At 44.3% G+C, this 144,179-nt stretch overlaps 2 protein-coding genes across 3 annotated transcripts; one reads left to right on the top strand and one right to left on the bottom strand.

Annotated features, from left to right (window-relative positions):
• Positions 1-30,960: 30,960 nt before the first annotated feature.
• On the bottom strand, positions 30,961-130,833 carry LOC147891732 (ARM repeat superfamily protein). Of its 2 annotated transcripts, XM_087388699.1 has the most exons (18): positions 130,815-130,833; positions 130,543-130,703; positions 112,892-113,010; positions 108,373-108,418; positions 108,137-108,209; positions 107,961-108,018; positions 107,741-107,836; positions 107,250-107,367; positions 106,269-106,535; positions 106,022-106,123; positions 70,819-71,431; positions 69,365-69,999; positions 68,678-68,871; positions 68,136-68,367; positions 63,744-63,863; positions 45,207-45,992; positions 41,444-44,839; positions 30,961-31,288 (listed from the first exon to the last, which is right to left on the bottom strand). In XM_087388699.1, the coding sequence occupies exons 2-17, from the start codon at positions 130,639-130,641 to the stop codon at positions 41,690-41,692; spliced, it is 6,708 nt and encodes a 2,235-aa protein (XP_087244825.1). In that variant the 5' UTR covers positions 130,642-130,703; positions 130,815-130,833; the 3' UTR covers positions 30,961-31,288; positions 41,444-41,689. The 2 variants fall into 2 exon arrangements, with proteins under 2 accessions (XP_087244825.1, XP_087244826.1); XM_087388700.1 differs by lacking the exons at positions 130,543-130,703; positions 130,815-130,833 and adding an exon at positions 114,396-114,495.
• Positions 73,449-87,335, top strand: LOC147891733 (uncharacterized). Its single transcript, XM_087387949.1, has 3 exons — positions 73,449-73,807; positions 82,826-82,835; positions 86,991-87,335. The coding sequence occupies exons 1-3, from the start codon at positions 73,449-73,451 to the stop codon at positions 87,333-87,335; spliced, it is 714 nt and encodes a 237-aa protein (XP_087244075.1).
• Positions 130,834-144,179: the final 13,346 nt, after the last annotated feature.

The following is a 144,179-nucleotide window of genomic DNA, read 5'->3' as shown; positions in this document are numbered from 1 at the left end:
GAGGCAATGGAGGCATGAACGCGGCAATAGAGTGTCGATCACTCATAGGTGTGGCCCTGTGATGTCTTCTGGTTATAACTTTGCGCCTAACAAGGGCTATAGTAACCCCTTGACTCTAAACAAGGAGGGGATATCCCCAAGTGTAATATGCATGTAAACCTCTGTCTGAGCTGTCGAGTCATTGGCTATGGGTCACGATCATGTTGAGGTCTCATCCCATGGGGGTCAATGTGATCCATGTGATTTGGCAGGAAGAACTCCATGATGGAACTCTGAGAGGTATCTGCTAAGGAAGAAGTCTACTCCTATCTTTGTGATCGAAGTAGCCTCATGAATGAAAGCTGCCAAGCATCTCTAGTCTAGATAGGAGAGGAACTAGGACAAAACCCTAGTTTGTCCACCCCCTCCCTGCCCATATTCTACCTGAAACTCTCTCGTAAAGTGCCATAATAGCCCAAATTAAATCCAAGTCATAACCCAAATCCTATAGGTGCCGAATGATGCGGGCTCTCAACAGAACCATGTCAAATGATTTACAAAAATCCACAAAGCAACAATAAACCCTCTACTTTTGTGCCCTCACCTCCTCGATGATACATCCGAGGATACATCTGAGCATGAGAATGTGATCCATGGTCTCGCGATCACACTAGAACCCTGCCTATCCTGCTGCTCTAAGTCCTCGACACTCCGCAAATTGGCTGAGCTCAAGCACTAATGCATAAATCTTGGACATGACATGTCCAATCATAATGGTCCTGTAATTCTTCGGGCTCATGGGATCCCTTGACTTCTAGATGGGTGAAATAGTGTTAATGGCCTAGGTGCATGGAAACCCCAAACAAACAACTTCATTGAAAAGCTTTGTTAAGATTGGAGCTAGGAGGTTAATCCCATATGCAATGACTTCAGTGCATAGTCACTCATGATCCTTCAATTGGCCATCATGAAGTTTCATTACAAAATCCTTCACTCCCCCCTTAGTGAAGAGGGTACATGAAGTGGGGCATGGCAAATGTGAGAGGTGAGGGGCTGGCTGATTTGGGATGTCATATAGTGTGCGTGCGTAACTATACTAGACCTGAGTGTCAATGAGTGGTGAGGGGGACCGTCCCTCAAGAAATCTCCACCAAAAGTCCTTAGAGTTGTTACTAAACAAAATGTTTAGGAGTTCCTCCTCATTTTGATGAACACAATCTAGTTTCTTTCTACGTACCAGTTTCGAGGTTACTCATGTAGCATCTTTGGTTCACTTAAAACACTGTTTTTGGTTTCAAATCTGAGCTGATGGCATAAAGCCTTACACTCATCATCATACCAACTATGACAAGGTACGGTCCCAGGTGGTGGTGGGTGGGTGGAGTGAGTAGTGAGAGGGAAAGCATGGAGGGCAGCTAGCTTCATGGAGAGAGAGAGAGAGAGAGAGAGAGAGATTTTAGATAGATAGCCAACTATTGATAGACTGAGAGAGAGAGAGAGAGAGAGAGAGAGAGAGAGAGAGAGAGAGAGAGAGAGAGAAAGAAAGATAGGTTCCTTGAATAGAGGTTGAGTGTCACGGTGGAGGTTGTCCCTCTCTCTATGCGCAACTTGAATTACAGTGTCCCTAACCAAACTTTGTGTTTCTATTGGCCAAGACTAGCCACACTAATGGCAAAGGTAGAGAGAGTGAAGGAGTCGATGGAGGCACTAAAGAACAATGGATAACAATTGATGGTGGAGTCGACCCTGTCAAAAAGCGATGGATGTAGAGAGTGCTCAGTGAAGTCGATGGAGGAGAACCTGGAGCTGTCAAGTCGATGGAAGAGCAAAATCGATGGAGCAATGATGGAGGAGTAGCATATGGCAATGGACGAATAGAGGAGGTGCATGCAACAGATGGCAATGGAGATGGAGACCTTGGCATTGATGAGCAGCAACAATGGATGGTGACCCCTATCCCACTGACAAATCATTGCAACGATGGAGATCGTGGCAACAATGGAGACCTTGGCAACAATGAGCAGAGGCGGTTAAAGACCTTGGCAGCATCGACAACCAAAGCAAAGGTGATGGGGAGTAGAGAAGAGGTGATAAAAGACCTGGGGTAGAGATGACGAGCAGAGAAGAGGCAACAGAAGGTCACATGCGATCGTGAAGACCTAAGCCAGAGCGTTGGTGGTGTGGTGGCGACCGTGAAGAGAGGTAAGTTGCTTATTTTTATTTAAACCTTCTCAATCATTAATATGTTAGTAATACATTAGTAATCATTAGTATTAGGTTAGTAATACATTAGTTTAATATTAATACATTAGGCTAGCATTAGGTTAGTATTAATATATATATTAGTATTAATAAATTAGGTTAGTATTATATTTACATTTAGGCTTCTACCAATGTGTGTGTATGTGTGCACGTGCATGCGTGCGTGTATGTATGTATGTATGTATTCTCCTAGTGTACTCTTTTTTAAATGATATCTCAATATAAATATAAATAAATCAAATCTGGTAAAATATATAATCATATTTTACAAATTATAGATATACATATATAGATAAATATGTATATAAATATGTTTTATAAAATTATATATATATATATATATATATATATATATATATGTATGTATGTATGTATGTATGTATGTATGTATGTATGTATGTATGTATGTATCTAATTACTATGTCTATCTCAATATAAATAAAAATAAATCAGACTTTATAGAATATATAAATAAGTTTTTAAAATTATGTATTTATTTATTTATTATGTATATTTGGTATAAGGAATAGCGTAATGCTGGATGCACAAATGACATGCATGGAAACAAAGGCACTATCAGAAAAGGATGGGATCGCGTGGAGATGGCAAGAGATATTTTACATGACTTTGTGAATAACAATGTTGAAAGGATGCCCTATAAAGCTCAAAAGACAATGGATGGCAAGAGAGAAACACAACTCATCATTTCAAATATGTACAAACAAGTGGACATAATGCATGAGATCAATATGACCATGAAAACTACTGGATGTGCATACTTTCCGAGCAAAAACCTACGAGCAAAAAAGTCCGAGCGATAATTTTTAACACCAACCATGCTTGTATATTTCTCAAAGGAATATACAATTCTTTCTTAATTTCTCATTTATGGAACCATATACTTACTTATTTTTCATTATAACCCTCATTTTAGAGAACATCATCTATATATGAACAAATAGTGAACACTTTAGAAACTCCTATAAATACCTCCCTACCATACTCTCTTTTGAGGATTATGGTAATTAAATCAATTTAAAAGAGTTTCCCTAATCTTTAGCAATCCCATATTTGAAGCTTTCATATAACAATGTATACCATATTCCTTGGATGAGTAGGAAAAAGATATTGGAAACCTCATACGTCAGGCCATTATAATCGATCATAAATTAATCTCTAATACATTATCAAATATGGGAAGTCAAGGAATGAATTTTCAAAATATTCCCGATTCTCCAAACCTAAGTGCTTTTAAGAAAATGTGATCTCTATTAAACTCCTTCCTACCATAATATGAATTAGGGAGAAGTTGTAACTCTCATATACATCTTGAAATTTTTACTTTTTATGTTTTATAACTATCAAAAGTATAATTTTAAGCCTACCATTGCATAGATCATGAAATTTTGAACATTTTTTCTTTTTATAGATCCTCAATCTGAGATAAGGAGCAAAAGTTATGACCCCTTCTGCGTAGGCTCTCCAAGGGTATTCGGCCGACGGAATAGGGTTGGGGGGCAAGTCTTCAAACCATATTCCTCAAGAAAAGTACACTTAAAGGGTCTATTAAAAAAGTATTATATTATTTTCTTAGGTCATCTCGAGGAACTATAAAGAGGATACTTGCTCAAAATTTCATGATCCAACCAATGGTGAAAGGAAAAGAAAGGATTTTTGAAAGTGATAAAATAAGTCACCACTTGGACATTATATATGTATATTGTATAAAGGTATATTTATATCTATATCTATTTATTCGTATTTCATATTTACTTACATATTCCTTAAAATAATTTGGATTTTTTTGCTTCCCAAAAATGACTTGAGCCTATATATTTTGACCCCTCCTACCTTTTGTCCGCTCGTCACTTGGGGGTTTTTTCTCGGAAAATGGAAACCCCCAAAACTCTAGGGTGCAAGGAGAATCCAAAATCAACCTTCATATGAATTCGGAACACAAACTTCAAGCATGTCTCAGTTCTCAAACTCGCACATTCTTGAAGTGTAGCCTTTGTAGTGCAATCAAGTCGAAATTGGTTGCAACAACAACTAAGATATCAACAGATCGTGAAAAGTTATTTGAAGAGAGGAGGGCATGTATGAAACAATAAATGAGTTGTCGGCATGTATATTATTCTTGGTGTTATAAATCAAAGAAGGACCCTTGGCAAGTCTTATGCATCATTCATGATAAGATGGATCACTAGAAGATAGCCATACTGAGGCTCAAAGTGAGAGCAAAACATATCAATGAGTCATATCAATTGCCAATATCCTCGAATGCTAACACATGGACATGGACAACAAGCATACATACATTTTTTGCTTGGTCTTTGGCCCGCAGGCCCAAACTTTACCATGGGATCATTAGCACTATGTCTTTGAAACTTGAAAAGAGAAGATAAGCATGAGTATGGTGATCATGTACATAGTGCTTTAAATACTTCATGCCAACTCCTCAATTGTGTACCCTATAGAATAGCCATAGATATTCATCTATCAATGGATGAAAAGTATGCTCCAACAAATGCTTGCAAGTACATATGACACGTCCACTTGAGCTTTCAAAAATCTTCCATCTTGTTACAATTAGACAATTGTGGATCAGAGAACAAAAATACATATGTTTTTGCATACCCCAAGCATCAACCTTGGGTTACTACCTTAAGAAAATTTCTTTATTTCTTAAAAAGAAGCCACTTGATAAACAATCAGGCTAGGTAGTGGACACGAATGTGTAGAGCTTGCAATTTTAATCATTTCACCTTTTTTCAAAAGCGCAAACTGAGCTATCCCATAAAAGTTTATAGCTCGGGAAGAGTTTAGGGTTTAACCCTAAACCTAAACCCATTTCCTATAAAAACCCACTCCACCCCCTCATTCTTCATCTTTCACATCTTACCTCCATCCTCTTCCCCATTCCAAGCCCTACGCAAGACACTCCTCCCTCTCCATCGACCACCACCCTACTCCCATCCTCACATGGTAAGTTACTTCGAGCCCATCTCGTAGCGATAACCTAGCCATCCACCCACTGTCCATTGGTCCTCAACAATCCCATTATATCAAGAAAGACTTGGAGAGCGTTCAGGTGACCACCTCTTCCTCCCTTTGGATTTCCATCAAAGTTTTCCGTCCGTCAAGTTTTCTTTCTTTCTTTTTTCTTCTCCCCCTCCTCCATCTCCACCACCTCTTTCTTCCCTCCCCCCTCCCCCCCCTCCATCTCCACCCCCCCTTCCACCACCACCACCCCCCCCTCCACCACCACCACCACCACCACCCCCTCCCCCTTCCCCCCCCCTCCATCTCCACCACCTCCCCCTCCACCACCTCTTTCTTCCCTCCCCCAACCCCCTCCATCTCCACCACCCTTTTCCCCCCTCCCTCCCTCCCTCCCTCCATCTCCACCACCCTTAACCCCTTCCACCACCACCACCCCCTCTCTCCCTCCATCTCCACCACCCTTTCCCCCTTCCACCACCACCACCCCTCCAATTTCCACCACCTCTTTCTTCCCTCCCCCCACCCCCCTCCATCTCCATCTCCACCACCCCCTCCCCCCTCCCCTCCATCTCCACCACCCCCTTCCACCACCACCAACCCCTCCTTCACCACCACCCCCTTTCTTCACCATCCCCTCCACCCCCCTCCATCTCCCACCCCTTCCCCCCCACCCCCCCCTCTCCTTCCACCATCACCTTCTCTCTCTCTCTCTCTCTCTCTCTCTCTCTCTCTCTCTCTCTCTCTCTCTCTCTCTCTTTCTCTCTTTCCCTCCCCCTCTCTCTCTCTTTCCCTCCCCCTCTCTCTTTCTTTATCTCTTTCTCTCCCTCTCTTTCTCTTTCCCTCCCCCTCTCTTTTTCTTTCTCTCTCTTTCCCTCCCCAGCCCCCCCCCCCTCTCTCTCTCTCTCTCTCTCTCTCTCTCTTTCCCTCCCCCTCCCTCTCTTTCTTTATCTCTCTCTTTCCCTCCCCACTCTCTTTCTTTCTCTCTTTCTCTCCCTCTCTCTCTCTTTCCCTCCCCCTCTCTCTTTCTTTCTCTCTCTCTTTCCCTTCCCCTCTCTCTTCTCTCTCTCTCTCTCTCTCTCTCTCTCCCCCCTAGCTCTTCTCTCTCTCTCTCTCTCTCTCTCTCTCTCTCTCTCTCTCTCTCTCTACTCTCCCCCTCCCCTCTGCCCCCCGCCCATTCTACCCCCCTTCCCCCCTCTCTGCTCTCCCCCTACCCTTCGTCGCCCGCCCTCACCCCATGTTGCCCATCCTGCCCTCGCCCTCGCTAGTGCCACCCATGCCGCTCGTGCTGCCCTGCCCACGCTGCCTGCCTGCCCTGCCTGCCTGCCCCCCATGCCACCCCACCTCGCCCCGCCCACGCCGTCCCACCCCACCCCACCCGTCCGTGCCCCACCCGCGCCCTCAACCTCCCTACACCCTCCCCTCCCCTCCCTTGCACACCCCCCCTGCCACCGCAAACACCCCCTCCCCCCTCCCCTCTCCCCCCCACCCCCCTCCCCCCATGCCCTCCCCTTCCCCCCACCTCGCCTCACCGCCCCTCCACCCTCCCCTCCCCTCCACCTCGCCTCACCGCCCCCTCCCCCTCCCCTCTGCTCGAAAAAACCCCCCTGTCGTTGCCTCACAAAACCTTCTCTCCCCTGCAGCCGCCGCCACAAAAAACCCCCTCCCTCCCCCCACAAACAGTCCACACTATTTATAAATTATTTAAAAAAAAACCTAACCTAAAATTAACCATAGATTAACTCAACCTAGGTTAGTTTAACCTAGGTTAGGTTAGTTCAAGAAAGTTAGCCCGTGTTTCAGATGGATGTAAAATCCGCCTTTCTGAATGGAGATCTCAAGGAGGAGGTATACGTGGAACAACCACCAGGTCTTGTGATCCACAGTTCAGAAGGTAAAGTCTGTAAACTGAAGAAGGCACTTTATGGGCTGAAACAGGCCCCACGAGCATGGTACCAGCGGATTGATGCCTACTTTCTGCAAAACGGGTTCAGGAGGAGCCCATCTGATGCAAATTTGTATATCTATAGAGAAGGAGGCAGGTGTATGATCGTGGTCCTTTCTGTGGATGACCTTGTCATAATAGGGAACCACGGAGAGAAGATCTCACAAATAAAGCAGTTGCTAGGAAGAGAGTTTGAAATGATAGACCTCGAACTGATGCATTTCTATTCGGGGATTGAAGTTTGGCGAGAGCCAAAACAGATCTTCATCTCACAGCTGAAGTAGCTGAAGTATGCTGGAGAGATACTGAAGGCATTTGGCATGGCTGAGTGCAAGACAGTTGGCACCCCTATGGAGGTTGACGTGAAGCTCTCAAATGAGGATTCATCACCACTGGTGGATGAAGTGAAGTATAGAAGGCTTGTGGGTAGTTTGATTTACTTTTGCAACATGCGGCCGGACATCAACTTTGCGACTGGTGTACCTTGCAGGTTTTCCAATAAGCCTCGAGAGAACCATTGGAGGGCAGGGATGCAGGTGCTGGAAGAGACTTACTAGAGAGGCATCTTCATCGACTTGGCATTGGGCCAAAAAAGTAAGTTCACTTGCGGGTGGACATTGGGGGGGTGTTAGATATCAATGCTCCAGTCTCGTGTAACTATGCAAGAACCAGCTAACTCTACTTGTAAGCCCTACATATGAGGAGAAGGCATTTGAGTAGCTCGATTATTCGGTAGGTCCTTATTTGGACACCAGATGGGGGCCATGTGTGGCCTGATGGCTGGACAACTTCAGATAGAGTTGGCACACTGCCGACTAGGCTACATGCAAGTGTGGGAAGGCATCCCATGACTGATCGCACTTAGGGTAGATAGAGCATTTTTCAAGGTAGCCCACTCTCGGGTTGCGGGGCTCGTTTGGAGCCCCAAATGATCCTGGATGGCCCCCAAATGGCAACTGTAGGTCAGTTGCTCTATTCTGCACCACGGTTCTATTGTGTGGTCGGTGGCCTATTTCGGCCGACCTCCAGTCGGCCATTTTGGGCAGATTGGGTCGGTCACCCAATTGGGTCTAACCGACTACGACTGGTGGCTATATAAGAGCAAGCCTTGAAGCTCATCATCATCACTGGCTATAGCAACCTTGATTCCTTAGCATCCAGCCTCCGTCCTCTACTGTTTCTAGCATGCCATCGAAGCTTCTCACACAAGAGCGCACGGCTGGGAGGCAGCGCCATCTATTGTATCAGTTTTATAGTAATCAAATTTTTGATTCTCCATACTATCTTCTTTTCTCTCTTGCATACGAGATCCTGTTATCTGTTGAGCACAGACGTTGTATTCTTTTCTTACAGTTGATAGGTGGGTTCAAGTTGCTCCTCACTCTGCCAAGTCCTTCAATTGTGGGAGCGCAGCTTCATTCATCCTTCATATGGGAACTCTGTTTGCCTACTTTGTCGATCAATCTAGGATCTTTCCCTTGGAAGAAATTCAATCCTTGAAACATAAGTTTGGGGGTCAACAATGTCATGCTATTGACTCAATCATATAAACTACCTTTTAATACCTCTTCACATGGTCCATGATGATCTACATAACTTTGTTTGGATCTATCTCAGTTATGGTTCTACCAAAATATGTACTATGTAAGCCCATAAATTTTTTCATTTATTGAATCAATGGATTTATGGTTTCTGCCAAAATATTTGCGATAAAATCCCTATATTTTTTTTTCATTTTTGGAATTAATGAATTTATGAAAGGCTTCTCATGTTACAGTCATCATATTCAATAATGGATACCCTTTTGGTTCAATGTTTGCTTGGGTGTAGCCAATCATAAAACTATTTTTGGGGCCATCTTGGGGCCGCTCGATGCAATGCGCTCCTAGGTGAATATTTCAATTTTGTGTGGACCTGCGCAATCATCGAAAATTTTTTTGATGTCATGGTGGCACACTGGTGTAATAATGAGACACAGTCTATTTATTTTGAACACTACATAGCTAGACACACGACATCTCTGGACTACTTCGCGCAGTGCAATCTCTCTGGCCTGAGCCGCATGACCACTTATCATCGTGCAGCATTTTGCCATAGCTTTGCCACCTGTCACTGGGCATTGCACCCATGCAGATCATTAAAATTGAAGGTTGGCTTGGAGAGACCACCATGCTGGTTCTTGGCATAATAATGAGATGCAATCTATCATTTTGAACACCACTGCAGCATAGTCTGTGTCCTGACCACCTATCATCGTGCAACCTTTTGCGCATCTTTGCCCATGCAAATCATAGGTTGGCTTGGAGAGACCAGTGCACTAGTTTTTGGCATAATAATGAGATGCAATCTATCATTTTGAGCATCGCGCGCACTCTCTGGCTTGATGACTTGTCATCGCCCAAAATTCAAGGTTGTCTTAGAGAGGCACCGCATTGGTTCTTGGAGTTATAGCTTTGTTACCTATTTTTACATATTACAGAAGGAGGTCTATGATGACCAACGTGTTGGCAAATAGAAGGAGATCTATGACAGCCACCGCGCTAGTTCTAGGAGTTATATATTTGTGTACCAAAGAAAATGTCTTCCATTGTGCAACCAAGAAAAATGCAATTGACGATATGGCCCTTGAGGGGTCCCCTTTAGGGGCAAGGGCAATATCGACATGCCATTTCTGTCCAGTGGCATCCTAGATATCGTATAATGCATGTCGATATGGCCCTTGCCCCTAGAGGGGACCCCTCAAGGGCCATATCATCAATTGCATTTTTTGAAAGTTTAATTGTACTTTTCTAGATGTATCTCCATGCAACCACAACGGTGGGTCGTTGGAGTTATTTTAGCACTATTGTGGTCATAAACCAAGGAAATTGTAGTCATGCTTTGTTGGTATTTTAGTCCTTGTTGCAGTAAATATAAATGAGGACAAAAAATTTATCGAGTGAAAATTGATCAAAAGAGATTACAATGTACATCTACATCCAATAACAGGTTATATAAAAATTAAAAACTTACATTGAGAAAAATTGAATAGAGGATCTTACATTCATAAAAACTCGGCAATTGCTGAGAGCCTTAAAGGCCAAAAGATTATAGCTAGTGACCATAACCATTCAAATATAAAAGTTAACAATAGTGCATACTGAGAGCCTCAAATTGAACAAAAAGAGATTACATAACTCAACAATTTCTGAGAGCCTTAGAGACCAAAACATTACATCCAGTGAACTAAAAGACTATTGAGAGCCTTAGAGGCCAAAAGATTACATCTAACCATTGCTGAGAGCCTCGTCTGAGCAAGAGGGAATTTGTACAACTCAGTATTTTTGCCAATGTAGCTTGTTGCATTAAAAATTTTTAGGGAGCCAAAGGAGGATATGATGGAGAGGCTGAAAACCATGCACATTGCCACAACTCAGATTATGGCCTACCCAACAAGTCAAGAGTACTCTACTCTAAAAAATATTGAGGCCTTCATCGACATCTAGGGGGAACGCATACAACACAACCATAAAGAGGCCCTCAATGAGCATGTCATCTAAGGTGGTGACATGCAAATGTGGGGGGAACGAAGGGTCTCCACGAGTGCCAGCATTTCTAGTCCAGGTGAGTGCAACACAATCACCTTATATGAGAAGGCAGATAACATTGGGATCATAGAGCATCGAGGGGGGTGGTAGTACGCATGGTGAAGATGAGTGGGTGAGTAGCAGATGAGTGATGAGAGTTGGAGGAGGAAGCATGGAGAAACGTAGAGCAGGTTCGAAAAAGCGCTGGAGGAGGGGTGTGGAGCAAAGTAGCAGAGCAGGGGCATATGAGAGCAACATAGTAAAATGCCAAATGCCACGAATCTTATATATTATAAAGTTCGAGCCACGATGGTGGCTGGAGCCCAGGGTGTGGGGTTAAAGGTCACTGTGCCTTAACCCCAGTTATGTACAATACTCAAACACATATATAAATGAATGAAAAAGAAGATTAGGGTGGTTCTGCACCCACCAAACTTGTGTGGCTCTTCGTCTCTCTCTCCTTCTTCCGTTCTTGCTTCCATTGAGAGCACTCTCAACTGGTATCAAAGCCCGAGTGATCTAGCTGAGAGTGCGTGAATGCTTGAAGCTCAACAGCTCTGTGGGAGGAAGGAGAAGCTCTGTGGGAAGCTTTGTGGGCGACTTTACTTGCATCCGAGTATGCAGAGACCTTGGAGAAACCTTTGGAAAAGTCACTTTGGCTTTGCGAAGTGGTTTTGAGAGCCTGTTAAGAGCTTTCAAAGAAAAAGTCGTTTTTTTAAAAAGCTTTTCCCTGTTCTGTTCGATGACAGAGACTCCATATTGACTTGTAGAGGCAACTATTGCTTGCTTTTGGTGTCCACATTACTTCAGGAGCTTGGAAACACCTTCATTCCTGAATCTGGGATCATTTCATTGGATTTCTGAGTCACTGTGTCAATTCCTGCGTTTTTTGCCCGGGTGTTGAAACTCAAGTTTGGAGCAACCATTTGCAGATCTATCAGTTCCAGTGGACTCAAGAGGTCCTAAAACTTCTATGTTGCTCATCATTCGCACTCCGGTGGAGTTTACAAACAGCTCTGTTTCCAAAAACGTTTTTCAGTCCGTGTGTTGGACCCAGTGATTGAGACCACGGTTTCTAAAACCGTCTGTCCCATTGCGTTCCGGACACCCAAAAACCCCTACCTATCAGTTCTTGCACAATTCGGTGGAGTATTTTCAGAGTTATAGATCTCTGTGTATTCGATTTCATCTCTCTGTTATGCATTTTTCATTCTAAGGTTTTGAAACCTTAGATTTATGCCACATGGCAGTGGATAAGTATTGACTCCCATTTCTCACTCATCGGTTGGGATTTTAGAGTTCTGGCAGAAGAGAGATATTTGCAGATTTTCTTGCTGAGTCCAATTATGCGATGGCGCCCATGTTTTGAGGCATCTCAGGTTCTATTTTCAGTAGCGCTCATTACCGCGGGACTATGATTTCTTGAGCATACCTTTTGCAGATCACTCTGGTTGTAGTTTGAGCAGTGTGCGCTCATTCGTGGTGTGCATTTGGTTGTAGTGGATGATTTATAGGCCGTTTGGATGCATTGCGGTCCTTATTGGATGCGCTGATAGGCTCAAATTGCCTTGTGGGATGCTATTTTTTATGGATGCTTTGCACATGGATGCTATTTTATGCTGAGGGACAGCTTTAACACATTGTTGGTGATGCACTGATAGTGCTATGCTCTCTTCGATGAGATATAATTGATGCATATGCCAGTGGACGGTGTTTATGCTTGAGTCATTTGGCACTTATTGGCATTTTCTTTTGGGCCAGATTTGCTCATATGGATGCATAGTATATGCACATGAGTCAAATGCATCTTTTGATGCTTTGAGCTTTGAGTTTTGGTGATATTTCACTGTATTGTGGCATACACATTTGGGTGCACCTGGTATTTGGTGTGATTCTCTCTTGCAGGGACTAGCATTTGGGATTTTGCTTTATTTGCATCATGGCATCCTCTTCCATGTCTGAAAAGGAGTTTTTCAACATTAAAAAGTTTGATGGGACAAACTTTTCTTTGTGGAAAGAACAAATAAGGGATGTGCTTATTCAAAAGAAGCAGATTAAACCCTTGGCAGGGATTGAAGCTAAGCCTGCAAATATGTCGGAGGATGATTGGAATGAGTTGGATGCATTGGCAAAGTCTACTATTAGACTTCATCTTGCAGAGTCAGTTTATTTCACAGTAGTAAATGAGCAGACTACGGAAGATTTGTGGAAGAAACTATGTGCCACTTATGAAAAGGAAACTGCCTCTAATAAAGTTTACCTCATGAAGAGGTTGTTTGAGCTGCAAATGAAGGAAGGGGTCTCCATTGCTTCTCACTTGAATGAATTCAATATTATTTTCAGCCAGCTTCAGGCTCAGAAAATGAATTTTGATGCGAAGACTAAGGCAATATTTCTCTTATGTTCATTGCCATCCTCATGGGATACCTTCCGTACAGCTGTCAGTAACTCTGCACCTAGTGGAGTACTGAAATTTGATGATGTTGTGGGTAGCTTGTTGGCTGAGGAGATTAGACGGACGTCTATGGATGGCAACAAGCAGGATGCAGCCTTAAATGTGCAAAGGGGCAGATCACAGTTCAGGGGGAAGTCCCAAGAAAGAGGGAAGTCTCGTAGCAAATCCAAGGCACGGAACATTGAGTGTTACCATTGTGGCAAGAAGGGCCATCTGAAAAAGGATTGCTACAAGCTAAAAAGAGAGCAAAAGGATAAGAAAAAGAATGCAAATTGGGGTGCAAATCAAAAGGAAGAGAGTCCAAGGGAGGACAAAGGAAAAGTAAAGATCGAGGAGATCAATGCAGTCACACATGATAGTGACAATGACGTTCTCTTCATGTCTAGTTTATCTACAGAGTTGCTTACCACTTCAGATGATGAATATTCCCAGGATTGGATTTTGGATTCTGGTGCTTCATTCCATGTTACTCCCCATAGGGAATGGTTCTCCACTTATGATAGTGGAAAGACAGGTTGTGTGCATCTTGGAAATGACTATGCATGTGACATAGTGGGAGCAGGTGACATAAAGTTTTCTTTTGCAAATGGGTCTTCATTTGTTTTGAAACATGTGAGACATGTGCCTAAGCTGACCAAGAGCCTTATTTCAGTGGGTCAGCTAGATGATGCTGGTTTTCACACCACTTTTGGCTTTCAGAGTTGGAAAATTCAAAAGGGCTCTATGCTTTTGGCTAGGGGTGCCAAGTGTGGGACTTTGTATCCCTTACATGTATCAGGGGTATTTGATCATGTTGTTGCAATAACCGAGTAGCCAAGCACTTCTTTGTGGCATTGTAGGTTGGGGCACATGAGCCAGAATGGAATGAAACTCTTATGCCGTTTGGGTTATGTACCGCATTTGAGTTTCTCTGATTTTGAATTTTATGAGCATTGTCTCTATGGGAAGCAGACTAAATCAGCCCATAAAAGAAGGGAAAAGAAAGAGTTTGAAATGCTTGATTTGGTGCATTCAGATGTATGTGGTCCCATGCCTACACGGTCATTAGGCGGGGCTGAATACTATGTGACATTCATTGATGATGCAACTAGGAAAGTGTGGGCTTATGCTATAGCTCGGAAGAGTGATGTGTTCCAGGTATTTCAGAAATGGCTGGCCTTGGTTGAGAATTAGTCAGGTAGAACGCTTAAATGCCTACGGACTGACAATGGTGGAGAGTATCTCTCTCATGACTTTCAGCATTTCTGTGATACACGTGGGATTAAGAGGGAGCTCACATCCCCTCGTACTCCAGAGCAAAATCCAATTGCAGAAAAGATGAACCGTACCATTCAAGAAAGGTTGCAATGCATGCTTTCCAATGCAAGTCTTTCTGGTGGTTTTTGGGCTGAGGCAATGAAGACTGCAGTGCATGTGATCAATAGATCACCTAGTAAGAGTTTGGATGGTGGTATTCCTGAAGAGGCATGGAGTGGCAAGAAGCCCTCTTACTCTCATTTGCGTATATTTGGGTGTGAGGCCTATGCACTTGTGCCAAAAGAGCTTCGAAAGAAGCTAGATCCTAAGTCTAGGAAATGCATCTTTCTAGGTTATGGTGAAAGTGGAGAGATGGGCTATCGTCTCTGGGATCCAGAAGCAAAGAAGATCATATGCAGCCATGATGTGGTCTTCAATGAGAAGAAGATGCATAAGGCACCCATGAGGGATGTGGAAATGAGGAGAATCACTTTCCAGGATGTGAATCCACCTACCTATGTTGATAGACAGCAAGCTATCCATGCACCAAATGTGCAAGAAATGGTACCACCAAGTACTCCCACAGGTATGCAATCAAGGGTAGATGATGGATCATCTATTGGTGGAAATGATGTGCCAAATGTGGCTGATATGCAAGTGGGCCAGCAAGCTGAAATGCCCTTGAGAAGATCATCTAGAGTGTCTAGACTGCCTGATAGGTTTGTTCCAGGAGTAGACTATGTGATGCTTACTGATTGCGGGGAGCCTTCTTGCTACAAAGAGGCTATGATGCATGAGGATCAATGCAAGTGGGAGTATGCTATGCAATCAGAGATGAGTTCACTTATGAAGAATAAGACTTGGGACTTGGTTTCTTTGCCACATGGAAAGAAAGCATTGCCATGTAAATGGGTCTACAAAATGAAGGTCACAGGTGATGATGTGCCTAGGTACAAGGCCCATTTGGTTGCTAAAGGGTTCAAGCAAGAGAAGGGTGTGGACTTTGATGAGATATTCTCTCCGGTTGTGAAGATGACCACACTTAGATGCATGCTTGGACTAGTGGCAATAGAGGATATGGAGCTTATGCAAATGGATGTCAAGACAGCTTTCTTGCATGGGGATTTGCATGAGGAAATCTACATGGTGCAGCCGGAAGGCTTTGAAGAAAAGGGCAAAGAGCATTTAGTTTGCAAGCTGAAGAAGAGTCTCTATGGTCTTAAGCAAGCGCCTAGAGAATGGTATCAAAAGTTTGATGCTTTCATTCGGTCCCAGGGTTTTAGAAGGAGTGAAATTGATCACTGCCTCTACACTAAAAGGGCTAAGGATAATAGCCTGATAATCTTGGCACTATATGTGGATGATATGCTATTGGCTAGCAAGAATACTTATGAGCTAGATGCATTAAAGGCCAAGTTGCATGAGGCCTTTGATATGAAGGATTTGGGATTTGCAGGTCATATTCTTGGTATGCGCATCACGCGTGATCGGAGTAGGAAACTCCTTTGGCTTTCACAAAAAGAGTATGTTACAAAAGTATTGCAACGTTTCAATATGGAGGGGGGGAAGGCAGTGAGTACTCCATTGCCTCCATATGTGAAACTGAGTCATACAGATAGTCCCAAATCAGATGAGGAGAGGGCCATGATGGCCAAGGTTCCTTATGCATCAGCAGTTGGGAGTCTTATGTATGCTATGATAGCTACTAGACCAGACATTGCATTTGCAGTGGGAGTTGTTAGCCGGTATATGGCTAATCCAGAAAAGAGGCATTGGGAGGCAGTTAAGTGCATCATGAGGTACATGAAGGGTACCAAGGAGATGTGCATCTGCTTTGGTAAAGGAGACATGCGTGTACTTGGGTACATAGATTCAAACTATGCAGGGCATGTGGATAGTAGGAGATCCACTTTTGGTTATGTGTTCACCTTTGTAGGTGGTGCAGTGTCGTGGATGTCTCGTGCACAAAAGTGCGTTGCTTTGTCTACCACAGAGGCTGAGTATGTTGAAGCCACAGAGGGTTGCAAGGAGGCTATATGGCTTGATCGGCTAGTGGGAGATTTGGGGATTCATACAGGTGTACCGACATTGCATAGTGATTCCATGAGTGCTATTCAGCTAGCACGGAATCTGGTCTTTCATGCAAAGACCAAACACATTGAGGTCAGGTACCATTTCATCAGGGAGGTACTTGAGGACAAGCGCATAGAGCTTGTGAAGGTTCATACAAATGATAACCCTGCAGATATGCTGATGAAGAGTCTACCTAGTCAGCGGTTTGAGTATTGTCATGTATTGATGGGCATTGGATAGTATGCTCACTAGTTGTTCTCCCTTAAAGGTCACTGTGCCTTAACCCTAGTTATGTACAATACTCAAACACATATATAAATGAATGAAAAAGAAGATTAGGGTGGTTCTGCACCCACCAAACTTGTGTGGCTCTCTGTCTCTCTCTCCTTCTTCTGTTCTTGCTTCCGTTGAGAGCACTCTCACAGGGTTCCATCCAAATTAATTGTAGGCCACCATGGTGGAATCTTAGGTGCCACCCCAGATGGGCTAGTAATCATGAGGCAGATGCCATGTGGTGGGTGAGTAGGCCACTCCAGTGGCTGGTAATTAACAGCTAGCCTGGTGGAATCTTAGCCACGATAGACATGGCTGATGAGAGCCACCACCATTGGGCAGTAATTCCCACAAAGGTAAATCATGAAGCTCTAATCACTCATTACCATGCACTCTAGTTCTCTATTGAGCATGCGATCTTGGTGATTGGTAATTTTTACTGCACTCGTAGTGATCATGTATGTTTAAGCCAAGGATGTTTTTATCGAAGCTATGCTTATATATTAATATCAAATCTTGGCGAAAGTTTTCAAGATCATTTTTTTAGTTTCACAATATCAGTAGGATGTAGTACTTTTTTATATATATTCTTTGGAATTTTGAAGGGAAAAATGTAAATCACGGTGGGTCTTAGCCACCACCACAGACATGGTTGAGAATCTTAAATGCCACCACCTTTAATCACTCATTACCATGCAAGTTAGTACTACTACCTTGAATTAATCAAAATTTGGGCCAACCACCATGGTGGCTCTCACCTTGATAGTGTAGTCAGGCTACAAACTTAAGCCTTTGCTATTCCATTCCCTTAATCATTTCGTCTTCTATCCCTCTCGACGATTTCGTTCTCCCTTGCAATCAAACTACAAACTCAAGCCTCCACTATTCCATTTCTTTCACTGTTTCATCTTCTATCCCTCTTGATCATTTCTTTCTCCCTTGCAATCGGACTACAAACTCCAGTCTCCACTATTCCATTTCCTTCACTATTTCATCTTCTATCCCTCTCGACCATTTATATCTCCCTTGCACTCTTCCTACAACTTCTATCCCCTCTCGTAATGGACCCTGCATAGTCCACGAGCTCCTCACACAATCTTTCCTCCCCCTCTACAGCATAGTGTGAGAGCCTCTCCTCCCCTGATCTTGAAATCATGACATATGGGAGCTCCTCTCTCGCTATTCAAAAGCCCAATTTGGATGCTCTAAAAAACTTCATCAGGTTGGTACAGGAAGTGAACGTGATTTGAAAATGCTCTAGGAATTTCTGGAGGCAATTTGCAAGCACACTTTTTCGAGAAGCAGTGGAAGAGACATGATTTTCTAGATGTATACCCCAATGCTCAGATTAGTAAAGATGGTGGAGTCAAGCTTTATAGCTTGCTCACAGACCTCCAAGATGTGTTGAAGAAGACCATTTGCTTCTTTTCTAATACGAGAGGAACCATGAAGTTCTTGCAGGTTCAAGCAATAGTAGAGTAACTGAAAGGACGTGATGTATCTTTCTCAAGTGCGATCTCCAAGAGTGTGTTAACCAACCTGAAGAATTGCATGGATGGAAAATCCCAATTGTCCAATGCACCTGATGGCATCTACCATCAAAGGGATTTTTGAGCAATACGATAAGCAAATGTCTCACAAGGTGAATTTTCTACAAGAGAAAGCCACCAATGTAGGAAAGGTAGCGCAACTTGAGAAAATTGTCAGGGAAGGTGCAGAAGCCAAGGTAGAGGAGGCAAAAGCGAGGGCCTTACAAGCACAAGAGCAAGCTAAGGCCACTATAAAAATGGTCGACATGGAAAGGCATAGAGGAGAAGAAGCAGAGAAGTGCATGAATGAGCTCCAAGATAGGCTCAAAGAAGTGAGAAGTGACAGGGACATCACAGACAAGGAGCTAGCAAAGATGTGAAAGGATCTCGAAAATGAGAGAGCAAAAAAGGAGTGTCTTTACAAATGGCTCTACAACATGCACAATGCATTGAACATTGAAAAAGACTAGATGATGGAGGAGCTAAAACGGGAGAATGTAGAAACTAGAAAGGTGATGTAGGAACTGCGAGAGAGTTCAAGGCTAGGAAGAATGGGGCAGAGAGCAGCCGGGGTAGAGAAGAAAATGAGGTAGCTCTCCAGGCCAGGAAGATGCAGAGAGGAGCCACAGTGGAGCAATTTGCAGACAACAGCCACCACAGTGAGGGTTGTTTTTTCGAAACATTGTTGGAAGTCCAAAGAGTAAGCTACAAGACCTTGCAACAAGATTACGATAGGACTATGCACGAGTTTGCCATGGCTATAATAGTTATGAAAAGTAGTCCATCGTCCTGGGAGATTTCCAAACTAGAGTGGAAGTCTTGGAAATGGCCCATGTTGATGTTTTTGAGCAATTTATGCAGCTTCAATAGATGCTAAGGGATTTAGACAAAGCTATTGCACAAAGTGAGCAAAGAAAGGAGGAGATGAAGGAGAACATCCATAACCTTAGGATGAGGGAGGAAGAAATCAATAAGTAAATTTATCATGTATAGAGCAAGATTGTGGTATTGACGGCCGCAAAAGTTAAATTGGATGCCTGTCTTGCTATGCATCAGGGTCCGAAATGCATGGTCTGCCATACCCCCCTTATAGACGACTACATGATTCGATGGCCTACGTGCTACCACCCCATCCATGCACATTTTTTATTTTGGGGTGTTTGTGCATACAAAATCATATGTAGAGAATGCCATTTGCCATCATCCAGGTCATGGATAGATCAAATGTGTCTACTTGCTATATAGCTATCTATGATGAGAAAGTAGATGTTGTAGCTCAATTTACTATTTGGGAAAAAGATGCAAAAGACAAGGAGCTCAAATTGAAGAAGGCCAAGATCAAACTTGATTGCGAGGAAAAGGAGCCTAAAGGGAGGAAGTAGCCCCCATTAGAAAAGGAGCAAGAAGGGTCGAGCCTGCAACCAGGAAGCTCAAATCAAGGAAAGAGGAAGCGGCATGAAGGGAGGGGCCGCTCCCTAAAGGAAGGAACTAGCCCATTCTAGAAAGGAGCAAGGAGGGCCGACGAGCCTGAAATCAGGGAGCTCAACAAGGTGACCTGATCAAAGCAATGTGGAACCAACCCCCTAAAGGAAAGGAGTCCTTGAGATGTAATCTAAAGGAAAGGAGTCTTTGAGATGAAATCTATGTAATCTGTGTGTAATCTATTGAATGTTAATCTCCTCCAGAGTTTACTCTGGCAATGTTTTCTCAGCTATGTGACTAGATAGTGTCCTTTGACATGCCAAGGACCATAATGTGAGACGAAAGCTTTCTATTTGATAGCTTATGTGACAAACAATTTTGATTAGATCACTAATGTGAGATTGAAAGATTTCGATTAGATCACTAATGTGAGACTAAAATATTTCGATTAGTCAACTAATGTGAGACAAAAGATTTCGATTAGTCAACTAATGTGAGATGAAAGATTTCGATTAGACAACTAATGTGAGACGAAAGATTTTGATTAGACAATTAACATGAGATTGAAGAATGAGAAGGTCAGGCTTAATGAACTCTCTTCCTATTTAAGTGCAGTGCAGACACAACTAAGAGTCCATTATGAAATCTAGCCCCAAAACTCTGTACACCGATCCACCTACTGCGAATCTATGGCATACCCAAAAGACTTTGGAATGCCTTTGTTCTATTAGAAAACGATGTTGGATGACCTCCTCGTGGAAACAGACCCAGATAAGGAGGAAAATAGCTACAAGGAGGACATGCTTTAGTGGTGGGTGTATTACTTGGAGTCGGCACAGACGATGAATATTAATTTTCCTAGCTATTATTTTTCCTACTCCTTTATTTAAGGTACTTGTCAAGCTCATGATGTAGGTTTCTTTTGGTAGGACATGATGGAGGCATGAAGATGTATAGAATGCAAAGACTAGGATGAAGAGGACCCCCAGTGAAAGGAGGAGTTACTATGTCATATTTTGAAAAAGTAAAAATATTGCAGACATTTCTTAAACTTGTGGACTTTCTCATGGTGCTTGTAATACCTGATTTTGTGTCAACCTGCTTCCATATTAGTACTTAAATGTTTTAAGTAGCTCGGTGGTTGAAATCTGATGGTTAACTATAACTAGTCTAAAGGGGACTATTTTAGTATAGCACAGTGCAACAAATTTTAGGATAGCATGGCAGTATTATAGGGATAGCACAGTAGTAGTGTAGGATAAGTGATTGCCAATGCAGTGGTTGGTTGCACCTAGATATTAATCGCCACCAACGTGGTGATTTGCTTCTATTATTACAAGATGAATGGATTTGTAGATGAGTGGATTCGTTATGGAAAACCAACGCGGTGATTGTTGGGATATACTACAAACAAGCATGGGATGAAATCTGATGGTTAATGATAAATAGTCTAAAGGGGATTGTTTTAGTATAGCACTATGCAACAAATTTTAGGATAGCATGGCAGTAGTGTAGGGATAGCATGGTAGTAGTGCAAGATAAGTGATCACTAGCATGGTGGTTGGTTGCACTAGGATATTAAGAGCATGGTGGTTGGTTGCACTAGGATATTAACAGCCACCAACATGATGGTTTGCTTCTATTATTACAAGATGGATGGATTTGTGGGTGTGTGGATTGCGATTGCTCTCAACGAAAGCAAGAACAGAAGAACAGAAGAAGGAGAGAGACAAACAGAGAGCCACACTAGTTTTGATGGGTGCAAAACACCCTAATCTTCTTCTTCATTCATTTATATATGTGTTTGAGTATTGTACATAACCCGGGTAAAGGCACAATGACCTTTAACCCCCACAACCTCCCACTTAAAGGACAATGTGCCTTTAAGAGAGAACAACCAATGAGCATACTATCCTATGCCCATCAATACACAACAATACTCAAACTACTGACTAGGTAGACTCTTCGTCAACATATCTGTAGAGTTATCATCTATATGAACCTTGACAAGCTCTATGCGCTTGTCCTCAAATACCTCCCTGATGAAATGGTACCTGACCTCAATGTGTTTGGTCTTTGCATGAAAGATCGAATTTCGTGCTAGCTGAATAGCACTCATGGAATCACTATGCAATGTCGGTACAGCTATATGAATCCCCAAATCTCCCACTAGCTGATCAAGCCATATAGCCTCCTTGCAACCCTCTATGGCTACAACATACTCAGCCTTTGTGGTAGACAAAGCAACACACTTCTGTGTGCAAGACATCCATGACACTGCACCACCTGCAAAGGTGAACACATAACCAGAAGTGGATCTCCTACTGTCCACATGCCTGCATAGTCTGAATCTGTGTACCCAAGTACATGCATGTCTCCTCTACCAAAGCAGATGCACATCTCCTTGGTACCCTTCATGTACCTCATGATGCACTTAACTGCCTCACCTCTTTCTTGGATTAGCCATATACTGGCTAACAACTCCCACTGCAAATGCAATGTCTGGTCTAGTAACTATCATAGCATACATAAGGCTCCCAACCGCTGATGCATAAGGAATCTTGGCCATCATGGTCCTCTCCTCATCTAATTCGGGACTATCTGTATGACTCAGTCTCACATATGGAGGCAATGGAGTACTCATTGCCTTCCCCCCCTCCATATTGAAATGCTGCAATACTTTTGTAACATACTCCTTCTATGAAAGCCAAAGGAGTTTCCTATGCCGATCACGCATGATGTGCATACCAAGAATATGACCTGCAAGTCCCAAATCCTTCATATCAAAGGCCTCATGCAACTTGGACTTTAATGCATCTAGCTCATAAGTATTTTTGCTAGCCAATAGCATATCATCCACATATAGTGCCAAGAGTATCAGGCTATTATCCTTAGCCCTTTTAGTGTAGAGGCAGTGATCAATTTTACTCCTTGTAAAACCCTGGGACCGAATGAAAGCATCAAACTTCTGATACCATTCTCTAGGTGCTTACTTAAGACCATAGAGACTCTTCTTCAGCTTGCAAACTAAATGCTCTTTGCCCTTTTCTTCAAAGCCTTCCAGCCACACCATGTAAATTTCCTCATGCAGATCCTCATGCAAGAAAGCTATCTTGACATCCATTTGCATAAGCTCCATATCCTCTGCTGCTACTAGTCCAAGCATGCATCTAAGTGTGGTCATCTTCACAACTGGAGAGAATATCTCATCAAAGTCCACACCCTTCTCTTGCTTGAACCCTTTAGCGACCAAACGGGCCTTGTACCTAGGCACATCATTATCATTCACCATCTGTTCTTTGATCATACACTTGAATCCTGCTTTGTTTATACTCATTGCATCATCATGGGAGATCAACCCCATCCACCCACGCTCCAAGAGCAATTAGATGCACTCTAGGCACAATAAGTACACGATGTGAGCATAGGGGAAAATTGAAAAAGGAAAATCAAGAGTAAGAAGAGGAACATGCATTCATCCAGTGGTCAATCATGACTTTGACTCCAATGATGATCGCACTATAAAAATAGTAAAAGCGACCATTAAAGCATAAAGTTCAAAGAAAGGAAATAAAATAACACACTCCAAAAATTTGATGGAAAGAAAGATGCGCGCACTGTTTGGTCACTTAGCCAATTATTGTTTAGGGGAAAAAATATTTGAAAAAGACAAAATTAAATGTGCCGCTAATCATTAAGTTTAGAGTGATGCACTTTGGTGGAATGTCATTAAGCATAGTAGAAGATGACCATACATCTGGAAGTCTTTTCATAGGCTTATCAAGAAAGATTTCCTTCCCGCACATTTCAAGGCAAAAGCTAGGCAACAGTGGGACATTTTGGACAATTCGACAAAGAAATGAGCTCTACATACACTTATAGTTTTTAGCAAACTTTGCTTTAGCTACAATCCTTAGAAAAAGTGAGTGAGCGAGATCAATGAAGAAAATTTGTGGCAGGTTTTAAATCCAAATTAAGAGATGAGATCAATATGTTCCATCCCCGTTCACTAAATTCTACCATTTCATTTGCCATGAATTGGAAGAGGAATATTGGGATGCCAAAAGAAGGGAAAATTTTGGATCAACCTGTACCCTTCCATAAAAAGAAGAAGTTTGATAAAAAGCCCCTTTCTTCAAATCTATGGCAAAAACTTCAAGAAGAAAGAAATATGATGTTACTAGTGGAATAACGTCGGACATATAGCAACTCAATGTCTGAAAGAAAAAAGAGTCCAAGGGCAAAAGTACATATGATTAAGGATGACACAACCAAGGAAGAGGGTGACATGACACCAAGACACTCCAAAGGTAAAGTTAATTGTCATGCTCTTTTGACTATGAAAGGTTTCATTAATGGTAAAGAAGTTGTTATTCTACATGACGATGGTAGTACACATGACTTCATCTTGGAAAGAGCTTTGTCAAAGCTAAACCTAGAGCCATCCCCATCTCACTATAAAGTTAAAGCTCCATTCACCAAGACAAAGTATAATTGCACTAAAGAAGTCAAGGATATAGAGATTTTAATTAAACCCTACAAAGATAGGCAAGACTTCCTAGTAGCAGCCCTACACGGAGTTGATATCATCTCAGGAATTCCCTAGAGACATCAATCCTAAGATAGACTACGATTCACATCAGATGTGGATTGACAAGGACAAACAAGAAATCTGCCTAAAAAGTTTTATGAAAACTGAAATCATTCCTTTGCTAAATTGCACACACAAGCCAAGAGAGCAATTAGGAAACACGAGAAAACATATTTGATTTTGGTAAATACGATGACGGCTACCCTGCCAAATACTAATCCTACACACCAAAAGTTTCTCTCTTAGTTTTTTTATTCTTTCTTAGAGGATTTGCCACCCAAATTACCATGTTCTGGACCTCAAGACCATAGGATAGAAATCCTACCACATAATACTTCGCGTTGCAAAGCTCCTTATAGAGTTAATCAAATAGAAAAAAAGGAAATCCAAAGGCAAGTGGAGGAATTAATATAGAGAGGATTAATAAGACCCAATAGTTCTCCTTATGGAACACTTGTCTTGTTGTTCAAAAAAGAAAAATGGAACCTATCAAATTTGCATCGACTACCGTGCACTAAACAAAATCACGTTGAAAAACAAATATTCAATCTCTAGGATTGATGATCTTTTAGACAAATTGAAAGGGGACAAGGTCTTTAGTAAGATCAATCTTAAATCCAATTATAATCAAGCTCTGTAGTAGAGGAGGACTACCTTTCTAATACAAACAGGGCATTGTGAATTCCTAGTTATGTCTTTTGGGCTAACTAATGCTCCAGCTACTTTCAATAGAATGATGAATTGGATTTTTCTTAAACACTAAGATTGTGTAATGGTATTTTTTAATGATATTTTTGGTGTTTAGTAAAGACATTGAGGAACGTAAGGAACATCTGGAGTTAGTATTTTCACTCTTGAATGAAAACCGGTTGTATATAAATCTTGAAAAGAGTAGTTTCTTTCAAGACCAGATAGAGTATTTGGGTCACATAGTATCAATCAATGGGATTCGAGTAGACCCAAAGAAGATCGAATGTATAGTCACATGGCCAACCTTGAGATATATTCTTGTGATTATGTAGCTTCTATAGGAACTTTGTCAAAATTTTCACATTCATTGCACATCCATTGACAAAAATTCATAGAAAAGCTAAGCATTTCCTTTGGACTGAACATCAAGAAAAATATTTTGCATCTTGGAAAGATGCTCTCATAAAAGCTCATGTGTTTCAACTACTAGATTTCTCTAGACCATTCTTTGTAATTGTGATAGATGGTAGTGCATATAGAATTGGAGCCTTCCTTATGCAAGATGGACATCCTGAGCCAAATATTAAAACCAGTGGAATGTAATTATAGTACATATGACAAAGAATTAACAGTTGTTGTGAATGCATTAAGGATGTGGAAACATTATTTCATGGGAACTAAATTTCTCATCAAAACGGATCAACAAAGTATCAAGCACTTGTTGACCCAGCCACTACTGTCCGATAGGCACATTAAATGGGCATCATTTATACAAAGTTTTCATCCCATGATTTAATATCAATCTAGCAAAGGGAATGTAGTTGCTGATGCTCTCAGAAGGAAGCCAAGTATTAATCACATTACAGCTATAGAAATTCAGCCTTTCAAAGATATGAAGTATATAAGACTTTTATGGGGATCCAAACTTTTCATATATATGGAACAAGTTAGAAAATAATAATTGGAATGCAGTGCCAAAATATTCTTGCAATAATGGATACCCCTTTTATCAAAAGAGATTATGCATCACTCGGCCCTTTAGACAAATTGTAATGGAAGAAATGCACCAATCACCATATATAGGACATAGGGGAGCGACTACCACTTTACAAGTGATAGCAAGAGATTTTCATTGGCCTACTATAAGAAAAGATGTGGCAAAGTTTGTTGGCGAATGCATCACTTGTTAGAAGATCAAGAGTTATAAAGGAAAGACTATTGGATTGCTAATACCTTTGCCTATTCCTACACAATCCTGGGAATAAATATCCATGGACTTCATAACAGGTTTTCCTACTACAACAAATAAAAATGATATGATATGGACTATAGTGTACTACTTTAGTAAGCAAGCCTATTTTATCCCGTGCAAGAAGACTTTAACTGCCCAGCAAGCTGCACATTTATTTATCAAGCATGTCTTTGTTCATCATGGCTTGCCAAAAATCATAGTGTCTGATTCAAAATTTTGTAGTAATTTCTAGACTTCATTATTTCATAATCTAGGCACTAAGCCAGATTTCTCCTCAACTTTTCATCCAGAATTCAATGGACAAACTGAAGTCACAAACAATACTATTCTAGATATGTTAAAAGGTGGAAAGTCAACCAAAGACTTGGGACAAGTATATTCATCTCTTACAGTTTGCCTACAATAATACACCTCATTCAGCAACAGAAAGAGCACCCTTTGAGATAATCTATGGAAAAAATCTACCTATACCTATCACTAGCTTGACCCATAGAGTTGAAGCAACTGATGCATTTCCTCATACTTGACAAAATATTATCAAAGAGGTCGTTAGATGGCGAATTTCAAGAAACATTAAAGAAGCCATTTCTATTGCTCAAGAGAAGTACACTAGACAAGCTAATAGAAAAGGAAACGTATGATTTTCAAAGAAGGCGATTATGTTCTTTTGCAAATTGAGAAAATAAGATTAAAGAGTGTTGAGAAATGGCTTGTCAAGGATTGGAATTAATTCGAGGGTACCGATGAGTGTCGCACAGTGCATTGCATGTGGCCATGGGCCAATTTTTTATTTGATTGATATTGTAAATCTTGAGCAATATATGCGATAGAAGGCATAAAACATTCTTGAATAAAGTAACTCCAAAGTTGCTTTGAAGAAAGAATGGGACGTGATCCATTTTTGATAAAGTGAGCCCAAAGAGGCTTTGCAAAAGTAATCCCTTATTTTTGGAAAAGGACGGATATTTTGGCTCCTTGAACTTCAATGAAATATTACTCTAGATGACAAAGCATGAGCCACTCATCTGGGGGGGGAGATTGTGCCCAATTGGTTGTCGCATCCACTAGGATCCCCTGCTGCGTCCGGTGCACTCCTATGAAATACTTTTCCATAGTCACACTTGACTAACATAAAATAATATCCACAGCAAGAAATATATGAAATACAATTTTCGTAACATCCCTCTTGCTTAGATTGCAACTAATCTTAGTTGCATGTTTGATTATAGGAATGGATGAGGTCTGGAAAAGCTTGAAAGAACCGCTCAGGCATCCATTGAGCATTATCTCTAAGATGGTTTTTTAATTTGAGCGAATATTTGACATGAACATTTTCTTTCTGGTTTGTGATTTGTTGATGATACAACAATGCATTTTGGTTAAGTATTTTCTCTTCATCAACAATCAATGGAGCCTCTTCATAAATAGGATATGTAGGCAGAGGTTCTTTGAATAGCTTCAATAGGCTAATGTGAGGCATTATGGATTTTCACTAGTTCCATCACCTATACTCAATCTACCAATTACATTAGTTGTTAACAGTCAGTTGAATGAATCATCGAATCAATCAATCCCAATGTAATTGCGCTCTAAGTACAATAATCAAACATAATACCGATAACACTAGCAAAATTAGTATTTACAAGAAATCACCCACAATAATGGCCATCTAGCATGGCAAATTACATGCTAGCTAGCCATTCCCAACTGAACCACATGAAGCATCCACTAGGACCCTTGCCGCGTCCGGTGCGCTCCTATGGAATACTTTGCTATACTCACACTTGACTAAACTAAAATAATATCCACATCAAGAAATATCTGAAAAACAATTTCCGTAACAAGTTTGAAGATCCACCTATCCCCAATCGGACTTGCTTGATAGAGATCTTTGTAGAAAATGACATGAAGGCCACCAAACGCTTTTGTGTGGATGTGTTTGTTTGAGCAAAGATGTGTATTGATCAAGTTTAACATGCTTTGTCTGATAAGTGATGCCTCATCGAAAACAACTACTTTAGTTTTTATATTGTGCACTGAGGTTGTCAAGTTTCTCTCCTCGCTAGATTTGTTGATGTGTGTCTAATTAGTGGGATGCGTAGTGTCTAATTAGTAGGAGGTGTAGTATTTGTTTCCCCGCCTATGTTGAATGCAACTTTGCCCATGTAAGCCAATAGAGTTGTTGGTAGGTTAGCGTTGTTGTCCACCATCTGCACTTAATGCCTTATTAGACCTTGCATTATAATTCATACGAAATGTTGACTGTCTCATGGCAAAGTCAAGAGTCATTTTTTAATTTGTTTAGTATTTCAGCCTTCCACATCCTCTTTTTACTATTTTATCATCAACGAGTTTCATCATTATCTTTTAAAGTTTATTTATTAGTACAAGAGAGAGATGTATTTCATTTATTGTTGAAGGCGAGTAACTACATAGTATTGAGTTTCGCAAAAAAATGTGTTTCAGCCTCTAGAAATATCTAGAAGCGTTTTTGGACGAAACCTTTCCTGAAACTCCAACAAGGCACCTCTACACAAAATGGCAGAATCCTACATAATTGTTTTTTTTCTTTTAGAAAACCCCTTGGAAAAGGAGTGCCGAAGTGGTCGATCTAACATCCTAACCCTTGATAAATGATAGCCTAAAATGAGTGACCGTCCTCTAAACTTGGTGGCCAAAAGTAGCCATACCTCCTAAAATGCTTATTTTGATATATGTAACTTCACTAAACAAGGTGAATGATAATAAATTGTTCATAAGGCCTGCCCAAAATCTAAAATACCAAAAAAGAAGAAGAATTGGATTTGTAGCGCATAAAAGAGGATGGAGAGATTATGAATTGAAAGCGAGCAAGAGCGCGGGAGAGAAAGAAAGAAAGAAAGTCTATTAACGTCCACTAGAGACCACAAGGTCTATGGGACAGCAAGAAACCCTCCAGTACATCTGCTTTAGGGAGGGCACATGGCAGCTCCCAAGGAGTGCAAAAAGCAACCCACATTATTTTAGAGTACCTACATAATAGTTTGAAAGAGTAAACAGCAATACATCAGTTTAAGTCTGAGAGTCTTTTGATTTTGATTTAAACTTTCTGATTAGGATTACGCCTTCACAGTAAACTGCTCCTTTTCCATCCTTTCTGGCAACCTTGACTTCAGCTAATTCAATTGCCTATTATTGAGTTGAGCCTGTGTAACTCCTCTGCTATCCATACTTTGGTACCCTTCAGCTTGTAAGATTGTCGAAGAAGCTTGATCCGCATATCTTTTGACTTCAGCGTAAGGATTGCATGACCTTCATAGTGCATAATAGAAGTTGGCCTGGAGTCGTCATCATCCTGCTCATCATCATCCACCCATTCAATGTTGGGCAAGCTTGCTTTGATCTTTGTCAATATTTCACTATATGTGTCCTCTTTGTACCAATCTTCTAGAAGTCCCCCTATTCTAATCTTCAACGCATTATCACTTCTAGCGTCGTGTTCTTTGATCTCTGCTTGAATATCAAACTTACTTGCTTTGGTGTACACTTCCACAATCACTTCCTTCTTAGAAGTTTATACTTTAATGTGAATAAGATCTTTGACTGTAGAGACTAGCTGCAGGGTAGGGGGGGAATCCTTACAAGATTTTACAACCTCATGAATTACTGCCTGCTTACCAGGCCCTTCTAGAATGTTAAGCCGAGCCTTAATTCTGCCAGTTCCAATCGTAGCTCTCACTGACTGCTACTGCAGATAAAAAATCTGATCCTGTTGCCCAAGGATGGGTCATTTTGAGGCTCCTTGGTGGTAATTTCGTGCATAAGGAGAGGGTGTCATGGCTGCAATTGTGGAGTACCGAGTCCTGATGGAGATTGAAGGAGTTGAGGGGGACTTGGAGGAGAGGGTAGGCCAGTCCATAATTGTCTGTCTGTTGAACACCCTAGCTGAACCTTACCCCCGAGTTGGGTTAGGGATTTAGCCCAACTCGAGGTCAGGGTTAATGTGTTTGCAGTTGACGGGCTGCTAATGGGTGACGAGGCTGTACGAACAGAGTACGGACGGAGGGATATGGACGGGGCTGTACGAATGGGAGAGGTACGGACGAGAGAGAGAGAGAGAAAGAGAGAGAGAGAGAGAGAGAGAGAGAGAGAGAGAGAGAGAGAGAGAGAGAGAGACTGAGCGGGGGCTGAGGCGGAGAGGCTGAGCGAGGGCTGAGGCGGAGAGGCTGAGCGGAGGTGCTAGCGGAGGGGCTAGCGGGAGAGGAGGGAGAGAGAGAGAGAGAGAGTGGCTAAAAATATGAAGGATTTGTAGACAAGAAAATATCAAGTATGATTTTCTGAAAATCAAAAATGGCAATTTTCACTTCTTGGGAATCGCCTTCACTTAGACCTACCTCACAGCAGGCCAAAAACATGATATATATCTAAATCATGTCTTGCATTTGATTTGATATGCTACTTGACCTGTTTTGCATTTGTCAATCAAAAGATATAGGTTGTCAAAGTTTTCTGTTTTTGGTGATTTACATAGAATTTTCTTTTAAAAAATGAATGCCATGGTTACCCAGATTTTCATCCCACGCCCAAATGAGCACCATAGGAGTCTCAATCACCAGTGTTATGTTAAACAAGTTCCTAACATAACACTGGACTCCTCATGTATAAAATATAAGTCAAGACCTCAAAAAGAGAAATGTACATGTGTGCCTTGTAGTCGCAAAACCATCTCACACGTTGTATATATTCACAGCTGTACTATACAAATGAGCTCTCTTTCCCAAAGTTGATGTTACATCCACACTTTTAAACTACACTCGCGAGATTACAAAGGATAGGCATTCTTGATACATAAAAAATCCTGCCTCTAGGCTCGCTACTCTTTGTGCAACATTGTACAGAATTTCTGCTCGCCTTTCACAATGGGAAACAAATGTGGATTCTTGTATACTTCACAAGGGAGGGTTTATATCATTTTCAGCATGGTGGCAAGCCGAACCAAAACTACACTCATATGGCGATGCCCTTTGAATTAATGTCTGCAAAACAGAGACATGATTAGAAGCTTTCTACATGATCTAGCTTCATAACCTTGAAAGGACTTGGTAGAAAAGCTACATATTCTCTTTTCATTTTATAGCTTCTTGAATAGAAACACTACTTTTCTTTCCAGTTTATAACTTTAAATATTCAAGTACAATACCATGCACAGCAGCACAGCTCATCAATCCTCGCCCCCCCCCCCCCCCCCCCCTCCCCCTTTCTCTTTCAAGCCTGCACACGTCGTCCTTTAAAAAACATCATTCTAACAAGCGAAAAACTCCATCCCCAGCACATAGGACTCCAATAGTAAGCCCTAAGCAGACACAAAACCGAACAGAAAGGCTGAGTAGGCCCTTTACTAATTGCATATGCAAACAATGCCTGAGGTGAAACATAATCTACAGAGAAACAGAAGGTTCACGTTTCCTTTAAATAATAAGAAACAAAGCTAGCTCAGTCCTCCATTTTACTCAGCAATCACAACCATGACCTAGACCACGCAAAGCTAGCTAGCCATCTACAAAACATTACAACATAAGCCTTGATATGGTACTTACAATACAAATGACTTGGGGCATATAGCACATCTATCCACCTGCCATGGATGATGGCCATACAATCATGCTCGCTTGCCCATGCCTGTGAGATACTGCTGAGCAAAGCCAACTGCAAAAACCAAGTATCATCATCAAAGATAGATCCCAAGTCCATGCCTCACCGAACCCCTCCTCTTTCTCATAGACTGTTACTTTGTGGAATGGCAAGTAAGCTCCCTTCTCACTCCATGTTGTCCAGTCTTTAAAACACTATAGATCCTGCTTTGTCAGATGTCATAGGCCCATCATTCCCTGAAGGATCTCCTTTCAGGATTCCTGTAGGCTGTGCTGTCTCTGTATGGGCCATTCAAACTCCCGACTGCCCACACAGGCACGGCTCCCAGGCTTTGAGTGTCCATTAATCCATCCATCAAGACTCCTGTAGGCTACGAGTCCATGCATTATTTCAGTCTACCTGCATCTGAAAATTTTGCTGGTTTTTGGCTCGCTCCCAGGCTCTCTTAGTGTAAGGCTTCACCTTCTATCTTCTAGTGGTCCTCATACCCACTAGTAAACTCTTATTTCAGATTCAGCTTGGCTCTATAAAATGTGTTGAGTCTAGGTGTAGTAAAAAGGAGAGGTTTTATACGAATTGCCATATATCCATCCTTTGTTGGGAATAGATCTAGCAATCAGCTGTTTGGAATAGCTTCAGCAATCACCACGGACACTGGTCAGCTAGGCTGAGCAGGCAACAAGGTTATGCATATATTTTTATGCTCTTTATCCGCAACCCTTATGCTGAAAGTTTGACTTTAGTTTTTGCAATGCAATTACGTCACAAATAGTGATTTGAGTCCTATCAACTTCAGTAAAAAGAGAGGAGCAGCACATTGCCCCAAAAGCAGGATGTTAATAGCCTGTTTCCATAAGGCTAAAGGTTAAGTCCATTTCAATTTCAACAACGCTTGTATTATGGGGGGCAAAGAAGGAGAATCTAAAGAGGTCTACAAAATGTTACAGATAAAACGTGCAATCTCAGGCATGGTTTGCTTGCCCTTATTCTAAAGGGCTGACCTGACAACCCATGCAATATGGCCAATCTGCTTGGGTCTGGTCCATGTTATGAACACCATGCATAATACATAGATAAACTGAGCCTTACCAATCTGCTGAAAGTTTGTGAGTCGGCTTGAGCCCTGTTTAGAACTACTGTGCATTATGCATCTCAATAAGATGAGGTTGATCAAGCATAGGTGAAAAAGGCCGGCATGCATACCTATGCCACTAGCAGGTGCTCCTTGTTACAATCGATGACATCCACAGATATTGTAGTATTCCGAGTTGGGAATTGATGGTGCTGCAAAATGGTGGTGAATTTAATTAGTATTGCCATGGCTATGTGATGAATTGTAATTGTTGACATTATGATTATCAGTATGGCCTTATGTTGACACTTAGATCTCGATTCGGGGTTTTTGGTGGAGCCTTCAGATCTTAATGGGACCGAGTGGTACGGATGGGACCAACAAACAATGTATTTTGACCCATATTTATTAATAAGCATATAGACTCACATGTCTAGGTCCTAGGGGGTGTGGGAAAGAGAAAAGGGTGCATTAGGATGCATGAAATGATAGGTCCAAGAGTCTAAGGCTCAGAGTAGGTTCAAATGGGAAGACGGTCCTAGAGTGATCCCAAGAGGCATTAATGAAGGGGTAACCCTCTTCACGTGTCAATATGCAATTCTCTTCCACATTCCATTCATGCGTAACTTCTTTCCCACCTTGCATCTAGGTCGAATAGAAACAAATTCTTTCTCGGGGCGCTCTTCCCCATTAAATGGCCAATGTTGTGTCAATTTCTGTGTCATTGCACACATGAGCATAAGTCAGTTCATAATAGTTGTCAGCGATGGAGGATGATTTGAGTGCTGTACGTCGTGATGATTCTCAGGCTGCAGAATTATCGGCTGCTGCAGACAAATTGCAAGCGTCGTACGTCCTGACGATTCGCAAGGGCGCAATGTCAGGAAATCCCAAGGAAGCGATATCTCGTCTCTGTTTTTTTGGCCTTCATGCAGCACTCGTCTGGCAATAATTGTAGTTCTTAAGGAAGGGTCACTTCTCTTTCTGTTCCTCTACTTCTAGATTTCCAGCTGGCTAAGGGAAAACCCTTAACCTCCCACCCATCCCTTGTGTATAGACTAAAGGCTGCCCTTCAATTTCTCACAAACAATTCTCCGTTACACCGTTAAAAGCACCACTAGGCAGCCACCAGATAACAGAACAAAAAAAGAATCCCATTCGGGCAGCAGAGATGAAGAATTGGGGAAGATGTGCTTTATGTAATGACATCAAACCAAGGAATGGGGAAGTAGAAGATTGCAATGGGAGGGCTGTTTCAAATCAGCCACACTTTCGTCATGAAGGATAAGAATGTGGGCTACCGCAACAATTTTGGGACTGCTGCAACATCCTTTACACCTGCATGCAAAGGGGAGTACCTCAACCTGAAAATTTTTGCTGTCTAATTCAAGGAACCCCCTTGCTGAATTTTCCACAAATATTTACAACTACATTCGAGGGAAGGGAAAGATAGGAATAATAATGAAGGTCAACCTTTCAAGTTGAGGGAATTCCATGGTGGAGAGGAAGCTTTTGCAAACCAGACAGATGAAGGAACCATGTTCCAATTCTTTGCTCATCCACCAGATTATAGTGGACCTCCCTTACCTCTTCAGCCACCACCTAGAGTCCCATCTCCGAGGGTGATCAGTTTGAGAGGCTAGCGGGTCATTTGAATTCTCTTATTGAACAATCTATCAAGAAAAATATGTCCACCAAACGCCAACTATTTGTGGACCCTTCATATGAGGACACACCAATCTCTAAAAAGCCTAAGCTTGGTTGAGCCAAAAAAGAGAAGTTGAATTTCCCAAAAACAATGGATCAAGAGATCCAGATAAAATTATGAATTGGGTTTGAGCTGCATTTTTCTCTAATATCTAAAACCGACCAAGAGAAGCAAGGCAAGATTAAATCTAGACAAAGATGCTTTATTGTGGTGGTCAGTTTTTCTAACCCAAGAGCAACCCATCAAGGAGTGGAAGCGCTTGAGTTACTCAATCGACCTTTTTGCTTTTGAGCTATAAGAGAATCTCATCTTTGGATGGGAAAGATTGAGGCAATATGAGAAAGAGAGTATGACCGAGTTCATAGCTTGCTTGAAAACTTTAATTGGACTTTAGGGAGAAGAGTGAGGAAGAAAAACTTATTAAAAAAGTTTATGACAGGTCTTAAGCCAAGCATCCGTTATAAGTTGGAATCGTTTACGCCAACTAAACTGAGTGAGGCTATCGAGTTCACTGATATTGTTGATGAAGCCTCTACATCCAAAACCCCTTCCAAGTCTTTCCACAAGGAAAGCAATTCAGAAAACAATTTAAGTCATTATGTAGATCTAAAGGATGGAAAGCAAAACATGCCTTTCTTCCAGCATCTAATGACCGTTTTGCAGATAGTTTTAATTTCATCATGTCTACTAGCCGACTGGAGGATCATATATTTAGATGAATCCAAGAACATGCCCAAACTCATCCTCTAAAAACACAACGCCTATGCAGTTTCAATCTCATGATAGTCACTCATAAGGTTGAAAACCATAAACTCCATCACGCATAGCAGGGACTAGCTACTATGGCATGCCATTGATGTCGTCAGTGCCCAACAGTGGGTGTGGACCATAGTATAATCATATGCTCTTATCCACACACCCACATATACTTGAGCATCCATTTATACAAAGTTCTTTGTACTGAGTTTATGTCGGCACTCCGGAGGTGAAGGGCAGACTCAGCCATGACAAAGGCTAGCACTGAAGGAGAAGGCTAATAAAAAAGTAGTCTACATTCTATTCATTCAAGCTATAACTACTTGTGAAGACCATACAATTTCATTTCAGTCTCTCCCAAGCGAGCATCCAAGCAAAAAATGCTTAGGCCATCTAGCTGATAGGGCAATGCACCATTAAGATAGAAAGAATTTATCGCAATATCAGCTGCCTGCAACCGGAGGATCATTCTGTTGAACCCGAACCAGAATCTAAACCCCTATGTAGAGCTCCTTACCAAATGAATGATATAGAATTGAAGGAAGTGGAGCATTAGAATGCTGAACTATTGGAAAATGAATTGATTCGGCCCAATAGTTCTTCATTTGGTGCACCTATCCTAGTAGTTCAAAAGAAAGATGACTCTTTCATTGAGTTGAGACCTTTTCTAGGCATGACACATATGTAGCTACTAGTGTTGGAATATGGAAGGTCACCTCCCCACCTGTAAGCCCCCATATGAGGAGAGCATTGGGGGGGTGAACCTAGGGTTTGAGGGAATGCCACATGGGCAGCATCCTGGCTGCCATGTGGGCACCATTCAGACAACAAGGGAAAGAATTGAGGGGCTGCCACATGGACAGCAAGCAGGCTGTCATGTGGGCAGCATGCAAGAGGGGTACCTAGTACCTTGGCGGACTGCAACAAGATCGTCATCAAGGGTAGGGCTGGCAGGAGCAGACATTACTGATATGTACAAAGCTGATGGAGAAGATCCAGATGGACATGGCCAGGCAGACGGCGGGAGGAGCAGAGGTTGGAGGTGCCAGCAAAGGGGCAGATATTGGGCCTGCCTTGGACCCCGATTGGGGAGCACAAGATAGGAGCAAGGGGTGCTGGCCCCTTGCCAGGGCTGGTTGGGCTGAGCCTAACCAAGTCCATTGGGCCAGCCAACCAAGTCGGCCAGCAGCCAGCAGTAAAGTCGGCCCCTAGGGTCGGCCACTATACCCTAGTGGGTCGGTCCATTTCAGGGCCCCTTGGGCCTATAAAAAAGGAGGCATTTGGCATCATCTGGAGCAGCCCTCAGACAGCAGACAGGAGCAGCAAGAAGGGAAGCCTTGGGCCTATACACAAGAGGTGAAGATGACCCTGAAGGAGCTGCAGACTGAGCTTGAGTGGCAGCCCATCCAGGCTGAGGTTCCGGACAGCAAGGTGGAGAGATCCTGTGGACGGAGAGTCAACATGCGCTCAGTGGAGCACGCAGGCTCAGAGATCTAGAGGTGCCATGCATATAGTAGGAGAACCTTGTATCTTGTCCAGTTTGTGAACAAACGGGAATATAAAGTGTTGCTTCTATATTTGCCTCTGAGCACAATCTATTTGCTAGTCTGCACACACATGTATGGTTGTGAAGTACACACACTTGATGAAGCTTGATTCCATAGTGAAACACTTCCACGTGTAATTTATGGGCTATCTATCAGTCTTCCGCTGCAGGATACCCTCTGGTGGGATTTCAACTTTCGAACATATAGAAGGTTTATTTAAAATTTGCCCAAATTGCTTCTCCTCTGGCTACCCTTTCTAATAAGAAATATATTTATTCCTGGGATGCAATACATCAGCTAGCTTCGAAAACATAAAGGAAGCACTAAACTCTGCTCCAATCGTAGTTCTTCTTGATCTAGGTAAAAGCTTTTTTGTAGTCTACACCCAATGTGAGTAGTGAGTCTGTTGGAGCGGTTTTCAAGCGAGAGGGATCATCCTCTAGCCTTTGAAAGGCCATAAGCTTCAAGGTGCTTAACTGAAGTACAACACCTATGAAAAGAAGTTATCGGTTGTTGTGCATGCACTCAAGCTTTGGAATCACTAATCATCGAAGATGAAGGACTTGAGGATATTCATTGAATGATGGGTACATATTGTTAGGAAAATATATGTGTTACCTAAATCCTACCAAGAACTTACTATAAGTGACTTAATTCTAGTTTCCATGTAGGCCATTGAGGTATTAGAGGAACCATAGACAAAGTGGACAGTATTTCCAATGGCCTCGCAAGAGAAAAGATATTACTACCTTTGTTCAGCAAATTACAATGCACAATATGTCAAAAGATAAAAAGTGATTTAGGTAAGATACTAGGATTACTTAAACCTTTTCCTATTTCATCTAAAAGAAATTTTATTAAAGTCTTCGCAAGATCAATGGGTCTATGAGACTGTGAAAAACCTCGTACAAATAAAATGTGGGGTAGAGCTACTAAATGAGCATCCACGCCAATGTAGAATGCAAAATGCAAAAATGCAAAATGATAGTACTAAGTACAACATAGTCATGCTAGTGGTCGACTACAAATCAACATCATCATCATCATCATCGCCATCAGGAAATCGGGGTGAATGAGGCAGCAATGGAGGCATGAAATCGGCAATAGAGTGAATGGTGTGGCTCTGTAACGTCTCCTAGTCATAGCTCTACGGGCCAACAGTAACCCCTGTCGGTCGGGCTCCAACTCTGAACAAAGAGGGGATGTCTCCAAGTGTGATCTGTGGGTCAACCCTCTGTTTGAGCTGTCGGGTCACTGGCTCTGGATCACGATCATGTCAAAGCCTCGTCTCGCGGTTGTCCATGTGATATGGCAGAAAGAACTCTGTGATAGAGCTCTGAGAAGGATCTGCTAAGGAATAAGTTTCCTCTTGTCTTCGTGATCAAAGTATCCTCTCGCGGTGTTTGACTTTCGCATGGATGAAGCCCGCCAAACATCTCTGGTCTGGGTAGGAGAGGAACCGCCGGGACAAAACCCCAAAACTATCTCTGAAGAGGCAGTAGAAACGCCCTCGGATCTCATAGTAAACAGGGCACCTGAAGATCAAGTGCTCCTCCGTCTCAACCTCCTGCATGTCACATAATGTGCATATGCGCCTCTCCCTGGGTATGCCCTCTGCTCTGCCGCTCTCAATACGAAGTCTATGTGAAGAGAGCCGAAACCGCCCAATAGAGATCCTCAATGAGTGGTGGGTTGATGAAACCCTCCTCTGTGATGCGCCAACAGTGATCTCTGTAGAAGCTGAACTTCACTGGGAGCTCGCTTGGTCCCAACCAGGTCCGGAATGTATGTAGATGCGAGAGATCCTCACGGATTACCTAGTTGACCTCGTGTAACAAGAGGAGAGAAAACGGAGCATCCATACTGTACTGGAAGGGAGGGAGTCTATCCATGTGGAGCCCTAGTCGCTCAAACCATCTCTCAGTGCGTGCATACCAACATCTCTGGTCCCCCCTGCTGAAAGTCCCATAGAGGAAGACAAAGCTAGCCAAGGGAGTCTGCTGCACCCAGAAGTGTAATCCCCGTACTCCCTCAGAGGTTTTGTAACAAGGTTCCGAATGAGTGGAGGCTATGATCGAGAATCTTCATTCTGGTAGACCAATTAAGTAAGCAAGCCCAATTTATTTCTGGTAGAAAGGATATTGCAACCCCTCAAACTGCTAGCCTCTTCATTCAAGACATCTTTTGACTTCATGGTTTACCTAGAACCATTACCTTCGATAATGATAATGACTCAAAAGTTTGTAAGCCATTTTGGACCACTTTGTCCCAAAACCTTGGAGCTAAGTTACGATTTTTCAATTCTTATGCAGTCTAGTGATGGGGGGGCAGCACACTCGGCACTGCAACCATTCTGGTCAACATTTAGCATGATATAATCTACACCCTGCGAGCCATCTAGGAGCAAGGTATGGAGGGGTCTAGGAAGAAAACCGAAAGGCGGGAGTATTTTTGCAAGGAGTGGCCTGCAGGCCCCTTTCACACTCACAGATCGACGAATCCACTGGTTGTACGTCCCCCCATCCTGGCTGTCGGCACTCATGTCTAGGATACCCTCAGCAGTGAGCTGGGAGCCTTAGAAGCAGGCCGCATATCAGCCAGCTGTCAATTTCTGATTGGTCAAGTGTCTTATGAATTGTTTTTTTAGGAGGGAAAGGGGTGGCTTTTGGGAGGGGGGGAAGATTTTGCTAGGAACGACCTTTCAGAAAGAGATTGTTAAAGAGAAACCAAATGTCACAGCCTTCAAGAGTGATAAGTGGGAAAAAATCTTGCTAGTCAATAAAACTTGTAAAAAGTTTCACCAACATTTACACATTTTACTTAGAAATTCAAAAGAAAAGATATAAAATCCCACATGAGCAATCATTAACGTTCCATGACATTACAAAAGAAAGATGCATCCTAGGAGAGGAAAAAATCAATATTGTAGATACTGACCAACAGATCCCTTTCTTACTTTTAATGATATATTTATTTCTTTGGATATTGTTGCCTTCCAACATGACAAGAGGCTCTTGGAATCCTAAATCTTTCTAGTTGAGCAAAGTTGAAGATCTTTAGCATTGGCTTTTACTAGAGAACAATTCACTAAATAAGAAAGACCAAATTTAATGTAGGCTCCCTTGGAAACTGAGTTGATGGATTGCAGTATTTAAATGCATTTCCTAGGGAAGACCCCTCAAAAATCCCAAACTATTTTTTACTACAACAATTCAAAGTTGTATGTCCTCATGTTTTCCTATATCTCAGCCTGATTACAGAGGTCCACACACTTCAATGTTTGGTGAGGATTTGGTCATAATTTTAAGTAGCCTAAAATCTGCTAACCCAAGGTGGCCTCCTCCAATGGTGCCAAAGTTCGCACCGTGGTTGCAATGGAGAAGGAGGTCTTCTTCCTCTCCCGGTAAATCTTTCCAAAGGTTTCCATACGTTATCTTTAATGTCAGGAAAACCATGGCTGAAGACTTTTTGGGGGCAGAGTGTTCGGCATTAATACCCCTTTGCACTCAAGGGAGGGAGCAGATTTTTCCTAAAATAAATCAGACCCAATCACTCAACGAAATAAAATTGATGGGGGCAACTAACAAGGTTAATCAGACACACAAAAGTTAATCAAGGCCTGAAGTGGTCCTCATAGGCAAATCATGTTTATCCAGGAGAGACAAACAAAACGAGCATCTCAATAACAGGAAAGCAGTATGCAGTTAATCTATTATGAGACCTCGATCTTCATATGCACACTCTGCTTATATACTTTCCAGCTAGTCATATTATTTTGGAATCAGCATTTGCCAGCTGGCAGGCGAGCTATATGTCTAGCTAAATCAACTCAAGCAATGGTAAGAAGTGGTTTCAGACATGACTTGTTGGCTTACACCAAAGTTGCCAGGGAACAAGATAATCAAGAGACAGCATCCTTGAAACATTCCCTAGATGTTCCCTGTCCGTCTTGTATGTTTTGCATTCCCTAGCACTGCCTAAGCTTCCCTTGAACAGAAGATGTTCCTATCCTCCAAGCTAAGGGAACAACTTTCCCTCGCAGCTATGGACTACACAACATACCGAAACTCTACTAGAAATCCTAGTGACTCTTCCTACAGTCTAGAAGAAAGTAACTTCTAGAGTATCCTAATGTAGCAAGAGGAGGGGAGCAAGAAAATAAGCACATCTTATAAAGCTGATTGGAAGAGCATCATCAACTATTTGCTACTGCACAGCCCTGCATTCACTAAAAGTGATTAATTGAAGTTGGTGGTAAACGCCTTTAAAAAAACTCCCATTAATCTGTAGCTTGCAATGCAAACAATCATAGCTCCACACTCCATGGCTTGAAGAACAAGCAATGATTGAATAAAGTAGCACTCCAAGTTTGAATAGCAACAAGCCAAAACCACAATGGCATGCAAACTGTGTAATTTCAGGAACCTTATTTAGTGTGAGGCTCAGTCTTAATTACCTGTATGCATGGGGGATTATGCATAGTCAATCAAATGCTACAGCCAGCTGCAAAAGCTACCAGGTACACCATAGAATAGAACCTTGGGCAAGATGATAAGTCTCACAAACTTTAACTGTCATAATTCCATTTGTGTGTACTCCTTGTAAATACAGATCTGACACACTTTTAACTGTCATAATTCCATTTGTGTGTACTCCATGTAAATACAGAACTTGCAGAATGCTGTTGATTTCATCCCTGTAACTACCGAGCTTGAGGGACACTGTTGCCATTCGCATTTGCATCGATGCTGCTATTAGTTACAAAGGGCACAAGCCTTTTGTAGTCCTTCTTTTTCCCTAGTCCATAAGTTTCCAAGACCCTTCCCAGAGCCAATTTTGTGTTTTGAAGAGCAGTCTCCCTAGAAGGCAATGTATCAATACTGCCTGGATTGATTACAACACCTTGGATGGGGATTGCACCACCTGAACCTGCTGAATACTGCAGAGGACCACTTCGAGCCTTGAAGGAACTTTGTGAAACCAGCACAGCTGTTGGCTTCTCGGATCGATCCTCATCCATACGCCTGGCAGGTACTGAAGCCATCGCACCAGTAAAATCTTGGGTGCCTACAGCCACAGCATTATCAACCTGGAAGTTGGAGATAGTGCTACAACTCTGCAGAAGAGCTTCCAGAACTTTTAATGCTTCACGACAAAGACTGCTTTCTACAAGTTGTGAAACAACTGCATAGACCTGAGGGCTTTGTGCAGGATCCATGGGGGTGTACTGAAGAAGGGCCTTCAGCAATAATAAGATCACACGTTGATATTCAACAGGTCCCTTCTCAAGGAGACGAAGTAGATGACCAAAAGCCAGAGCTGAGTGATGAGGGAGCCACTCTGCACATAATAGAGGAGCCACTTTATCAAGGAATCCATCAATACTTGTGGCTTGAACATCAGAGTACAAACGGAATACTGAAGCCAGATCATCTAAACCCTTTGCTTCACACCACTGGCATATGTTGCCTGCCACAGAACAAGCTTTCTGATACTGCTGCTGAAGAGGAGACTCAAAAGCCAACACAGAGGAGTTTTGCTCCTTCTGCAACTGTATGCAAAGCCATGGCAGCATACCAATAATGTGCATCAGCAGCCGAGTCTCAGAATTCCCAAAGATACAGTCACAAGAATCCAAAGTAATGCGAGAAAGAACCTCTATAGCTGATGCATGGCTAACGGTTGACATAAGTCCCTTCAGAACAAGTGGCTGCACTCCCTCAAACATTGGGGCTTTCTCTCTGTCTGTACTACTTTCATCTTCCTTCCTGCCTATATCAAATCCCCTAGAATCAAGCCGGCCTAAATTCCTTTCCTGCTGATTACTTTCATATTCATCCTTTGGCATATTTGACAACAAAACATTCTCTGCTGTGCGGTCACGAAATGACAGACGATCAATTACTCGAGCAAAAAGCTCCAGGACTTGGGTATAAACATGAACAAAATCAGTATGCAGCATTGCCACACAACCCCAGAATAATTGAGGATAAAGAATCACTTTCTCCGGTTCCATGATCTCCACTATGACCTGCAAAGACAACAAAATTTCCATGATAAAGCCAAGCACAGGCGCTGAAGGATTACTTAGGCAACGATGCAAGCACCGGAGTAGAGATACACATGTGTCACTGGTAACGCTGGGACGCAGGGCCCTAAAAATTTGATGTGATCTACATGCCAGATGACGAGAAGTGCATTCCATGGCCCACTTAAGAGCTTCCTCACCCCACCTCTCTCGAAGGTCTCCCTGAAAGAAAATGGCATCAACAACACTCTGAACAAGAGCAGAAAGCAAGGCTGCACTTGGAAGATCAACACGTGTCAAAGTCATGTCCTCATGCTCCCACATTATACTGCCCTTCCGTGACTGTACATATTTCATTAAGCTCTCAACCTGCTGCTTATATTCACCATCACCATATTCTCCAACACTATAAGATTCTAAAGGTCTTCCAGCAAGTGAGTAGAGCAGATTCACAAGAAGCTGCTGGCAGTGCTCAAGTACTATATCCTCTGAGCTGTCCATTGAAACAAAAGTTACATGAAAAAGCAAAGGAAGATAACCACGAAAGTCCTCATCGTTTTCATAGGCTATCTCTGCAAGAAGAATCAATGCAATATCTGCCTCAGAAAGCCAGTGGTGATGACCCTGCAATGCTGATTGCCGCTCTCCTGTCCCAGCAGGTGTGCTAGATCGGATTTCCTCAGTGGAGTTGAGTGTCTCAAAGAAGTAATCACCACTGTCTCTTGACAAATGCCGGCTTTTAAGGCTTCCTGTAGAACTTCGTACTCCCATCAGAGGGCCTGATACACTCAATGGTCCTGATCCAGTAAATAATTGTCCTGATCTTCCAGTATGCATTTCTACCATGGTATTTAAAGGACCTGACATACTCCCTCCTGTTGCAGTCCGCCAGCTTAAGTTGCCACTTGTATTTCGTAACTGACCTTCCAAAGAGCTCCTCACAAGCAAAGGGGACATAGGTGGAGGAGGGTCCAAGAGCTGGACCTGCAGTGGCCCCTGCGAGAACTCAAGGACAGGATTTAAGCTATCAACCTCAAAAGCAGTGTCCATTGCTTGTTTAACTTGTTCTGGTTGGTCATCAATCATACGCTGTGCTAGCTCACAAACTAAATGATCAATCGTCCGTTGGGGAGAGACTCTTGCTAGGTAGAGACTGATTCTCTTAGCTACAGAGAAGTATGTAGCAAAAGCACCACTTATTTCCCCTGAAGCATTTGAATCACAATCTTCTATACCCTTTGTAATCAAGAAGTCTAATACAGGACCGACATTTTTCACCTTCTTTGCAACTGTACTCCATAGCTGTTCAATTTCGTCAGGGAATTGATCACCATGATGCGAAGTTACATAATACATGCTTTTTAAGAGCCGTTCACACCAGCCAGAGTGCTTAAGGTCCCAAAGCTGGAGATTCTCTATCCAGGGGGCCATGCAAGTAAGCACTTGATGCTGTGCAATGATATCAACAGCATCTAATTGCCTTTGCATGATCTCCTCACAGAGATACTCACTAAGCTCTGGATGCTCTTTGGCAAGCTTGGCAGACAGCTGATACTGAAATTGCTGATAGGAATCTGGCAGACTTCCCACTACAGCTGCACGATATCTGCCAGCACCCTCTCCTTCCTCTGCCCATTCACGTACAGATAAAGTCTCCAGCATTTGCAAAGCATCATCCCTGATTTGTCTGGCTGGATCAACAACTTTGTAGAGGATAAGACTCAACAGCCTTTGTATTTCACACTTCGGTATTTCCTGCCGCATATAGACCTCTGCTAGCACACTGAAGTACCCATCAGCAATGGATGCATCTGAATCATAGCACTGCAACGTAAGCATAAAAAATAAGTCCGAAAATTTCAACACTACTGGCACCATGTATATGTGGACAATGACAACACAAATTCAAGTACAGGATGAAAAAGAAGAGAAAGACGTATGATTTCTAGCTCTGAACTTACGACAACATGCATAAATGTTTTGCACCATCTCCTTTGGAAAAAAATTTGTTTTGCACCATCTTCTCGTGAAATTTTAACAGTGCTCTTTAAGGAGAGCACGTGCCGAATCACAACAGGCATTTAAAATCCAGGGTACTGGAGGGCACTTCAAAAAACCAGAACTTGAAAGAGAAATCTCCACACATTCACAGGCCATTTTAAACAGTTTTGGATGAAGAATTACTGATTACCTGATCTATGCAGGCAGGAAAAAGGTCAAGATTGCTCTGCAAAAGATTCATAAGAGCAGTTTTGGCCAATTGAATCCTGAATTGACTTCCCCTCTGCCTCTCCCTGCCTCCAGCATTACGGAAGACTTCCAAAACTCCTGGCATACTAAATTTAGAATGTGAAGGTGTACGTGGATCTGCAGGAGAAAATCCAATGGGCATCCTTGGAACGGGATCTGAAAAGAGACCATTAATCCATGGAATAATATTTCCGCTCCTTTTTCTCGCGCTCTCATCAAAACAGGGTCCATACAGTAAAGCAGCCATTGCATTCATTGCCATCCACTGAATAGCTTCTACTTGCTCATTTATCTCTTTCTCCAGATTTATCTTCTCCATTGAGTCCTTAGTACGCACATTTTGTGCTGACTTGTATCGTTCGACTTCTCGGCGATAATCATTCACAGAATCTTGACCCCAGGTATTTACTGAATCATCACACCAAGAAGACAGAAGATCAAACAGCCTTTTTCTTGTCCGTAAATCAAGCCTGTCTGAGTTTGCCTTGACCAACTCAGGAGATAATGCCCTTAATACCGATGCGAGCGAATGTCGTAGGGGTTGCAAGTCCTGGAAGTACTCTTGAGGAGTTGAAGATATGTGCTTTACGCTGTCCTCAATAAACTTGGCAAAATGGATCCGCAACACAGGCTTTCTAGCAAGCATTCCTGGCCAAATATTATCAGCAACCAAGCGATATACATGGGCAACATGCACTCGAATATCATCACGCCGCAGTTTCTGGCTCTGTAAGACAGAATAAAGAAGACAAGGTCTGCCTTTGTTGACAAGACACAACTGTTTCAATCTAAAAAGAGTGAACGTTATATAAAAGACTTTTTGCAGGCCTAACCAAATAGACCTTTCATAGAAATTCTTGTATAACTACCCGGACGTTTCCATAGAAAAAAGGGCAGAGCAGAGATCCTGAGCGCATCTTACATCAGAGTGAGTTGGTCTGCCTCCACAGAGGGAGACAAGAAGGCCTCGTTGTCATCATTTTTCAAAATCTAGCTATGCTTGCTATTTTCTGATTAGGTAAAGGAGAGGCTGGCCAAAACCACATAAAGGCAGAGAAAGACAGAAAGACAGGTTAATTAACATCTGCGGGAGGCAAAAACTTGAGTTACATATGAAAAACACGCTTGGAAGGGGGACTAGAGGAGTCTAGTACACCGCTAAAATCACAATTAACTGAAACCAAACCTAGAAATACAAATACTCACTAAGAGTGTATAGAGTTCTGTCATGTATCGATAATCCATGAGTACTGAGCTCCTTGTGGGTCCATCTGGAGTCCTGTGGGAGTCCTGGTGTCTATAGAAATGTCCAAGGTCTCACTCCTTGCTCTGCTCTATGGGACACACCCATGGGCATCGCAAGATAGTCTGACATTGTGACGAGGTAACAAAGGTGCCTTGAATGGGGCAACCTCCAATCAATATAAGCTCCTCTCCTATGAAGACTCTAAGAACTTCTGCTAAGAGAGACCATGTTCAGCTTCAGGCCTCATGAGTCTAGATCATAGTTTGGGGACCTCACATACAGAAAGGATAACACACCATCAGTCCAGGCAATTAATGATTTGACTCGTATTCAGAAACCCCTGATCAAACAAACAGTGGTAATAGCCTCACTCTTCAATCTCCGTCTCATGCAGCATGTCGCAAGGAGTGCAGAGCCTCAGGTCTTTGTGGTGTCGTATGGCAGCAATCTCATACCCTGCTTCGAAATAAAATCTATGAGATGAAGTTTGGAGTTGTACCCATACTATGTGTCCGAGGTGGATCTATAGGTATCCCAGTGCCTGAATGAGCTCATCCTCACTCAAATGGAGGAAATGCCCTCCATAAAAGCCCATTTTTGGTGGCATGTGGTTGTGGTGAGGATAGCCACATCTATTGAATCTATACCAAAACAGAAATAGATATACATTTTTTAAAGAGTTCTAGAAAGAAAAATATGGTCTATGGGACCAATACAAAGATACGCGATTTGCAACAAATTGCATGTAAATGCTCCCATTTACACGTTAGGTGATTGTACACGTGTAGCATTGCCTTCAAATCAACCACATGGTGAATTTATTTTCATGAAGATATATGATGTGTGCACATACAATGTGATATCCTAAGAAGTGGCTCAATCTTCTACAGTTCTTATAAACTAAATATGGTTTTGCAAAATTGCTTTCAAATCAACCACATAGTAAATTTGATGCCCCTCAAGACGACACAAGCTATTGAGAAAGGATGCGGGCACACACCAAAGGATAGACCATACAATGATCCAATCATCTTACGGACCCAATCACTAAGATTTGGATGTCTATCTGTACAGGTGGTTGGCTTTCCTCTTAATTGGTGCTCGCAATAATACCAATATTTTGTCTCGCTCCAATGCCTCCCACCAATGATACAATCCAACAACAAAGCATATTCAAGACCTACAACGTCCATTCTTTCTTATTGAAGATGTAACAACAATTCTATGCCGCATTTCAGAGAAACACTCCAATATCTACAACCTGCAACGTTCAAAACTTAGCTTTAGTAAGTTTTCTGGAATTTAGAGTCTGGAGTCAACCCATGCGCAAGATGAAGTACCCTTCCAAGTTTCATTTTCCAACTGTACCATAGTTCCGCAACACTGCATTAATGTCTATTGTTATTCGTCCAGGAAAATGTAGAATTAGTGTGGTAGTCTTTACTTATTGCGTCAACCATAACTGTGGAAGCCGATGGCTTGGTTATGGAATGGCAAGAAACCAAAGGGCTCAACAATGCTTGCATGAGTGGGATTAAAGGGCTAGGTTCTAGGGGAATTCCAAGGCCTAGGCATTAATAAAAGGGTGCAAATGGAAGGCTCGTTAGAGGGCCCTAATTGGAGGGTTCATTTAAGGACACATGGCACCATAAGGAGAATGCAAAATGGTATGCAAAGAGAACCCATGGCTGGGTGGTACCTGAGAGGAGAGCCTTCATATGAAAACAGATGATACCACGGTGGTATCAGAGCCTAATCACAATTGATTGGTCGTTTACACGTGTATTAAGGAACGTTGGTGGGATTATGAACCTCTTTGGTTCGATTGCACATGCGGGAGATGCAATTAGAAGGTAACTAATAGATTCTACGAATAGTTCTCACTTTCGGAAATCGTATGCTGTTCATGAAGGTATTTGGTTCTATTCTTTACAAATCAATCAAATGTTCTTTGGAAGCAAAGGTGCCCTCCGTGTCTTGGTTTACATTGTTGGATGCGAGTTGCGGAAAAATATGACTCATAGTAGGTAGAGAAGTGAAAATCATTGTTATTCAACGTATCAAAACTGCACTTGAGGGTCCTATTTTTAAAATATTATTTGGGATATACAAGGCTAGAAATAAAGGTAAGCTTGTCGCCCTATTACAAATGATCACGGTTTGCCCACCTAGATCAACTACATATTTCAACGTTGGGTACAGGAAATCTTGTAGAGCAAGACAATAGAAGGAACAAGAAAACATCCGTCTATTCATGAATCCAATGGAAACATTCAGCTGTCAACCACTGATGCGACTTGCAAAATACTACAAAGAAGAAGCCATGACATACAAAGTTGAGACTTTGTGATACACAAAAAAAGCCACGCATAGCAAACTCGTAATTTTCCCTTTTCCAAAGAAAAGTTCCATGAAAGAGTTAGGAAAATAATCCCATATCTCAAAAAGTCAGATTGAGGATCTCACTTCCGAAATCAGGATCAAAAGCATTAACCTCCGAAAAGCAAGATTGAGACCTAAGCGCAAGTAATGAATCAAAGGAAAGAGTGACTCCACTTCAAATTCCAATAGCTCGAACAAATAATAGGGAAGTAGACACTGCATTGTCCATTCTAAATATAGCTTTTAATTTTATTGTTTTTAATTTAAAAAAATCATCCCGTGATGAGTCCATGGCGACAAAGTTCAAATTTTAAAAGTGAGAAAAGAGCAAGGAAAGGAAAAGCAATTGTCGGGAAGATACACACAAGGAACCTATACCAAGGCAATTATATGGAATTCTTATTTTGAATTCACAAACCTAGAAAACTAAAGCAGTTAGCGTTTATTAATAATTCAGTAAAAACTCTAACTGAAACAATATCCAAGTTATCAGATTCTCATCTTTAACTCCTATTGAAATATCGTCAAGTTCTCAACTTCGAATTGAACCATCTACTTCTCAACTTGGAGAAACCTCAAATATCTTCAAAGACCTAAAGCCACCAATTTATAATGGGAAACGTAGATGCCATAAATAAATTCTTACAAAAATGGCAAGAATTTTACAGACTAAGGAATACACCTCTTGAAAGTCAAATTGTAGAAGCCAATCTTTCTCTGGGCGATATAGCATATAAATGGTAGATGAGCCTTAGAGAGACTAATAAGATCTAGTCTTAGTTTATCCCAAAGCATTAGTCTAAGTTTGAACAAGCATTCATAAAAGAGCTCTTACCTTTAATTTTGAAAAAAGAGAATTATGAAAAGCTAAGCAAGAAAATATATGCTTTAACTATCTAGGCAAAGATCTTTCTCCTTGCAATTGTAAATCCCCACCTCAACAAAAAAAGTACATGCAGTGTAGGTATTACCACTTCACGATATTGAGAAGTACACAGAAGTAGAGGTTTATCATAAGGATAACACCCATATGTATTTCTTATCATTGGCAATGTAGCAGACACTTTTGCTCCTCATGATGTAATGAGGATATATAGAAAGATCACGAGGCCAAAAGTAACAATAATGGTCAATAATTATGCCACCCATTATTTCTTAAACTACTCAGTAGTTAAGAAATTAACGTTGTTTGAGAGTCCAAGTGCCCACATATATGTAGTCTCTGTTACAAAGGGTAGTGATAAGAAAGCTTGACATACCATAATACATGGTACAAAGGTGGACTTTCGAGGCTATAAGGATGCTTTGGATTTTAAATTATGCATCTCGACATTACAGAAACTATTTTAGGTCGAGAATGGCTTTATAGGCTTTGGCATAGCTTGTATCGGAGTTATTTAAATAATCCCATTACATATTTAAAAAACATGGTAGAGTCTTCCAAATTCAGGAGGAACATTATGTGCCTGATTCTCCACTTATTTGTTTGATGCGATTGGAGCAACTTCTACACTAAAAGAATGCGAGGTATATATTTGTGATTTTATTTTCCGTGATAACTTTATTTCTTATCTACTTGAAAAAAGTAAACTTTTACTTGATGCTATTGAAAAACGTAAAGCTTCTTCCAATGATTTAATGGTTGTATTGAAATATATTTTTCCATCTGACTTGCTTGATGGTTTACCCTCTGAGAGAGAAGTAAATTATAAAATAGATATATTTCTTGGATCTAGCCCTATTTGTAAACCCTCTTATAGACGAAGACAGCCAACTGAATAACTTAGTAAATGTCCCTCCTCCTCGCTCTCCAGCTTCCTCGACCTTCTCCTTCAGACGTTAATCCAAAGAAAGGCCTGCCAAGCTGCTCCTGCTCGCTCATGCTGCCAATCCCCATCGCCATCGCCTAGCCTTCACGTTGCCTTTGCAATCGCCATCGCCTCCCTTCCCCCTGCTCGTCACCTCCATCTCACCATCACCATAGCCCTCCTTCTCTTCCGCTTTCCCCCACCTGTGGGCTCTTCTCCACATCTGCTCCTCTCCGCACGTCCCTCCCACTCAGGCATTCCCCCCGATCAGCCCAATGCCCTCCTTGCCTTGGCACGCTACACCAGTCAGCCTGCATTGGGGCCCTGTGGTGGCTACACAGACCAAGCCGCTCAGCCCGTGTACCCTTGGAGCCCAAAGCAGCCCGTGGGATATTTGCTAGCCAACCAACACTAGGACGAGGCGAGAAGGAGCTATCGTTGCTTCGCCCTGGACTTCCCCTGCCGAGTGAGCTCTGGTGTGTTTTGGGCTAGGGAACTACCTTGCAATTCCAAATTCCTACTTCATGCCTCTCGAGCTGACAATACTAGTTCTGCAGCCCTGCACTCCCCCCTTCTAGGGCATGGAGTTTGCCTCCACATGAGAGGAGAAGTGGAGCCAGAGATGTTCGATGATATGATTGAGAAGCAATTGTCTCGCATGATGGACGAGTGGATGGGGCCGTATGGGCTGAACCTGTGGTACACGCATGGCTCGTCAACCTTCTTCCAGCTGAGATTCACCCCAAAGAGACCGGGCTCGGGTTTAGCATTAAGTGTGATCCGGTTGCCACTTGATGTGAGGATTCACCCGCTCACACAGCAGTACTGGACACTACAGCAATGTACAGAGGCATTTGGGGCTGACTTTTCTTTCATGATGCAATGGGCGAGGAAGGTGGGAGTCGAGAGCCGGTGGCTACTCTAGTCAGAAGACACACAGACACGGATTACTCTCCCTCCAAGCCCCCATCAAAATCGCAGAGGTCTCCTTTTCTAGAATAAACTCCGCCTCATGAGTTGGACGGTGGTGAGCACGGACTTCACGATCGTGCTCGTAGTCGGCCTCAATACTTGATTCTTCGACAAGCGCTGCAAAGAGCCGTGGTAGGTAGGTCACTTGACCTCCTCTTGATCCAGGAGCATATATTCACTGCGGCTAATATCGGTCGCAGCCATCACCTCCTTCCAGGTAAGGGGCCAGATATTTGGTCCCCAGCAGTTGGCTGTATCTAAGCCTCGCAGACAATGGCCTCGGAGGTTTTTGACCAGGGCAAGCTTATAGCAGGCAAGGCAATATGAATGGGGCTCCGTGCAAGTGGCCTCGGGATAGGGGTCTTGAACGTATATGCACCAGCCTGCAGACAACACCGGCCGCCCTTCTTGAGACATATGGCAAAGTGCCTTCTTGATGTGGATTCATGGATTGTTAGAGTCGACTTCAACCATCTAGAGTTCGAGGAGGATAAGCAGGGGGAGGCTTCGTTTGCAAAGATGCCGTAAAGCAGAGCACTTGGGAGAGTTTGGTTTTGCGATCAGCGGCAACAAGGATCCCTGGAGAAGTGTAGAGTTTACTAGGATTCCTGTCACCAAGCTATAATACTCCAACGTCAAAGTTCTAGTTGCCATTTATTGATCACAATTAATGAGTTCTTCATTTATTTAATTATGTTCAAAGAGCTATATTTATTTGGTCAAAGTATTAACTTCGATCATACTTAACTTGGGTTAAGTAAGCCTAACCCTAGTTTGGCTTCTGCCAAGATGGTTAACCACGGTTACCAAGCGCTATGGAACTCTATGCGCAACCAAAAGGTGTCCATGTGACCAAGGACTACTAAGACCCTAGAGCTTTGCCCTTTGTGGCATATAACCAGATTTTAGCTAGTTGAATTGAGAATTGGCATGTTGCCAAATGAATGAGCCTTGAGCTCTTTGTAAATTCATTCACGTTTTGATTTTTGTAAGAAGAGCTCTACGCTGAACTCTCTTTGTACTCAGATTTTCTTAAATGAATAAAGACCCGTTACATTACACGGCGCAGCGGAACAGAAACTGAACAAAGAATAGAGAGTACAGAGCAAACTGGAGACGAACAAAATTTTCCTTCAATACTGATGTAGTGTAGATGATGGCTCCGTCCACCCATGCGCTCCTACAGTGGAGCTTAGATGGTGATCTAGACAGATACTAGGTGAAGAGCTACTAACTGGAAGATCTGATCTGATACAATGGACTGGGGAGGTCGCCTCTTTATAGCTATGAGAGCGGCAGTCGGATCAACGTAGTCGGTGGAGCCGACCAGTCAACCTAGTCGATGGAACCGACCAGTCGTCCATGGAATATTCAAGGAATATTCCCTATATCGTCGCCTCGGGGGCGAGAAAACCCCAGCGAGAGCAAGGGGCTCCCACACAATCACCTTTCTACCCCGACTGTTATCCTGGGCCCTTGAGTGTTTGCACACCCACAGAGAGAGAGAGAGAGAATGAGAGAGAGTGTTTGCAGAAATTGAGGTTTGGGCAGCGTTTACTTCTATGATGACGACGATCCAGGTACAGGAGCATGAAAGCTGTTAGCTAACGATGTACTCTGGCGCTCTATGCTCCTCCAGCCAGGGAGATGCATTGAAAATTTTGAAAGTGATCGGTGGATTCCCGAATTGAATCGTTGGGAGAGCATAGTCGTGGCAAAGGAAATGCGCAATGAGCAATAATTAATTCTTGCATTAATTACTGCACGCGGAAATTAATCGCATGCACAACGCGCATAATCAGAGAAATTAATTGCAGGGGGATGTTCTCCTTGTGCCACGCTTGATACCGGTTTCAATGAAGAGAGAGAGCGCTATAGTTTCTTATTGACTTCAGTCAAAGATACTTAATCTTGGTATACTTAACCACGATTAGGAAGACATCGCGTATAACAAGAAGATTAACTGCGGTTAACCAAAGAACTTTTGACTACGATAAGAAAGAGTTGACTTCGGTCAACAAGACTTGGCTTTGGCCAAAGTAGGTTGACTCCGGTCAACCTAGAACTATTACCGACTCCGGTCGGAGAGTTTTGGCATTAATTAAGGTGCATTGACCCTTGGTCAAAGTCCTTAATTACTGCTAGAAGGGTTGGCTTTGATCAACCGCAGAGTTAGTTATTTTATGTGCACGTGTTTGCTTGGTGAGGACGCCCATGTTAAGCAACCAGCAATCCCCAATTTCTGGGGCAAACATATAGAGAAATGGCCGACCAAAATCAGGCCAATCAGCTGGTCTGGCCGACCAGAACTGGCCGACCAGCTGGCAGGCCCACCGACCAGCTGGCCAACCAGCGAGGTCAAGCCTATAAAGGCACTAGCCCCTACACTCTCATTGACAGGACAGGACCTGCAGCTGCTCCTCACCTCCTCCCTCCTTTGCTGCAGCCCCTCCTACTCCAGATCTACCTCTCCTCTTCAGATCTGCTCCTCTGCTTCAGCTCTGTCCCTTCTACTCTTCTGCTCCAGATCTGCCCCTTCTGCTCCAGTTCTGCTTTCTGCCATCTTCTCCTACCTCTGGACAGGACCTGCAGCTGCTCCTCACCTCCTCCATCCTTTGCTGCAGCTCCTCCTACTCCAGATTTGTCCCTTCTGCTCCAGATCTGCCCCTTCTGCCCCAGATCTCCTCCTTTTCTTCATCATGTTGCTATTCCAGAGAGCCTGAAGGTTCCTTCCTCAGAGCATGCTGGTTTTCAGCCATTTCCTAGGGCAGCTCCAGCCCTTCATCATCTTCATCATCATCAAGCTACACGGAGGACTGCGTTTCGCTCCCTCTGCTGCTATCTTTTCTACTGTTTCTCTACATAGAATCATCTTTCTGATTCACCTCAGCCACAGTCCTTGAGACACAACGGCTTGAGGTTCTTGTATATTCAGTTTTTCATATTACCGACAGGCACTATGTTTTCTGAGTTCCGTTCTTCAATTGTGTCTGAGTATTGTCTATTTTTAATCGCTCCACTACAAACCCTATCGTTTCTCTATAGCCCACAGTGACTAGGCTTAGTCCACAGGTTATTATTTGCATGCAAAGCGCTAACGATTAATGAGTGCCATGGTGATGCGCATTTAATTAATGTTGCAAGTTCTAAGATGGGTTGATTTCCCAAGCGCTATGGAGCCCAGTGGGCAGCCAGGAGGTGTCCATGTGACCGAGGGCTACAAAGACCCTAGAGTTTTGCCCTTTGTGGCATGTACCTAGATTTTAGTTAGTTGATTTGACAAGTGGCATGTTGCCAAAGAATGAGCCTGAGAGCTCCTTTGTGTTTGACCAATAAAACATAACTTTTTTAACATAATTAAGTAAATGAGAGACTCTTTGATTATGATTAAATAAATGGTCAATTGAAACTTTGACTTTGGAGCATTTACAACTTGATGACATTCCCTCGGCTTCTATTTAGTTGACCTCATCTGAAAAGCTTCCTTGTCAATATCCAAAAGCTATGGATGATCAGACAACATGTCTTCATCCATCCACTTGGCATCCAATGCCGAATAGTTTTTGAATTTTACAAGGTACCTGTAAAATTCCTTGCCCTGGGGACCTTTGCGTACAGTATGATACACAATTTGTTCTGGCTAAAGGACCTCTTCCAGCTCGTCTACTTCTAGTGGATCCTCTATTACTGGCTCTGTAGACTCCGGTCTCTAATATTTCTTCAGAAGGCCCACATGAAAGGCATTGCGAATCCTCCAATGCTCTGGCAATGCCAATCTGTATGCATCCTCATTAATCTCATATGTAACCCTAAAAGGACCATAGTATCTGTTGCATACACTTTTTCCTTGCCCTTAAGCTTGCAGAGCCTAGCTTTCTTGAACTTTAAAAGGACCCAACCCCTCGCTTGAGATCTAACTCTCTTGTGCTTATTTGCAGCCTTCTTATGTTTTTCTTGAGACCTTTCTATTGCTGTCCCAACTTGGCTGAAAGCTGTCTAGAGGTCTCTAACAAACTAATCAACTGCAAATATTTCATCTTTGGTCTTGGGGATAGGTGGCAGAATCACCTTCCCATAGATGACCTCAAAAGGGGCTTTCCCTGTGGAGCTGCGAACTGTATTATTATATGCAAACTCCACCAATGGTAGGTACATTTCCCAGTCTAAACTTTGGTCAGCCACGTAGCATTTCAATAAATCCAAGACTATAGAATTTGCTAATTCGCTTTGACTATCTGTCTAGGGATGAAAGAAGAAGAAAATTTCAGATTCGTCCCCATATTATTAGGGCTCTCCAAAATAGACTAGTCATTCTAGGATCTTGGTCACTGACAATGGACTTAGGTATACCATGGTGCTTAGAGATATGTGCCATGAAAAGGTTAGCCATATGATTTGACTTAATAGTTTTGCACACCGGAATAAAATGAGCTTGCTTGCAATGATAGTCCAAATCCCATCATTCCCTAACTTGCTTGCTGAATCTATCAATGATAGTCCAAATCCCATCATTCCCTAACTTTGATCTTGGCAAATCAAAAATGAAGTCCATTGCAATACTTTTCCATGGTGCCTCGGGCACGGGAAGATGCATAAGTAGGCTAGGTGCCTTCCGTCTGTCATATTTGACCTTCTGACAGGTGAGGCATTCTGTTACAAACTGATGTATATCTTTTCGCATCGCTAGCCAGTAGAAATACCTCTCTAATACTTGAGTTGTAGCTGTAATTCCTCTATGCCCAGCATATGGAGGTGCATGGCATTCCTCCACTATGTTTTGCCTCCTCTCTCGAGTGATGCATAGGTAGTCATCTTTCATAAGATACCCATCTTTCAAGGAATAGTGACTGGTGGACTACCCCTCTTGCACTTGCTACAAAATCTCACCAAAATCTGCATCACTAGCATATTGCTCTCTCATGTCTTCCAAATCCCTATGATAACCAATAGTTACATTGTTCACCTCGGGTCTTCGAGACAAAGTAGCTGCCACTCTGTTCTGAGCTCCCCGAGTATGGACAATCTGAAAATCTTACATTGACAGCATGTTTGCCCATTTCATGTGCTTCTCAAAGAGCTTAGTCTGAGTCAAGAAATATCTCAGACTTTGGTGATTAGTCTTTACTGTAAAGTCTGCACCCAAAAGATAATGCTTCCATATATGAAGGGCATGGATCACAGCCAACAACTCTTTCTTTTATAAAACCCATATACGTTGAAACTGCAAACTTTATTGCTTTTCCAACTGAAACATTAGATACAATTGGATAGTCTCCCCTCTATTCTTAGCAACCACACGCTGCATTTTACCCCTATGTACAAACTCAAGCACTCTTTCAGGAAGGGTTAGCTTCACTGCCTTGCGGTGGAACCAAGGCATTCCCAAAACAACATCATGATGTTTAAGTGGGGAGATGAAGAAATCGTCCTAATCAACATAGTTCCATACATGAAGATGGAGCTTCCCTATCAAGGGAGTAACTGGCACATAGTCCTCACAAAACATCTTGTCAGCATCCAGGGCCCTGCCCAACTCCTCCGTCTTTATCCCCAGCCTCAGGGCTAAATCTTCTGAGATGAAGTTATCAGTAGCCCCCAGATAAAACACTATGAGCGCATGCTGGTCTCTTATGTTGCCCGAACAAAGCAGCAACTCTCTTTTCTCTGGATTTGTCACTCGGCCTAAAATGTCCCGAATTCCTCCTACCATTGGTTTTTGCTGTTATGGTGGCTTTTTGTGCTTCTTAGAACCCGAAGGTTGCTCGGGGCACTGGGCAGCCACATGCCCTTCCTTTCCACACTTGAAGCATTTCCCCTCCTTGCGAAAAATGGCTATATGCTGAGGAGAAAACTAAGGTTTACCTTTGAAAGCTTTTGATACTTGGTTTCCCCTCAAATTCTGAGCTGAAATTCCCTCTTTTGAGCCTTGGGAAACTCCTTTTTCTCAGACTGAGGTGTGGCTGGCTTTTTCTTATCTACTGTCCCGGCAAAAGAGAAGGCACTGTGGTGGGATCTTCATGTACATTAAGCTTGCCACAATGGCTGCATGCATGATGTCTTGTATGCCCTTATGTTGCTGGGTATTAACCACAGCCTGTATCTTTGGAGTGAGACCAAACCTGTACTTTCGTGCCTAGGTCTTCTTTGAGACCTTCTTGAAGTAAGTAATCTACAAATATGCATCCCAAAATTTCTGATTATAGGCCTCTACTGTATCTCCTGCATCCATATACAAACTGTCCCCGGCAATAAGGACATGGTCTCTGAACTGCTTGGGCATAAACTGTTCGTAGAAGGCTTTCTTGAAGCCCTTCCACTTCTTTGGAGCAGCAGCAGCTGCAGTCCGTGCGCTCCACCATGCACTAGCTGTAACTGTCAGGTGCAGACTAACCATTTGCAGCTTGGAGGACTCAGAAAATTTCTCCGTGCCAAAAGCTGCATCAAACTGCCTAATGAACTGTATGGCTTTTTCTGTTTGGCCATATTGGCCATTAAATGTAGCAAATCTAACAGAGTTCCCACCTTCTTTCAACTTCTTAGTCTTTGCTTTCTTGGAAGACTTCTTCTTCTTCTTATGCTTATGCCTCCATGACCAAGAAGAAGAAGACGATGATGAGGATGAGAGGTAGAGCTAGAAGAAGAAGTAGGAGAACTTGAAGAGCTATGATCATGTCTGGCCTTCTTCTTCTTCCCGGGATGAGAACTCCCTTCTTGACTACCTCTTTTTCTCTTCTCGCTGTCCTCATAGCGAGGTTTCTTGCTCTTCCTGGAAACATCTTCTACAGCATGAGGATTTAAGAGCCTGCGAAACAATGGATCCCTTCAGTCTTTGACTGCACACTCTGCTCTTGAATGACCTCGTCATTCCTGGCAGTCTCCTCATGGGAAAGCATGGCATATGTTGTGAAGCTGTACTCTGTCAACTTTCCCTGAGGTTTGCAAACTCTTACACATAGTATGTGCAATCTATGCACTCAGCTTGCCTTATCAAAATGAAAAATACCTCAACAAGAGGTGTAATGCATTCACAAACTTAGCCCAGACTCGTGCCAAAAGCTGCCTGTCAAAGTCAAAGCGTAACCTCAAAACTGTGTGCCTCTTCTCTGGTTACTACAAATGACATTAAAAAAATTGCATCTGACCCCTTTTTCTCTGCTCAAAAGCATGCATATTTCTTTATCAAATTTCTGATTTTCTCTGCTATCTGTTGTTTTCTGATAGGTCAAAAGTTGCCTTCGAAAGGTGAAACTTTTTTTTTTAATAAAAGTAACTGGCTAGGTAACTGAACCAAACTGGGGTCTGGTTAATTGACCAGCCTCATCTAGTTAACTAAACCGTCTGGTTAGGCTATCCCAACGAAACATCTAACCAGGGTCAACTGACCAAGGTTAACTAGACCAGGGCTGACTAGTGCCACGTCACCTCCACGTGTCTGCCATGTGTCACCTACATATGCTGCCACATCAGCATCTAGTTAGCTACAGACTGCCACGTTAGCTTGTGACCTGCACTGCCATGTCAGCACTAAATGCATGGACTGCCACGTCAGCACTGCCAGGTGCGCCACGTGGACTTGCAGATTGCCACGTCACTTAGGTGCCACGTGTAAACGCCACTCACCCTAAAGTCAAGAACTTTGACGACAGGAGAAACCCTCCAGGATCTTCACGACGTCGTGCGTCGTCACGGATTCCGTCAGCATCTCGGACTGTCGACAGAAATTAGCTCGGTCTACGCCTGCAAACCCACTTCCTTCACAACGCCTAGCTTCGCAAAAATGAACGACACCACGCAAGATTTCGTGAAGGGTTGTCACGTCGCGTTGTCCTGTAAATCTTCTAAGTTTTGTCAGTCGTCACTGGGTAGCACTAGCCACACGCGATCACACTAGACCTGCGCTATATTCTGATGCAAATTTAGGCATAAAGACTTGCTCGCCATAGATTTACGCCTCAAGATCTTTCAACTAGTGTTCGTCGTGGAACTCCTTGACGGCGTACTAGGCGTAGCGACAACTACCGCACCTTCGACACCCTCAGCTTCTACTGGCAATAGCCTCATTGTCCGCACGGTGGCCAACAAGGCAGGATTGCATATTTGCACAAAGTACTTCCTGCCCTGACAACCCTGCCTTAGCTCTAATACCAATGAAATATAAAATCCATCACTCCACAAAAACCTTCAGCTTTTATTCTTTTCAAGCTCTCTCCCTCTACCTCTCTCTACAAGACACTAGGGCCCAAGGAGAACACGTAGGGCCGGACCCCCCCGAAGGCTTTATCCATTCTGTCAAATCAGCGTGCGAGCCAACTTACAAAATCCATACGTGAATCATTTCACAAAGGAGCTCTCATGCTCATTCTTTGGCAACATGCCACTTGTCAAATCAACTAACTAACATTTAGTTACATGCCACAAAGGGCAAACTCTAGGATCTTCGTAGCCCTCGGTCACATGAACACCACCTGGCTGCCCAATGGACTCCATAACGCTTGAGCTATCAACCCCTCTTAGAACTTCAACCATTAATTAAATGCACATCCCCATGGCACCCATTAATCGTTCGCGCTTTGCATGCAAATAATAACCTATGGACTAATCCTAGTCACTGTGGGCGTCCCCACCAAGCAAACATGTGCACATAAAATAACTAACTCTGCGGTTGACCGAAGCCAATCCTTCTAGCCGTAATTAAGGACTTTGACCAAGGGTCAAGGCGACTTAATTAATGCCTGAACTCTCCGACCGGAGTCTGTAATAATTCTAGGTTGACCGGAGTCAACTTGCTTTGGCCGAAGTCAAGTCTTGTTAACCGAAGTCAACTCTTTTTGACCGTAGTCAAAAGTTCTTTGGTTAACCGTAGTTAACCCTCTTGGCATACACTAAGCCTTCCTAACTGTGGTTAAGTATACTTAACCAAGGTTAAGTATCTTTGACTGTAGTCAATACTTTGACCAATAAAAGATAACTTTTTGAACATCAAATAAAAGAGAGACTCTTTAATTATGATCAAATAAATGGTCAATTGAAACTCTGACTTTGGAGTATTTACAACCTTGGTGATAGATAATTCTATTTTTGCCAAAGAATCCACATGTGAATTCTTTGCAAAATAGTTGGGACATGTCGTATCCCAAGAACGGATTCATATGGATCCTAAAAGGATAAGGGCCATATTAGAATGGCCACGTCCCACAAACGTAAGAAAGTTACAACTAGAGTCTCACATCGAGTTGAGGCATCAAAAAGACCATAGGCATAATCCTCCCGTGTCTGCACGTTAAGATGGTAATTAATGAATTCCTAGTCAAAAAACGGTGTCAAATTTGAGCCGAGTTATTTATGTACACTAGAGGGAGCATTTCATAACTTTATACTGCCAGGAACTATTTCTTGTTCTTCGCGATCGTCTTCTTGTATACTGCCATGATATTCAAAAAGAACTTTCAATGTTATTTCTAGACATGTGTAGGGAAGCTCGTAGATTTCTTGCACACATCCTCATACCAACCATTCATAGAATGTACCCATCTGGGATGTGACTCGAGTGGTGCTCCATCACATGCTCAATCATAAATGTCCTACAGATTGATGGCTCCCATGCCCCCAAGGCCAATTTTGGCAGTCTGTCATTTGCCCTTTTGTAGATCTTATGGAGAGAGATTGTGAGGTTGTGCATTCCCACAACCTCAAATGGCAACATGCCTTTTTCCATTACAGAGATCTAGAATGGCATGGTGAAGGCTCCCCGAAATTTAAAGAATTTTTCTCAAGCTCATTTAACATATCAAATGACAAGCTATAACCTCCAGTCCGTAAAGCATATGTGGTACAAATAAGGCTTTAAATAAGGGGTTTTAGTTTCCAACTCCCCATGTTGGGCCGACTGCATTTATTTTTGAAAAGCACAGTAGTGCTTTTAGGCTACTGTCCTTCATGCACTACAGTTCCCCCATCTCTTGTTGGAAGGAACACCTACCCTTGGATACTTAGTTTTCCACTGTTCTATTTGACCTCCATTATAAAATACAACTAGGTGTTCCATAGACTTTGTTGTCCCCACATTTATTGTTCCCTACATTGGCAACGAAGCCAATTGTCTGGGAAATTTTTTTGCAAAGAATGAGAATTTGCCACACCTCCATAGTGTGTAACATAAAGACCATGCATCTACATACGACAAAAGATTCCTTGAATTTAATATTGCATTTCATAAACTATGGCTATTCTGTTCTAAACTAGGTGGATACTCCTACATTACCACATCCACTAGGACTTAAGTCATATGAATAACCACCAAAAATAGTCCCCTCTCCCAAAAGTGTCCATAGATACCTCTTCATTGAGAGCCCTTAATTGAAATTTTTTGAAATTTGTGGAGAGATGGGCGTTTTTTGGGCATTATGGAAGAGGGGACTAAAGAGAATGCACAATGTTTTGTCCTTCCAGGCCTAGGACTCCATATGGAGAGATTGCCACCATTTAAGTATAGACTGGAGATCCCATTCATATGGCTCATCTATCATGAGGTGAAACAAGTCATCAAAGAGGATCTTCGACAGCTCCACGCATAAAGGACCTCAATAGCATCCCATGAGCTTTCGATAAAACTCAACTACTACAGAGATCATTGCATCTAGATCTCTGAGAAGGGTTTCGATCTGCCCGTAGATCCATCTGTCACGTGCCCTAAGAATCTTGATTAGGCAAGTTTCGAGTGTTCTCTTCTCTTTGATTCTTTGGTCTGTCCAGCCAGTACAACTTGCAGCCCATGTTAGGGCCTTAATCTATCAAATGCGGATTGGGCTAGGGTGGAGAGGCTCCAAGTTCTATTACTAGCATGGATAATCAGATTTGGTGAAGTTCGGGGTCATCCCACTCCAGCTTGACACAACATTCCAAGTGATTGCATACTTTCATTGAGTTAGGGATTTCGGTTCCAAGACCTTAGGCCGACACAGGTTACCATGGCTGGCCATGTCCGCATCCATGACATTAGTAGCCGAGGGTGATCAGAGGTGTTAGTATGCCCCTACATGCAGATCGTTCACAAATCTTGGACTACACATGAACAGACTGCCTCCTTTTCAGTATAAGCCTCAAGGCCCCCTCTATTCTGCTCACTTATCACGAGGCTAACCAGGTCATTCAGGAGGATCTCGTACAACTACACACATACAGGACCTGGTTGGCACCTAGCAAGATTCTAAGAAGCTCAACTTCTACAGGGACCACTGTATATTGATAACAAAGGAGGGCTTCATTACCCGCTGGGCTACACATGGGTCCACCTCCCCCACTCCTTGAGGATCTCGATCAACTAGTTTCGTGTTTCCTCTCACCAATTACGCATTGAGACCGGACGGGCTGAGGGATACTTAGGAAGGGCTGGATAAGCACTCTATGCGAACTACAGAAGGTTTGAGTTAGAGGAGTATTTTGCTTTCAGATGTCCTGTGTACTATGAGATTCGAGGCAGCTACCATTGTCTTTCAAAGATGGATTCGGATCCCTCTCCAGCCTTTTGGATCACATTCAGTTCATTGTATCTCATTGTTTCAGTCTCATAGACCCTTGACTTTTGTAAACCTTGCTTCTTTCTGTCGTTCTTTCTTTCTCACTGCTATGAGACAGGACAAGGCTCAAACAGATGGCATCCCATGTAAGGGACAGATCTACACCTTATGTGACATGCCTGACATTGAGTCAGGAGCACTTTGCTTTGGTAGAACATCTCTAGTCAAAAATCTTTGTTGCATAGAGTAAGACCGTCCTAGCATAGAACCCCATAAATCCACCATTCCAAGTAACAATTATAGATCGTTGAGAGACATCTGTTGTCAGCTATCATTGGGAAGTGCTTAGGCTTATTCAACTGAACTGAATGCACAGTTTATTGAGTCATGTGAGCACCTCAGTATCAGAATGCACGAATTGAAAAGACTATACATCCTGGTGATAAAATACCATTAAAACAGTCCACAAGATATGACAAGAAAGAGAAATTAACACAGTTCACCAAGAAACAGACCCCCATCCCTAAGAAAGGAAAAAGAAAAGCACTGCGAACCTTCCATTTTGGCCTGTTTTCGACTTCTGATGTGACATCCTCAAGGAATGTAAGCAATGCACTTAGCATCACTTCAAAAAGATCCACATGCACATGCCCAAGAGCCAAAGTTGCTGCATACTGCAGTATGCACAAGACGATCCAGAATGTAAGAAATCCAATGCAAACAAAAATGGAGGAAAGACATAAAATGTTAAGCAATTATTATAACGAGTACCTTCTTAAAATGCCAATAGAGGCACATCTTTGTGCTGCCAAATATCCAATCACAACCCATGCAGACTTCTCCTTCACAATAACTGACCTCACAGATGCGATAGATTCGTTCACTTTGAACATTCTAACAGTAACATCATTTGCATGATCAAAACTCCGTTGACCACTACTTTCAAACTTGCAAGCTCCTATTTTGCTTTTATGTTCATATTCTCTTGAATATGTAATCATTTTACCATGTACAAGTGAGCATAATAACATATGCATGTGTATTGATCTTCGAACATGGTTGTAGTTGAGTGCACACACAAACACAAATGCATGTATGCATGTGCACATATGCAAGTATGTGATATAGAGAGAGATCCACTTCGTGTCTCTCTTCCTTCAAATAAGTGAGAACGTATTACATCTCAGCATAGGGATAAGCAAGCCTCAAACCGTCAGAATATACAGCATAAAATCAAAGGGATCAGCAAGCCTCAAACCGTCAGAACATGCAGCAGAATAGATGCGAAGAGAGAGCACATATACGCAGGAAATGCAAGAGAAGAAGATGCTGGAACTCTGCCCAATCAAATGATGTATACAACAGTGGGGAATAGCCCCTATTTAAAGGCTGTGGGAGGAGCCTCTGGTCGGCTTGATCGGACAAGCTGACTAGCCCAATCTGGTTGGCTAGCCCGACCACCAGTTGGCTGGATGACCAAGCTTGTCAGCTGGTCAGTTGGCTGACATGCCTGACTTGCCTGACTGGCCCCAGCCGGTCCTCTAAGTAGCTGGTCACATCCAGCCCTTAGCCATACATCCAGATTATATCCAGGCCCCACATCCAGCTCGTATGCCCTGGCAAAGCCCCCCAACTACTAGCAGAAAATCAGGGAGAGAGAAGAGAAAACAACTACGATCCTCGGGTAGGCACACCCACAATAACAGTCCTCGCTCCCTAAGGTACAGACAGGAGATGAACAGATTTCTAACACCCCCTCCCAGGTCACGGATGTGGAATCAATCCTACTAAGCTGGAGTGTCGACAAAGTATCTGCCGTGGAAGAGTCTTAATCAAGAGGTCCACCGCATTGTCCTCTGTCGAACAGAAAGCTAGCAAGATGTCACCATCCAAAATCTTCTCTCAAACAAAGCGATACTGCATCTCTATATCCTTGGTCCGTGTATGGAAGACTGCATCATGAGCAATAGCTATAGAGCTCTGGTCTTTGCACTGCATGACTGTGGGAGCCCTCTGCTGAAACCCAATCTCACCAAGTAACCTCCTCGGCCACACCACCTCACACACAGCACCACGAGTGGCCATTCAGCCTTAGTAGAAGACAAGGCCACAATTGGCTGCTTCTTGCTGTTCCAAGAAATAGCTCCTGAGCCAAGGGTAAACCCTGAAGTAGATCTTCTTGTGTCTAAATCTCCTCCCCAATCAGCATCACTCCAGAGTCCAACCTCGGAGCTTGACTCTATCCTTCAATCCCCCTCTAGTGTCATAACAGAGTCCCAAATCCTTCATACCCTGTAGATACTTAGAGATCTGCAATCCTGCATCCCTATGAGCCTTTAAAGGTGTCTACATGAATGAGCTAAACTACCCCACTGGCAAACTCAAGTCCAATCTGGTGGTTCAGCAAAACCAGATCCATGAACCAACAATCACTCTGCCAAGCCAAGGTGGATCTCTATTCTAGTTCAGCCCGTACCAATATCCCCTTCCTGAAATTGTACTTGCTCTATGGGCTCTAATTCATTATATGTTCACCTAGTTCACAAGCTAACAGCACCCGAGAGGTGATTTAGGGTGAGATCTACCCAATGCTCAAAAAATTGACAAATAGTGCCACGGAAGCTCAGCCTGCTACTTGTCCAAGGCATCTATCTAGGAATTGTGATCTTGTCCTAGAAACCTCCTAATTGCTTTTCTTCCAAGCGTCTCACCAGTTGGTAATCTTTCCTATTGATTTCCCCATTCATCATTGGATCTTGCAAAGTTTTGTGGTTATGGGTTATAGAATTAGACCTGCACGCATATAGAATAGCCTCACTTTTAATTTATTAAGATTAACCTTGTCGTATTTTGTGTCTTACAAGTTTCTGGCGCATACCAAGGTGATTGGCTGTCACCACTACTTAGCAAGCGAACAGAACAGTCTGGTTTTGCCCCAAGAACTTATGGAAGTTGAGGATTTGACCTATGTTCCACATGAACCTGATATAGTTATCAACTTCAAGAAAAGGAAACTTATGAATAAGTTAAGAAGGACTCAATGTGGGAGTCAACTGCTAGTTTGCAAAAGAACTTTCCCTATATATATATATATATATATATATATTCTCGTATGCTCAGATTAGTGGGCTTAATTCAGTAGGTTAGGGGGCACCAGGCTTAAGGGAAGTAGGCTAACGTGGGGTAGAGGACTTGAACACTAGCAAAGGGCCGATTGGCTATATTTAGCTGGGATGCTTTCCATAAAGCGGGATGCTCTGGTCTGGATCTTGAGCCTAGACTCTTCGCCTTCTACATGGCAGATCACGAGATGATGTCCTGATGGTTCCTTGGGAATGGGTTCTGGTGGCAGATCTATGGAGCATAGGCTTGTGGGAATCTCATCTCTAGCCCACGTGGCTAGGAGATGAGTCACCTTCTGTTTTTCTTGTGTTTTGCTAGTTGTGTTTGGACTAGGTTTAGGGTTAGATCTTAGTACTCAGCCACATGCTACCAAGATGGCTGTCTACCGAGAGGATTTTCTCCATATTGAGGATGGTTTCATTCCGTCATCAGGCACTTGCAGATTCACATGTCAGGTGTAATATGGATAGCCATGGGTCAACTTCGGGCATCATCTCACAGGTTCCACATCGAGACTGGATGAGAGGTTGAGGTTACCTGACACTACCGCGAGTTGCGACTATGTACCCTATGTGACTAGCAAGAGGTGGAGACAAGGGAGCATATGCTTATGAAATGTCCTCAATACTATGAGATCCATGAGAGATATCATTGCTCCTATGCAAATGGGTTCCAAGATATGCGGAGCGTCATTGACTATGCAAACCAGAGATGTCCCACTCTCCTTGTGCTGGAGGTCACACGATTCAGACACACTTATACACATGGTCAGGCTCATAAGCAGCAAGAGATCACTGACATCTTCACAAAAGATGACCACACTCACTGGCAACCATTGAGCACAGGACCCTAAGGCTGCTCCCTAGGCACGTCGAACATGCATGAGGATAGCCACCATGGGCAATAGACACCCCATTCAAGGCACCCATGGCAGCATCACAAAGACAAGCCACCTCACGAAGACCATATTTCAGGCCCACAGAGCAGGCGAGAAGACAGCAGATACAGATCTCAGACATGCTTCAGAGGCATTGGTACTCAAGTTGGATCCCCACCACGCTCACTCATAGCTTTAGACCCTCATGGGAAGTCCAATACAATGTATTTCTACACCAGGCACGTCGAACATGCATGAGGATAGCCACCATGGGCAGTAGATGCCCCATTCAAGGAACCCATGGCAGCATCACAAACCTACCTTAGAAAATATAAATATTTCTATCAGTTCCAAAGTCATCCTCTAAAAACAAATCAAACTATGCCTTTTTCACCTCGGTCCCGCATAAAGAGACCTCAGAAGATTAAAAGCCATAAGCTACTAGCTCATATGATATCACCAGTGCCCAACAATGTCATCAGTGCGATATGGTGGGTGTAGACCATTGCATAAACAGATGCTCGAAATATTTACATGCAAACATTACAGTAGTGTCAGTTTCCCATCCTACATGAACACTATGTTCATGTGCAGCAAACTTGTCCTCATCAAGTACCAGGTTTTTACTTGGCCGTACATTATGATAATTCAATAGAAAAAACTGAGGGTCTATAAATGGGGGGTAATATTTCAAACCAAGATATGATGAAGCACATCTCTGTGAATAAATAATGCACCTTAATTTGTTCACATATCATTCACATCTTAAATCATTATTATGTTGATGATGGGCCTAGTTCTTCCCATTTGTAACATATCAAACCTTCTCAAGGATATAGGCATTGCTCATCTCAAGATAGAATGAAATCTACTTCTCCAAAGTTGTTCCTATGTCTATAAACTAGCAAATAGCAAGGAGTGATCAGGCAAACACAAAAATACTTACAACTTGTCCTTCAGAGCTTGATCTTAATAAAGGGAAAATCATGTTAAAGGTGTCTTTGGCGTCTTTGGCAGCTTGTGTTCCTCCATCCTCGCCTTCCTCAGGTGGGCATGAGCATGCAAACATGGAATACATGTGCCATTGTTCCAGTTTGCTTTCAAATTCCTGAGTTTGAGAACCTTTTCCTCCAAGGTCTAAAGGTGTCATGTTTGCAAGCCGTTGCACAACCTCCAGCCTGCCCTTTTCAAAAGAATAGGTTACTAAGAAAACAAATAAAAAAGTGTGATTGTCTACAACAACCTGGAAGCTAATACTCTGAATTGACTACCTTCGCCAGATGATACAATATCAAGATTCACCTTAAATTTTCCTGTAACTTTTCTGAAAATATTATCATGCCACAGATTACAGGCTGTCACGATTCTGGTGGCTAAGTCAAACACCACCACAGCATGATGACACACGCTAAAGAGTAAAGCACTTAACATCAGCCTTCCTGTGCAATCGTATAGTACTCCTTACAGTTCAAATAATTTTTATTTTACCTTGCAGAATTGACTGCATTTGGGCACAGAACAGCGGCATGCTTTACAAGTTCACTTAAACAGCGTGCCCATCTGCTCTTATCATGGCTTTCCAAAATACATTGCAGGGTGACGTCTCCCGGGAGTATATCCCACTCTCTTCTAAGATCAAACCACCGTCCAGGATCCCAATAGCATCTCTGCACTATGTCCTCCTGGAAAATAGGATGACGAAAACATGGTGAGCATGGAAGGAAAAAGATATTGCAAAGACTGGCATGTAAGATATTTGGAGCGTAATTTCAGTTTGTGTTCGCTGATGCATTAGCTTTTTTCCCTTGAAGCTTTTAAGATGCCCCTATGGCTAGTAATTTTTCACGGAGGTGCATGAATATCACATACATGGTACACTCCTCAATGAAAACCTTGAAGATATGTAGTGAAATGAATTTTTTCTTAGACCACTCTGAAGCCATAAGCACTTGTGCATAGCCCACCAAGAAACTGTGTTGCTCAGATAAAAGCCAAAAAACTTTGTGACAAATAAGTGTGTCAACCTTTAGATTTTCCTAAAGAGACACAAAGAGGCAAAGAACTCCTTCCATAAATTCATATGTGAAAATCACTCTCATTTTGCTTTCACTGTTCATATGCAACAAACGCTTTAATCTAACCGGAAGAAAGGGAAAATCAGAAAGTACTACTTACACCAACTTCTTCAAAAACATCTATCACAAAAGTTGTCTGCACTTCCTCCAAATCATATTTCCGCCCCTGATCCTTAGTGTACCTCCGTATATCATTTTGCAAGGCGCGAACACAACGTAGAAGCTCAAGAGCAGTATGTCGAGTTTGGACATCCACTGAGCAAAGAAAAATAAGCCCAATTGCATCCATCCCATGAGATGAGAATTTATTGGCATCCCCATTTGCCCGAAAAGGTGAGGAGCGATAACCAAGCTCTCCGCTTCCTTTCGTGCGCTTCATATTTCTAGTTTCCATACAGAGACTTTCTTCTGCCAAGCAAGCACGCCAAGCTTGTAATAGCTGAACCAAGCGGCCAAGGGAAGTGTGAATCAAAAGTGGATATTCATCAGGCAGCTGTAGAATAAAGTTTGCCATTCCCTTCATAACTGCAGGACGACTGTAAGGGAGGTCCCTGACAGTCCTAAAAAGCACCTGTACTGCTTCCTCACGAACGCCAGGTTCAATGCTAATTCCATAAGCAGGAAGTATTTCCATCATTTTATCATTACGCCATATCTCTGGAATAAGGTTCGGAACACATTTCAAAGCCCATCGGAAAACCATCCACCCTTGGGGTTTCTCTTTTGTCATTGATTCTACCATCAAACCAAGGCATGGAATCAGTAAAGCAAGAGGAAAAGCTTGAATGATAATCATCCACATACATGCATATGCAGATATGCACATATGAAAGCCCTACTTCATAAGCATCATGATGAGCAATACGCATAAAAATTCGCCAAAATTAAGTCAAGCAGAACATCAGCAAAGGCTTCATCAGTAAAACAACCAGGGAAACATACGTAGTAATGGGTCAAAATCATTGCACTTGTACATGCACATATGCAGGCAAGTCAAACTGAAAACATTAATAAGTTTTGCACAATCAAGCACTACGTAGATCAGCTCTCAAAAGCAACTGACACTATCCTGATTCTGTGAAAACCAAAGCCTTGCATCGCCAACCAGTCAAACAAATTTAAGCCCTGAACTTTCCTTCCAATGTACCTGTCTGATCTTTCTGTCTCTCGTATTAGCAAGGAAGATATGCAGAATCTTAAATCTTGAACCTGGAATACTAAAACATCATGTACTGTGTCATAACATTAAAGAGATATCTTAGATGCGTTGGCTTGCAGAGTATTGTCTTCATAGAATTCATGTCAACCATTGAATGCATGTAGCCATAATTTTATTGGCACAAAGCAGTAATACATGAACAAGAGGAAACATACAATGCTCACTCAATAAACAAATCATCAGTACAAAGGCCATGAAACACAACCTTAGGATAAGCTAAAACTTGACTGTAACAGCTCTTCCTTCCCCCCAAGAGCAAACAAAGTTGTCAAGGCCCTTTACAAAATATGTTTTTTTATCATGACATGTATAAAAGATCCACATCAAAAACATACCCAAAGTGGACTTTGGAGAGGTGAGACGGGCAGCTCCATATGTGCTATGGCATGCTCTTATGATCTGATCGAGAGCAGCTCGAACTTTTGGTATATATTGACTGATGTCGTGGGAACCATCTGAAAATCCTGAACCAGAACCTTGTGCCGTGAAAGGATGGCGAGGCGAAGCAGAAACCGCGGACCCTGAAGAGGACCATGGAGATAATGGTGAACCCCTGAGTGAAGAAGTGGCAGAAAAGTGGACATCTTCTGATCTGAAGGTGTCCAAACCAGTGCGATGATGTGAGGGTGAAGAAACCACTGCAAGTAAAGCCCTGAGTCCAATTACTTTGGCCTCACTAGGGTTGTCATTTCGTAGCAGTTCTAATATCATATGATTCATAGCAAAGTCAAGATTGCTCTCAGCTATTGTCAAGCAAAATTCAACAACTTTGTCAGGTTGCACATCTTGAGTCAAGGATCCTTTCTTTAACAATGCCAACAGCTGAGAAGTCACACTATGGAGGTAGTCCCAAACACGGTTTTTCGGTTGACTTTCTGCATATACATTCACATAAAATCGCACCACTCGATGTAAACAGTCAAGAGCCATCGACCTTAGGCTTTTCTCCTGTCCAAACATAACCACTTTCATGCAATTAGTCTCCAAAGCTAAAATAAATCAATGAAAGATCTGTGTGTGTGTGTGTGCGCGCGCGCACGCGCCAATATTCAAAAATGCAGGTCAACATAGCAAAAACGAAAGTAATGGTGATCGGGTCTTGAAATAAACAGATAAATTTCACATTCGAAGGGGAGACTTTGGAAGTAGTTGCTTCATACAAATATCTAAGGCTGGATTTTATAGATAATTACAAGTGCAATGCATGTGTGAAACGTAGGATTCTGGGAGGTTTAAAAGCATTGTACATCTTCCAAAATAAATGCGGAAAGGCACATTTGTGGAATTGGGAGATGAGGAATTTTTTATACACCATGCTTGTGCAAACAGTGGTTCTCTATGGATGTCCAGCTTGGGCGCCCGCCTATTGTGCAATGTACCAAGTTGATATTAATGGACTTCAATTTGTTGCTTTAACAGTGAACTGTGAGAGCAGCAAACAAGTTACAACAATCAACTTTGAAGTTTGAATTCTCATGGCTCCTCCACGCCCTGATGCCCAATCCCCTTGGTGGAAGGAAGTGGACTTTCTAAATCCCGAGGAGTTGCTTGCAGGAGGTTCACAAAAATGGACATGCCGCTATTGTGGCCAGCCAAAGACTGGCAGTTTAGTGGAGTGAAAGCTCACTTGTTAGGAGAGCAGAACAAAGGCATTAGCATATGTCCTTCAGTGCCAGAAAATGTTCTTTCACGCTTAAAAGCATTGGCAAATGCATCTAAGCATGGTGCTCGAGCTTTTATGCCTGTTGGAAGTGCAGTGTCTACAAGTATCAACAATGCCTTCCATTTCAGTTGCCACTTCCAGTCTTGGGAAGGGCAAGAAACAAGCTTCCTTCGCTGCCACTTGGCACCCTGGGAGGAAGGCAGAGGTAGATGATGCAGTGGGGCGTTTTTTTTATAGTGGTGACATTGCCTTGAATCAAGCCCGCAATCCTTATTTTGTGGATATGGTGAGGGCTATTGCAGCTTTTGGTCCCTCTTACACACCGCCATCTTATGAAGCCTTGAGAACCAAGATTTTAGAAGGAGAGAAGCACAACATAGAGCAGGCTTTGAAGCTTGTTAAAGAGGAATGGAAGACATTTGGTGCTACCTTGATGGGTGATGGATGGAGTGATACATGTAGTCGATCTATTCAGGGCATAGTTGCATATTGCAGGGGTAAGTCATGCTTCTTGAAGTCCATTGATAACTCAGAGGGCAGAAAGACAGCAGAGAGGTTGGCTGATTTGTGGAGTGAATCTATTAATGAGGTGGGGGCTGATTATGTCATTCAATTCATAGCAGATGGGGAGAATTCCAACAAGGCAGCAGGTCGCATTTTGGAGGCACGTTATCCTAAGCTCACTTTTAGTGCTTGCATGGCACATTGCTTGAATAACTTGCTGAAGGACATAGGGAAGCTTGCTTGGGTTCATCCAATAATTGATGTTGCAAAGGATATTATTGGTTTTATCACACCACACCACCACATTCTTGCAGTGTATCGTAAGCTTGACTCCAAAGACCTCTTGAAGTATTCAGAGACACGTTTTGCATACAACTTCATCATGTTGGAGCGTCTTCTAGAGGTAAAAAATGCTCTAAGACAGCTTGTTGTGTGTAATGAATGGGAGGCGTGGATATTATTGGTTTTATCACACGACACCACTACATTCTTGCAGTGTATCGTAAGCTTGCGTCCAAAGACCTCTTGAAGTATTCAGAGACACATTTTGCATACAACTTCATCATGTTGGAGCGTCTTCTAGAGGTAAAAAATGCTCTAAGGCAGCTTGTTGTGTGTAATGAATGGGAGGCATGGAAGGAATCAAAGAGTGCAAATGCCTTGGAATGCAAGTCTTTATGCTTATCTGATGCCTATTGGGAGGATGTCAATCATATGGTGAAAATAGTGAAGCCCATCATCCTTTTGATGAGGCTTATGGATAGTGATGAGCCATGCATTGGCAAAATTTATAAAAGGATGGACAAAATGATTGAAAATGTGAAGGAGGTGGTGACTAATCCTGATAGGAAGCAAGAATTAGTAGACTTGGCAATGGAGCGGTGGAACTCCTATCATTCACCCTTGCATGCTGCAGCTTATGTCTTGAATCCAGAATTTCAAGGTAACAAGCAAGAGTCGGATAAGGAGGTGATGCGAGGATGGGAGAAGATACTGAAGCAAATGGTACCAGATGCACAAGAACGAAGGCAAGTAAAGGATGAGTTGGCTTTTTATAGGAAGAAATATGGAATGTGTGGCTCTAAGGATGCACAAAGGGACAGGTATATTGTGGGATCTGCTCTATGGTGGGAGGATTATGGGGTTGATACACCTTTGTTGTGAAGGAAAGGGAGTGAGTGAGAGCAAGAGAGATTGAGAGAGCAGGAAGCTTGGAAGCTGAAGACGTAGTTGCAATAGAATAGAGCAAGAGAGTACAACTCAAAAGTGAGAAAGATAAGGTTTTGTCCTAGTGACAAAACCTTAGTAATCATTAACCATAGTTAGTGAACTAACTGCGGTTAGGGGGAAAAACCTCTTAAAGAGGGAAAAGTGCCCCTAACTAGCTTATTATATTACATTGGTCACTGCTGAATTATATCTATAATTCTAACACCCCCCTGCAGTGCCAATGTCATGTACAAGGCTGATCAACCACCAAACGGATGTAAGTTCAGGGCACTGCGAAATGCCTCAAACTTCTCACGTGGTAGCGCTTTGGTGAAAATATCTGCAACGTTGTCATGTGTGGACACAAAGATCATACTGATCTCTCCTGCATGCAACTTCTCTCTGACGTAGTGATAGTGAACCTCAATGTGCTTCGTGCGAGCATGAAACACTGGATTCTTTGCCACTGCAATGGCACTCTGACTATCAGTGAGAATTGGAGAAGGACCCTCCAAAGACAGATGAAGATCAGCAAATAAATGTCTCAGCCAGACACATTCAACTGTTGCTGTGAAAGCTGCCCTGTACTCAGCTTCACATGATGAGGTAGCCACTGTAGATTGTTTCTTGCTCAGCCATGAAATGCAAGATTTACCCAAAAAGAAACAATTGCCACTAGTGGACTGCCTAGTGTCATAATCACCAGCCCAATCTGAATCACTGTAGGCATGCATCTGCAAGTCACCCCCCCTGGGAAATAGTAAGCCAAAAGACTCGGTGCCCTGCAAATAACGGAAGATGCGCTTAACTGCCTGCCAATGCATAGTTTTGGGGCTGTGCATGTACCTGCTCACCTGAGATACTGCAAACTGAATGTCAGGTCTAGTGTTGCAGAGATATATGAGGCATCCAACAGCTTGACTGTAAAGTGTGGCATCAACTGATTCTCCTGCATCATGCATTGTGAGTTTCAGCCCCGACTCCATAGGAGTGGCTATGGGCTTACACTCTTGCATGTTAAATCTGTCCAAGAGTTTCTGAACATACTTGGACTGAGACATAACAGTGCCACGTCTCTCATGAGAGAACTGGATCCCCAAATAAAAGTGAAGCAGCCCCAGATCTGACATGTCAAAGTTGGTCTGCAAATCAGCTTTGAAATCTGCAATTTTTTCTTCATTGGACCCTGTGAGCAGTAAGTCATCGACATAAAGAAGGATGACTAAGATTTCCCCCCCATCCATCTTGATGTAGAGGGTGCTCTCAGTAGGACTATTGTGCAGCCCCTTGCTGGTCAAAAAGGCATGTATCTTAGCATACCATGCACGAGGGGCCTGTTTCAGCCCATATAAAGCTTTATTGAGCTTGCATACTTGAAGTGCATTTGCTGTAATTTCAAAGCCCGGAGGTGGTTTGACATACACCTCTTCCAGCAAGTCCCCATTTAAGAAGGCTGTTTTTATGTCCAACTGATGAACATTCCACTCAAAATGTGCAGCCATTGCAATAACTGATCGGATGGTGGTCATCCGGGATGTAGGAGCAAATGTCTCCTCATAATCTATGCCCTTTTTCTGAGCATAGCCCTTAGCAACCAGCCTGGCCTTATATCTGTCAATGGAGCCCTCTGGCTTCCGTTTGACTTTAAATACCCATCGTGTGCCAATAGCATGTTTACCCTGCATGTTTACCCTGTGGCAAGTCCACAACATCCCAAGTCTGATTTTTTGCAATGGACTGCAACTCATCGTGCATGGCATTCATCCAATGCACATTACCTTTTGCCTCTTCAAATGTGGCAGGCTCCTCCTCATCAAGGAGAGTACCTGCATATGCTGATTCAACTGAATTAGCACCTTCCATGTGCCTTGCTGCACTGCGAGTCCTGCCAGGTAACGGAGCATCAAGTTTACTCTCCCTGAGAGTCTGTAACAGCCAGTTTGGGACTGTTTTTGCTGCATGTATGTCTGCAATTTCTTGCTGCACCACTTGTTCCACTGCCTGTGGAGGAGGCAAGACATCCTATGGCGGAACTGAAGCATTTGAAGGTTGCTGTAAATTCTGATTTGGATCAGAAAAATCAGCAGAGGAACCCAAAGCAATGGGTAGCAACCCTTGAAAGACATCCTCTGAAGATGAAGGCATTTGAAATTCAGCCTGAGTGTGAGCTGAATTTTCAGAAAATATCACATCTCTACTTACAATGATTTTGCGTGTAGCAGGATTGTAGAGACGATACCCCTTGCTTTCTGCACTGTATCCAACAAATATGCATTTGATGGCTTTATCTGACAATTTGTGCCTAAATTCAACTGGCACATGTGCATAGGCAAGGCATCCAAAGACTCGGAAGTGATCCACTGAAGGCTTCCTGTCATTCCAGACCTCAAAAGGAGTTTTTGTTTTTAAAGCCTTAGTGGGAGCCCTGTTCAAAATGTAATTGGCACACATCAAACCCTCTAGCCAGAATTTATGAGGCATGTGTTTGCTTTTCAGCATACATCTGTCCATCTCCATGAGAGTTCTATTTTTCCTCTCAGCTTTGCCATTTTGCTGAGGGGTCAGCCTGACTGTGAGCTGATGCACAATACCCTTTTGCTTGAGAAAAGCATCAAATTCTGCAGATAGGTATTCCCCACCTCTATCCGTGCGTAATGTCTGTATCTTGAGTCCGGTTTCATTTTCAACCATGGCTGAAAAGTGTTTAAACACTGTGAACACTTCAGATTTCTTTTTCAGCCCATAAACCCAAGTAAAATTGGAGTAGTCATCAATAAATGTGACAAAGTAGAGATGACACCCAATGACGGAGTCCTCATGGGACCACAGACATCACTGTGTATAAGCTGCAATTTGCGAACAGCTTTAACTGAACCATCCTTCTTGAAGGGGAATCTATGCATTTTACCTAAAATGCACCCTTCACAGGCATGTGGAGGAGGTATCTCAAGAGGTGGCAATGCATCAACCATTGAAAATTTCTGAAGTGTCATTAAGCTGTTGTAATGCATATGGCCATATCTGGCATGCCATAATTCTGCATTTTGCATGGCAGCTGTAGGGGTAGAAACTGCCAGAGCATGGGCTGCTCTTTTCTCAAAAATATCAAGCTGAAAAAGCCCACGCAGCAAAGTACCAGATAACCTTAAGGCATAGTTAGCTTCCCTGTCTCGGACAGCACATTTGTCATCCTCAAAGATGACCTGAAATCCCCCTCTGTTAAGAGTGGACACTGAAAGAAGATTTTTGGTTATGCCAGGCACATATAAGACATCTGAAAGTCTGAAAATTGAGCCATCAATTGCAGTGAGCTCAACCTCTCCTGTGCCACGTACTGAATATGAGGAGTTGTTGGCACAAGTGACTTTCTTACCAACAGGAGGTGGATGCAAGGAAGTAAAAAGACACTTCCTAGAAGTGATGTGCTTGGATGCACCGCTGTCAAAATACCATGTGTTCAGTGTTTCATTAACACTGAAAGCAGAGGCATCTGTAGAAGAGTCAAAGCTGCAAGTCAAAAATGCATATGTATCATCACTGCAAGAGGCTGTACTATCCCGAGCATCTGGAACAGCCAACCTAGAATCTGAAATGCAAGATAAAAAGGCATAATCTTGACCAACAAAGTTGGCTGTAGCATCCCCACTGTCAGATGCACAAGGGGCTGAATCTGAAACAGCCATTCCTGAGCTGTTTTTCTTTTCTTTTGCAATCCTTTTCCTGCATTCTGCTATGTGATGACCTGGCTTTTTGCAGTAGTGACAAAAACCCTTCTTTTTGGGCTTACTTGCATCACTTTTAGCCTTTTGTGAAGGCTGTCCTGACCCACTGGAAGGCTGATTTGCTGCTGTCTTTGCCTGTCCCTTTGTTTTTTATTTAAATTTTGAGAGCATGGCTTGTTCACCTGCACGTGAAGCCAAATTTTTCCTGGTCTGCTCTTCCTGAAGCAGAAGTCCTATCAACTCATGAAAAGTGAGAGGATTTGCACCCCCCCTCAATGATAAATTCAGCGAAGTGTGAAAGCTGAGATAAGACTCAGGAAGAGAATTCAGAGTGGTTGTAATCATCTCTGAATCAGGAATAATTTCATCTATGTTTAACAATTGCTCTCTGAGATCCTGTAGCTTTGTGAGGTGGACTGACATGGAGTCACCCTCCTCCATATGTGTATTGCTCAACTCTCTTTTTAAGAAAGATACCCTGGCATCATTCCGTGCTGCATACATGCTTTCCAAAATATCCCATGCTGCCCTGGAGGTCTTACACGACCGGATATGCGGAATGATTGATCTTTTCACTGAAAGAGAGATGCATGACAAGGCTAAGGCATCCCGTGAATCCCATCTCTTCTGCTCTGGAGTATTGACTGTAGCTGCACCAACAACTTGTCTGCAGCTGCACCCTGTGCACGACCTCTTCCACCTCCTTGCTGAGGAGGGGTAGCAGGTGCAATATCTGCTGGTCAGATTTCATCCCCATTGACATAATCCCATAAATTGCGAGAAATCAGAATATTACGTACCATGAAACTCCAGAGGGAGTAGTTGGTACCATCCAACTTGTCTTCCTGTGAAAGACCACCGAACTGGAACTCATTCTGATTTTGATGGGCCATCTCTGAGAAAGAGATTGAAGCAGATACAAAGCTGAATTCCCTTACTGGGAATAAAATGCACAACTCCCAGAAACACAGCCAAGCACGGGCTGTATATGCAACTTAGATTTCTGTACTTGAGCTGTCAGAAATCTGTCCAAGCATCAAACACTCTCCAAAATCTGCCAAAAGTGTTCCAAACACTCCAAGAAAGGCAGTATGTACTGAATACTCCAAAAAATGCTCTCTCAACACAAAAGCCCCAATTTGTGGCTGAAAATTGCAGCCAAAAAGGGGCAAAATTACTAAAAGCCCCAAATCTGCAATTTTTAAACAAAAGCCCCAAATTTCAGACTAGATCTGCAATTTTGCTCCAAATGTAGCTCCAAACTTGCATAATGATTGCAATGTCTGCAATATACAAAATAGAGCTCCTGCGAGCTTCCCCTCCCCCCCTCGCCGTTAGCCCCTACCTCCCCCCTCGCTCCCCCCCCTCGCCGCGACCACCTCCACCCCTCCCGTCCGCCCTCGACCCCCGCCCCCTCTCCTCCCCCCCCGCCGGCACCCCGCTACCCCTCGCCTCACCTCCGCTCCAGCCGCCCCTCGCTCCATCCCGCCCCCTCGCTCCATCCCGCCCCCTTACCTCCGCTCCATCCCGCCCCCTCGCTCCAACCCGCCCCTCGCCCCCGCTCCAACCCCCCCCTCGCCGCCGCTCCAACCGCCCCCTCCGCTCCATCCCGCCTCGCCTCGCCTCGTCCCCCCCCCCCCCTTCTCTCCAGCCCGCCTCGCCCTCGCCCCGCCTCCGCTCCATTCCGCCCCTCGCTGCTCCCTCGCCATCCACCCCGCTCCAACCCGCCCCCTCGCTGCTCCTTCACCCCCTCGCTTCACCCGCCTCCGCCTCATTCCGCTCCCCCCGCCCCCCCGCTTCACCCCTCCACCCCCGCCATTCCAACTTCACCCCCCCCCCGCCCTCCCGCCCCCTTCCGTACTCCCCGCATCCCGCAGCCTTCGCCCCGCCCTCCGCTTCGACCCCTCCGACCCTTCATTTCGCCTCGCCCGCCTCACCCCCAGGCTCCACCGCCGCTTCATCCCCTTCTTGGGTGGCAGCCTGTTTTTCTTCATCGGAAGCTTGCAGTTAGTCTTGGCGGTATGGCGGCCCCCAGCCCGGATCCGGAGGCCCAATCGGACCCTCCCTCTCCAGATGCCTACCGCGTTATCCTGACAGAGCAACAATCATCCCGTGTTCAGGAGGTAGCCAGTGACTTTGCTCGTACCTCTGTTTACGGTAGAGTCATTGGACACTCCCCCTCCAGGTCTACCATCAGGGACTGGCTCCAGTCCACTCTCTTGCTAGAGGATGGCCATATTGAGGAGGTGGCCCTTATGGGAAGGGGCATCTTCTGGCTCAAACTCTCCAGTGAGAAAGCTGCGAGCAATCTGATTGCCGGTTCCCCCACATCGGTGGATGGGAAGATCATCATGATAGTCCCGTGGTACCGTGGTTTCAGCGCAGCGGATTTCGATACTCGGTTCCGTATACCTCGCCACCCAGTGACACTAGTTTTTCCAGGGCTTGCTACTGAGCTGCGGCCGATTGTCAGGGACTTGGGCTCCCATTTTGGCTGGGTTATGCACGACACCTTTGCCGACGCGGTGACCACGGCAGGAGCTCCCCGAGTCCGTGTGGCTGTGGCGGATCCTGCGACTCTCCCTGCAGTGATCGAGATCGTGACAGGTGCCGGCAGTATCACCCAGAGCATGATAGTCACCGGACAGCCAGGTCAGTGCCTGCGGTGCCATGGCTTTGGGCACTTGGCGGCTGCTTGTCCACGTTTTGCCAGCTCGTCTCGACCCTCCCCGCCCCCGCCCCCTCCGCCCCCACCTCCCCCCCCCGGACAGCCACGTCAGGAGGAGCCGAGGCAGTCGGAGCCTGGGCCAGAGGTAGTGGGCGGTTGGACCGAGGTTCGAAGGAAAAGAGGAAAGAATAAGAAGATTTCGGATAAAGGCAAGGAGGCAGAGGTCACCCTTCCTGCAGCAGCACCCCAGAGACCTGACAGGCAGATGCCCCAGGGACCTGGGAGAGCTTCTTCTTCGACGGCAGCCCGCCCTCCACAGCCTCAGATCCTCCTCTCTCCCACCCCCCCGCCTTCTCCCCAGTTTCCCCCCCCTTCGCCCGCCCCGCAGTTTCAGCCCCCGCCTCCTTTTCCTCAGTCCCCTCCCCCTCCCCCTCCCCCTCAGCCCCAGTTCCAGATGCATCCCCATCCCCCTCCCCCCCCTGCTCCCCTCGCCCCTCCTACAGAGTTAGCTGCACCGTCGCCTTCCCAGCCGAGTGCAGCCTCCGCTCCACCTCCTCCACCTTCTCCGCCAGTCGCCTCCGTGGAGCCCGAGTCGCCTATCCCGCAGCCTCCTCCCCCTCCCCCCCCGATTGCAGGACACCCGGAGTCTGTACCACCAGTGGAGCAGGTTTCCCTTCCCGCTAGCCCCTCAGTGGCAGACTCAGCTGGGTCTCAGCTCCAGGAGAGAGAGCTCCCTCGAGACTTTTACAGATCTGGCCCCTGGGACTACCTGGATGTGGCCGACCTTGGGACCTTCCCGGCTTGTCTCGACATTAGTATCTTCATGCTCCGCAAAGGGGCGGATGGGAAGATTGCTGCCTTGGCTCCCAGGGATGGCCCTAGCTTCGCCTTCACGTTCCTCAGCGATGGCACCGAGACCTGGACAGACGACTCGGTGTGGGAGGCTCTCAGAGAGCAGACACACGCCCAGATCTGCTCCTGGATAGGCCCGTCCGGTGGGCAGCTCCTCGAGACTCAGTGGTCCGAGGGCGATGTGCGCTTGCGGTGGCGTTGCGCTGCCAAACGTTTCCGATTGATCGTGATCCTCAGACCCCCCCTGGCATGGCCTCTTCCCCAGGATGTCAGAGCTTGGTCCCAACAGAAACTCCGAACCTTCTACGGGATGACCACTTCAGAGATCTCGAGCTGGCTCGAGAAAGCATTTGCTCATGGCACTAGAGGCCTCTCGCCATTGCTGAAGGTGTTGAAGAACGGGCAGGACGACCCCGTCTCCCCCTCCAAACCTTCTCACAAGCGGCAGCGCCTCCACTCCGATATGTCTGATTCTTCTTCGACTTCGACTGCGAGCAGACAGCTGTTCGCAGCCCCCCATCCCTCTCCATGAGCCTACACCTCGTATCCTGGAATGTGAACGAGTTTCACTCTTCGAGCACCCATGGTCCCAGGAAGCTCATTTTGCGTCAGGAACTTCAGCCTGCAGTGATTGGTCGATTGGATGTACTGCTGCTCCAGGAGCACAAGCTTTCTGCGGCTCATGCCCGTAGCTGCGGGAAGGTTCTCCCTGGACGCTCCTACACTTATTGGGAGCCTTCGATCGGCGCACAGGGGAGGAGCGGGGGGGTCTGTACCTCCGTGTGCGAGCAGTTAGCCCAGTCAGTTTTCGGTCACGGCACGTTGATCCCAGGCCGAGCCCTTTGGGTAGGCCTGAATTTGGAGGGATCCAAGATAGGAATCCTCAACATTTATGCTCCCACAGACCTCCGATGCAGAGCCACCTTCTGGAGGACACTTACAGGGATTCTTCCAGACATGGATTCCTGGATTGTTGGAGGAGACTTCAACAACCTGGAGACCTTGGAGGACCAGCAGGGTAGAGATCCGGAGTTCACAGGTATGGCTCAGGCAGAGCAGTCAGCTTGGGACTCTTTCATCTTCGCGACAGGAGGGAGGGACAGTTGGAGAGACCCGTCCTTCCGGCGTTGGCACGGGAGCCTGGACTTCTCTTGGGGCTTCCGCAGGGAAGGAGGCAGACTCCTGGAGCGGCTTGATAGGTTTTATGTCAGTGATTGGGCCATCAGCAGAGGTGGCCAGGCGGGCATTGTTCCAGGGACGACACTCTCCGACCATGCGCCTGTGCTCCTTTCATTAGATTCGGCAGCCCAGACTCTCCCCCCCCGATCATGCAGGATTCCCGATTCCATCTTCTCGAGGGTGGACGTCCGTAGCAGCATTTGCAGTCTTTGGGACAGAGACTGGGGGGAGGGCGTGGATCTGGTAGACTCGGTCGCGCAGGCTCTGCAGGAGTCCAGCCAGATCTGCCAGCTCGCAGCCCTACAGGTTCGACAGGCTTGGTGGGGCAGAGAGAGATAGCTCTTCGGAGGGACCTCGCCTCCATTCAGCGACTTCAGCAGTCTTCCCCGGGCTCGGAGGAGCTTCGGATCCAGGCCCTTCGAGCCAGAGCCCTCTTAGAGGAGACCCTCCAGCGTCGCTCCGAGTTCTCCTATCACGCCTCTCTCTCCTTCTGGGCCCGGAAGGGTGACCGGATGTGCAGGGAGTTCTTCAGGACACACGGCCAGAGAGCTGCAGGTGATCAGCTACGGAGTCTCAGGACAGCGGATGGTCACATTGTTACGGACCCGGGGGAGGTCCTGGGGTTGGCCACTGACTTCTACAGGACCCTCTTCCAGCAGGAGCCACTTGCCCCTCGTGCTAGTCGTGACCGTGAGGAGGTGTGGAGGCACATTCCATCCCTGGTCCAGCCTAGCATGCAGGCGACGTTGTTGGCGCCGTTCACCTCGGATGAGATGTTGGAGGCCTTGATGGCTATTGATGGGCAGAAATGCCCAGGTGAGGATGGGCTACCCGAGCTTTCTTCACCTCCTTCTGGGACCAGATCCATCAGCCCCTCCTTGCAGCTCTGCAGGGGATTTTCAGCAGCGGTCAGATGCCAGAGAGCCTTTCCTCGGGACTGATTTGCCTCATCCCGAAGGGAGGAGATAGACAGGAGATCCGCCAGTGGCGTCCGATCACTCTCCTTACCACTGCCTACAAAATCCTCGCCAAGATGATCAGTGCCAGAGTTCGACCTCTTCTTCCAGACCTCGTCCATGACACTCAGACAGGCTTTGTCCAGGATCGCAGTATCCTGGATAATGTCTTCACCTTTTCAGAGGCGGCGGAGTGGGCTCAGTACAGCGGATCACACCTTGCCATTTTACTTCTCGACTTCGAGAAGGCCTACGATCGCGTGGATTAATCCTTTTTGGAGGGGACTCTGGAGCGGCTAGGTTTCCCGGCAGGCTGGATTCAGGGTATCTCAGCTTTGTACAGGACAGCGTCTAGCAGAGTCATCATTGGACGCAGGATGGGTGAGCGATTCAGCTTGGAGAGATCAGTACGTCAGGGCTGTCCCCTGGCTCCTTATCTGTTTCTCTTCTTCGCCGAGGCCATGACTTACTACCTTCGGGCGAGGTCCACAGGGCTCAGGGGTGTTCGCCTTCCACTCCGGGAGGACACGGAGCTTCTGGACTCAAAGTACGCAGATGATACAGCCCTTTATGTCCAGGACGATGAGAGGATGCTAGAGAGGGTGCGGATGGCCCTGGAGGTTTTCTGCTCGGCCGCTGGTGCGAAAATCAACTGGAACAAATCAGTTGGTTTTCTCACAGACCCGGGGGCGTGTTCTCAGTGGGGGCGATTTCTGGGCTTCAGATGGATTCCACGTGGACAGACAGCTAGATACCTTGGCTTCCAGGTTGGCCTAGACATTACGCCAGCTCAGCAGTTTCTCCCGGTGCTAGATTCCATCCGACGAAAGCTGGCTTTCTGGAGCACTGCTAAGCTTTCCCTTGCAGGTCGTGCTTTAGTAGTTAACCAGGTCCTTCTAGCCACGGCTTGGTATGTGGCTTCCTGTTGGTGCTTCTCGAGATCCAACGTGGCACAGCTCAGGAGGTTGGTTCGGAACTTTCTTTGGTCTGGGGAGGATGGGCATAGAGATACCAGAGCCAGGGTTGCTTGGCAGACAGTCATTCTTCCGCAGGCTGAGGGTGGTCTGGGGGTCATTGATCCAGAGCTTCAGAGTCAGGCCTTGTTAGGCAAGCTTATCATCCGCGGTTTGACCCCAGGGGGGCAGACGTGGAAGATGTTACTTCAGCAGGGAGTCGGCTCTTGTGTCCCGCGCCGAGGTGGAGAGTGGCTACCGTCCTTCAGGTGGATCTTCACTTCCGCCCCGCTCACTCAGCCCCGCTCCCCACTCGTTCGTAGCCTCCTCATGGTTTGGAGGCGGCTCCGTCTCAGTCTCATTCAGTCCCAGCCCAGCTGTCAGGAGGAGATCGATCGCCAGCCGCTCGTCTGGAATGGGCAGGTCAGAGACGCCGAGGGCCTTCAGTTGGGGGAGAGATCACATATCAGGTGGGACGGCTGGATGAGGGGGCCAGCCCGGTCCCTTCGAGTTTGGAGGGATACGTACAGACATCTGGAGATGGCCGATCTTGCAGACGCAGCTGGAGGTGCACGCGGAGTCCAGGCGAGACGCACGGAGATCGACGGTGCGATCCCAGCCGCTTGGTTGGCTCCACCTGAGCCTCAGGTCCTCATGCCTGGAGACACCCACTGGCTGGGACAGTTCACCCCCCGTGGCATCCCACTGGTGGTCGCAGGACGTTTGGATGACTCCTCTATCGCCTTCTTCGCGGTTTCAGGGGATGGACGACTCAGGAGAGAGGATGCGCTCATCGACCCCCTACTCCCGTGGCAGAGGGTTAGGGTCGTAGGCCTTCTGGGGAAGGTCTGGCATACCGACCCTAGTATCGAGCAGGACCAGTTGCAGCTTTGGCGTCTTTGGCTCTGGGAGGGGCGGGCCTTGTCAGAGCTTGAGTGGGACCCAGGAGAGTGGTGGTGGCCAGAGATTGTGACAGGACAGGGGCCGACTTCCTTCTTCGCTTACAGCACGACTCTGGGCAGGCGAGTTCTCGGGAGGATGCAGAGCCGCCCCCCCACCCAGCGTCCTAGCTGGTACGCACAGGGTATCTCCAGGTTCTTTTTGCAGGCATTCTGGAAGGCCTTGTGGGAGAGCTGGCGGCCGCGGAAGATCTCATACTTCCTGTGGCTTCTTACCCACAAAGGTCTTCCAGTGGGGAGCTGGTTGAGGCAGATAGGCCAGGACGGTTGCTGTCAGATTTGCCATGCGGATGAGGAGTCACCAAAACACTACCTGTGGAGCTGCACGCGCGCCCAGGAAGTGTGGAGGTGGACTCTCGGGCTTCTTACTCGTGCAGCACCAGAGCTAGGAGTGATTACTTGGGGCGCGTTCTGTTGGTGCAGCACCGCACCTGGTCTTCATCACTTGTTCGAGGCATGCCAGCAGGACCCCACTTTCCTTATCACACAGGGGACGTGGGGGCCGCTCGAGGGTATCCCACAGCACCTAGCAGAGGCTGATACAGGAGTTCGGGAGAGGCAGCCAGTCTGGGAGATTATCAGCAGCATTACAGGATGGCACATCTGGACCTCGCGCTGCGCGCAGATCCTCGGTGGCACCTCCTTATCGACTGCCCAGATCATGGCGGAGATTTGGAGTGAGATTATTCATACCCTCAGAGGCCAGTGGGACCAGATTCAGGGAGACTCCCGGGCTGGTCAGGAGAAGCGGAGACGCTTCCTCCAGGCTTGGGACACACAGAGCCTCTTCTTCGAGCAGACTACGCAGGGCCTTCGGTGGCACTACTCACCACCCCGATGGCTGTTCATTCACACTCAGCATATCCCTCCGTGAGAGTATGATTTATTATGCTACCTTTTGGGCTGCGTCCGGTTTGTGAACGCAGCCCGTCAGCTATAAGCTGACCTCTTGTATCTTGTTCTCGAAGTAATATAATTAGCACTGTTTTTTCGGCCAAAAAAAAAAAATATACAAAATGCCCCAAATGTACTCCAAGACAGCTGCACCAAACTATGGTTTTCTGCAAGATGAGCCTGCCCAAGAACACCTGTGGCTGAAGGCAACCGGTGTAGATCTGCAAGCACAGATCTGAAAGTACAGAAGTGCACGCAAAACTAGGAAGGGTACAAGTGGTACGGTACAGTACGGACTGTACGGTACAGTTTATACGGGCAGTACGGCAAGGTTGTCCAGGTGCTCCTGCGCAAGTACGACGATGTACGGTGCTATACGGTAGAAATGTACGGATTCCTGCGCAGGTACGACGAGCAGATACTGTACGGCTGGTACGGCTAGCAGGTACAGTACGACGAGCAGGTACTATACGGGACTGTACAGTAAACCGTACAGTCTGGCGACGATGTACGGAGGCAGAACGCTGTACGGAGGCAGACGGCGACACGTACGGAGGCAGACGGCGAATTCCCTATAGTCGTACGGACTGTACGGACAAGTTGGAGCAGGGGGAGTACGTTGAGGGAGCAGGGAGCCAGAGGCTCTTGAACCCGCTCTGATACCAAATGAAGGAAAGGGAGTGAGTGAGAGCAAGAGAGATTGAGAGAGCAGGAAGCTTGGAAGCTGAAGACGTAGTTGCAATAGAATAGAGCAAGAGAGTACAACTCAAAAGTGAGAAAGATAAGGTTTTGTCCTAGTGACAAAACCTTAGTAATCACTAACCATAGTTAGTGAACTAACTGCGGTTAGGGGGGAAAACCTCTTAAACAGGGAAAAGTGCCCCTAACTAGCTTATTATATTACATTGGTCACTGCTGAATTATATCTATAATTCTACCATGTTGCAGAACTTGGCTATCCACATTTTGAGTCAAGGAGCAAGTTCCTCTCCTTGTGAGCGCTTGTGGAGTAGCTTTGGGCACATTGCATCAAAGAAGAGGAACAGACTTGGGACACAAAAGGCAAGTGACCTTGTGTTTGTGCATGCAAACTTACGTTTGCTTCAAAAGATAAATGCTGGGTACAGCCGTGAGGAATTCATTGGATGGCAAGAGAAGAATGGTAAGGCAACAGGCCAGCAAATCATTCCTGTGGTGGGTGCATCCATGGATGATGTTGGAGATGACCAAGAAGATGGAGATGATGAAGAGGAGGAAGAGGGCAGCAACCACAATGCTGCAGATTTAGATTGATCATTGATGTTGACAGTGTTGAGTGGATCATGCATGTAGCAGCTAGTTTTTTAAGTTCTAGGAGCCTCAGTGGTAGGAGGTGTCACTCTTCTTTTCTTGTATCCAAATTCAAGATTCCAAGACTCAAGATAATCTCATATGTTTGTGCCTTGTCTCTGATGGACTTTGCTTTTGTATGTCATTGGCAAGCTATAATGATTAATCTAGATTCTATTATCAATGATTACTCGTGAACTATGTCCTGAGTCTTGAGTCCTTAAGGCTTACTCCAAATTTCAAAAGCAATTGCAATGTTTTTGAGTCTTGGATTCTAAGTTTAAGCTTTCTAATGTATAGAACAGTATGTTTGTTTATGGGTATGGTCCCGTTCACGTTCCCTAGGATTTGGGCGTTCCCGTTCCGCAAGGGGTCGACATTCCGTTGCCGTTCACATTCCCTAGTAACTATGATGGCCTGCTCACCAGCCTGTGTGGCCATGTTCTTCTTGGTTTGCTCTTCCCTTTGGGCCTGAATTTTGAAAGCATGGCCTGCTCACCAGCCTGTGTGGCCATGTTCTTCTTGGTTTGCTCTTCCTGCAAGAAAAGTCCTACCAATTCGTGAAAAGAGAGAGGATTGGCATCCCCCCTCAATGACAAATTCAGCAAGGTTGGAAAACCGAGATATGACTCAAGAAGAGAATTCAGAGTGGTGGTAATCATCTCTGAATCAGGAATGATCTCATCCATATTCAGCAACTATTCCCTCAAATCCTGAAGCTTGGTGAGGTGAGTATTCATGAATCACCCTCATCCATATGTGTGTGAGATAGCTCTCTCTTCAAAAAAGAGACTCTGGCATCATTTCTGGCTGCAAACATGCTCTCTAAAACATCCCAAGCTGCCTTCGAGGTCTTGCATGACCGAATGTGAGGAATGATAAACCTTTGGACTGAAAGGGAAATGACTAAAAGAGCTTGTGCATCACGTGAATCCCACCTTTTTTGTTCCTGTGTGAGAGCCACTAAGGCAACAGCTGCTGGCCCTATCACTTGTCCTGCACCTTGACCTCTACCCCTTCCTCCACCTTGTTGAGGAGGAGTTTGAGGTGCAACCACAGTTTCTGGCCTTGTCTCATCTCCGTTGACATAATCCCCAAGCACGGCGCATTTCTTCAAGAACTCATAAACTACAATGACCAAAGGGAAACCGTGTTTGCTTCCACCGTGTGTTGGAAGAGGGACTCCTTGGTTTGGTATACTTACGCACGCACACTATATGACATTCCAAATCAGCCAATCCCTGACCTCTCACATTTGCCACGCCCCACATCATGTACCCTCTTCACTAAGGGGGGAGTGAAGGACACCGCAATGAAACTTCATAATGGCCGAGCGAAGGATCATGAGAGACTATGCACTGAGTTCATTGCATATGGCCCATATGGGATTAACCTCCTAGCCCTGATCTTAGCAAAGCTTTTCAATGAAGCAGTTTGTTGGGGTTTCCATGCACTTGGACCATTAACACTATTTCACCCATCCACAAGGCAGGGGATCCCATGAGCCCGGAGAATTACAAGACCATTATGATTGGACATGTCATGTCCAAGATTTATGCATCAGCCCGCTCACACTTTCACGATCCGCCGACCAAGGAGCTGGTCCCTCACCAGATCATTCAGGCTGAGTTTGGGTCATCCCCATTACAACTAGATACTGCATTTCAGGTCATCACGTATCTGTACCGAGTCAAGGAGTATGGGGATTACACTTCTGGGTGCAGCAGGCTACCATGGTTAGCATTGTCCTCCTCTATGGCTCTCTCAGCAAGAGGGGACCAGAGAAGCTAGTATGCGCGCACAGAGAGATGGTTCAAGTGACTAGGGCTCCACATGGATAGATATCCTCCCTTCCAATACAGTATGGACGCTCTGTTCTCTCCCCTCCTATCACATGAGGTCAACCAAGTCATCCGCAAGGATCTCTTACAGCTACACTCATTCCGGACCTGGCTGGGACCGAGCGAGCTTCCAATGAAGCTCAGCTTCTACAAGGACCACTGCTTGCATATCACAGAGGAGGGGTTCATTCACCCACCAGGATACACGCAGATCCACTTACCCCCCTCACTGATATTCTCTATTGGGCAGTTGTGGGTCTCTTTCCACAGACTTCGTATCGAGAGTGGCACAGCAGAGGGCCTACCCAAGGAGAGGCGCATATGCACATTGTGTGACGTACAGGAGGTGGAGACAGAGGAGCATTTCATCTTCAGGTGTCCTCTTTACTATGAGATCCGAGGGCGTTTCTACTGCCTCTTCAGAGATAGCTCTGTGGTTTTGTCTAGGTTCCTCTCCTATCCAGACCAGAGATGCTTGGCAGCTTTCATTCATGAGACAGTCAAACACCGCGAGAGACTACTTCGATCACGGAGACAGGAGCAGACTTCTTCCTTGGCAGATCCCTCTCAGAGCTCTATCACAAAGTTCTTCTTGCCAGATCACATGGACCCGCATGAGACGAGACCTCGACATGATCGTGGCCCAGAGCCAGCGACTCGACAACTCAAACAGAGGGTTGACGCGCAAATTACACTTGGGGATATCCCCTCCCTGTTCAGAGTCGGAGCCCAACCGACAGAGGTACTGTAGCCCTCTCAATGACACAACTGTGGACCAATCCCCATGTGTCGAATGAGGTGTTCCATCTGCTCCCTGGGAAGCGCCTTCGTGAAGACATCTGAGATGTTGTCGTTGGTCAGGCAGTATATCAACTCTATGACTTCTTTGTCGATGAGTTCTCGAACAAAGTGGTAGTGGACCTCGATGTGCTTCATCCGTGCGTGAAACACGGGGTTGTTGGCGATCGCTATGCAACTCTGGTTATCGCACATAACCACAGTCGCATCTTCTTGGGCCACATTCATGTCCTCCAAGATCCACCTGAGCCACAATGCTTCACGCACCGCGTACAGGCAGCCCTGTACTTCGTCTCTGTAGATGAAAGGGGGACAGTAGGTTGTTTCTTACTCAGCCATGACACAACTCCTTATGAGAGTAAGAAACAATATACAGAGGTCGATCTCCAAATATCAATGTCACCTGCCCAATCACTATCACAGGAACCTCCCAACTCAACGCCTTTGGTATAAGTGATGCCGTAGGTGTAGGTATCCTTCAAGAACCTTAGCACCCTCATACCTGCGTCCCAATGATCCTTCTTGGGTGTGGCGGAAAACTAACAGAGCAATCCAACTCCGTAGGAAATATCTGGTCGGGTATTGGTGAGGTAAAGCAAACTCCCTACCAAGCGTCACTACAGTGATGAATCAACCGGCTGAGATGGATCACACACACTCAGCTTCATACTAGTTTCCATGGGAGTCACTCTTGCTATGCAATTTTCCATCTCAAAGCATTTGAGCAGTTCCCTGCAATATTTCTCCTATGAAATAAAGATACTGCTCTTTCCCTGCTTCACCTCAATCCCAAGAAAGTAGTGAAGTATGCCTGAGTCAGTCATCTCGAACTTCTCCATGAGAAGTCGCTTGACCTAAGCAATCTTCTTCGTATGATCCCCAGTAATGATGAGGTCATCTACATATAGAATCAATACCAGCCACAAATCCCCCTCTGTGTTGAGATAAAGATTTTCCTCTGATGGACTCCGTTGAAGCCCGATCTTCTGAAAGAAAACATCTATCCGCTGGTACCAAGCTCTGGGGACCTGTTTCAGCCCATATAAGGCCTTCAGTTTGCAGACTTTTGATGGGGATCCTGGAATCTGAAATCCTAGTAGCTGTGCCACACATACCTCCTCCTCCAGGTTACCATTCAAAAATGTAGACTTGACGTCCATCTAAAAAATAGGCCAACTATGATGAGCAGCCAAGGCAATGACTGCCCGAATAGTCACCATCCTAGCTATGGGGACAAAGGTCTTGTCGAAGTCAAGTCCTTCTCACTATGCATAGCCTTTCACCACCAATCTTGCTTTGTACTTGTCCAAGCTCCCATCTGACTTGAACTTAAGCTTGTACACCCATTTAGTCCCGATGACCTTCCGCTTGGTTGGTTTGGGCACTAAATCCCAGGTGTCATTTTTCAAAATGGTATCCATCTCTGTCTGCATGGCTTCTTGCCACTCTGGAATATCCTTCGCCTCCTAGAAGGAACGTGGCTCTGCAAGCTGAGCTACCAAAGCGTAGTTCATGGAGGGAGTCTTCATGTTTTGTTGAGACCGCCACGCTTCGGAACTGCTCTCGGGAATGTATGTGACCCGTGAGTCTGCTAACGTCTTCAAATACCATTGAGGTAGCTTCTTCTCTGATGGAGGTGCTTTTGATGGAGTTGACTTGGGAGCTAGCTCTGAAATGGCATGCTCTGCCTCCTCCTCCTCCTCGAGGTCTTCAGTCGGCTCCACCTCTCGGATGGTGACCTTGGGTAGGGGTAATGCCGGAAGTTCTAGAACCTCTTCTGCAGGCTCTGGCTCGGTCTTCTCAAAGATCACATCCCTGCTCATAAGGATCTTCTTCTTTTCCGGGTTGAATAGGCGATGGGCCTTAGACTCTTCATTATACCCCACAAAGACACAGCTCCGGCTATTTGTCCGCTCATCTATATGTACATGCACAAATGCTTTAGAACCGAAAACCCTTAAATAAGATATAATGGGCTTCTTACCATAATAAGCTTCGTATGAAGTCTTATCATCAACAGGCCTATCTTTGTGACGGTCCTGTGCTTCCTCTCAGCAACTCCATTCTGTTGAGATGTGAGCTGTCTGTTAACCCCGTGCTTCTTGCAGAATCCATTGAACTCGGTAGAAGTGAACTCTCCCCCTTTGTCGGTGCAGAAGGCTTTGATTACCTCCCCACTCTCCTTCTCTACCTGGGCCTTCCAGTCTTTGAATTTCTCGAAAGCCTAATATTTCTTGGCTAGGTAGAATACCCACGTCATGCGACTAAAATCATCAAGTAATAAGAGAGAATACCGTGAACCTGCGAATGAATTTGTCGACATTGGGCCGCAGATGTCGGCGTGAACCAACTCGAGCGACTTCTTGGCCCGTGTAAGGCCTCCTGTGGGAACTTGTCCCTGTGTCGCTTGCCTTCCACGCAAGCCCTGCAGACACGATCATTGCCTACAATCGGTAGAAGTCCATTCACCATCTTTGTCTTATGCATCTCAGAGAGAGTGCCATAGTTGATGTGACCGAACCGCTCATGCCATAATCTGAATCTTTCATGGTCCCCGTGCACCAACAGAGCGTTGAGCCGATATAGCCCATGCTCCTCGACACCTTGAGCCACCACCTGTCCGTTTGCCTTGGATGTGACAGTGACCTTGCAGTTGTCGAATAAGACCGACATATTGTGCTTGTCCATCTGACTGACTGCCAACAGGTTTTTGAACAAACTTGGTACATACAGTACACCGGAAATCAGCTCCTCATTTCCTGCAGTCGTGATGAATGGAATACTACCGACACCCTTCACAGGTTAATCACTTCAACACTTATTTACAGCTCACGAAGCATATATCACAACCATTAACCATTGCATGATCACCATTTGGCATTTACCCATTTGTTCACAAACAAAACCACTGAAAAAGGGATGGAGGCTAGAATGTCCCTGCTCAACAAACATAGACAAGTGCACCCGATTGGCCCCAAACACCGTGGCGCCCCTTTCGGTATTTCTTTATATTTCACAATGAAATGATTACAAGTTACATCTGGAAGACCTTCCCTGCAACTGAGCATGCAGCCCCAATTCACTGAGCCTTCGCAAGGCTTTCAAGCATAGAACACCATCACATAAGTGCACTTGACCCATAGGCTCAATCCAAAGGCATTCTCTTTTCCGAGTGCAATTCCATTGGCTGTCCAGATGCAATCACACTGCACCCTAGCTGCACTCTCTTTGAGTGGTTTCCAGATGGTATTCACAAAGCTTTTCAAAGCTCCAAAATAAAATCAGCCCCCAATTCACTGAGCCTTCGCAAGGCTTTCAAGCATAGAACACCATCACATAAGTGCACTTGACCCATAGGCTCAATCCAAAGGCATTCTCTTTTCCGAGTGCAATTCCATTCGCTGTCCAGATGCAATCACACTGCACCCTAGCTGCACTCTCTTTGAGTGGTTTCCAAATAATATTCACAAAGCTTTTCAAAGCTCCAAAATAAAATCAGCAAAGTACCCAACCAAAGAATGACTCAGGTAGCACTGCCTGGGTACCTGTGAACCAAGAAAGAGGCGGCACACGAGGCCAACCAATAGCTTATGGCAAAAAGAAATTGCAGCAGCAAAATCACAACTCACCAAGCCCTGAAAACTTGAACCAAGTCCTCAATCGCCAAGAGGACATAGTAGCCAATGCCCAATTCCATTCTCAGCCAAAGAGGAGTGCAAAGGCATGAAGAAAGAGCATTTACAAGAGCAGACCAGCAAGAATTCCACTGAAAAATGCGGAAAGAAGCACTTCTATCGTGAAGAAGTGGAAGTTCTTGGGCTCAAAAGGAGCGTGCTTCAGAGAGGAATGTATTGAGAAGGTTTTGGAGAAGTTTCATCGTCGAAAAGTTCTCCAAAACTGAGAAAAACCAGTCAACCAACGCGTGGGACCACTCGAAATTCAACAGCACTGTCGCTCTAGTCGGGCCAAGGCACCTTGCCCTCGTGTGAGTCGTGCTCTAGCTGCGTGGGTCATCGTGACAACTGCCCTGTAAAAACTGCACCCAAGTATGTATAGGACTGCACAGTCTCCATTGGCTGACTCTAGTATGTAAAACTATGTCGGTGAAGCACTGTGTAAGAGGTGTTGAAGATCATGACCTTGGTCTTCCCAAGGTTAACCATCAAGTCTCTCTCTCTGTAGAACACCTCTAGGGCATCTAGATGTCTTTGTAGTCCCTCTGCCGAAGATGACAAGAGGACGATGTCACCTTTAACGGACTCGTATAGGCTCACCACTCCCCAGATCAGAACCTCTGAAATCTGCATATCATGTAGTCTCCTGATCATGCGGGATCATGGGACAGTGTCGAAGGCCTTCCAAAAGTCTACAAAACAAGCGTAGACTTTCTGGCGTCTCGACCTCGCCTCCTCAATGATAGCCCTCAAGGTGAAGATGTGGTCGAGAGTGGAGTGTTGTCTCTAGAAACCTGCCTGCCCTAGAGCGCACTTTCATGAGAGTGTGATAGTTCCCAGTATCCATGGGGTCGCCTGCCTTGTGTATCGGTACTATGGTGGTGGTACTCCATGAGGATGGAAGCAGTGACATATGGCATGGTTGAACATCTGTGCTAGTACCGGAGCCAAAACCTCCTGTCCATGGTCAAAATGCTCAATCCGTAGTCCCTCGTGGTCCTGTGCTCTCCGATTATGAAGCCAGTTGAGTGCAGCCCGCACATTCTGTGCAGTGAACAAGTGGTGGTGGGCCATGGCATAGTGGACATATCAAGTAGTGCCTGCATCGGGACATCATAAAGGGAGCATGCATAAGTGTGTCAAACACCTGGGTCTGTGATGGGTATAGGTGGCTTCCCCTCCGATAGAAACCCCCAGCCAATGGTGGGATTCCCCCCTTCGAAAAGAACCGATCCCCTCGTCCATCCTATGGATGAGGAAAGCCCGCCGCTTACGATGTGTCAGTTGTCGTGAAATCCGTCGTGCCTCGGATGATGTCAAGTGGCCAAGGGCTCGCTCGCGTGTGAGGTGAGCTCTCATCTCTCTGCACTCATCATCATACCAAGGATTCTGTGGCATCTTCCCTAGTAAGGCGCCTACAGATCGAGTCGTGGGGAAAGACCTGATGGCTGCATCCATGACTATTGTGGAAAGGGTGTCTGTGGAAAGGGTGTCTAAGGCGTAGGCGAGGTCTACAACATCTCCAAGTAGTAGGACTGGAAGTCCCTTCGCCAAGTTGCTCACATAAATGGGATCCAGGGCACGATCAAAGTAGACATGTATACGAGTGGGCGCGGGGGGACCCTCTCTGTGGCTGGCATAGTGGTAGAGATACAAAAGGCTAGGTACGAGTGATCAGCACCGAGTGGGGGAGGGGGCACAATAAAGTCATATATCCATGAGGCAAAGGCCAAGGGACCCAATAGGTAGTCTACTGTGCTTGTCCCTCCGCCATGTGGGAAACAAGTGAGACCACCGGATGATGGCCATCTCTGTAGACCATTGTATATGATCAAGTCATGAACAGCCCCTAGCTCAAGTAGATGTCGTCCATATTCTTTCATCTGTGGTGCATCTGCAGAGTGTCTCACTATCCCGAGCTCAGCTGCATCTGGTTCTGGTACTATGAGGGAATCCAATGCAAAGTCCAGTAGGCCCACCTACCTATTCCCTGTGCGTGCATTGAAGTCACCAAGAAGCAGGATGTCCCCCTGCCTGGAAAATTCAGTGATATCATCCTAAATAGACTCATATGGACTGTGCCCTTATGTGGTGACCTCACGTGCATAGGATGAAGTATCTAGAGGGAAATAACACATTGCTATGAGAATCGGTCGTGCGTCTGGTAGCTGAACTCGTATCCACATGTGTCGCGCATGCTCCTCTCTCCGTGCCACTGATATGAGAGGTCTCATGTGTGATCTAAAAAGGATAGCCACTCCCCCTGAACCTCGCACACCAGTGTCTCTCCTCGTCTCCTTCCTATGAGATGACTCCCATGTATATCCTGTTACGGTGGGCAATCCTCTCTCGGGGCTCTCATGTGTCTCAGTGTAGAAGACCATGTCTTTGTCAGTGTATGTCTCCGAGAAACCACCTGGATCAGACCATAGTGTGCCATTGCAATTCCACACTGCAATTCTCAGTCCACTTTGTGTCCCTCTAGTTCGACACCATCATAATTCACCCTCTTCTTTCTCTTCCTTTTCTTCCTTCTCCCCGCGGTCCGTATCTCCTCTCTCGCAGATGATCACCCTACCATCTCTGTATGCAGCCCATTTCCCTGCTTCTCTCGCTGCCATGACGTGTACCATACCTTCCCTCCGGTGTTCCTGCTGCAGGAGGGTGAAGTTATTGTCTAAGTAGATCCGGGTACCTTTCAAGGTCACCCTTGTGCTCATGAGGGTCTTCCTATCCATGGCTGTTCGGAGCTTCATCACAAGCGGCCTTGTGGGTGCATCGGGCTTACCAACTCTCCAAGCTGTCTCACATGTCAGGTTCACACCCATTTTGGTGAACAAAGCATTTGCATCTGCCATAGGAGTATCTCCTACTGTTAGGCCTCAGACTAAGACATTTAGGGCTTTAATGTTTCTCCTTTTATCCTCCTCTAGAGCATCTGAAATGAACTCTTTCTTGGGGACAGCAGTACCTTTCTTGACCACATCGCTCCATTCCAAGATTGCAGCCTCTCCTTTCTTGATTTTCTGGGTGAATTCAGCATGTTTACCCTTCATAGTGTCTTGCAAGAATGCCAAGTCTTTTTTGAGTTTTTCATTCTCAGATTTCAGTTCATTTATGATCTTGCATCCTTCTTCTGACGTCCCCTTTGCCCCTTTGAGCTGCCTCATTTGTTCCCTAATGATGTTTAGCTCCTCGTGTAGGGACAGCTGGAGCTCCCCTTCATCTCCGTGTGTGTTTGCTTTCAGTTTTGCATTCTCGTCTTGAAGACTAATCACCTGAGCTTCCAAGCTCTCTATCTTGGATGTAAGAAAACTGTTTTTCACGTCCATATCCCGCATCATATCCATCTGCATTTTCCCAATTTGCTTTGCCCATTTTGAATGCATTTCTTCTTGCCATCCCTTCATGTCGTCATTCATTTGAGCACGTATGTTTGAAAGCTCATCCTTCTTGTATTCTTCCAGTTTCTTTTGTAAGCAATCAATTTCAGCATCTTGTAGCTTACATACCTCTTTGATAGTAGATAGGCATGCTTTGACATTCCCATCCTCTACTTTCTGCCCTTTGGTCCAAATTATGCTGTATTTTCTATCCTTGTCCCCTCTGGTTTTCTGATCGGGTGAGCTTTCTATGGCCTCTTCTTTTTCTCTGATTTTTACTGATTTTCTGATCTTTGGACTGCCCACCACCTAAGGGCTGCCCATAACAAGTCTTTCTTGATTTGGTTCTTGATTTTTGCAGGTCAGGACCTGGTTGGAGCAGAGGTATAGGGCTGGAGTCGAGGCATGAGGGCTGTAGGGGCTGTGTACCCTGTCTTGGGTGGCAGCCCCTTGACGTTGGCGGGCCTGGGGCAGCCTTGAGCTTAGACACTAGGTACGGGGGGGCCTAGTAGCCCCTGCAGCCTGCGCAGGCCCTTGTGGCCTGCATTGCTGTAGCTGTTAGAAGGCGGGGGTGGCACGATAGAGAGGCGTAGCAGGTGGCACAACAGATGGCGAGGGATGGCGCAGCAGATGGCGGGGATGGCGCTGCAGATGGCGGGGGTGGCGCAGCAGTTCCAGGTGGCCCGGTGGCTTGTTACCAGCCGTGCAGCAGCAGGTAGCCCACGCGGGGGCTAGAAGACAGCCCACGGGGGCTGGATTGATCGCGCAACAGAGGGAGCCCATGCGGGGGGGCTAGGAGACAGCCCACGGGGGCCGAGGCTGATCACGCAGGGTAGGAGGCAGCCCGGGGGCTGAGGGAGGGAGGGGGCAAGGGAGAGAGAGAGAGAGAGAGAGAGTCTATTAACATCTACGGGAGACCAAGAGGTTTGTATAGGAAGGGAGAGAGGGAGGGGGTTTATATAGGAGGGCAGTCAGCCCCTAGAACTGGCTGACTTTTCCAGTCAGTCCAGTCTGTAAAAACCGACCTGGTCAGGGCCCTCTTTGGGGCTGAACCTGGGCCAACCATACCTGGCTGGTCTGGTCTATAAATAGCCCCCCTCTGGTGGCCTTTTGCTGCTGCTGGCTGGTCCTGGTACTGGTCCACATGCCTCCGTACCATGCTGGCGCAGTCCTCCATGCAGCAACTTAGCCTTAGCCCCTTTCCCCCTATAGTCTCCTGCCCCCTTGTCCCCTCAAAACGGGGGTTCACACGTGGGGCAGTGACTTTTCTAACAGACGCCACAGGGCCAAACCCGTGAGTGGATGACAGCACTCTATTGCCGCGTTTATGAAGGAGCAAATTGGCGCATGGTGGTGGGTTAGCAGCTGAACACTTAACATACCACGAGCTCTCAATGCCTCATATAAGAGATGCCGCATGCTGATAATCCGCTCTACCATGCTTTTGAGCTCAATGGTCCACTCTGTAAACAGATTCCTGAACGCCAAGAAGACATCTTTACGATCATTGTTACTCCATTGTCTCAGCCACCCTGATGCCCTGATGATGTTGATGATGATGATAAGGATGAGATTGATATGTAGTCGACCATTGATATGACTATGTTGTACTTAGTACTTAGTACTACCATTTTGCATTTTTGCATTTTGCATTGGTGTGGATGCTCGTTTTAGTAACTCCACCCTCACAGTTCGTTTGTACCAAGATTTTCACAGTTCGTTTGTACCAAGATTTTCACAGTCTCATAGACCCATTGGTCTTCCGAAGACTTTAATAAACTCTCTCTCTCTCTCTCTCTCTCTCTCTCTCTCTCTCTCTCTCCAGTGCCATGAAAAGGGATAGCTAGTTACAAATCATCACACTCTCTCTCTCTCTCTCTCTCTCTCGTAGGCTGCTGCTATGCTACGCTAGGCTCTCTATCCACTGCTGCTACGCCATGGCTCTCTATCCGCTGCTGCTACGGCATGGCGTCTCTCTCTGCTGTAATCTCTCTCTCTCTCTCTCTCTCTCTCTCTCTCAGGCTCTATGGCGTAGGCTGTCTCACAGGGTCGTCGTAGGTAGTTGTAGGTCGTCTCACAGGGTCATCGTAGGTCCATCTCATAGGGTCGTCGTAGGCTCGTCTGTCGTAGGCTCTCTGTCCGTCCGTCTGTCGTAGGTCCTGTGAGCTACTCATGCGTGGGGCTAACGTTGGTGCCTGTTGCTGCTACACTACGCCCACGTAACCTCTGCCATCAATGCCATTCCCCCCTCCCCCTTCACGTAGCCTGTCTACCAGCTCACGTAACCTCTCCATCAGCAACCCTTCATAGCCTCCCTCACGTCTCTCTCACTATGCCATTGCCTACGCCCATCCGTCGGTGCTGCCTACGCTCCCCCATCTTCATCCACATCAACACTTGCCACAAGCCACGCCAACAGCACGTGGCATAACACATGCTTGCCACGTCACTGTTGACATGTGGCACAACACATGCCTACCATGTCACTGCTGACACATGGCAGTGCCACATCAGCACATCAGGGCCCCCCTTGCTACGGTCACACGGGCTCCCACCGGATTGGCTCCAACTTGACAGAAAAGTGCAGAAGCAGAGAAAACATGTGAAGATTGTCTCTATTTCTGCATTTTCCAGTTCAGCAAATAAACAAGGGGAGATACTTACATTGCACAATGCCTACACGAGCATGTGTGGAGGACATTTGGGGGAAACAAGCACTTGAAAATGCCATGACAGCTTACACAACAGGAACCACTCCAAACATTATGTCCAATCTTCTCACCAGCCTCCAAAAGATATGCCTTGCATTGATTGAAAGAATCGATAGCTTGGAATCTACTAATGTGGCCCTCCTTGCTGAGAAGGCACATGTAGATAAAACACTAGCTGAATTGGAAAAGCATGGAGGGAAAATGCAGGAGGAATGGACGAAAGAAAGGGGCAAAAAGGAGGAATGGGAGAATGAAAAGGGTGAATGGATATGCGAGAGAACAACAAGCTCCAGGACAGGGTACATGCTTTGGAGATTGAATTGCAGCAAATTAAGGACATGAAAGCACCCCCGGAAGGAAATTGCAAAGCAATGGAGGAGCTGAAAACAGAAAGTGCCACTCTTAGGAAGGACATTGCCACCATGCAGGAAACAATGCAAGGCACACATGCTGAGCTTAAACAACAAATCAGCAAAGGGGAAGCTAAGATGTTGGAATGGAAGGATGTGGTAAAAAAGGGCACAACAGCCCCCAAAAAAGAATTTATCTCCAAAGCACTTGAGGAGGAAAAAAGGAGGACCAGCAAAGCATTAAATGTCTTAGTGAGGGGGCTTCCGATGGGAGACACTCCGATGCGAGATGCCAATATACTGTTCACCAAAATGGGAGTCAATCTCACTTGTGAGAGAGCCTGTAGGGTGGGTAAACCTGAGGCACCCTCCAAGCCACTAGTGCTGAAATTCCGGACAGCCATGGACAAGAAGACCCTCATGAGCACAAGGGGGACTTTGAAGGGAACCAGGATCTACCTGGATGACGACCTCACACTCTTACAACAGGAACATCGCAGGGAAGGTATGATAAAAGTAATAGCAGCAAGGGAAGCAGGGAAATGGGCTGTATATAGGGATGGTAGGGTTATTATTCGAGAAAGAGGAGATAAGGAAGATAAAGAAGAGAAGGAAGAGAAGGAAGAGAAGGAATTGTGACGGTGTCGAGCTCATAGGATGTGTGCACATACCGGATTGAAAATAGCACTATGGAATTGTAATGGCACATTATGGTCTAACCCAGGGGTTTCCTGGAGACATTATAATGATAGAGATATGATTTTCTACACCGAAACACATGAGATTCTAGAGCGAGGGCTGCCCACAGTGACTAGATACACATGGGAATCAGCTCACAAAAGAGAGTTGAGAAGAGATAGCGGAGTTCGAGGCTCCGGTGGAGTGGCTGTCCTTTTCATATCACAATTGAGACCACTCATTTCGATGGTTCGGAGAGAGGAGCATGCACGACACGTGGATACGAGTTCAGCTCCCAGATGATTGGCCTATCTTCATTGCAGTGTGCTACGTTCCTCCAGACACGTCATCCTATTCACAAGAGATCACTACAGATGGACACAGTCCATATAAGACCAGATCCAGGATGACATCACGGAGTTTTCTAGACAAGGAGACACTCTCCTACTAGGGAACTTCAATGCACGGACAGGAAATAGATAGGTGGGCCTACTTGACTTCTCAGATGATGACAGAGACCCACACATAGTCCCGGAACTAGATGCAGCTGAGCCTGGGATAGTAAGGCATTCTGCAGATACCCCACATGTGATAGGGTATGGACGACATCTGCTTGAGCTGGAGGCAATCCACGACCTGATCATCTTTAATGGCCTTCACAGATGGCAATCTTCTAGGAGACTCACTTGCTTCGCGGTGGATCTAGTACAGTGGACTATCTACTGGGCCCACTAGACTTTGTCTCACGGATACAAGATTTCGCCATACCCCCCCCCCCCACTCAAAGCTGATCACTCATACTTCACCTTCCATATCGCCACCACCACGCCAACCACAGCAAGAGCTCCCCCCATGCCCCCACGCACTCAGATCCACTTTGAACGTGCTTTTAACCAAGTATACATGAGCCATCTAGCCAAGGAGCTCCCAGCTATACTTGGAGATGACATAGACCTCACCAACGCCTCCAACACCCTTGTCTCAATGGTACAGGATGCTGCTATCAGATCTTTTCCCACGACCCGATCCAAGCGGGGCCAGAGATGGGAAGATGCCTCGGAACCCTTGGTTCGACAACGAGTGCAGAGAGGCGAGAGCCCACTTCACACAGCAGCAGACTTTGAGTCATCTGACGCCACCTGAAGCACAGAGGATCTATCGACGACTGACGCGCCGTAAGAGACGGGCTTTCCTCACACATAGGATGGATGAGATTGTCAGATCATTTGGAGGACACCCGACCACTGGATGGGGATTTCTATCAGAGGGGAAGCCACCTATCCCCATTTCTAACCCAGATGTGTGGCACATGTATGCATGCTGCCTCTATGATGCCCAAATGCAGACACCGCCGGATATGTCATCCACGCCTACGCCCACCACTTGTCATCTGTTCACCACACAAAATGTATGGGCTGCACTTCATCGTCTACAAAATCGAAGAGCGCAGGACCATGAGGGCTTCCGGACTTAGCACTTTGCACATGGACAAGAGGTCCTAGCACACAGATGTTCAACCGGGCTGTTTGTCACGGATTTCCACCTTCTTTGAGTACCACCACTATTGTACCGATGCACAAAGCCAGGGACCCTATGGAGACGTGGAACTATCGGACCCTTATGATTGGCCACACTCTGGCCAAGATTTATGATTCAGTTCTAGAGAGGGAACTCAGCAGTCATACAGAGGCTCGAGGGCAACAAGCACTAGGACAGGCAAGATTCCGGAGACAACACTCTACCCTGGATCACATCTTCACTTTGAGGGCTATCATTGAGGAGGCGAGGTCTCCACACCAAAAAGTCTACACATGCTTCGTAGACTTTCGGAAGGCTTTTGACACTGTCCCACGATCCCGCATGATCAAGAGGTTACAAGAGCTGCAAATTCCAAAGACACTGATATGGGGGGTGATGAGCCTATATGAGTCAGTCAGAGGCCGAGTTCATGTCCTAGGAGGCCTATCAGATTGGGTCGAGAGTACGGTTGGAGTGAAGCAGGGATGCCGACTCTCTTTGGGCTGTACATTGATGAGATCACCTCTTTCATAGACCACCTAGGGGGCGAAGGATCACCACTGGCCGATCTCATGATATAGATATTGCTATACGCTAATGACATAGTCCTCATCTCATCCTTAGCGGAGGGGCTGCAGAGACACTTGGAGGCCCTAGAGGTGTTCTGTACTTGGGAAGACCAAGGTTATGGTCTTCAATAGTCTTCAATACCTCACATGCAATAATCCGACGACTCAATCTCACTTATCGAACCAAGCCCATGGAGATAGTGCAGTCATACATATATTTGGGAGCAGTCTTCACAGGACCCCTTTTCACTATGACACATGCAGCCCAGGCACGACTCACACAAGGACGGGGTGCTCTGGCCCAATTGGGAGACAGTGTTTCCAGGCACACTTTCAAGATACGCTAGTGCGACCGACTGCCATGTATGCAACACTTTTTTGGGGAAGTGATCTACCGATAGCAATGTGGAAGACATTTGAGCGGTTACAAGTCACCATGGGATCTAGGATGATTCGGAGCAAGCCCTCAGTCCCGCATGAGATAGTACACGCAGAGTTCGCCATGACACCACTTTCAGACAGTGACTTTCATCCATAGAGTCTGGGACTTACCCCATTGGAAACTACCGAGGCTGGCTCTGGAGTCATCCAAACGACTAGCTGAGGGTGGGGCAGACACATGGTATGCATGTACATCCACATGGTTTGCCAAACACGGGATTCAAATGGACAGGCTCCCCCCCTTCCAATATAGTTTGGACTGAGTCGATCCCGCGAGATGAGATTAAGTGTATCATACGGTTAGATCTTTTCCAGCTCCACACATCTCGAGCTTGGGGGGGAGATCAAGAGCTCCCCACCAAGACACAATTCTACCGTGACAATTTCATGAATGTCTCAAAGGAGGGATTCATCATCACACCCCTTTATCTCGAGGACAGAAGAGTCTCACATGCGCTGAGGATCGCCATTGGGCAGATGTGGGTTTCATCCCATCAACTGAGGATTGAGACAGGGAGAGCAGCACGTATACCTAGAGAGCAGCGGACCTGCACGCTATGCACACTGGGAGTGGGTGAGATAGAGGAACACTTTCTTTGCACCTGCCCACCCTACTACAAGATCCGAGGACAATACCACTGCCTCTATCAGAACGGGAATGGCTTCGGCCCACTATCACGCTTGATCCATTTCCATGACCAGGTCTGCATTGGGCTCTACCTGCTTGAGATGCGCCGACACAGGGAGACCTTGCTACAACAGATCAAAAAGCAACAGGAGGCAATCACACCACAGGATGCAAAGGCTGACCACAGACAGCGGCACGTCACAGATTTTATGCATTCGAGTCAACTCCAGGACACAATGGGGTGAAGGAGGAGGAGCTAGCTGCTATGCGGGCAGTCTGGATTAGCAAGAGAGGACTGCAGAGGCCACCCACGACACAGAGACCGCCCAGAGCACACTCAATTGAGGTTTGCCCTATCACAGCTTTCCTCAGAGGGGACCGTCCGAGACGAGGGGTCACTCTAAACATAACTCAGCAGGTTCAAAGATCGAGGAGACCATGCCCCCCTCCAATGCCACAGTATGAGACAGCCAGACAGACTCAAATTCGAGACATTTTCACCGCTCATAGACGAGCCACCACAGTGCCCGGTTTCGGTTTGAGTTTCCAATCCAATTCCAGTTCTCAACCTACTCCTGATAGCAAATAGCACATGATATGATATGATTTTATTTCTTTTTGTACTTGTTTTTGTTTGAGCCATTGAGCTCTTTTTATTTCAGCATAGTACTCAGCAAAGGGTCTTAGCGCGCCCTTTGCATCAGCCCCTTGTGGCTTGTATGAGTTTTTCTCTTTGGTGTCACTTTGTCCCATAGGCCCACGAGGCCTTCTGTGGACGTTAATATTTCTTTCTTTCTTTCTTTCTCTGTCTCTCTCTCTCTCTCAGCCTTTTGCCTCAGCCCACAGTGGCTTGTATGGGTTACATATTTTTGTAGCTTGTCTCGTAGACCCGCAAGGTCTCCTGAAGACATTGATACACCTTTCTTTCTTTCTTTCTCTCTCAGGGCAGAGGGGCAGGCAGGGTTCCGACATAATCATGGGACAATGGACCACATACTTACACTTAGGAGTGTCATAGAGGAAGCTCGAGCACCGAAGCAAAGGGTCTATTGCTGTTTTGTGGATTTCCGCAAAGCCTTTGATACAGCACCACGCGCACGCCTCATCAAGCGGTTACAGGAGCTGGGTTATGGCCAAGAGATTGTCTGGGCTGTTATGGCATTATACAAGAGGGTTTCCGGCAGAGTTCGGACGGGCAATGGATGGACCGATGAGATCATGAGCACCATTAGGGTCAAACAAGGTTGCCCACTTTCTCCGACCTTGTTTGGCCTTTATATAGACGAGCTTGAGTCTTTTATGAGGACTCCAGGGGGAGATGGATGCTCTCTTGCCGGCTCCTTGCTCCAGATTCTATTATATGTTGATGACGTGGTGCTCTTATCTTAGGGGCTCCAGTGAGGTTCAGTGAGATTCGGGTGATTGGTTTTGGCTGACCAGAGTAGGTCACTCAAAGCATGTGGAGGAGGTGGCCTTTTACTCTTACACAACACGTATAGGACGATGTCTTCAGTTGAAAGCGTTGGCCTGGACTCCTTTCAAAGAGAAACATTGGGTAAGGCAGCATCTGCCTCAGGACGTCAAAACTACACTAGTTTCACTGGAAAATTTCTAGTAAAATTCATGTTATTAATGCTAGGATGAAGGAGTCAATTTCTCATGTAGATGATAATAGTGGACAACCTAATGATAGAAGCACTATTGTGACTTTCAGTCCCTTATCTCATTTGTTGCATTCATGCGTGCTCATGCATTCATCTATTCTATATATGTTTAGGCCTTTCAATGTTGGGTTCATGGGACTTAACCTCGACGTTAAGGTCCCCTTCAAAGTACTTCTCTGTCTTCACATGCAGATCAACAACCTCTTTGAGTACCTAACAATGCATGCTTACAAGAAAGAAAGCTTCAAAAGAAACTTTCTTCAGCCAAAGCATTTAGTAGGATTAGTAATACAGGCCATATGCAGACATACCACCAGTTGAAGCTTATTGAAGAAAAAAAGCTCAAGGAAAAGAACTAAAGGTGGAACTGGCCTGAACAAGCATCCACAACTTACCCTTAAAAGTTTATAGAGTTGCTCCATGTGAGGTCCAAAATTATTATTAAATGATTGAGGGTCACCTAAACACAGGAGAAGGCTCACCAATGGGTATCCCACCTACATCAGCAAAGCATTGATCAAGTCAGAAGCAAATTGTGAACCATGCCAAATAGAAATGAGCAAAAAGTTTCTTTATCCTACAAACTAATACATTCATGCATGTGCAAAAGTAAAGTGTGCAAGAATAGTAGCAATTACTTACAATTATGTGTTTGCTTTGCTTTTCCATCCAATGCATAAGCTGAGCACGGAAACGAAGCACAGCGTCGTACCATAAGTTTAAAGCCGCATCTACACCAGAAGGTGGCCATTTACCTTTCCCAGCATCAGCAACTGGTGCAAGTATGCTAAAAAGCATATTGCATAGAGCATGATGCAGTTCAGTTTTCTTCTTCGCTGGAGTGCGAGTGAGAGGATTTGCTTTTGCGACGAAGGAAGTTGATGCATTCAATGCCCCAACTGTGTTTACCTATGATTACCATTGACCAGTTAAGAACAATGTCCAACAAAAGACAATAATCACAAAACGAAATAGAGACTCTTTAGACATGCACATTTCCTGTTTTCACAAACTCAATGTTTTGTCAACAATATGCAAATCTGTTTGCATTCTCTCCTCTTCTTGTGAATTTTGTATGAGTTTGTCCAGATTTGATTTCCTAAAGCTATTAAAGAAGCATTTGACCACAATTGTTCTCGCTTGGCAATGATAATCACGTGTATGCATACAAGTAAAGTATCATTGCCAAGAGAGAATAGTTGTGGTCAAATGCTTCTTTAATAGCTTTAGAAAGTCAAATCTGGACGACATTGAAATACGCAAGGAGTGTAGCACTAATAAGATGAGAGGAGAGAATGCAAACAAATTTGCATAATGTCCACCAAAACATTGAGTTTGTGAAAACAGGAAACGTGCACGTCTAAAAGAGTCTATTTTTGCACCGGCATTCTTGATTAGGAAGCATTCAAATACTAATATTTTAATTATCTATGAATCCCATGACATGCCCAGTGCACACCCCAGGGTTTATCCCTTGGCAAAATTTGTACAAACATATCCATAAAAAATGCACGATGGTAATTAGTTAAAATTTTCATGGATTGATTAGCACTGTTACCGAAACAGCATGACTCAAATTGTGAAAAATTCCAAGAAAACTAATCTCCGGAATAGGATGCTCACCCCTAACTTCAAATAGCGCATCCCATGAATAATATTAAGAGTTTCACTCCTTGCAACACTCGTATCAATGCGTCGAGCATTGAGTTCATTGAAGAAACGCTCCGTTACAGAGCTGAATCTGGAAAGGGAACACAAAAACTAAGTCACAATTAGTAATGAGTACCTCAAAATTGTCAGGCCATTAGCGTATATTTCTGTATGGAAAAGTTCTTGAGCAACATTATTCAAATTTCTAAGCCAATAAAGGAGACAGCGAGACTCTCTCAAAGAGATGGCCATTTTTTTCCCTTTTGAAGGTCGAGATGGGTGGCTGGAAAGGGGACCAACATGGGGGCACGGGGAGTTTTACAATTTGTGCACACTCCTCAATTCCTTTTTTATCCATGCTTCCAAAACATCAATAGTATCAATAGCTACATGCAGTCATTAACCTTTGATACTTTTAGTGACACCACAATGAATCCCAAATGGTACAAAGGGACTATAAGAACCTGATTCTTGACAAAGCTCCCAGAAGACGTGCTACAAGATCAAGCAGAAGACCTCTTAAGTCAACAAGTGATGGATAATCTGTCCGGCTCACAACCCTAAAAAGAAGACAAACACACACAGATTTATATACATCAGAATGCCTGTACAAATCACATGACACTATTCAAGTCTAATCACCCCTAAAGGTTAATAAAGACATGAGGATATGAGTGAGAAAACCTGTCTGCATTAATAAGCCAGTCAAAAATAAAGTTCTCCAGTCCTTTCCAGGAATATTCTGTCCGATACAAACCATGCACATAACTCATTATGTCGGAGCATCCTCAGTCAGCTAATTGGAATATTGAAGACTCTAAAGACGTAGCTCAAGGAGCTCAGAAAATTTTCAACCCTACCTGTAAGACCTTCTTGTGGACAACATTCGACAAAGCGTATGCATGCAGAACAGAAGATGCATTCCACCGCCAACTGTAGAAACAGCCATCAAAGTTATATGTCATAATTGTTAAAGAATTTCATTGCCTGGCAACTCAATGATTGCAATGAATGTGAAATTTCCAAGCATCCAACCAGGCATGATCCCATATGTCACAGCTCACAAAACACTCAAGACAATTAATTGTTCACGTACTTTTCGTTGGAATGTTGAGGCATCATTTGCACCCTTTGGTGATTCGCTGCACCAGAAGGAAAAAATATAATCAATGGACATTTTGATCTAAGATACCTCATTACTTCACAAAAGTCATATCGACAACCTGCAGGCTACCATTAAATTCTTAACAAATTGCAACCATATAGGAAGCCCTCAAAAAGAGAAAAAACAATGGAAAAAAATTTTCATCTACTTTTACACTCCCTTTCTCATCCTAAGAATTACCTTCATAAAGTGTATCCTCTCACCGCTACAACCAAGAATACTGTATTGAAAGGAACCCCCACTGTCACTCTGTCCTCCAATTGCTTCCGTCTCAGCCATGAATCACGAAAATGCCCCTCCACACAGCAACCATGCTCATAGGTAACAGATAGCAGTGGTGTTTGCTCTCCAATTGTGCTTCTATCATTCACGAGTGCCCTACATACCAGCTAATAAAGGCCACTTACCCCTAGGAAGGTCTCCACGCACAAGCATCCATGAAAAACTTCACGGGACCTTGAAAGGCACCCTAAGCCACCCACTATATCTCTTAAAAATCTTACAGACCTGCCTTCCTCTCTCCAAAAACAAGCCCTAGAAAGCATGCACTACCACTGACATGATGAAATGCATCTTTAACCAGGTCAGCATGAGTGAGGAAGAGAACAGATACGATCTTCAACTCAAACAAGCCAAAACCATTCCTTTCAATGGCACTGACCAAACAAAAGAATCAACAGTCCCCTGACCATAACCTCCACATCAGATTACTCTCAGTCTGCATCTCCTTAGACTATTTGCTGGGTCCTTCTTCGATATCCAACATAAATAAGGCAACAAGATGAATGCTCATAAAGAATTCATAAGGCCTGCCTCAGATGCGCAGCTTGGAAAAGAAAGAGAGAGAGAGAGAGAGAGAGAGAGAGAGCGAGAGGACTTGGATGTGCAGCAGGGACAAGAGGGGGAGAGAGAGAGAGAGGGGGGGGGGGGCAGACAACTTGTAGCAAAGAAATGTATAGTAGGGAAAAAAGCACTAAAAGCCAGAAGGGCAAGTGCCAACATTGAATCCTTAGGCCCTAGAAAGGTGACATGCCTAAGAGCACCCTTTTAAATAACTGTTTAGAATGCCAACATGAATGAGCCTATCCTAAATACTCACATCAGAGTCTATGCTAGCCACTTTCACACAAGAGGGTACTCCCACATGGAAAGTGACACATATATGGAGCCTGATTGTCATCCTGTGATGGAGGAAACTAATCCTGTCAAACTTCCATCCTCTCTCCTTTTTTTCCAAGGTAGCCATGACTAGACAAATCAACACATCTGTAGCAAGAAGCCTAAGAAATAAGAATCTGCTCCATGCTTCAATGAATGCAGCTAGACCCAATGTCATAGATTACTCACATCTCTGACTTTCTTCAAGTGCATATTTAGACAGCCGAAAGCAGCACAGTAAAAAGCATACGAAAAAGGAATATGTTATGCTTGTCTCCTTGCTCTCACAAACTTCACAATATGCTAAAGAAACACATGTTGACATATTTGTCATGCCTATGATGAGGTTAGGGAGGGAAGCATATTTGTCATGCCTATGATGAGGTTAGGGAGGGAAGCCTATCACAAGGTCCTTGGACTGTGGTGGAAAGAGCCATACAGGGTTGGTACTAATTTTCAAGGGTCTGAGAAACCATGCCATATTGCAGTCTCCCTTAGAGCCTGGAGTTTGCGCCTATGACTTCTCAGATACCTTACAAGAGGTGCAGAGTCTGTTTTTGGAGGTGGTCAGTTCCAAGGAGCAAAAAACAATAAGGAGCAAGGTTCCATATTCAAGATGGATGGAGAGCACCAAAAATGAGCTTTTTAAGACACAACATTGGAGAAAGCTGAAATGAATTGCACACAACTTTGAAATACAATGAAACAGTGGGTATTTAGGAAACCCTAGAACTAGATCCAGTCCTCGAGCGACACATGACATAGTGCCACATGTACAGTGCAAATAAAATATTATTGTGTAACTTTCTTTTGGTAGATCTGTTTTATACCAGGCTGCTGCTCCTGCTCCCATTGCTGCCCCCCGACCTCATCTCCCTGCTGCCCCAGCTTCCCCCCGCTGCACCTCCACCTCACCTTCCCCCCTTCGCCCTCTTTCCTTCTCCCTCTTATGCCGTTCTCCAGGCCTCTTCCCCCCGCCTTTGCCTCGTCAAAGCTGACCCATTTGCTGTTTTCCCAGCCCACTGGCTGGCCTTGGTTCCATAGGCACTGTTCACGCCCCCCCCCTCCCCCCGCCCCTTCATCTTCTGTGCCAGATCGTGTTGACCCCTTGGAGCTCCCCCTTCCTGTTTGTGGCATTTTTTGGAGCTGATATGCTGCTGTGCCTCTTCCAGGGGCACCCTGAGCAGGTCGTGATTGGATTAGACACCTGTGGGACTGATCTTCAAGTGCATTCTCAGTTCGGGCTGTTTTTGGGTGCTCCTAGGCTCTCGCCACAGCCTGAAAAAGTGACCGGCACATTTGAAGTGGGGCTGGACTTTCTCTTCAGGGTAGAGTTCATGGTGGAGAACTCGTCTCTGTCATAGATCATGGAGGTTAAGGGTTGAGGCAGCCTCCTGAAAGCTCCTTTGAAAGAGTTTCTTCAGGCCCATTTGCAGCTCGCTGGTTCCAGCTTTGGGTGGCTCTCTTTTTACCCTTTTTCGCCATCTTCTATAGTGTTTGGAGCAGCTTCTTTGGCCAAACTGATGGCTGGCCCTTCTTTGCAATTTTATTTACCTTTCTCCCTCTCCCCACCCCGCCATTTCCCTCTTCACAGTGGTGAGTTTATTGCTTGAATTGGAGAAGAACTTTCTTGGTAGTGACCCTCGGTCTGGCCAGAGGGGCTCATCATGGCAGCACCCTGGACTCCCCATGCCGTCAAGTTCCTTCTCTCTCCTGCAGACAAGAGACAGGTGGAAAGCAATACAATCACTCCAGGACAAAGCAGTGATGAGCAGGATTGTGGGCCTCACTCCTACGAGTTGCCAGGTGTGCAATTGGATCTAGGCAAGCTCAGCATTAGGAGGTGACCATATCCAAGATGTCACCATCTATGGGAGAGGGGTCTTCCTACTCTAGGGGAGCTCCCCCAGCACCACGCTGGCCCATGTGGAGCAGAGTGCTCTTTTCCTCGGCCCACAGTAGGTGTACTTCGTGCCTTGGTACCACGGTTTCAATGAGTGCCCCTAGACTCTGCTCAAGGAGATGATTCTTGAGACTCTCAATGGCGGAGAGCTCAAGCAGTGCATCAAAATTTTGGGGCTGCTAGGGCAAGTGATACAAGCAACAGGGAATATTATGATTGATTTTGGGGCTGGTAGGCAAGTGATACAAGCAACCGGGAATATTATGATTGATGATATTCACTGGCATGGTTATAGTTGAGGCTCTGATAATGTCAACTTTGTGTACATTTTATTAATAATTGCCATGGCTATGTCATTAACTGTAGTATTCACACAATTATCAAGATGGCCTTCTTATGTGGCTAAGGTGCCCACTAGGGTTTCGATGGAACCCTTGGGTCTTGATGACACCAAATGGTACGGATGTACCAACAAACGATGCATTGTTGCCGATATTGATTAATACACTCATGGTTTTAGGTCCTAGGGGGTGTAGGACAGGGAAAGGTGTACTAATGGTAAATTTATGCATCATAGACAAGGGTAGAGTTAAATGTGGTCTTTTTAATGAGTGGACTCTCAGGGTATTCCTCTTCATGTGTCAACATGCATGGCACATGCTTTCTCAACTGCATTGTATGCCTGTGTGCTCTTTGCATGCAAGCGTCAACATAGCAACAGATTCCCTCATTGGGGCACTTTTCCCCCAGTGGAGGGCCAATCTGGTGTAATCTTGTCTCTGTGATTCTGCAATTTCTGAATTTAGAATGCACATTTGCTGCAATTTGTACAATTGGTTCATAACAGGGTCATCAGTCTGTAGGCTGCCAATCCTTGCACTGGACCCGACAGCTGCCTAAGGCTGACACAACCTGCCCTGGCCACATGGCAGCCTGATAACATCTATTGCCTGTACAGCATACATGCATGGTTGTCTGCTGTCTGCATGGCAGTGTACTGTCTGCTTGCTGATGTGGCAACCTGCATGGCTGCCCATATGTCTGCTGATGTGGCAGTCTGCAGGGGTTGCATGTATCTGCTGCTCCCAAAATGCCTGCTGCAGTCCCAGATCTTCTCTTGGGAGTTTGGCACCCTTGCGACTGCCCTAGGCCTCAGCAGATGGCCGCAGGCTGAGGAATGCCCGGTGACACTTTCATTACCCAGAATGAAAATGGAGTACTTGGTCAGCCTTAAGAAGTATAAACTTTTCTGCCAGATTATAATATGTACAGTCGAATATTCAAGCATACAGTAATTCTTGATATCAAAGTAACAGCTTTCTTCATAGTCCTATATGAGTAATATTTCACAAGCCATAAAGAAAAGACTACAGTTACATATATAATTACCTCTCCCTCCATTTTGAGAGTGCTTCAAGAAGAGGCACGGGAGTATAATGTGCTGCCATAGCAAGCGAGTCAAGAACCTGTTCATAAGCTGGATCTGAGGCTCGCAGATATTGGCCATCCTGCATAGGACAGAAAAAAAATGTCAGCACTTTGTGGGCGTTGTCAAAATCAAACTCCAATTTCATAAGGCGCCTTGAAAATCTAGAACAGCAGCCAGTATATCTTTTCTAGCATTTTCTTTCCAATGGTTTTTTTATTAGGTGATAAAATGCAGCCTCCTGCTAGTTTAAAAGCCACATTGTGATATCACCACTCAAACTCCCAAAACAACTGAACAATGTCCAATATCCAAGAGATTTACCAAAAGTGAACCATAACCTTGGCCTCATCATTCTTAGGCATAAGTGTTTTCAACGAGACGTGATTATTACAACTGAAGCCTAGCTCTCAATACAAAGAAACAAGTCTTGTGACTTACCATTGAAAAATATCTACAACTTTAAACTAACCAACTTTCAGAAGCCTACATAGTACACAGATGAAAAGCCTAGGTTTAATCGATGATAGCACACTTTCATTTTCATCAAATATAAATTCCGCTTTACGAAGTCATAGATCCTTTGTATATCTGCGCTTGAGCTTAAAGAATATATTTACGTACATAACCATAAGCTGACTTTCGGTCTTCGATGATTTGATCTACTGCAAAGACTTTGTCTTTTGTGCGCAACACAGAAAATGTTAAAGGTTTGCCATAAATTATCTCAGCAAGAGCTTTACCTATAGAAGAATGAATTTATATTATAGTAAGCAAATTCTACCATGGGTAGATACTTTTCCTATAACCGTGGATGATCATGGACATAACACCTCAATAACTCCAACAACATTTTGTTCAATGCCTCACTTTGTCCATCTAATTCTGAATAATAAGATGATGAAAATTCCAACTTAGTGCCCAGATTATCAAATAAAGCTTTCCAAAAATTGCTAGTGAATTTTTTGTCACTATCTGCAACAATAGGTTGAGGTATGCCATGATGAACAAAAATAAATTTGATGAAAAGTGTAGCTGCGTCAATTGCCTTAAGAGTCTTCTTAAAAGGAATGAAGTGAGCTTGCTTACTGAATCTATCAACCACAATCCAGATCATATCATGTCCTTAAGTAGATTTGGGAAAACCTGTAATGAAATCCATGGCAATATGCTCCCATGGTGCTTCAGGTATGAGTAATGGCTGAAATAGTCCTTGAGGCTTTTGTCTATCATACTTAGTCTTTTGACAAATTAAACAAGAAGCAACATCCTGAAAAACATCTTATCATTTGCAGACAATAAAAATAGCTCTCAAGCTGTCCAAGAGTTAGAGATACTCGTCTATGACCAGCAAAAGCATGACTACGGCATTCTTCAATTACTTTTGGCCTCAAATCTATTGTTACACAGATCCTATTCTGATTCCACAAATACCCATCACGAAGATGATAGTCTTATGGCCTCCACCTGGATTTAATTCCGCCCATATGTTGGAAAAGTTCGGATTGTCTTTGTATTGTTCCGCAATCACTATAAGCTCGTCGTGGTGAGCTGTTCAGATTGCATTAACTTGTGGTCTTCGAGATAACGCATTGGTAACCACATTTTCTTTACCTGGAATATGTTGAATCTGAAATTTGAAAACGGCTAAAAAGTTAGCCTCCCGTATGTGTTTCTCTCACACTAATGAGAAAGTACAGGACACTTTGATGATCAGTTTGAATCAAGAATCAACCCCTAACAAATAATGCCTCCAAACTTTCAAAGCATGGATAATTGCATATATCTAGATGAATCCAGGAACATGCCCAAACTCATCCTCTAAAAACACAACACAATGTGCAGTTTCAATCTCATGATAGTCACTCATAAGGTTGAAATCATGAACTCCATCACTCATACGATTGACATCCCCACTGACGTCATCAACACCCAACAGTGGGTGTAGACCATAGTATAAACATATGCTCTCACACATACAAATCCACACACCCAGACTCAGCCGTGACAAAGGCTAATCAAAAAGTAGCTCACATTCTCTTCATTCAAGCTACAACTGCTTGTGGAGACTATACGATTTCATTTTAGTCTCTCCCAAACGAGCATCTACACAATTCTTTTTTATACACATCATATTTCAATTTTGCATCTCTGAGCCTTCCATTTTCATAAGCAATGGCATGTCCTTGCAAAAGATTGGCTCCGATGCAGCCTGCTGGAAAGGTCACCTCCCCATCTGTAAGCCCCCATATGAGGAGAGCGTGGGGGAGGGAGACCTAGGGCAAGATGTGCCCAAGAGAAAAGAAAGAGAGGGAGCTGCCACATGGGCAGCACCTCACATCAAAGAAGAGAAAGATCATGGACCCCCCACACCACACTGTGTGAGCTCCTGAGCTATTCTATCAGTCTTCCGCTGTGCGTACCCTCTGTTGGTCAATTTCTAACACAGCCTCCACTAGCATTAGCTTTAACTACAAATGATTTCTGCAAATCTGGCATCACTAAAACTGAAGCTAAGGTTAGTGCGTCCTTCATCAATTGAAAAGCAGATTACTCTTTTCACCCCATGTACAAACTGCACCTTTTCTTGTTAAATCATGAAAAGAAATGGCTTTATGAGCAAAGTGATGGATGAATCTTCTATAATACGAGCATAATCTAAGTAAAGATCACACTTTATGTACTCCACTTGGCGTATAATCGAGATCCTCGAAGATGGCGTCCTAATCGTCCATCTGTGTGCTTGCTTCCAGTCTAGCACGATTTCTGGTGAAGTAGGCATATCCAATTCGTCGGGGCGACATTTACTATTGAGAGTTATCCGACAATTTCTCGCCATGTAAGAGAAAAATATCAAACCAAAATAAGATTGATTTGTCACCGACATGACCCCATGCTTTGAGAAGCTGGTTCTCTTGTCCATCTTCATTTTTTATCTCTTCCAGAATAGCTTTGACTTCTGCTGCCCCTTTATCAACTATAGGCTGACCGATCTTTTGTTCCTTGCCTTTTCTGAGAGGACATTTCACAAATTTGTGAGCTCCATCACAACAGCTGATACATAATCCTTCCTTCCTATATATGGCCATGGCCTCACAGTCCAGTTGCTTTCTACCTGACACCCCATTGTATGGCTGATTCAGACCTGCCTCGGGATTCCTATTATTGAAAATAAATCCTCCTGGTCTGTTCCAAGGAAGCCTCCATCTTTTTCTTTTAGACTCTTGTCGATCTCTTTCTGAACCAAATCTACTACCATCTTTCTGAACCAAATCTACTACCATCTTTCCTCCTTTCTTCAATCCTTTTTAATCTCTTTTGATTGAAACACTCATGCAAATTGCTAAGGTACTTACGTGCTTGTTCTTTTGGAATGAAACACTGGATTTACCTTCGTAAAGTTTCATACAAACCACTAAGGTACTTACATGCCTCAACTCCAATAAAAGTCAAAGGACCTTGTCTAACGTACCTCCTTCTGAGGCTGGTTCCAGGACATGTGATTCTCATTGTGTTCTTGCGCTCCAATCTTCCTTGGTCTAAACCAATCCTAGAATCTTGCAAAATATTTGATATTGCTGCAAATATTCTTTGAAAATCCACTTCCATATCTATCTTGAAATAGTCGAGCAGTTACTGAAGTTCCGGTTTTTTCTTGTCCTTCCTACTATCTTGGGTTCCTAGCTCCACTTCAGGCTCCAAAAGCCTTGAATATCTTGGTCCATCCTGCTTTGGGGATTTTTGCTAGTTTGTGGCGACAGACTTCTTAACTGCAAGGGTTACTTTCTTGGCTGTCCCTCTTTGGGTCCTTCTAGCATTCACCATGATGAAGGTTGACTGGACACAGGTATGACATAACCTCACACACAGAGTACCCTAGGCTGATCTCAGACTACACCCCCTCAGCAGGTGTAGGGATCCTTTCACCTGTTGAGTTTCCTGCCCTCAGCAGGAGTGTTTCGGCCCACTGGTCTCCTCTACTAGGTCGGGTAAGCCTTTCCATCCAGCATCCTCCTGTCGATGAGGATAGTCAGCTGGAACATACAGGGCCTAGGCGGAGTTCCACATCATCGCCGTAGGCAGCTGATCCGGAATCAGCTTCATCCACGTGTCACTGGAGGTGCTATTGATATCCTTTTTATCCAAGAACACAAGTTGGATGCCAGTGATTGTTCTTAGTCTGGCAAACTGCTTTCTGGCCATACTTTTTGGTCGCCTGCCTTGGGCACCAGGGGGCACTTCTATTTCAGTTTCACAATCGGTTCTCCCCTTGGTTGTTGGACACGGAGTCATTATTCCCTCTAGAGCTCAGTGGATTATTCTCTTGATTAGAGGGTGTAAGGTTGGTTTCCTTAACCTATATGCCTCCAACATTAGAGGGGAACATGTCATTATGTGGAAGGATTTTCTCTCCTGGGCCCCCATTGCGGATTCATGGGTGATTGGAGGTGACTTTAACATGATTGAGTTTCCGTCAGACAAAAAAGGGGGTAGAGAAGGAGGACTTCACTCTTTGGAGAAAGCAGCTTGGGATGCCTTTCTTTTTCACTACTGTGGCAGAGATACTTGGTTGGACGATGCCTTTCATATTCAGCCACATTCCCTCCTATTCTCTTGGTCGAACAGGAGGCAGCAGATGCCTATTCATGCACGCATTGACAGATTCTATGCAGATGATTGGGCACTTGACAGAGGTGGATCGGTATGCATTGCTGCTGGGGTCTCCACTTCAGACCACTTTCCTGTTGTGCTGGCTATTTCAGAACCTCACTTGAGAGGCCGGTCTGCGGCATCAGGATTCCAGATGCCTTATACACAGAGGAGGACCTTACAAAGGCAGCCCTGCAGATATGGGTTTCTCATGTCTAGGGTGGGCAGCCATTGCCATCACAGGTAGCTGCTGCCCTTTCTGGTATTAGCGACTTCTACCTCTCAGTTGCTTCAGAAAAGAGAGTATGCCTTTCATGCACGGGAGTCCTTCTAGATTCAGATGGGTGGCAGAGTCAATAAACACTTTTTCTCTACTCTTGGCCCTAGACATAGTAGAGAGTGTGTATCCCAGCTTATTGACTCACGTGGGGTTTTACAAACAGATCCAGATGATGTCTTGCGCATAGCTTCAGATTTTTATGCCGCCCTTCTTACTGCTGATCCTGAGACACAGGATAGAGAGGATGCTAGACAGGTTATTTGGCACAGCATCCCTTTGTTGGTGAAACTGGATATGCATGTTTTTCTTGATGCACCTTTCACCAACACAGAGTTCAAGACTGCACTTTCAGCCCTTCACAAGGGCAAGTGCCCAGGTTCGGATGGCCTTACCTCCTCTTTTTTCATTGCATTTTGGGATATGATTGGAGACTACATTACTTCAGCCCTGCAGGGCATTTGAAACTCTGGTGAGATGCCCGGGTCGCTTACAGAGGGTCTCATCCACCTTATCCCGAAAGGAGGTTGCAGAAATCTAGTGTCCCAGTGGAGGCCTATCACACTTCTGGGGACTTGTTACAAGATTCTGGCCAAGGCAATCAGCCTCCGATTGCAGCCCCTTCTCCCAAATCTTATTCATGATACTCAGACGGGATTTGTGCATGGCAGAAGCATTTTTTATAACATTTTCTCTTTCTGGGAAGCCTCAAAGTGGGCCATGCAAAAGCAACCAGAATCTAGCCATTCTACTTTTGGATTTTAAGAAAGCTTATGACAGAGTAGATTGGGGTTTTTTGGAGGGCACCCTTCTACGTTTTGGCTTTACTGATGCTTGGATCAGAGGTGTTTCCTCTTTGTACAAATCAGCCTACAGCCAGGTACTTATTGGTGGAGTAAGGGGTGAAAGATTTCAGATTTCCAGATCAGTCCGTCAGGGATGCCGCCTTGCTCCTTTTCTTTTTTTGTTCGTGGCCGAAGCTATGAGTATCTACGTTAGATCTCAAGCTGACATTTTTGGGCTGAGACTTCCCGTTAGAAGGGAAGAGGAGTTACTTGACAGTGAGTTGGCAGATGACACAGCATTTTACTTGGATGCCACTCCACAGACGCTCACTTCTTTCAGGACAGCATTGGATTTATTTTGCTTGGCAACGGGGGCGCAGATAAATTGGCATAAATCCAATGGCTTTTGGATCAGTGATGAGGACACTCCAGTTCGGGGGCTTGACATAGGATTCACTTGGGTTCAGAGGGGTGTGCCAGTCAGGTATTTGGGCTGCCAGGTCGGCTTGGATATTTCTTCCATGCAGCAGTTTGCTCCCGTGTTGGAGAGCATCAGGAGGAAGCTCCTTTTTTGGAGCTCAACCAAGCTAGATCTTGCCTCTAGAGTTGTGGTGGTCAACCAGGCCCTCTTGGCCACGGCCTAGTTTGTTTTGCATCTCTTGCATCCCATCTTGTCTGTTCCTGAGTTGAAAGAGTAGTAGTAGGAGTGCTAGAAGATGAGGCATCAAGAGGAATACCCCGTGCAAAGGGACCAGCAGTAGAGGCACCCACTGTAGCATTGGCTGGCCTCAGATCAACCCCAGAAACAATATTCCACAAATGCTTTGCAACAAGAATATGTTTCATGAGATAAGACCACATCGGATAGTTGGTGCCATCCAACTTATCATCTTCATGAAGAACGCCAAATAGATCTTGATTGTTCCCAGCCATAGCAAATGTGATACCCTGAAAGAGACCTCAAAACCCAAAAGCCTCAAGGCTATCACTGCAAAAAGCCAGCTGTCCAAGAATGACAGCAAATATCTGCAAATTTCCAACCCAAATCGAAAGGGCAAATGCAGATCTGACCCAAATGTGACTGTGGCAGGCAATGTTCATTGCAAAAACAGCAAATCTGGCAAAAGCCCCAAATTTAATGAGGGCAAATAGGCCAAAAAGAGGGCAAGTGCAGAAAAGCCCCAAATTTTGGGAAAATTTTTTGCAAATGTGACCCAATGTATGCGAATCTGACTCAATGTCTCGCAAAAAGGACTCAATGTCTGAAAATCTGACTCAATGTCCAGCAAATGTGACTCAATGTTCTCCAATCTGTCCCAATGTATTGCAATCAAAAGAGAAATTGTAGAAAAAATGTCAAAAATATTAGCCTCAAGGTTTGTAACTGCAAAATTAAAACTTGCTGTCCACAAAGTGACTGCAAAAATGCAACTGTCCCAAAGTATAAACCTCAAGAAATAGGCTTTCCAAACTATTGAAATAGTTTGATAAGACTTCAAACAGTAAAAGGAAGAGAAGGACAGCAAAAGTCCTCAAAAGCCCCAAGTTTTGAGAAAGTCCACACAAGCTTTACGAAAAAGCAGTACAAGGTACAAGTACCTAGACCCAGACTAAGTGTCCTAGGTGTCACATAGGACTAAGTGTCCTATGTGGCCTAAAAGACACTAACACTACAAGTGCCTATATTTATGCCTACAAGGCACATACCATGTCCTATAGGGCATCACTAGAACCACCAGGAGATGGCCTACAAGCTCACAGAGGGCTGGGATTTTTGGCAGTCTTCTAGCGCAGCAAGAAATTGAGATCTAGACCGAAAGTCTACTTACGCTCGAGGTGGAGCACGCAGGCTCAAGTCTAGAGATAGCCGGCAGATAGGAGAAGTACCTTGTGGTAAGATCAAAGGACCACACCATTGGTGGGACTTAGGATCTATCTCTTTTGTATTGTGTCCATAGCTTTGGACGGAAATATATTATTTTGGTGTCTTCTATATCTGGCTAGTTCATTGTCTATTGATGAGTCTACACATCTATCCTATGCACATAAGTTTAAGAAGTTTGTGATTCCACACATAAGTTTAAGAAGTTTGTGATTCCACACCCCACACCACACTGTGTGAGCTCCTGGGTAATTCTATCAAACTTCCGCTGTGCATACCCTCTGTTGGGTCATTTCTAACACTAAGACCTGGCATTCAGCATCACAGGTTGCTTGGCAATTTATTGAGCATGTTTTTAAGCATCATGGCTTCCCTCAGGAAATTGTCAATGACAGAGATGCAAAGTTTATGGGTCACTTTTGGCAAGAGTTATTCACAGCGATGAATACTCTCCTCACACCTAGCACTGCTTACCACTCAGAGAGGGTCACTTTTGGTGTCACAATCTGTGACGTAATCCTTTCTCTATACCTTAGACTTATGGATGGTTTGATGAATGGACACTTGTGAAAGGGTATGCCCTTTCGACGCGACACTTCCTATGAGGCACAACCCTTCACAAGAGACATTCTATTGAAGAGACATTACCATTGTAATGTACCCTCTCATCAAGGGTCACACCCTTCACAAGGGGTATACATCTCTTTATGCACATACACTTTGGAGTACACACCTTTTCATGTGTGACTCTTCACTCTCTATATAAGAGAGGCCCAACTGTATGGATGACACACGACAGACACACAAGCAATACAAATATTCCTTGTTCTCTGCTATTTCACTCTCCTTTCTGTTCCTTAGCACATTTCTAAATATAGTAAATCTAGGATTTCTTACAGTGGTATCAAAGCAAATTTCACTCCTGCCTGTAGGAAATGTCCCCCACCTTCTAGCGCCTATCTGATACATCTTTTTCCGCTAAGTAGGATATCCACGCACGTTGTGCATGCAACAGATGGAGAAAATGAGCGCAAAATTTTTTAGCACCAACCCCACCTAAAGTCATCAGTGGCCTCTCCATCCCCCTCACATCACGAGTTGATGTGAATGAAGACGACAAAAATCGTGTCTTTTGATGTGCTTGGGCTATCCCAAAACCAAGGGACGCACCTTTTGATGAAGAGTTTTGACTCCTCACCCAAGGGACACACCCCATCGTGGAAAAAAAAAGGACACATCTTTTCGTGTTGGGACACCCCTCTTTAAAACAGGGTTACACCCCTTCATGAAAAGGTACACCTATTCCAAGGGTCATACCCCTTAGAATATACACACCTTTTGGCACCAAGCACCCACCTACAAAAGGGTGCCTAGAGGGCCTAAAAAGGGCAACCAGCCCTACACCCAAGGCCTAACCCTAGACAACCCAAGGGTTCTCTAAACCCACATTTTAATATTTGGTAACCACCACCCAGCAATAGGCGCACGAATCAAGACGCGAATTCCAAAAATATGTTTCGCCTATTTCTACCGTACGTGATTGCGCCATCTTCTTCCAGCCGTGCCCTTCGTCAGGCCTCCATCTTGCATAGTTCTCGATTGCCTGCATCAGCCGGCTCTTTTGCATACCTGCCTACAAGACCTTTTGATCAAACAGATCCCCTTTGCAGCCTCTATCGTCATCTTGCTGCCCAGATTTCTGCAAACAAGGCGTAGGTGCCAGAAATTCGCCATCTTCTTCTACTGCAAATCACTTCAACCAGTCCTTTTTCCAAGATCTCGCCTCTATCAACAGATCGAGCCCCAACTAGTTGATCGTGCTATCGCTGGCAACATATTTCTGCCCACAACCGGACTGTTTGGTCGCTGAATCGCCTCCCTCTACAGCAAACCCTAATTTTGAAATTTGAAGCCTGACTATTGTCTTCTACCAACTCGACATCAGGACCTCCTTCAACTTGCAATTGATGCTGTACTTTTTCCAGCCCGAAGCCCACCATTGGTACACGCTTTTCAGCACAGTCTGGCAGATCTGATCTATGCCAGGTGGATTCTTTCCATTCTTTTTCTAAGAATTCGCTTTCATATTGTTATTTGCTGCTCATTATCAAATTACAGCAAATGAAAGCCCTCCTTAAAGCATGGAAACCCCTGGTAACACAGTTACGCTGAAACGCGTTTCAGAGCCCAGCCAGGCCTGAAACGCCGTTTCAGAGAAGCGCCGTTTCCTGAAACGCGTTTCAGGGTCTGAAACGTTTAAGGACCCTGAAACGGCTGGCTGAAACGTTTCAGCCAGTGTGAAACGCGTTTCAGAGCCCTGAAACGTGCCATTTCAGACAACACAGGCTGCTAGGTCTCCAAAATCACATTTTTTGTCTTTTTGCTTTTGATTTTGGTCTCCAGGCTCCTTCCACTCCTTCAGCCTCATACTCTCTCCATCCTCAAGGTTTTCCAGCCCTCCTTCAGCCCCATTCACTCCTTTCCTCTCCTTTCTCTCCTGCAGCCTGCTTCAGCCCTCCATCATCATCTACTCCCCTCCCTTGCTGACGTGGCGTTTCCCCGTTTCAGCCCTCCCTGAAATCCCGAAACGTTTCCGTTTCCGTTCCCCGTTTCCCCGTTTCCGTTTCCCCTAACTATGCCTGGTAATGCCTCAGTCCCTTCAAGGACACCTCAAGCATCATCTATCACACAATATCGTGTTCAGATTGCACAACCAGCCCATTTCGGAGCTTTTGCATCGTGGGTCTTCTGTGTCACGTGCCCTTCCAGTGACTTGGACCACATCCTATATCTTCTGCGTGAGGCACCTCAATTACATTACTTCCTCAGCACAGTCCAAGTTGTGTTTCACGAGACACGTAGATACCTAGAACCCGATATTCCTCAGGAGTTTGCTGTCCATCTTTGGAGAGACTTTTACCCCTCAGATTCAGCATGTCCAGGGTATTCTCCACCTTCTTCAGCTCCCGAATATCCTCCTGCACACGTTTTACCTTCCCCAAGACGGTATTTACATTCTAAAGGCACTCCTTCTCCTGGATATCCTCCACTCCCAACAGCAGCTTCTTATCTCTTCTCAGATCTGTGGACTTTGCAGCCTACCCCTGTACTCTCACGAGTAGTAACACCCACTTCAGCATCACCAGTGTTACCTCAGATAGAACCTCCTTTACCAAATTTCCACGGGTGGTTCCATCATGCCTTGCCTGCCCCAGCAACCTCAGGGAGCAGCCCGGATCTTCTTCCAGGAATGGTACAAACTAGAGCACAGGTTCGCGCTCTTCTCACAGGGACGTCAGATATGTCACAACGATCGCATGCAGCCTCTCCAGAGATAAGCGACTCAAGTCCAAAAAAGATCCCGGAAGTCAACTTACAAGGTGAAGCACTACTTCAACTTCAAATTTCTCAGCTTCAGGATAGCATCTCCAACTTGGTCCAGAAAGTCCAACAACTCCAGGATTCTTAAAGTACCACACATACACAAGACGACGTGACACCACCGGACGACTACGTGGACTCGTTCCCACCAGAGGTAGAAAACACTGAACTCCGTGCCCTCTACCGCTTACTCTAAGCTTCCAAAACTAAAAGACTTGACATTAAACTTCCGAAAGCCTACACTGGTCAACGAAATCACCAAACAGTTGACCAATGGCTCGCAAAACTGCGCATGTACTTTGATATTGTTGACCTCACTGAAGGCAAAAAGATTGCCTTGGCAACCTCCCTTGTAACCTTCCCTCGAAAAGGACAGCAAAGACACTCTCATTTCTTTCCCTCTCTCCCTCTCTCAACAAAGACACTAGGGCCCAGGACAATAGTCAGGCTGGACCCCCCCGAAGGATTTTATTACTAGAGAGAAGATGAAGTACATAGTTCAGCGTAGAGCTGTTCATACATGAAAATCCAAAACGTGAATGAATGAAATCATTACATAAGCTCTCACGCTCCCTTTCTTGGCAACAAGCCACTCGTCAATTTCTACATTACTTTCCTAATTACATGCCACTAAGGGCAACTCTGGAGTCTTCGAAGCACTTGGTCACGCGAACCGCCTCCCAGACTCTGATTAGGCTCCCATAGCGCTTAGGAAAATAACTCTTCCTAGTACCTGCAACAATTAATTAAAGCGCACCACCATGGCACTCATTAATTGTTAGCGCTTTGCATGCAAACAACACATTGTGGACTAGTTCTAGTCACGGTGGGCGTCCCCATTGAACACATGTGCACACATAACAAATATAAAAATATATATTTATTCTCTGGTTGACCAAAGTCAACGCTCTTGATCATAATTAAGGAGCTTTGACCAAGGGTCGAGGCGCCTTAATTATAGCCAAGTCTCTCCAACTGAAGTTGGCACATCTTGGTTAACCGTGGTTAACCCTCTTGGCGCATGCCAAGGCTCGTTGACCGAAGTCAACACTCTCTAACCGTAGTCAGCTCTGTAGTACTCTGGTTAATCGTAGTTAACCCTTTTGGTGATAAACCAAGTCTCCCCGACCGAGGTCAGGTTTACTTGACCAGAGTCAAGTATCATTGACCGTAGTCAATTCTTTGACCATTAAAAGAACTCTTTGACCATAATTAACACATATAAAACTCTTTAATTATGATCAAATAAATGGTCAACTGTACTTTGACTTAGGATAGTTACATTGTGGTGACATCCCCTTGGCTTCTATTCAGTTGACCTCAACTGAAAAGCTTCCCTGTAAACATCTAAAAGCTGTGGATGATCGGATAACATGTCTTCGTCCATCCACTTGGCATCTAATGCCGTATAATTCTTGAATTTTACAAGGTACTCGAAACTCCTTGCCCTGAGGGCCTTTGCGTATAGTATGGTATACAATTTGCTATGGCTGAAGGACCTCCTCCAACTCATCCACTTCTTGTTCTTGCTGGTGCTATTCTAGGGACTGCATCACTCAGCTCAGGAGACCGATCAGAAATTTTCTTTTGAGTGGGCTTGATGGCACTACAGATGCCTTAGCGAGGGTGGCTTGGGAGACCCTCATCCTCCCTACACAGGAAGGAGGTCTCAATATTATTGAGACAGATTTACAATGCAGAGATTTACTATGCAAGATGGTGGTGCGCGGACTTATGCCAGGGCAGGAACCGTGGAAGGCCTTTCTTATTAGCAGCATATAGAGGTGCACACCTTCTTCAGGAGGAGACTGGATGAGCAGTATTAGGTGGATCTTCACCACAGCACACCTCAGATCACCTTCGTCCCCTCTCATGGTTGCCATTCTGAAAGCATGGGCCAGTTTCAGGAGCACTCTTCGGAGGATTCCTCCTTCCTCTCGTGAAGAGATTGATAGGCAACCCATCATGTGGAATGACAGTATTTGAGATGATCATGGCAGACCACTTGGTGCCTCACTCTACATGTAGTGGTCCAGGTGGGAGAGGGGACCTGCATCATCTTTGGGGTCTTGGAAAGCTTTCCGCAGGCTTCCAGAGGAGACCGAATCTCAGTTGACAAGACATCTCAGAGGGAGTGCAAGGAGGATCTTGCAGATTGAGGCAGCCCTTCCAGAGGATTGGGTAGACACACATGATATGCCACTCACTTGCTCCACTTGGGCAGGTACTTTTACGAGAGGCGGTGTTCCGCTTCAGATTTTGGCCTTTCGAGATGCACAGGAGGATGCTTTAGTTTTTAGTGTGCAAGATGGTGGCAGATTGCTCAGATCCACAGAGGACATCTTGCTTAAGTCTGCTTTTCAGCCTATCAGGGTTGTAGGTCTTTTAGTGCAAGGATCAGATTCAGAGTGGTTCCTCGACCCTGACTCCCGGCTACTCTCCACCGGGTCTTGGAGGCTTTGGCTCTACGGGGGAGTTCCCATTAGGTCTTTGCAGTGGGACCCTGGAGAGTGGGAGTGGATTGACGCAGGGCATCGAAAGAAGGGCATCCCCTTCTTTCGTTACACGGTCAGTAATGCCAGAAGATTCCAGCTCAGTAGTAGAGGTTGGAGTCCTTCCAGAGTTCCTCATTGGGAGACATTTGATATCACTGCGGATTTGCAAAGGTGCTTCTGGAGGAGACTCTGGAATTCCCACAGGAATAGAAAGATCACTCTTCTCTTTTGGCTTTCTATCCATGGTGGGATCGCAGTGAACCTTTGGAGATCCAAGTTCAGAGCCGACCCTACTTACCCTCGTTGCCTCTCTGATTCGGAGACTATTCAGCATTGCTTATGGGATTGCAGACAGGCGAGGATGATTAGGATGGGGTTAGCCAAGATTTTTAGTCACTTTGCCTACTCCCCATTCTTTATGACATGGGGCTCAGCGGCTTGGCTTTCTCTTACAGGGCCTCAGGTATTCCATGAGAGACTTGACTCCTCTCAAGCCATTTTGGTTCGACGTCATCAGATTGAGTCCTGTTTGTTGGATGTGGTACCACACCTTCCTTTTACAAATGTACATGCCTCTGTGGATACTTCTTGGGAGATTTTAGCGAGCATAGCATCCTGGCATATCTGGAGAGCCAGATGCACAGAGGCTATGGAGGGTACTCAGGTTCATCCCTCGCACACTTTGGCTAGTATCTAGATAGACACCGTACATATTTTGATGGCCTTATGGATGAGTATGCAAGGAGACTCCCGTGCAGCCTCAGCTAGGAGGGCTTCTTTCTTCAGAGAAAGGAAGGATTCTCCTTTCTTCTCTGAGACTCCTACAGGGTTGAGATGGCACTTTCAGCCTCAGTCTTGGTTGTTTTCCACCTCACTTTGAGGAGGTTTATTTATCCTCATGATTTCATGATGTATTCCGCTTTGAGCTTGCTCTCGCGGGTTTTTTCTCTTACTTAATAGAAGTCTATTTCTGGGAAGAAAAACAAAACTTGTTAGAACTTGGAACTTGGAACTTAGAACTTAGTTCATGACACATGTTGATTGTTGAAGCATCATTCATGGATAATAGATGATACGAGATAGATCAATCATCATAGGAATTTAGAATCATAGAAGCATGCATGATGATTCAAGTATAGATAATTGTATTATGTATGATTTGCACTCTATTGATAATTATATTATGTATAAAAAATAAATTTTTATACAAAAATTGTATCATATTGCCGTTTCTTCCGTTTTCGTTTCTTCCGTTTCCGTTTCGACTGGCAACTATGGTTGGAGGAGGATAAGCAGGGGGGGCTTCGTTTGCAAAGATGCCAACAACAGAGCGGACCACCTGGAAGTAGTTTGTTTTTGCGATCAACGGCAGGGATCCCTGGAGAGAGGCAGAGTTTACTAGGATTCTAGGCAGCCACTTCCCCTTTGGGCAGAAGAGACGCAATGGTTTACTTGAGCGTCTGGACCGATTCTACATTGGGGACTGGGCTATGCAATTCTACATTGGGGACTGGGCTATGCACAGAGGGGGAGCCACAAGCATCTTAGCAGGTACCACGATGTCGGATCATGCTCCCATTATACTCTACCTTGAGCAATCCTGCCCGGATCATTCCCAGAAGGGGATCTGTATTCCAAACAATTTGCTCCAGGAGGCAGAGGTTTAGTACTCCATAGCTGAGATCTGGCAGCAGCCAGAGGGAGTATCCTCAGAGGGGTGGGCAACTTGGGTAGCAGAGGCCATCCAGAGGAGCAGTGTCAAGGTCCCGTCCCATGCACTCAAGAGGAGACTTGCTTTGCAAGAGAGGGAGAGATCCCTGAGGAGAGATCTAGCATCCATGGAGCGACTCAGAGAGCCAGAGCCGGGTTCCCAGTGGCTCAGTGAGAGATACGAGGCACTTGGACATGCGGAGGGTGGAGTTCTCTTATTACTCGTCCCGTGCCAGGTGGGTGCAACAAGGGGATAGGATGACTCATCAGTTTTTCCAGGCCACTAGGCCACATTCAACAGGGACGCAGTTGCAGTGGCTGAAAGACGCACAGGGTCAGATGCACACAGACCCCCAAGAGATTTTGAAGATGACCACGAATTTCTACAGGCATTTGTTTCAGTCAAAGGAGGAGACCCCCACATGCCTTGTACCCGGGTGGTATCTCCGAGCATGAGCCCTGTTCGCAAGAACTTTTTTGACCAACAATGGGGGGTCCAGGGGCTCCGTAGTCCCTCCCACCAAGAGTCCGGTCAATCTCCTGCATCCTATACTGCTCCTCGGAGGAGGAGAGGGCCTGTCTGCGGGCCTCTCTCTCTCTAGGATGTCATCTCCATGTCCCAAAGGATCTGGCCAGTCCCCTGTCCCATTGTGCCCATCCGATATGAGTCCGCTTCCAAGTCTCTGACATGTGGGTGCCAGATGAGAGGCTCTCTCTCAAACTCTTCTCTACAAGACTGCCTAGCCCGTATGAGTCCTCCTGCCGATCTCTGCCACACTCTGTAGAGACTCCGCATCAACGAAGAGCCCCTCCCTGTCAACGGAGCATCGGAGAAGATCCACTTGTAGGACTGCTGCCACTGCCCCCCTATGCGAGTGTGCTCCCAAGAAGCCCCCGCTGGAGTAAGGCCTCTCACAACCAGCTTGCCCAAGAGGGCTTTGCTCTGCATCTTTGGAGAGGACGCACATTGGTTGGGCGCAGTGGGATAGTGGTCCAGCTAGATCCTTCGGGACTTGTTGGAGACAGCTCCCCAAGGATCCAAAGGCCAGAATACAAGTACACTCTTACTTGTGCGGAGCCACGAGCGGCAAAGATGATGCAACGAATTTCCTCAAACTAAACCATTCTTTAGATCTGGCAGAGCTCTACGCTCTAGCACTCAAGACTTTGGTTTTGACGATCACTTCCATCTCACAAAAGCTATGTGATCTTGATCTATCCTTACAAAACTAAGCATCACAACCTAACACACCAAGGCTCGCCCCAAGCCCATTGAAGGTGTTAGGAAAAGAATTTCGGATATCGAAAACCATTGTGCATGTGCGAAGCGTCATCAATCTCATACAACATGTTGATAAATTAATATCAAGCGGAAGGTGATCCATGAGGATAGTCATTCGACTTGTAATTTCAAATAGGTGAAGTCCTCCCCATGCGCCAGCTTCCGACATCCTATCACTGGATGTAACTCATGAATACCAGAGATCCATCCATATTGAAGATGGTGCATAGTATCGTATTAAAGGTGCAACAATAAACTATGCTGAAGATGGTGGAAATAGACCATGCTAAAGATAAAGTCACGCTGAAGGTGACAGGTTACACTAAAGGTGACAAAAGCTCTGATATCTGATAGAGTCACACTGAAGGTGACATGAGCTATACTGAAGATTGCATACATGGTGTTCAGCCATGAAAGAGTACTCTGAACTGCAGATGAGCATGTACACATGGTTGCAGAAGATGCCCGACCGGGATGTGGAGTCCTGTAACCAGAACTCACATACAATAATACATACGTGCGTTCGTTAACTATGAGATTCATATCGAGAACGCAAAGATTTAGAAAGAATTTTAATTGAATACTCGAGTCTCAAACAAAATGTTGTTCGCAAAAGGACATGTCCTGGGTTAGACTTCATCGTGTACTGCCATTTTGATGTTATTCGGAAGCAATCGTGCTGCAGTAAGTACATCATAGGCTTCACTCAGCCAATCAATACATCCACAAGGGGAGAATAGACAAGATGCTTTAGAGAAAATTTGCAGAGGGGGCAGATTTTATTAGATACTTGTCTTTCTGGTCATCCTCTGACGAAAGAGTGAGGGATTATGAAGATGGAGCCGAAAAGAAAGAAACGCCAAGGCAGAGGGAGTAATAAAAGCTAGAGAAAGAGGTAGTCAGTCGGTCGAAGGATGCCGGCAAACCGTTACCCTGATCGTCTCATCTTTTCGCCATTTTCAGATCTGGTTTTGACCTATGCTGGTCTGGATCTGTCAAGCAAGTGTGACCTGCTGAATTCAAGGCAGCTGGCTGCAATGGAACTGCGCCCAGGCAAAACCAAAGAAAAAGCCGCATGCCTACTCCTAATTAAGAAATAATGCACTTGTAGGATAATACAGTAGAGAGAACTTCTGCAGTCAAATTCAAAACCTGAGCTTGGGCAGTGTCGATTCTTCTGCGCGCAAGAGGAAGAAATCGTTGCAAGAGAGCATCCACGATGGGCTTAGCAGGACTTGCTGGCCGAGCCATTTTTCACAACATTCACTTTCTGCCAGCCCTTCTTGGCAATGATCAATCCCTTCATGTCAAACCTGTTTGCAACCAGCTACAAGTTCTTCAATCCATCATGTCAACGTCATGAATAGGAATTCATTTACTGTTATTTACACCAATGGCAAGTAATGTGTCTTTTGATCCCTTACTTTTCTTTGTGGCCTGTCCCCATTTCTTTTGATCCCCTACTTTTTTTGTGGCAAGTAACGTGTCTTTTGATTACTTTTTGGCCTGCCCTGGGGGGAGACATAGCATTCTGCTGAAAACGTCAAAGCAAAAAATACATTTTATTGGAACTTAAAAGTTAGAACTTTCGTCACTGTCCACTTGGCATGCTGGCATTGGATGGGATTGCATGCATGTTGGCAGCATTTAGGAGGTGCCACGTGGCGGATTAGAGGATTGAATGCATTGCATGCATTTCTAATTTTTGGTCGTCGTTTCCTCCTCCCTCAAACTCACATAGCGCCGGAAAGAATTCAAAGCTGCTCGTTTTCAACTCCCGTTATTAATGCCTGCATTAACGGTGGAACAGGCTCTCATCGTTGGTTTTTAATGCCTGCATGAACGATTCAGTTATCAACCCACGTTGCAAGTCAACTACTGCACTGCGTGGCTATGATGAAGTCTTCTCTGTAGATTCATGGGTCCTTCACAGTTACGACCTGCACGATTGCACCAAATTTGAGCATTAGATTTGGAGGCTAGAAAATTTAATGATTGGTGAGGGTTTTCGGCTGGTTTTTGTTGTTCGTCCGTAAATTGGAGATATTCCTTTGAGTCTCTCGAATTCTACATCTTGCTTGTGTGTTGGTTCTTCCTGGCTATATAAGTGCTCCTTGGATGGATGGTATGTGCACTTCTACCTTATCTTGCTAGAATTGCTATGGATGCTTCTGCCGAATTTATGGAAACTGATAGCAAAAATTTCGCTAAAAGTCTATAGTTTTTATTGTCTTCCTATGTTTTTCTTTTCTTCTGTCTTCGTGAGCTGCATAGTCAATCTGATTTGCTGTAAACACAATGTTTTTGTAGAAGGTCAACAACAATCTAACACGCATTCTTTTGGCAAGTCTTGCGAAAGCATGCCCAGACTATCAGGACTCTCCTAGCCCTCCTTCCAAAGAAATGGCGATCATCCAAGACATGGACCAACAAACGAAGGGCAAGAACATCGTTGACGGTAAGATGAAACTAAATTCTTTGTTCGAAATGACTGAGACTGATGTTGGTGGTGAGATTTGTGTTTCATGTGTGTAGTGTTCAGTTTTTCGCCAACGCAATTTACAGGTTTGCATGCTTCTCTCTGCGTTTACATCATCTCTCTGTCGTTTACATCAACGGAAGTTTCTCTCAACATATGCGTGGTACTTTTTCGCTTCACTGTGAGTAAATCTGATTAATAGACCCCATCTCCTTCTTTGGCCTCAGTTGACTCTCGGTGTTCTGCCCATTGCAGTGTATTTCCTCCTTGAGCCACCTCTTGAAAAGAATTTTTCAATGAATGTCGTGGTGTTTTCCTAATTGGAGAATTCTTCAAAAGGTTTTCCTTAGGGGGCCGACTTGGAGAATCAAGCAACATTAAATTTGTTTTTGGAGAGGGGGGAGACGATGTCTTCTCAACATAAGAACATGCAGATATGGTTGTTGCAAATGAAGATGAAAGAACAAATAAATTTTATAAACAAGCCTAAGATAACACTATTACAGATATGCAAAATGCAAGCCTAACATAGCATTATTAAATTCTTCTTATAGAATTCTTCGTAAGCCATTATTCACAGTTCTAACAACTTTAATAAGAGACAACGATAACTTTAACACAAGGGGGGGGGGGTAAAATATGTCATTCAAGGTCAAACTTTTCATGCCTTCTCGTTTTCAGCAGAATGCTATGTCAAAAAATGAAAACGCAAGAGAGAAAGCAAGGAAACGAATGGAGAGTAGAGGCGGTTGTAGTGGCTACGGAAGAAGATGTAGATGGGAAGAAAAAAGGTCAAGCAGAGCAATGATGCGTTTTGGAGACAAGGTCGCATGCAGAATGACAATGCAAGATTTAAGCGCAGGGGAGGGGTACACTAGAGGCGGATTGTAGTAGCTACGCAAAAAGATGCAGAGGCGGAGAAAAGAATGACACAGGAGAGGCAAACTGTAGTGATGCAGATGGGGAGAAACTTTTTTTTGAATCTAGTGAAGAATCTTGTACGAGATAATCCAGAGTACGTTAGTTTTAAATCTACAATCACTACTTATGTACGATGCTCACGTAAATCTACACATGTGGAACCCCCTCTTGGAAACAAATCCACCAAGAAAAGCTGGAAGAAGTTATAAACATTGACTCCGATTAGCTTGGAGATAAACTGCAAAATGTTATTATTTCATTGAAATTTGGTTGTTGCAAGTACAAACAATTTAACTTTACAAAGTTTGTAATATTATTTATTGTGTAATTGTTGATATAATGCCTTTAGAATTATACTTTTTTAATATAATTCAATGGTTGGAAATTATCTACATACATTGAACAAAAAGCAATTTTGAATAAAGTATGTTATTTTCTTATATATTTACAACATGAGAATTCAAGTACATTTTAATATATAAAATGTTTATCTAAGATTGTACTATTGAATGCATAAGTTAAATGGATATGATTTTCATAAGTACTAGATTTTACTTTAGAATTTTGTCATAATATTCATTTAAGCAATCTTTCATCTTACTTAGATTTCTATTTTTATTGACAGTGAGCAAACATCTACTCTCAAAAGAAGATAATGATGAATTGAACTCATGCAATGGAGTTAATGATTTCAAGAACATGCAATTTTCACCACATAGCTGCCCACCCAACGCCAAAGCCAGAATTGCATCCAAAGACAACTTTGTGGGAGGGGGGAATTCTCTAGTATCCCTAGGGATAAGCCACCTATCAAATCATACACCACATAGATTTGCATTTGAAGGCAAACTACTTTGCAAGTAAACCCCAAATATCCTACATTCTTGAAAGGTGACTTCACAGACAAATATTGTTCGCATACAGTAACTTTGCTCATTCCTTCAACTTATATACATCAATTTGTAAATTTTTTACAAATTGGAGAATTTTATAGAGTAGAAGGGGCAAGTGTAGTTGCAAAAGGACCAACAGAAGGAGGAACATCAAAATTCTCTCTATTTGTTGATGCAACCACTTGCATTATTAGGGGGGAACCTTTTGAAGGAAATCTTTGATTATGACCAGATCATTCACTGTACACATATGTTCACTGGGCAACTGAAAATATAAACTTTGGAAAGTTGAGTGTTTCCAATGTTATGGGAACTATTGCAATTGTCATAATAAAGGTTGCAAGTGATGAAGGAATGGCAGATCGGATTATAGTTGCAGATGGTCCTCAAGACAAAGACAAAGCAGTAGTAAGTTTTCATGCTAATTGATTAATACCATAGTCTTTTGTGTCACCTAAAAAATTTGCCTGATTTTTGTATGTCCTTTCTTGGTTGTTGTTATAGCTATCTTTTGTCAAAGAACGAAAAAGTACCCTCATTCAGCTAGTCCAAGAGTTTAATGAAGAAGGTGTTGTTATGTATGTACTCAAGAATGTGTCATTCTTGAAGGCAAAAGGGACAATTTGCATTTTTGACTTCACCATTTTAGTAGAGTTGCCCGATGGTTCAATCAAACATGGTTTGAAGCAAGCTTTTGTTACTCAAGTTGCAAGACTAGGATATGGCACACATGTAATTTTCCTACATGCATTTTTAATTTAGCCACAATGACGTTTAAATTCAATTACACCAACTTTGCCCAAATGCAAGTATTCGGCGTTATGCACTTCACCAACATCAATGTAGACTTAATTCAGTTCATCTACGAGTCATGCGAAGGCATTCGTGTTAGTCGAGATCCTCTACATCCGTATTGCTTCACTTGCAAGGGTCCTCAAGCTATTGCACATGTCCCTTGCTTGACTAGAGATATTGTCCAGCATGCAAGTGACCAAGTTCCTGTTCATATTAGAGGTCCCTATGTCGACATTGTTCTTTTGTTGGGTATTCCTTTTGTGGAGTTGTACGAGCAGGCCTCATGATGGCTCGAGAAATGCTGAGCAGTAAGCCTAGTGGTAGCTTTACTGTGAATAGTTCTGGATATGTAATTGCTTTTGAATCAAATGCTTAATATAATTGTCTCAATTTAACTACCCGAATTTAATTTCTTAAATTACAATTCCTTATGCTTAATGTGATTGTGTTCTTTAGTGTCATTTTGTGAATTCTTTGTCGTAAAGACATCATATTTAACAGACACCACAATGAGTACAGTAAACATAGAAGAAGTACTTCAAGCAAACAAATTCATGCAAAATCAAGACTTCATGATGAAAAACCCTCTGAACTCAAATACTCTTCTTTGTATTTTTGAGTTTTTCCCCACCGTAACATACCAACAATTGCTAACAATTTTATTTGAAAACATCCTTGCTACATTTGAGATGACTAACAATCCATGGCATACATTTGGAAAGATTGCACAAACAATAACAGTGTCTACAAAGAAAACTCTTCTAGTTCTTGTGCCCTGGTGGTAGACATTCTCCAACGTTTCCATGCTATTTTCAAGTCCTCTTTCCTTTTGGTAGTTTTCAACAAAAGCAAATTGTTGAAAAAAACAGCAATAGGCAATAAGAAACAAAGTGATGTCAAAGAATTATTGCTCGATGAATCAACTTCTCCTTACACAATCACACCATTGAAACAATTACAAGGTAAGCGTGTTTACAACATATGGAGTAAAGATGATGAACCGTGTTTGCATAACCTCATTCAACAATTTCCAAGTTCTCCACCAAAATACATAGCATTTGTCTTTCTTCAACGTTCTTCCCAAACAAATTATACAATGCAAAACACTTTGAACAAAATATACAAGATGAGAAGAGTATTCTTAAAACAAAATCTTCCACTCGAACAAAATAATACAACAACAGGGCCTACTTTAGAACAAGTAAAACACTTAAAGAGAAAGAGAACAACAATATCTCATGTCCAAAAATACACAAAGAAGATCCTCGATACTCCCAGTTTTGCTTGCATTTGTTGCAAGACGTTAACATTTTGAGCAAAATTACAAAAAGTAAAACAGGACATGGCTATTTTCCTTGTAGCTAATGAAATTCACGAATCAACACCTCAATCAAGTGAATCTTTTCTATGTACTCTATGCTACAAAGACATCAAGAATGACAAAATACCCATGCTTTCTACCAAGAATATGAAAATGGTTAATGTGAAAACATTCACAAGAAACTGAATGTTATTGAAGCACGCTTAGTTGCTATTAGAATACCATTTGCTCAAATAAGAGAATTAACATATGAAGGACAATTCGGCCTTCATGGAAGTGTTGTGAATGTTTTTGCAGATGTTGGGAGAGCACAACAAATTCTACCATGTTTCTTGGACGAAAATGACACAGTTGCGATAGCAATCAAAAGAAAGTTATCGTATCAACATAGCTACATGAGTGGTATTGTTTGTCCAACATTTACAATGCTTGCCCTGAGAGAATTGTTAGACACACCACTATACAAACAATATAATGTATCCATAAACAATCTTTGGGAACAACATGTAAAATATATTCAAAGAGTACAAGCAATGAATGAACAAATCCAACAACATTGTTGATGAGCTTCTAACTGACACTTTGGTTCATGGCATCTACAGTAGTCAACAAGTTGTTGGCTATGAAAACCAAACAATTGCTATTGCTCCATCTGAAGGTTTCTTGCCACTATGCATTTTCAAAGACAAATTTTGTGAAGAGCTCGCATATCCAAATTTATTCTTTGGTTCCAGGACCCTCCGATGAAGGGTTGGCCTTTTGACACCCTGGTGAAGTGCTTTCTATTTAGCTCATTGTGCATACATGGTTTATCCATTTCCCAAGCCACGAAGGGAGCTCTTCCTTCCCTCCTAGGCAACCTCTATGGGACTTGGATCATTGATAAAGTTTGAGCATGGAGGGAGTATTCTCCCAAGTCGGCATCAATAGAAGGACACGAAGCCCATTTCAAGGCGCATCTCTTAATGTACTTGAATTTTTGATATCATGTCTTTGGTAAAACTTATAGGCCTCTGTGTTTGATGATAGTTTGCAGAGTGTTTTTGAGCTACTTATGGAGGTATCCTATGAAGGAGGTGTAATGTTTTCCTGGAACCTACCCATCCAACCCAATCAACCCCTTCAAACCCCTTGATACATATAAGTTCATGTCATGTTGGGCCGCAAGATCTTCTTTTAGCAATGTATCGCTCTTTTCCTTGGCACAAATTTTGGTGAGATTATGGCATCTGTTGATCCTTTCCTTCTCCCTATGCTAAACTACAACATCACTTGGGATGTTACCATCTTCATCCTCATCTAAGAGAAGAAAGGGAAGAATGTGTGGTATGGTCTCTTAGCATGAAAGTTTCTATTTTATTTTCCCTTTCCCAGTAATAAAGATCTTTGTCAATAAGTTTGAAAGTAGTAGGAAGCTAAGAGGTGCGTGAAGTTGGGAAGAATGTGTGGTATGGTCTCTTAGCATGAAAGTTTCTATTTTATTTCCCCTTTCCCAATGATAAAGATCTATATCAATAAGTTTGGAAGTAGTAGGAAGGTAAGAGGTGCGTGAAGTTTGATTACCACCAACTTCATGTCACACTACTAGCATACACATTGAGCTCAACAATGAGATTAAAGATCAAGGTGATTGGAGCATAAGCTAGCTGATTGGAGCAATCATGAACATTCGAGCATATGCAAGGAGATTACAGATTGAAGCATATGCAGGGACGAATGATCAAGGAGGAGGGAGAGGGTGAGGGACAAGCCAGCGAAGGATAGGAAAGGAGATGAACGAGCGACTAGAATGTTCTAGCAATAGCTTGAATTCTTGATCGCGTGGGTGGCTTAGCTTAATCGAGCTCAATCAAGGGAAAAATATTTAATTGGACAATTGACTTGACGTGTGTGAGGCTAGTTAATGGGAATTTCCCATTTTTCAACATCATGGGGACATACTCAAGAGTAATACCTTCATTATTGCAATTTTTGGCCTACCCATGGGCAAGCACTAAGTGTTTGGGCAACTAGCTTTCTATAGGATAGGTGTCCATTGGGAAATGTGTTCATTTATTGGGACTTTATTATATATTGTGAGTATATGGTGATTGTGATGTGCAGTTTTAGTCTATGGTATGATTATATGGTGTGATTGTGTATGGTGAATGATAGGTTTAGGTGATGTGGTGGTAATTAGAATTAGCTTTAGCTTTAGCTAAGGCTTTGACTACTTTGTCCTAGTGACTGCCACTGCTTCGTCTCTATGGTAGCCAACTGTAGAGCCATGCTCATACTGTTGTTGGGCACTATGAAATGGCTTTTGTGGTGCATTGGAGAAGTTCAACTCAAAGCTTTTGTGCTGTGAAATGAGTTCTGGGGTCTTCAATGGCATCTGATATTTCATAGTGGTGAATGCGAGTGGTTCAACTAAAGTGTTTATGTTGTGAAATAGCATCTTTAGTCTCCAATGATAGTGGTGCATGCAACAGATTGACCTCTGTCTACGACTTGTGTGCGAGTCCTTCGATTTGTAATAGCTATGCATGCAAGCAGTTTCATATCTATGGTCTACGATGAGGTGATGAGATTTGATCTTTTTGATTGATTGTTGTGCAATTAAGGAATTCAACATTTCTGTGGGAATACTTCGATATCTTATTGAATCGAGCACTTTTGAACCCTCCTATGAGATAGACACAAAATACGTGTGGAATCATCATTGAAACTGTCGTACTTGCTCACCATCAATGAACAGATCGAATTAGCCATCCAGAACCTTCCGCGTGTGTGTATCAAATCCACTTCTTCCTCGGTAATTCAATATGAGTAATAATTGGTAGCTTCTCAGGAAATCCCCTATCAGTGATTCCTAGAGTCTTTATCTTACAATCGTTGCGCCCCCACATCTAGAGTGAGGAAAGGTATTGGGGAGGAATGTGATTTTCTTCGTCCCTAGCAAGCATGGTGGCACCGCATCTTCGGGTGAATTTCTCTATTGATGGATGCCTCCACTGTATCTGTGGTTTCTGAAGGATCAAAACCAATTACATTTATGTTTCAAGGGGAGGCTATTATACGGGGTAAATGAGAATCCGGGGGGGGGGGGGGGGGAGGAAGGAGAAAATGATGCTTGGATATTTGATAGGTGGAGCTTGTATGATAGCTATGGCTTCAAGTTGTTTGATATTTGCATGAATGATGCAAGAAAAGCTATGGGTGCTCTAAGAAACTTTATTACAAATTTTGGCTGGATATTTGCATGGATGATGCAAGAAAAGCTATGGGTGCTCTAAGAAACTCTATTGCAAATGCTTTGACTCCCTCTATTGTGAAATAGAATTCAACAAAAGTAGTCTAATAATGGGAGACTTACTTTTAATATTAACAATCTACGTTTTATGAAACAGCATGTGAACAAATTTCTATGGTCATTTTTAAAGGGCTCAACTTTTATTATCTAGTTAAGGATTGAACACCATTTGGGATTTTGGAATGAATAATATAGGCTTTTTGCTTAAAAGATTGTCATTGTTTTCCACTTTCCATTGGCAGCATTCCCATTTAAATTTGCTATTTATACCTGTATTATCCAACACACAACACCTAGGATTTATTTTTGCATATTTGGTAGGATGACATGGATAACAACTATACACCAATTGAGAAGCCTATCTTTCCATTACAAACTAACTTTAGTTGTTTGTGATGGATGGTGTAGGCGAATTGGTGTATTTTTCTACCTGATTTGTATAAGTTTGGTTGGAGTGCATTGCATAAAGATGACAGTGTGACTTGGAGGGGTTTATACATGAAGTTCCTCCTTGGAGTTTTATGGAGACCTTGGGAGACATCATAATGGGGCATCTTAGACCCTGGGAGATGTCATAATGGGGCATCTTAGACCATGGGAGATGTCATAATGGAGAATTAGAAAATTGTTGTGCATGGCTACTAGTCTTATCAATTTTACTACATTGTTTAATGTTGGCTACTATTGTCTTGTAATAGTAAGAAACTTAAAGACATTCACATATAATAATATTAGGCAAGGAAAGGAAGTGAAGTCCTCATGTAAAAGCAGTCTAGTGTTTCAAAATGTTATGACTAGGGAATGTTTAACAACATTATATGCTACCTTTGTTGGAGGCTGATATACCTTATATAAGTAATTGATGTATAACTTAGGTTGCTAAAGTTAATATTGGATCATTCTCAATAATCCTCCATGAACATCATATTAGTAATTTTTGGAAAATCTGGATACTTTGGGAGAGAGAATCTTACACTCTCCCATTTCATGATCCCTTCCTCATACTCTTCTCATCTTTTTGGCCCGTCTTCATTTTGGCTCAAGCACAGTAGATCTCTTGTTTTATACATAGTAGATCTTTGGTTGGTTGTTGTGTCCATTGTTATTAATTTTTGGAATTCTTATTGCATTTATAGTGGCTCCTAGAATAATAATATTTTATACATAGTGGATCTTTGTTAGTTGTTGTGTCCATTGTTTCATTAATTTTGGGAGTCTCTTGTTGCATATATAGTGGCTCTTAGACTAAGAATGTCAAATTCAATTAATTTTGGTTTTGTTATTTTATAGAATTTAAATTAGAGTGTTCATTAATTTTGGGAATGATGAATATGATCTTTATTTATCTTGTTGATTTTATTTTAATGAGAAAATCTGTGACACGCTTCATTAACTTTGGGAATGAACTATTTCTTATGTAAAATTTTTGTTCAATCGCAACATTGCTCAAACCACATAGTCACCTTAAATTGTTTAGTAGTTGACAATGAAAACAAAATTTCAATACACCTGTACCACCATTGAACCAATCGAACCATTAGGCTTGACTTAGTTTACTACCCCGTGTTGGGTGGCTCTATTATATGCACAACGTGCTTGCCGATGCGATCTTTCCATGCCTTGAGTGGACCACACTTTGATGCTTCCATAATTTTATGCCATGTATGGTGCATGAGCATATAAAATGTGCTTCCAAATAGAAAAAAAAATCAGTAAATATAGGACCATTCAATATGCACATCTCAATGTCCACATTTGCGAGACCAGCTCTCATACAATGTCATTTCATAGACGATCTAGTCCTAACATTTGGGGTTGGGCATTGGCTAGGATCAATCAAATATGACTTAGTAAGTATTTGACTAAATTTCTTCTTCTTTGTCCCCGCAGGAAGAAGGCTACCTAGTACTGTGTCATCATCCATTTGCTCTCCATCAGAGCTGTCAAGCAATTTAGGCTTTAGCCCTGATATAATCTCAGCTGCCTCAGTGACCCTCTCACTGCTATCTATGTCAAGCTTTTCACCTTGGAGGACAGTCCTACAATGACCACATTTCTTACCACTCCATCAATGCAAAGTTTGGCAAGTATGGTACAATCACTCTACATCAGAGCCCACTAAACATTATCCTTGACAGTACAGTCATTCATAGGGCTTTCTCACTGCCAACACAAGGTGTCAAATATCCTACATGGCCTACCGATGCAAAGTTTATCAAAGTACAGTCTCTCCTCACCAAGGGTACACTGTTCCATCAGGACGGCATATTGCTTCACACAATCCTTAATCATCACCTCAAGGAAGTAGCACAATTCCTATCCACAATCTTGGGGGTCAAGTGTGGCAAGAATCGATCCCTTCCACTCCTCACATTTGTTTTGCTGAGTAGGAAGCTAAAACAAGATTGGGTCTAGCACTTAGTCATCTTCTTTACAAAGAAACTATATGGTTCTTTAGGCCAAAAATGTAAAATTCCACACTTTTTGGCTATAATCATCAAAAAAGTACTACAAGAAAGAGAAATGACTGTGCCCTAGTCACCAAAACCAATTGAGGAGTTGGACATACCCTTCTCACCAGTATGGGAGCCGTCACCAACTTCTCCTACTATCACATTGATAAGTGCAGTTGCCTTAGAAGAAATACCTATTATAGAGGTCAGAATTGTGGAATTGCCCCAAGAGATGCCACAGCTCGATGCACAACTGCAATCAATATATCTCCAACAACAACAACAACCAAGATTGGCACCAGAACCTAAGGAAAGATCGGCACGAGAGCCTGAGGCTACATCAACACTAGAACCACCCATCGATGCCATGCTAGTCGATGAGCCACAAGGGGAGCTAGTGCTAGATCAATAGTATGACTATTGTACACAAGGGACTGAAATACCATCGGAACAACCTCTCCCAAGTACTACAAAATCATCGGGATGGCTACATGGGCACCACTTGTATCAGTAGTATCGCTAGACCTCAACACCATCTGTCATTCTCCAACATCAAGCTAGCCAAATGATCCAAATGTCAGAACTATTCACTAGCTTGGCCAAGGAAGAATATGCAAGAGAATTGGAAAGACAGACTGCAACAAAAATCGAAGACCAATTCCAATCAATCGCTATAGAGATCAAGGCACTTTGGGCGTAGATAAATGAGAAGGAGGTAGAAGAAGTGCGCATGAACCAAGCTCTCCAAGCTCAAGAGAAGGCAGTGAGGGATGTGACCTCCAACCTCCACCAAAGTCAAACACAGCTGACAGCACAACAGTACAAGCAACGGTAATCCTACAGACCTACTATAACTCCTTGACATCCGCACATGCTCAATAGATGGAGGTAGTGGCACAAGCTTGACTCACTCTAATTCACAAAGAAGAAGAGCTCCAAGATTGCAAAGACAAGCTTGAAGAAATGAAACAATCTTTGGCAGTGCGTGCCTTCAGCATTGATGAGCTTACAAGGGAATGCAAAATCTTAAAGGACCAACTTGCTACTGCTCAAGAGGCCAGCACTTCACGAGCACAAGACTTGGACCAATGGTCCAATACCACTGAAGACATTCCTCAACAAGCAAAGGTCACCTTGCAAATGAGAAAGCTTAAGGAGGCATATACACCCATCTACCATCAATACAAAGAAAAAATGAATGAGATGCACTCCCAAAAGATAATCATATCCAAGCTTGAACTCCAATTGCTAGTGCACAACAATGAGGCATTGGAAGATAACACCAATGAAGCCCCACTTCAGTGCACAATAGTGGTGTACAAAGAGCTTGTGGCTGCTCTACAAGTGGAAGATCACCTCAATGCACATGTGCTTATCCAATGGAAGCAACATCAGGATCATATTTGCTCATCCAACAATCAAATGGGAACGTTACATTGGGACCAAAACCATGTGCATAATTTGCCAAGACTTGTCCGAAGATGAGAAAAATATCTTTTGCCTATCTACACCTATCGGGTTTATAGCACTCAGGACGGATGCTTTCATTGCATATGTGTGCCTCATGGGTAGTCCTCCCCTCAGGGTTATTGGAGGTTTGTTGCCATTGCTACAAAGTCCATCCCTATTATTTGCAAGGCACAACATAACCAACATCCCACCCATGCAGCTGATGATCCCATCACACCAGCAAAAAGAAGTGTCGGAAGATGACAAGGCCTATCTCACATCCAAGGTATTTAGCAGTATTTAGTAGTATTTAGTACCTTAGTTAGCACTTAGTATTGTCTAGCAGTATTGGGATTAGCATTAGTACTGTTTAGTACTTAGCAGTATTAGTAGTATTTAGCACTATTAGTAGCACTTAGCACTTAGTACTATTTAGTACCAATCACATCTGGACTCCAACACAACCAATGGAAATATGGCCCTTAAGGGGTTCCCTTTATGGGTAAGGTCTGTGTTGGAATATGTCCCTTGCCCCTAAAGGGACCCCTCAAGGGCCATATTTCCTTCAAGTTTAAATACTACTATTTTTATTATTATTATCTATCTTTAAATAATCTATTTGCCTTTTGAAATCAATTTCAAATAATTGTTCTTTTTCTTACACAAACAGGTAAAGTCAGCGAAATACCATGTCCAAAAAAGTTGAAGACTGGTACAAAGCAAGCTGAAGCTATTGAAAATGAGAAATGCAAAACTCGTGACATTTCAAATGTGTTCATAGACACCAAGAAAGAACAAAGGTAGAGGGGCATGCCTCGTGTGGAAAAGAAGACAATGAACAACTATTCGATGGAAGTCAGTTGGAAGATGACAACCCCTTGGAGGATGTTGGGGATCAGGAATATGACGAGGATGAGATGTTGGACAAAGTAAAAAAGTAGCAGGCAGTGGCACAGGGGGACCTGAAAGTTGCAGAGGAGAGAGGTAGGACTTTTTTTTTTCCTATGTGGCCAAAAGAGGGTATTTATTTTTATAAGTTCCTATTTTATCTATTTCATTTATTCAGGTTTTATATATTGCATCTATTCATGTATTATATATTGTTCAATAGATAAAAGTTTGCTAGTTAAGGAAGCTCTTACTGAGATGAAGCGCCACATAAAACACAAGAAGAAATCTACTGTGC

The sequence above is a fragment of the Dipteris shenzhenensis genome, chromosome 17 (assembly GCF_047967505.1).
Source record: "Dipteris shenzhenensis isolate YYH24624 ecotype China chromosome 17, Dip_SZ_1.0, whole genome shotgun sequence".
NCBI lineage: Eukaryota > Viridiplantae > Streptophyta > Polypodiopsida > Gleicheniales > Dipteridaceae > Dipteris > Dipteris shenzhenensis.
This window is presented reverse-complemented; position numbering and strand designations above follow the sequence as displayed.

Excerpts from the sequence above, each read along its gene's own strand:
- LOC147891732 (XM_087388699.1), bottom strand. The coding sequence starts at position 130,641 with ATGGCTCGGCCAGCAAGTCCTGCTAAGCCCATCGTGGATGCTCTCTTG. Across the intron at positions 108,419-112,891 it reads CTCTCAAAATGGAGGGAGAG|CGAATCACCAAAGGGTGCAA; the intron begins GTAATTATATAT and ends CTTCTGGTGCAG. Across the intron at positions 71,432-106,021 it reads AACTCTATAAACTTTTAAGG|GAGAAAAGCCTAAGGTCGAT; the intron begins GTAAGTTGTGGA and ends ATGTTTGGACAG.
- LOC147891733 (XM_087387949.1), top strand. The coding sequence starts at position 73,449 with ATGGACAAAATGATTGAAAATGTGAAGGAGGTGGTGACTAATCCTGAT.